Source organism: Plectropomus leopardus, chromosome 11 (genome assembly GCF_008729295.1).
Source record: "Plectropomus leopardus isolate mb chromosome 11, YSFRI_Pleo_2.0, whole genome shotgun sequence".
Classification (NCBI taxonomy): domain Eukaryota; kingdom Metazoa; phylum Chordata; class Actinopteri; order Perciformes; family Serranidae; genus Plectropomus; species Plectropomus leopardus.
In genome coordinates, this window is record NC_056473.1 from 5,534,256 (window position 1) to 5,678,434 (window position 144,179).

Consider the following 144,179-nt stretch of genomic DNA (forward strand, 5'->3'; position numbering starts at 1 on the left):
TGGCAACAGAATATGAATATTACGAATATAACATTTTATCCGTTTGTCTTTTGTAAAAGTTTCTATTCCATTGAAATAAACTAAAATTGTCATTAATTGCATGTGTGCCTACAATAATAAGAAGCTGGTAAGAATCAGAACAGGAACATGATTCTCCTGTTATTTACTGTTTACCTTTGCTTTTAACCATTCACCCTGACTGCAATTACTGCTATTGATTTCAGTTTCACGGTTTTCACAATTATTCATTATTTATTACTCTCCTTGTTGTGCACTTTTACTTTTTATTTTTGTGTGATGTTATTTCTCAACATCATTGTAAATGAGAGCTTTCTCTCAATGATCCATCAAGACTAAATAAAGATTGAATAAATTAATTGCGATATAACAATAATAATAATAATAATGATGATGATAATAATAATAATAATAATATATTTTTTGACACTTATTATTATTATTGGGAAGTTTGTTGTGCTATCCACAAACTTCAGCACCAATGAATGAGTTTGCCTCGACAGGACAGAATGCAGGAGATTGTAGATGGCTTTAAGGAGAGATGGGGGAGCAACAAAAGGCTCTCATATGCCCATGACTGATCCCTCCAGCAATGCAAATGATTAATTTAATTGCAAAGGAAGACATTTCGTAATTGTATAGGAGATGAGACGAGGTAGAACCGCCGTAACCTGGCCATGGACCTTTGCGTCCACTCCGCCAGCTTCCCAACAAGCCACACTATCACTGCATCGCGAATCTGCCACCATAGTTTGGACATGTGCTGTATTTTCTTTTTTATATAAGTTCTGTAATAACTGATTATCACTGCAAGATGAGTAGACATACACATACGCACACATGCTCACACACACCCAAGTTGACAGACATAGAGACAGAAGATTAGATGTGTGTCTTAATATTAAAGAGCAGAGGGGCAGAATTGCTTTAAGTCTACCATGTCTCCCCTGTAGCTTCTTCAAAAGTTATATTTTTGTTATTATAAAGACAGTAAAGTACCTGAAAAGGGTACTGTTGGGTACCTATACCAAGCTATAGGTTCCAGAACCAGTATAGATTCTATTGTGAATGGTACCAAACCCTACCTTTAATGTGACTCAGTGCACATTAATGTACATTATTCTAAAAGAATATGGTCATACGTGGCCGAGACCACCTCCAGATGTGGTCTGAGTGATTGCATCTCAAGACAGATTTAGGGCACATTGAGTGCATTCACACCTGTCTAGTCATTTTGTATAAACACAAAATCCTCCCTCACTGGCACTTTTGTAGTGGATATAAAACTGCAATATCAGTTCCTTCTGGCACTTCTACACCCCCTGTTCTCAACATGAGTGGCATGACTCTTTCTGACACAAAACAAACTGGCACTCACATGCATTATGTGACTTGAGATTTCATAACACACAAAAAACATGACATGCAAGATCTGCTGTCACAGGGCAACAATGCAAGAGTCAGGATGACATTTTTCTTTTCCTAGGATGGCAAAGGCATGACCCACCCTATCCTCCTTCTGATTGGCCACTAAAAGAGCCTGAAAAAATAATGAATGTAGCCACCATGACATCACCCATTTTTTGTTTATAATTTGCTTTTTAAAAAATGAAAGGAAGAAATATCAGTTGCAAAATCTTCTTCAGATTTTATTTTTTATTATTAATTTTTTTTTTTTTATCGATATTAATTATTTTAATTATTTTATCATCTTTAATTATTATTAACTCTTAAATACTGATATTGGTATCTTCCTCAAAAATCCAGTATCAGTCAGGCTGTACTTCACAACCCTGTCCTAGCTGCCCCTGGGCAACTCACCAGTAGGAGTCCCTGATGCTGTGACATGGATGTGAACCTGCATTAGCTTCCCAAAGGCAAATGTGGCTAACTGTGTTCACCTGAATTACTGAGGACTTTACCTGAGCGTCACACATTTACAAAAATTATATCTTGACTAGCAACAATATATGTACTCATATTGAACCGTTCGATATGAGGCTTTCAGTTCGATATGCATTATTCCTGAATGATAGGTCCAACTATCCCGTTGCATTTGGAAAACAAAATATACAGCATAGCATGTGTTTAATATAATATTCTCAGTGTCACTGTGCTCAGCAGGGCAGCCTGAAGGCAGCACACTGACGGAGCAACATACCGTCTGCCCCTCCCATCCCCAAACCAAATAATCAGTCCAGTGAGGCAAGCTAAGCTAACTTGTTGCAAGATGTTTCTTTACACTATAACAAAACCAGAAACAGAATATCTTTTAGTAATTTACAGGTCTGACATTTGAAACCACTTTGGTTTCGCTGTGAATTATGAGGGCGATGGCGAGAGAGTGGTGGATAAAAAACAGATACAGACTGTCCATAGCAGCTAACTCTGGAGCATAGTGACATACATGACCCCAGAGCCATAGCACAAGTCTGTCACTTCGGAATGGGTCTAATGTTAGCACAAAGCACACCCACACACACAGTAGGCGGGTGTCCATTACAGATTTGCGCAAAACTTAAGCGATATTTTCAAAATGTCGATAAAACACATTTGCGAGATGACTGCTTTTCCACTGAGTGATGTTCTGCGACTTTTCCTCTCTTGATAACATTCCAAGAAGCATGACAATGGATGTTCAGAACATTAGCAGGTTTATTTCTATTGCAGTCACCTCACTAGCCGTCATTATTTCTAATGGAAAGAAACTTAGGCGTGTTTGCAAGTGATAATGGAAAGGCAAGCCCCTTATACGTGGGAGCAGCCATGTATGAGGGATTTCTGGGAGGTGACAGTCCACAATTTCACAGAGGAATTGTGGATTAAAAACTTCTTGATGATCCGCTCAGCAAAGAGTTATTCGATGCAATAACACCTCTCGTAGCGCCTGCTGCACCATGAGGGAGCCAGTTCCTACCAACAAGCGCATAGCCAAAGCATCATGTGACCTAGAAAAGCCAAAATTGTTTCCCATTGAAGTTTTGCAAAAGATGACTTTTTCGAATCGCCTGACATTCCACCTCTTGTGAGTGTAAAAATGTTCTGTAATAAATCGGAGTTGTTGTTTTTTTTAAATTGACATCTTTTTATATCCCAATTTCAGTTTGTGCAATTTCAGGGTTAATGCAGACCCGTCTAGTGTTGAGTAGTAACTAAGTAACTGCCGGCTGGTAGCCGATTGAGCCTGAAAGACTAACTGACAGGCACCTTATGGCTATTTAGCTTTTGTTTATGTGATTGTGACATTTGACAGAGATGTTTATTAGTGTATTTATTAGACCAAAGAGCTTGGAGAGAGCCTGGGATGTAGTGAACACGCCGTTCATAAACACACAGTTCCCAGTCCTTTTACATGTTTTCAACAAGTATTTTCTAACAAGTATAACATGTTCAGAAAGAAATCACTGATTTTGCTATAGCTGGACTTTAATGACCCCAATGTCAGTCTGCTTTGTCCAAAAAAAAAACCAAACTAAAAACAAAACAGAATTCTTTCTTTTGTTTGTATTTGTTTATCACTGCAATACCACATTTAATGTTCTATAAGGAGCTGCTTTTGTTTAATATGCTGCTAAGAAGACACCTGAGACAATGGGTCACTCATGTATAGCTCAGTTATTGCTCAAAGTCAAAAAAAGATCAAACTTTATGTTAGTTTTAATAAATAAATGAATTATAATAGCATAAAATAAAACAATATAAAAATCAATTAAACTTCTCTGGCATTTCTACTTTGATGTATGGAAAACCAAAACCATGACACCACACTACCGTATCGAATCAAACTGTTGATTTTGTGAACCAGTACATCCCTAATTCTTTGTGCTTTTAATGTAGTACTAGAGATTCAAAATGTGATATCTTTTAAGAGCGCTGTCTTTTTAACAGCTTGTCTTTAGTTTGCTTTATTCCTGTTTGTCTGAGTTGGCTAAATTAAAATAATTTTTCTGATTCCTCATTTGGATATGCTAGTCTAGCCTAGTGATTGTTCCATTGCCTCCCTGGCATGGTAACAGTGTTATCACTTCAATGCTTATAGACCTACTTGAACATATTTTCACTTTGAGCCCTCTGTCAGTGGTGAGGTCAGTGTATTTAAGTTGTGCAAATTCCTCCAGTACTGAAAGCAGTGGTCACACAAGTCTTTTGTTCTGAAGTCACTGCCTCTGTAATGTAATTGTAATTTTTGTTGTTTTTTTTTAAGGAGGAGGGCTGATGACTGGCAGGATGTCCTCAGCGGGGAAATAAAAAAAAAAAAAAACGGCACCACCACTAGGCATGAAAGTTCTATAGCTGCTATTTTTCTGCTCAAAACAATCACATAATGCACTTTTAAATGACTTTTAATAACTTTAACTTAAAAACTAAAGGTGGGTGTTTCGCCTTTAAGAGTTAAGAAACTTGAAACCTTGTTCTTGTTTGCGCAACAATCAGTGCAGCTCACAGCCGCCAAAGTGTCTAGACTAGCACATGATGGTAGTCAGCCAATGGCTCCACCGCTCTCCTCGGGGGCCCCGTGTGTGTGTGTGTGTGTGAGTGAGAGAGTGAGAGGAAGCGGGGGAAAAAAAGAAAAAGAGAGAGAAACGGAGAAAGAAAGAGATCTGGTCTGCAGTTTGGTTTAGATCTGAGTAGAGAAGCAGGAGCACGACTCAGCCCCGGATTGATCCTCTTCATGTAATTTCAGCTCGCATGGATATTTTGTTGGGATTGTAAAGAAAAGAAGTGCATTGACATCTCAAGAAGACGACAAGGATCCTGATTTCCAGTGCATTTTCCTGGGATTAAATCGCCTCGAAGTACCTCATGCTCTACGTGCCGGTGTACAAAGTAGATTTGAGCTTGTTAAAAGTACGAGACTGTTTGAGGCTGCGAGTTGACGTCTCGGGTTGAAGGCTGCTGGTTTTGGATTATGTTTCTAAGTATATTATGTTATGTTATAATGTATTCTACTTTTTTTAATTCGTTCGTAACAAACACATAAACACTCGACCCCGCAACGATCCTGGATCATAAATCGCAGTTTCACCCGCTTGGTTATTTACAGTGTAGTCGGCTAAATGAATGCATTTTGATCGGAATGCTGAAGTGCATTCATTGCGCGATTTTGTTGTTGTGAATGCAACAAAACAGCCTTCTCTCTAATGTTGCGGTTTTGCCACAAATGCCCGTCAGTCGGCTGTGCATGCATTGCACGGCATTTCACAAACATTAATGTTTTGCAACGACCGTAGAAGTGTCTGCAATATTCGGATATCCGTACAAGAATAAAAACCCTCATATAGATTTTCAAGTTGTCGTATGTTCAGGACGAAACGCTCAGGTCTTGTGCGGCGACTCTGGAGAAGCCGTTTGATCCCAGATAAAGAAGGGGAAGATGGAAATGGCAAAACTAGTGAGGGCTGTAGGGACGATCTGTTCGGAAACAACCCAGAGAAGATTCCCAAAACGGAGCTCAGACCGATGACCCCTAGCGGGTCTGTTGCAGGGGACATAGGGGGTGTGTGCACCCGGAGCCCCGTGGAGAGCAGCGGCTTGGGGGTCACGTCGGACCAAGATGGGGGTGCCGTGTGCGTCCAGGAGCAGGGGAGCCCCCGCTCCATACAGGACAGAGAGTGCAGGACAGTGACGTGCTGCTTATTTAAAGACCGGGACCACTCCGAGCTTAGGGGTCCAGAGACGGCTCAGGGTACCAGGGATCCGGGGTCGTGTCACTTCGTGCTGAGGAGCCTCGGACCACGGGATAGCGGCTCTCCTGAGGCGCAGGAGGCGATGCCACGCACGGTGTTGGAGCAAGAACTGAAGTCAGCCACATACTCTCTTTTAAAGAGGCTAAAGGAGAGGGCGCTGGATACCTTACTAGAGGCGGTGGAGTCCAGAGGAGGGATGCCGAGCGACTGTGTTATGATTTCCCGGACAGAGCTGAGGTTGGGCGGCCATGTGGCATCCCCACAGCTGCTTGTGTGTAAACTGTACCGCTGGTCCGACCTCCAGCACCCTGCCCAGCTTAAACCGCTCTGTGAGTGTAAGAGCTTTGGGGCCCTGGACAGTCCAACAGTATGCTGCAACCCCTATCACTACAGCCGGCTCTGTGGGCCAGGTAAGGGCATCTACTAACAAACTCTTATATTTGAATGTAGCACCTTGTAGGCCTGTAGCTAGAAGCAGCTTTGTAAAGTCACCAGGTAGTCTATAAACAGCTACCCACAAAGCATCTGAGTTTATACTGTTAGTCTTTCCAGCACACTTTATTGTCTTGAACCACAGTTATGTAGGCCAGTGGTTCCCAACTTGTCCAATCACGGGGTCCAGATCTTTCACCAGTCATTAGTTCAATGTCCACACACTTCAAATTGCCCAATATTCAGTTTTATTTCACAAAATGTAAACAGGTTGGCTTCCAACATAAAGAAAGAAACCAAGAATAAACAGAAACAGCACTTCAAAATGAAAAGCTCTCTGCCAGAAATTCACCATACTTCATCATAAAATGTTTTTTTACAAACTTGACACCCTCACATGTCACTTGCAGTCCATTCAGAATGGACCTGTGACCCACTTATAGACTGTGACCCATCAGTTGGGAACCACTGATGTAGGCTACCATCTTTACTTCTGAACTATAAATACACAAGTAAAACCTGCAAATACACCTTAACAGCTAGGGCCATTTTGTCCATTTGCCAAAGGATTTTAAAGAGAACTAAAATGGTGATAGTTATACAGCAGAAATTAATTTTTCAAGATTGTGCGCCTTGAAATATGCTTAAAACATCTTTCCCTATAACCATGTTTTATTTGTCTGGTATTGTTTGTCTTGCTTTCCTACTGAGAGATAGAGAAAGGCTGGCCGTTTGATTAAATAGTTAATGATTACTTAAGTCAACCTCATAGCAAGGTGAACAATAATAAAATCCTTCAGAGTAAAGGATATGAGCTGAGGGAGATTTGACATGATTTTGACCAGATTAAATTTGATTTGTCTAGTTTTTTTGCGCATTTAATGCTATTCCAATGCTATGCTTGTTTAAGTTTGATATATTAAGAAACAATACCAAAATAAATGAAAAATATTGAGTCATTTTAATATTTTTTGTCACTTTCAAAGATTTTAATTGCCCTGAAAGTTGCATTTAAACAGTTCTGTGTAGCACCAGAGCATCGCTCTCACTAGTGAGCAAAATCTGGGCCTTTCCATGAAGGAGCTGTTTGTTTGGACTTTTGCTGTCCTTACAACTCTTATAGCTTTAAAGAATGCCATAACAACATGAAGTGCATAATATATTCAGTGCGTCTTAATATGTAAGTGTCTTTAGTGTGATTGTCAATACAACTGTTTTTGGTTCTTGCCTCTGTTTCTTGTAGGCTTATTGCCAGGTAGGCTGATGCATCTATAGTGATATGTACATGATTGTATAGACTCACTCAGGGGTTTGGACCTGGTGCTCTAGGTCAATTCAGTTGTTGTGGTAGAGGAATGAGCTTTATTTTCACAATCAATGAGCTATCTATAGCACAACCTCCCTGACCTATATAAAACTGATTCAGTTTTGGCAGGGGGCAAGCCTGTGATTTGGCAAACCTTAAACGCTGGGCCACTCGACCCCGCTGACCCGATGACAAGTAGTGGTATCATGTGTAAAGATGCAAGCGTCAGTATTTCTGTCTTCTCACTGGCACAGGAGGCGGATTTTCCATAACATCCATGTTTACTAGTGCCAGCTGGCTGTAGCAAGTACTTCAAAGTCATAAGTCCAACAATATCAGAATTCATAGCACGCAAATGTTAGAAACTGATGTGGATTTGGCCGTCATGTCCCACCATACTGCCGGAATAGATAAGAACTGAATATATGTGTAAGTTTACCAATAAACTGTGGTGTTTGTTTGTTTTAATAAACTGTATAGAAAGAGTATGAAATGTGTTCCCCCTGCTGAAGTGGATGTCAGGCTGCGCTTTTCTTTCCACCAAAACTAGCAAGATGAATTGTAAGAAGAGGGAGAGGGGCACATACCCCATATTGAGACTAAGGCTCGTAGTAGACATAGCTCACATGCGCTCATGCGTGGCCCGATAGAGCTGGTATTTCTTTCATGCTATTCAAGAAGGGGGGCTTTGAATCAAGACCTTAATCACTGTTTTTTACATTGTTTGCAAATGGGGAAGTAAGATGTGGAATTATATGAGAATAACAGACATAAAGTAGATTTGCGTTGAAAAACATTTTAATCCCTTGTAAAACAACACAAAAAAGGTGCATAAAAACAAGTTGTGTTAAAGCCCTTGTCAACTGCAGTTACTCTACCCAAGTCTTGTCTTGGTTTTAAGGAAGAGTTTTTAAGAAAATGAAACCGTAAATAATGTGTGTCTTCAGATTGAAGTGGACAAAAACTTTTTCCTTTTATTTTGCCAGGCATTACACTTTTCAAATGAGATCAGTTTCAAGTTGCGCTTTAAAAGCCCTTTTGTCCTAAGGAGGTCCCCTCATGCTATTTAGGTGAAGGAGTGGTGATAATATACAGTTTGCATACTGCTGGCGCCAGACTGACGAGCTGTGTATCTGAGTGACTGAGTTCAGATCCCAGCAATTACTGCCGCCACTCTTAAAGGACCCGCTGCTATTATGCTTTTCTCCTTCCCCTTTTCCCTGTAGGCGAGGTCACTGTGTGCTCACAAAGTTTTCTTTTCTTTGTGCTTTTCCTTCTTGTGCAAGTTATTCTCTTCATTTCTCCTCTTTTTATTGGATAAAATCAAGGTCTGTGAACACAATGAAGTTAAAAAGCAGAGATTTACTCGTATTCATTAAAGCACTAGCTAAAATTTAGGGTTAGTCTCTGCGGTTGGTGCATCAGTTAAATAGAACGTGCTTAAATTAAAGCAACAAATAGTCTTCTGTTGGCTTTATTAGCTTTTTAATGAGCTTTTAAACTAAATGTTTGAATTCTGTAGTGCAGGCACAAAGCTGTGAGAGATAAGATGTATTCTGGTGTTTACAAATAGAAGTAAAATATTTCAGTAGTTATTTGTTGAAGCCTTTATGACCGTTTGAAGTTTTTTGAGTTGGCATGTTTCTTTTTGTATTCATTTAACACTCATTGCTGTTACTTCACCCAAAATATGATGTAGTAAACAGGGCGTGATGTAGAACTGCAACAAATAATTGATTAGATGTGACAAACAATTCATCTGTTTGAGTCATTTTTTAAAGAAAGAAGTTCAACTTCTCTGATTCCAGTTTCTTAAGTGTGAATATATTCTGGCTTCTTCATTTCACTATGACAGTAAACTGAATATCTTTTGGTTGTGAACAAAACAAGACATTTGAGGACGTCATATAACACCGATCAATATTTTACGCTGTTTTTCTGACAGTTTTTACAACAAACAACTAATCGGTTAATTGAGAAAATAATAGACAAATTAATCAACAGTTAAAAATAACTGTTAGTTGCAGCCCTTGTTTGATTACCTTTAAATTACTGGTATATGAAACATTAGATTGATTGACGTCCAGATGTGCAAGGATGCATGTATATGTGTTACAAGGTGTTTAGTTATTTCAAAAACCAGCTCTGCCAGCCTCTTAGCACTGAAGGCTTTTAACTTGTCAACACACAGTTATTTTCTTACAGTCAGTGTATTCAAACAGAGCTAACAAATGTCAGATTGATTTTCTAAAAAATCCCAAAAAGTACATTTGAATAACTCAGATGAAACTTTCATTTGTTTAGTGACTTTTAAATAGCATCTTTTTCCTTCATTATGTTATTAACATGACTGTTTTGTGTTACAGAGTCACCCCCACCTCCATATTCGAGGCTTTCCCCTAATGAAGAACACAAGCCACTGGGTGAGTGTCACAGATGAGCTCTATTGCACCTGAGGTTTTCTGTTTCATCCTTAATCCTTGTTTCATCTGAATTCTGTTGCTAATATTGATCCTCCATGTTATGACCTGTAACCAGGTAGTTGTAATTACTTGATTTATTATTTTTTTAGTCAGTAATTGCAGATATTTAGAGCCTGCAAATTGCAAAAGGGCACGGCCAGACTTTTGTTTCGGCTGTGGTTTAACAGGAAGAAAAAGGCACAAAACAATGTGAAATATTTTAACAACTCTAATTGGACACCGGCAAACTACATGGTAGCTTTGAGATGAGACCTAAGCCAGCATGTGGCATCATGTCAGCATGCCAACCAGAGCCAGTGTTGGTAGTATGGTGTGGGTTGTGTGCACTGTGGGCTGCTGGGACTTTGGAGCCTGGCTGCTAGTTGGAGCTGCAAGCCTGAGTACAGCTGAGGTTTCTGGCGGCATTTGGAGGGATGTCATCAGGTAAAGCCGGTTGGTGACGTTGCCAGGCTGTCTACTGAGGGATGGTGTTAATTGTTCTGAATTTGATACGAAATAAGAAACATTTTCTGGCTGAAATGAAGACTGACTCAGCGGTAGCAATTGTGTCTCTTGTGCCGATGATCAGTGAGAGTTCAGATGGACTGCAGATGAATAATTTCTGTTTTATTCCCCACAGATCTGTCAGACTCCACATTGTCTTACACTGAAACTGAGGCAGCCAGCTCACCAAATATCACACCAGGGGAATTCTCAGGTGGGTGTGTTTTTTCAACTGTCGTCAGTCTCCTAATAGGGAGTTATATCTGAAATGTCTTTTACTGACTTTATGAATTAATGATTACCAGAAGTTTATTATCCCAGATGAGCTGCTCTATAAATACTGAGGTAATTAGTCAAACAAGTGAATGTGTTTTTCTGTTGTGTTGCACATTTTGTAAGGGGAAATGTCTTTTTTAGTTGGCACTGGGGACGTACTGTATAACTGTTGGTGATCAAATGCTGGTCAAAGTGTGGTTCATATAGATGTGAGTACAGTTCTAATCATTTATTGACATATCAGATAATAAATATCAGCTTTACATGTGTGAGCAGCCGTTTGAAGTAGTAGGGCTGGTATAGTGACACATTAACTAGCTTGAATTAAGGGTGTATGTACTTCTATAGAAACATGACTTTGAAAAGAGCTTCCACTCGATGCATCATGTGAAAAGATTCAGATTAATACTCTTGATTAAAACAGATTATTGACGATGAATTATTAATGTGCGAAAGATCATTAGTACATGAATAAAGGGCTCTGCTTTTTCCGTTAAGTATAACTGAAGTTGATAGTTTGAGTAGTAGAGCACATAAAATAGATGTTAATTTGTAAATATGAAATATGCGTCTTTGTACTGATGTTGTTCCACATCTGTGTGCAAAGCTTTAAATCAGAATAATGCAATGTTTGAATAACCATAATATTACGGTTGTAAGTCGCAGTGCATTTGTGATTCTGTTCAGTGCTGCATTGTCCTGTTTTTCTGGAGCTGAAGTGGTTAAATTGGAATATCTGAGAAAGAAAAGGAAAGCTAGGCATAATTTTTTCTGAGTGTACTTTAACAATGTAGAGTGTATCTGGATGAATATGCAAAGTTATGAAGGTAATTTTATTTTGATGTTGCACTTTATTCCCTCTCACTAAGGGTCATTACGAACAGTCAGAGCTTTAAAGATAAAGGTTTCATTGTGAGCGGTGCAGAGGTTCAGCGGGGCGTGTGCATTGGCCTCTAAATCGGCCTCCCCTCCTCTGTTTTTCTTTCAGAAATATTTGAGTGGGATCAAACTGTAATAAGATCCAAGCTCGCTCTGAAACACACACAAGCACACATAGTTGTGCACATGCATGTGCGCAGACGCTCACACCTACAGCTCTATCAAGCCTGGCTGTAAGTGGGCTGCAGGAAGGGGTGGGTTCAGGGAAACGAAGTTGCTCCTGTGAATGGGGCCACACCAAAGGAAGCGAGTAGAAACAGTCCTGTCCTCTGATTTGAAATGAAACACTCCTCTCTCATGGCATAGAGTAAGCACGCCTCCCCCTCTCCGACGACGGCCACAGCACGCATGCACAGTATCATGTGCACAGGGAGTCAGGGCCCTCATTTTGGGTCTTGCAAGGAACAGCATTTCCTGTTAAAGGGTCTGCCATGGCTCAGGGGCCTGGACACTGAGCAGTTGACATGGCTACCTGGCAGTGAAGTATTCAGTCAGCAAGCCCCCCCCCCCCCCCCCCAGTACACATGCTGTCACCACCTCAGCATGGCCCGGCGACACTCCCTGAGTCAACAAATGAGGGGCTTGTCAGAGCGCGCACCACAATTCCTCGGAGACTGTGGTGAGGAGGGAGGATCTAGACATGCTAGGCTTTGGTTTCTTCCAACTGTGTTGCTGCTTGCACAGGCCGGGCCAGATCACTCTGCATTGGCTACGACACTCTCAGCAAGTTGGACTTGGGAAGGAGAATGACCAGTGCTCTGCAGGGTGGTGGTTTTCCGTGCTGTGAGCTAATTTGCGCAGCCAGTTTGTCTCTGATCATGTTGCATTTGGAACATATGATGTTTTTTTGGTTTTAGATACAAAAGAGTGTCCATGTTGAGTGAAAAAAGCCATTAGCATCTTTGTCAGCGATACAGATTCTCCACCAAGTCAAACATACCCCATCATACGATCAAGAGCCTGAAGGCCTCCTTATAAAGCCCACTTAGTTCTGCTTTAACACACAGGCATGTAATGCATATTGTCAAGTTATCCTGTGTTCCATGTTGCTGTCCTGGAGATGACTTCTTCTGTGAATCCCCCTGCAGCTCTGGTAGAGAGAGTGTCTGTGTGTAACCCGAGTTGTATGGGATCCAGACTCCACCCCTCATGCAGGAACAAGTAAACCTCTTAAAAGCAAGTCTGGGGGGTACTTGGTGGATGGGTGGGGTGTAGTCATATTATCAACTACAGTTTACAGCCCAGGGCTACAGAAATACCCACAGAGCATTCTTCTGCATCACACAATGGCAGAGGAACAGATCGGAACTGGTTGGTTTGGTAGATAAGCTTGTTCTTCCACCTCGACCAGTATTCTGAATATATGTGAAAAGTAGCTCTCATTCTGCGTTATATTATTTAGTGCCATGTTAAGATGAGATATGGCTGTAACATTTAAGTGCAGGTACATTTCTCTCATCCCTCTGGCTCATTCTTGCTGTTGTTTAACATGCTAAAATACTCTTATGCATTCTTTAAAAGCTCATTGTACTCCTCTCCCAGTGTAATACTCATATCTTCAGCTACTGTGTGGTCATAGACATTTGAAGCATTCAGTGTTTTATTTATTGACTGTGTCACAATGTGGGAGCAAGAGGGCCCCACCAGGCACTCTGTGATATCTGTTTACGTCACGAGTGGGCCCAGCTTTCTAGTCACTGCATGCACAGTATACCTTATTACTGTGTGTGTGTGAGGGAATGCGCCTTTGCTGGTGCTGCCCTCCCAGTCTGCCCGCACACCTGTTTCCTCACTGCCTGGGCCTCGTCGTGTGGACATCAGAGTGAAGCCCTTTGAAGCAGGTCTCATTGCTTCCTGTATGACTGTCTGAGGGGGTGTTTTCCCCCCATCACATCAACTTTATTATGTCAGTCACATTGTCTCTGACATTTGGGGCTCTTTATGTTTGTCACTCCTTCATTTTAATGCCACTCTCAGTGTTCGGAGGCACGCCAAGATATCTTCGTGTTGCTACTTTTTGAGAGCGATTAAGTGTACTTAGGAATTTCAATCATTGAAGCTATGTTTTTTTTTTTTTTGAGAGCGATAAAGTGTCGCTGTGTGTAGTGATTACCATATTAACAGTATTTATGTGTAATGAATGACTCAGGCTTTTCCTCTGTGCTGGGTTTAGCCTGTGTAAGATCACGGCTCCAATCTGCCTACATTCTTCAGTCATCAGAGGTTGTGTCCTCAATCAACCCAGTGGAATTTGTCAGCATAACACTGTGTGTACACGCTCATGTTGGTGTGAGTTGAGATCACCGATGTGAATGGAGGGGCTTTCTCAGATCTGCTGGGTCAGGTGACCAGAAGACATGCGGAGTGACCTGAGTCTCTGTCCTTTTTATTATTTTCCTCTCTTTTTTCCTTCCCCTTCCTGATCATGTAGGAAAGTTGGAGTGGAAGAGCGGAAAGATTGAAAGTTGTTAGACGTGGATTACACAGAGTGCTGTACTTGAGGGAGTAGGGCATCAGCAGGTAGTCAGGGTTCCCACACAGTAATCACACAGAGCTCGCCTCTGTCTGCCGGCCTGTTTCTGGAGGAAAGGCCATCACTGTCTCTCTGGATGTCTCGTCTGCAGACAGGCACTGTGTCAGGTCCACTCTGGTATTGACTGATTCTTCCAGGCAGAACAAGGCCGTCAGTAGATAGATGGGAAGGCCTCATGTGAGTCATGCAACAGATTTCTCAGGGGAAAAAAACATCTTACAATGCATAGTTGCTGGGACCACATCTGTAAAGCTTTTGTTTATACATTTCTTAGTCTATGTTTCTTCCTCAGGGTCCTCATTCAAGTCCAGATGCCCACTGACATACATTCACACGCAACAGCAAAGCAAATTAAATTGTGCAGTCAATACTAATCAAAGCCTGGCTGTCTGTGTCAGGAAGAGGCCAGCACTGAGCATCAAACCATTCCCTCCGTCTGTGTGAGAGACAGTGGAAATGCATGGAATAATTAGACAGTCTAATCAAGGCTTGTGATGCTTCTGCTGATTAAACTAGATTAGACTGGACCAGCACTTGTTGGTTCGGCTTTGAAGATGTGATTCCACTTCTGCTAGGAACTAATTAAGCAGCTTATCTACTTTATACATCGGACGAGATTTGGGATAAATTGCACCACTAATTTTAACTGTCTTGTTATGTTTTTCCGTATTACTTCATCTGTGCAGTGCAGTGTATTTTATGGATGGCTCTTTCAAATTGTGCTTGATTTTTTTTCTCCCCTGATGTTAGGTGACATAATGTAGGTTAAATCATTTACAGCAGACCCAAATCCACAGCCAGATGATTAATTTAAAGCTCAGGAGCCGCCATATTCGATTGAAGGCTAATATTGTCACTGTGCTCCTCCATCTTTTGAGGATTACGTTCAAAAGTAGCATGTTGTGACATCTAGCTGTCTTTGTGTAGCAGCAGTGCACTGACTCTGCACTGCTCAGACAGCGGTATGGTCTGATGGAGTGACAACTGCATCAGCATGTTAGCGATGACCCCCCTCCCCACCTTGAGGCATGATTCCCCCCGCTCCGTCCCACAGACCCCAGAGTGATGCAGCCCAGGCTCATCTCCCCCTGCAGCCTGGCACATGGCCTCAGGTTTCCACCGCAGCCCTGAGCCTTCCCAGCGCCTGGCCGCCCACACTCCCTCAGGAGCCCCAATGCTCCAGGATACGGGATGTGGAAATAATGTGACTCGAGTGCTTCCACCCTGCCTCCCGAAATCAGGTTTTGCGGATTGTTTATTTGAGGGGAAGGAGGCCTCAGACAAACATCCTGTTTTAAAAAGCTGCCTGGGTTTTGTAGCAGCACAGGGCGGTGAATTGCCCCTTTGACAGCGGGGGGGAGACTGAGGAATGTTGAAGAGAAGGCCAGCATCTCGGGAGACGTGAGGGGGCTCTCCTCACCCGTTTGTTATATCCAGTTTGTGGAGTCCATTTTTAAGATGGGGGCGGAGTGTTGCAGCTATACATCCTGAAGGGTCTTGTGCTCCATTCACTCTGTAGTGGTGTAGGGCCCGGACCCACAGTCCTCGTCTCAAGTATCCGTTCCTGTCCTGGGAGGCTAGCTTCCGTTTCCCCTTACGTAACACACATACACATAGAAAAAGAGCCATTGATAAGAGCGATAAGGCCATTTTTCATTTTCCCTTTCTCAGCATTGTTGGACTGTGGTGTGTCAGAGAGCCACTTTCAACTTGTTCTCTCTGGGGTCGTGACACTCAGGATCCTCAGCAAAGTCCTCCACCGTCCACACAACCTATTGGCTCGCTAATATAACATGTTTGTTGTTGTTTATGGATGGGTGTTACATGTTTATGTTTGTGTGATCGCAGTGTAGTTTGTTTCCCATCTGTCAGATTGCAACACAGTCTTCTAGCCGTTAGATGCAGGTATTTCCGTTTTTGTTTTCCAGTTCTTTTGAGTTTTGTAAAGCCTTTAAGGTGTGAGCCAAGTCAAGATTAACATAGTTAAGAAATCTCCATAGTGTGTGCTGTCCGTATCAAGCAGCCGAAATGTGATCTCAAAGGCAACACTTTTTGTTATCTTAAATTGTCACGTACATTGAGAGGACGAGTGTAGTTGTTATTGTGTTGAGATTTTTTTACACTAAATTTGCGCCAAGAGCTGATTTTCAGTGAGAACTGGCAACACAAGTCCTAGACATGGTGAGGTAATATGACCTCTATGTGCAGAGTGAAAGCCATGCTAATCTAAAGCAGTCCTTGGAGAGGCCTGAAACCCCTTACATGTCAACAGAAACTAGCCTGCTGAGCTGAGTATTTATCTGTCTCCGCTTGGCAAGCCACAGTGGTGCCAGTGCTGCTGGGTGTTTGACTAACTTCTGAAGGGCTCACAGATAAAGATAAATCTATAGCCTCATACAAGTCTAAGCTCACAGTGCTGTGCTTGTCATATGAATTTACAGAGTGTACTGTGCTCAGCTAGGATAAGGTGGACTATGTTTCATTTTAAGGCTCACCGCAAAGATAGAAAGCACAGTCGGCAGAAATAACAGGAGGTGTGCTCAGGCTCTAATTTTTGCCCCATATTCTACCTTAGCAAACAAAGTGAGTGAGCTAATCTTGTCGTGTGCTCAGGGAGGGCTGCTGTTACCATCTTCTCTTCCTTCACACCACAGTGCAGCACCGGCCTCCACCAATGGCTCCATTCATTCAGCTCAGGGCACAGGGTTACAGCAACAAATAAAGAGCGTGCAATGCCATTAAAAATGTATGGAATGTCCAACTGTTAGTTTAGTGTTTTAGTGTGCCTCCTCTCAAGGCTGAGAGGGGGAACAATACTCCATTTGAGCTGGCCACTGTAAATGTGCTAGCCTTGCAATGCCTGGCAAGCAGCAGTGAAGGAGGTGCCAGTTGTGGACGCTGTTTTTATTTTCTGACCATTTTACCCACAATTATAAATCCAGACACCGGCCTTGGCCAGCTATGATTTAGGCCTGTGGTCTGATTGCTGGCGAAAATAGATTTTTTTTCCCTTCCTCCCCAGAGGAGCATTGACAGTTGTGCCTGAACCTATGGCTGTCAGTATTTTTAAAACTCAGAATAGCCAGCGCATTCTTTGAGCCTCCAGAATGCTGTGTGTGGATTAACTGTAGGGGCCCATGTCATTCGACATCTCTACACAAACCTTTTACAGCCAGAGGGAAAGGATAGGAGCTCATTGTTGATGGCTGAGCAGTATACACCCTGTGTATCAAGGCCTCGTTCATTTTCTCTCTCCACTGTATATGTGTAAACCGAGAGACAGACTTCTTTTTTCTCTCTTTCCTTATCTTGAACTTGATCTGATGGAGCTATATCTTCATTCCACTCCCTTGTCCTAACATGGGGCCAAGTATGATAGACATCATTTTGAATCTTTGATCTTGTTCCCGAAAGATGATGCCTTTTAAATCTAAACAGAAAACCTTTATTTTAAGTGATGGTCCTGCAAAACACCCATGATGATATAGTGTTTACAAACTGTTCAGGCTGAGGTAGCATGTGCAAGTATGTGTGTCCTCACTTTCTACACAAAGTACAACTTTACATGGACAATTGCATGCTGGGATAAAGGTTTTGCAAGTGGTAGTTATGTGAAAATTCTCATTGATTATCCTCCCCAGGGAAAATGATATTTACTTTTGTAATGCATGTTTTACTTATCTTTTGTTTGTGTGCATTTCTGAGGCCTTGGCTGTGTGGCTCAGTACGTGCAGTCAGGCTGTCGCATTTCAGGGTACGGTTTAGATTAGAGGTCTGGCTGTAGCTTCCCCCTCTTCCCCTCTCTGTGACTGCCAGCACATAATTTACTTAATGAAATCCTGCCATTCCCTTTAGCTTCAAGATTTTTTGCAGATGTTGACAGGGAAGGACTTTGTGAATTATTGGAAATGTTCACTCCTGCATTTTTAATGAACGTCTTGCTTGTTGCGAATGGGCCGACTTGTCGGGGACGGGGGGAAACAGTTGTCTTTGTTTGGGGAGCTGGTGTCTGGATGCCCGTGGTGGAGCCGTGTGTGTTACAGCCCCAGCAAGTGTTGTGATTGAAACAGAAACTCCGGTGCCACATTATCCTGACAGAACACATTCTCCTCACAGACTCTGATCCACTGGGTCGATCAATAGGAAACCATTGTTTGAACGGCAGCTCTGTCCATCATAGCGGGTTCACCTCCCAGCCCGGTGGAAACCAAATACCTACCTTTCGCCTTAAATTAGTCGGACTAATATAACTCGTAATAATAGAGTTCCTTGTTATTGTTAATTTGAAACCAAGCCTTTACCATAGCTAGAGTATATAGGCCGGCTTAAGTCCGCTTCCTCCCTCAGAGTTTTTAGGAAAATTATGAAATAAATAAAGAATAGTTTGCATATAAAAGTTTAAGACCACACATCCACTTCCTCTCTCATGTGACGTGTGATTTGGTGAGACTTTTTTCCCCAAACGAGAGGAAAAAGAAAGCAACCTTCTTGCTGCACCCCCCACCCCCCACACTCCTAACCAGAGTAGGAAGTTAGGAGGCACAGCGAGGGGAGGAGGGGGGAGTTCAGGAATGTGCAGGGTCTCCTCTACTCAAACGCTCCAGCCTTCTTGGCTCGAACCTCCCTGACACACTCACAAACAAACACACTCACACTTGCGCGTGCGCGCGCACACACACACACACACACACACACACACACACACACACACACACACACACACACACACACAAACAGATAGGTTGTATGAGGAGGTGAAAGGGCACAGCCACCCAGCAGGATGTTCGCTGAGTGTTTTGCTTTCTGCGCTCTCTCGGACTTCGCTGGCCTTTAACGCCGCCTGTAGATATGACATTTACAAACATCCCCCACAGTTTTCACAGAGCTTTTACATGCCCTGAAGGACTCTCCTAGGCCTCACTTGCATCACCACCATCACTTGTGCTCTATGTCTCTGACACATAGCAGCGCTTAGGAGGAAACTTTGAAGAAATGAGCAGCACATTCTCTTCCCCTAAAAAAAACCCCAAAAACATCTTCTCCCTCAAACCAGCGGTCTCTTACTCACGCGCCCAGACGGCTCCTCCGTATTAGCCTCCTTCGCTTCCTGTGCTTTTTACACCCTCTGTTGTTTATTGATTTAATTTATGGATTTTGTTAGTTATCTGCTATCAAGGGTACAGCACCTTTCCTCCCTCACAGGGTCATCCCGAAACAGAAACGGAGGGAAAGTGGAGAGGAAGTGGATGACAATGTAAAGCATTCCCATTGTGACCAGCCAGGCTTGGTGACTGGATTCAGTTTCTCCGGCTCCCATAGCATTTTCTCCCAGCACATATCTCTCTCCCTCTCTTTCTGTCTTTCTCTCCCTATCTCTCTCTCTCAGTAGAGAAAGGCCAGACCTCAGGGAGAAAAATCCATAGACATGTAAGAGCAGCTCCAGTTAGCATGTCTGTCTGATAAAGCCGACTTTGATGGCAGCGATAGCCCAGACGCCAGCCTAAATGTGGCCTGCTCAGGGGTTATAGTCGGCCTGTAGGAACCTTTGTCTGCAGAATTAAAGCTATGCCATGCACTGAGCATAAGGGGGAGGCTTTTGCTTTAGTTCCACTTTGTTGTTTTAGTTGTAAAAGAAAGTTAAATTGAACAAATTATAGGAGGAGGGGGGCACAGGAATGCACAAAGAAAATAATTTGTTCTAGATTTTCACACACACAACCACAATATACACACACGCACACACGCGCACACACACACACGCACACACACACACACACACACACATACATTCCATCCCCCCCCACCTCACCACAAGCCCCCCAGCCTATCAGTTCATTGGTAGAGTCTAATAGCTGGAGGGGAATCTAATCCTTGGCACAGGATGAGAGACTGCTGCTCCCCCCCTCCTCTCCTTGCTGCCTCCTCCCCTCGACTGCTTAAAGGGACTCGCTACAGTGTTTTTCTTTTCTTTTTTTTTCCTTCCTCCTCAGCAAAGTTTTGCAGGAATGAGTTCATCTCTGCTCTCCGTGCTGGATTAGGAGAGATGAAGTATAATGGAGGTGGCCCCGGAGCTTGGTGGGGAGATGTTAGCACGGAGGGGAAGCTGTTGTTTGTCTGCCTGTCCCTGACACTCGGCCTCCCATTCATCTCACTCCAAGGCTGCAGAGCTGTGTTTACCCCGGGGCAGCTCTTTTCTGCTTCTCCCTCTGCCCTTTTTATTTTTTCCTCCCCCTCCCTTTCATGCTGTCTTTAAAAGCATTACTGGATGATCATCAAGGATTGCCATTGAAACTTTCAAGCCCCCATTTTTGTGTACTTAGTAGTAATTATCCAGACTCGCCCTGGAGTGCAAGGAACCCATAGCAGGGAAATCTGCTTTCTTTCCATATGTAAACCTGTGGAAAAGGCTTGGGCGCGTGGTGTTTAACATAGGCATATTTAAGGGTTGTGTTAATGACATGTTGGTCTTCTCTCATAACAGAGGAAAAATGATTTAATAGCTATAATCATGATCAGTATTTGCCATTTCTTTGGCCCGTGACATTCACAGTAGCATTTATTATCTTCAGCGGTGGAATGTAAAAAGTGCATTTATTCAAGCTCTATACTTAAATACAACTTTTAGGTTCTTATACTAAGAGTTGGGCAATATGATGTAATATTGATATTCTGGTATAAGACCAGATATCATTCTAGATTTTGGATATTGTCATATTGTAAGAGTTGTCTTTTTCTAGTTTTAAATGCTGCATTACAGGAAAGTGATAAAATGTACTGACTTTAGTGTTCTAGTATGCTACTAGTTGATGCTAGCAGTGATATTGTTCGCCTTTTACCCACTTATGCTGTGTTCATAGTTCAAGTGACACAGCAACACGCTACTAGTCATTTTCAGTGGAAGTGGGTGACATGAACCTGTTGCTGCTGCTGGGTGTGATGTATTTCAAATCAAAGTTATGCTTGCCTCAACATTTTTCTAGCGCTCTTATCATATGGTAAAGCTTCAGCCAATAACACGTTTTTGTTTCTGGCCATGGAGTTGTTTTATTTGGCTTAGTTAGCTGATGCTATGTTAGCATTATGTGCACACTGGGAGGCATTAGGGCAGCTAATGTGATGTTAAAATAGGGCTCAGACATTGATCAAAAGCATAGATATTTTTCAACCTAATACAAACTTTGGATGATGCTCGGTCAAGGTGCTTTGTGGTAGGTAGCAGACGCAGACACACCTGTGACGAAGTTGAAAAGCACTTCAGAGGTGACTCTGAGTTAGTTTACATGCACAGTTAAGTCAAGCTACAGTTATAGCTTGATCAGGTTATTTAACTGGACTACTGTCCTTGTCCTTGTCCTTGATGTAATGATGGAAATATGTCCAACTCCACCACGGTAGGTGCAATATGCCCCCTTTCAGCTAGTTGCTATTGGACCTTCTTCCTGTTGACCTTAATGTTTCGGTTGATACCTTTTTGCTTATTTTGTTTTCTTCCCTTCTTCCACTTCTTTTTTTGTCACAGCTTTCTTCTACCAATTTAAGCTGTTTGACCTCTGGGTTAAAGCCCGGTGTGGGCATTATGGAGCATGCGCAGAATGCCGAGGCTGGTTCAGGTCCAATTGAATCGTATACATGAAAGAGTAATATGACCCCCAACCGCATTATCTAGATGTGTTAGTCCGAGAAATTAGACTTAGTATGATTTCATAGGGACTAACATGTTACGTGTATTTTGAAAGTCCAGTTTTACTCAGACTAGCACAATAATTTGACTTTTTCTAACATGTAAACAAACTGTGTGATAATGTAGCTGGTCACGCTGTTGTGTTGTCACTTATCATGTTAACACAGCATCAGTCATTATTACCACATTACTTATTGTTGTTTTTCAAAAATCTAAATCAATAGTCAAGCTTATTATATTGTGGCATTTTTGATGTTGAGGTATTTGGTCAAAAATATAATGACATTTGACTTTCTCCATATCGCCCAGCCCTATTTGTACTGCACTTGAATAGGCTATTTCAATTTTATGCAACTTTCTAATTCTTAGTTCATAACATTTATTCAACAGCTTTAGCTACTAGTTTCTGCTCTAAGATTGTACATGCAAAATATCAGAGATGCTTATAGATGTTCAAACTAATTCCAAAAGTTCTGAACAAATGAATACATCAGAATAAGTGATCAAGTGACGTCATAATATAATACCTACACGGGCCATTTTTTCTGGTTAATGAGTGATACTTTTACTCCTTACACTTTAAATACATTTTGCAAATAGTTCTGAGTCTTTGAATGCATGCTTTTTCATTTAAATAAAACCACCTGAATTCTTCCTGCAATGCTGCACACTTTATGCACTTTCATATTCATGTGGAATAAAACTTTGTATCAAACCAGCACCTTATAGCTGAAATATCAACCCTTTTTGCAGACACTTGATCATGTGTCACTGTTTGCTTTCTGAGTTCCATCAGACTGATAAAAGTCTGTGTTTGTTGTAAGACCTGATGTCCTGCTTTTGATACTCTGAATTCCTCGAATGAGATGTGCAACAGGGAAACAGAAAAATCAACATTTTCACATGGTTTCCATGGAGCTCACGTCTTGTTATGGAAATCAAACTCTGCACACCAAATGCTTCTGTAGTTCCTTAAATATCTCTGTTTACTCTGTTACTGTACTAAGATATGTAGTACGTGCAGTTACAGGCATCCCAAGGTTACTTTTATTTCACTAAAAGTGCGAGTGGGCTTGTTATATTCTGAGTGTCGTAATCTGTTTACTCATTCTCGAGGCTTGCGGGAAAGCCAAACACAGACTATCCTTATCATGCTGTTCGTACACTGCTAGCTGCTTTATTCCATGTATTTCCTGATGGCTGTGGAACATTTTGTAGACCAAACAGCTTCCACAGATTGATGTATCTCGACTGTTTTTTTATATCAGCGCTTTGGGATTGGTTATGTAAGGTGTTAGGGTTGATTAAATCAGATCATTGCCCCTGGCAGCAGGAACAGGAAGTGCAGCGGCCATACTGTGGCTGTGTCCCGAGACTCTGAGACTGACACTAAGAGGAGAGGCTTTTGAGAATAAAATAACAATAATAACATGCGCTACTATTCTAATGGGTAAACGGAGCTGTTAAAAGGTGGCAGGGTTAAATGGATGCAGAGCACCAGTAATTGCTCCCAGCCCGTCATAGCTCCGCCCTGAGCAGACCCTCTGAAAGCCCAACATGGAGTCCAAGAGAGTTGCATGTCTTTGCTGTGGTCAGAAGGGAGGAAGACACACGCCCTCACTTCACCGCCTCATATCTGACTTTAAGGTTTGGTCTGACTTGGCATGGCCTCTATTCTGCGTCATATACTCATAATTAAACCTAGCTGCATGCTTTCTGATGTCAATTTGGAAAAGGTGGATAAACATTTACAGAGACATCCAAAAACTGTGAAGAAACAAGAAACTTTTTTCAAGACTTTTGAAGAGCATTTTAGAAAAGCAGCTAGAGCTCTAGAGTTAAGGCCTTAGTTGCTGTGGTGATATTGTCCAAACAGTCTGCAGATTGGTGATAGCTCTGCTCTGTCAAAGAGATCCTAATGAGTTCTTCTCTCAGAGTCCTAACCCCAGCACACCCACCTAGCCAAAACACACAAGTACAGGACAAAAACACAAACACACTGGCTGATTTCCCCGTGTGAGCAGACACATGTGCGCACAGGCACACGTAGACGCTTAACACAACAGAGCGACAGGAAAAGGCCTGGCTCATGGTGTACTCATTGTCTTCCCTCAGGCTTAACATTTGATACATTTCTAACCTTTGTCCTGCTCATTCCACTTCCTGGTCCTCGCAGTCTCACTGGCTACCTTCGTTCCAGGCTACGTGTGAAAACTAGACACTATTGACCAAATTGCTTTTGCTTTATCCTTCCCATCTAAAGAGGAGGAGACGGCAGCCATTTGGTCTTTTGTGTTTGTGTGCACAGTTTCAAAGTGAGTTTACCTTGATGTGTGGGCTCCATTTGATTTGAGACAATAGAGGGCCGTAAACAAGTTGGGGCTGAGTTCTTTGTGTGGCAGAACCGCGCTGAAGTAAAAGCGGAGCTCAGAGTGGAGGAGCCGGAGTGTGGAATTCACTAATGGCACATGCATGTTGGGGCCCCTGAAGAGAGGGGGTCATTTCAGCCATCAGTGTGTGCGCAAACACACAGAGAGCCTGTCTGCAGCTTCCCCCCACCCCCACACATCCACACTCGCTCACTCCTTTCCTCCACAACACACACACAGAGCCTTGAACCAGCAGGCGTTTTGTCTGTGCATGTCTGGTCAACGTTTTTGCTAATCTTTGTATAAACTTTACTAGTGTGGGTCACTCAGCAGAAAGGTTTAGTTGGGTGGGAGGTGAGCGAGGCATTTTGTTACTGTGTGGATCTGCGATGCTCCACCTTAAAGGCGTTTGTTAATGGGGCGGGCGGTCATTAAGCCCTGAGAGCAGAGAGACTGAAAGGAATGGGGCCACAGGCCCAGGCTTTAAATCCTCTGTGCCAATAGACCCTCTGAAGCAAAATAATGGCATCACTCTGTGTGTGAGTTAATGGGAGCTGATAGCATGAAGGCTGGGGGGTCAGCGGGTCACGGGCTTGTGCTAAGTTGTCAGGGAGCTGAATGCCGTCCCTGGGCCCACAGCAGGGGGAAGAGCTGGGCGGAGGGGGAGGGGGACCCCCTGCCTGGCCCTCTCCCGTCACCCCCACTCTTGTGGAATGTGAGGAAGACGAGAGAAGAGGAGAAAGAGGCACCTTCATTCTGAAGAAGTAAAGGGTGAAGAGACGGATGTGAGATCATGGGACTCTGTGCTTTTTCTTCCTCCTTCACCAGCCCTTCTCCTCGTCACGCATTTTACGAGCAATATAACTGCATGACAACTCTGAGCAGTGTGCACTGAAGCAGCCTCTGAAAGAAGTCGACAGTGCTGTGTGTCTGTTCACTATGGTGAAGATAGAAGTCCACCGAGGGAGCAGTAACTCACTTTGGAGTGCTGAGGGCTGTCACTGGAAAGAGTTCACAGACTGCAGCCATGAAAACTGAATTAACAAGCTGATTTACTGGACAGAGATGTTTAGGAGTGAGATGCCAACTTTGTTCCACTGTAAAAACAAATAAAACTGTGTGTCTTCAGCAGTGTTTATTAAAATTTGCACAGGCAAAACACTGCTTTTTCAAAAAGTAGATTTTTAATCCAGCCCCAAAACACTACTGCCGGGACTTATTTGCAAACTTTCAGTGGAAACATTGAGTGTAATCCTAAATTAATTTTAGTAAACATGATCCGTTTTGGAAGTGCATGTGTGAGCAACAGTGACTACCTCTGTGCTGGGTGGTCGGTGTTTAATCATTACAGTGCCCTCCTGAGGCACAGGAGGAAACTGCAGGTCTTGTCTTGGACTGACCTCACTACACTCTACACCCCCAGGATATGTATAGTATTCCTGTGTGTGTGTGTGTCTGTGTCTGTGTGTGTGTGTGGGTGTGTGTGTGTGTGTGTGTGTGTGTGTGTGTGTGTGTGTGTGTGTGTGTGCGCGCGTGTGTGCAGTGGTATTTATACAAGGCTTAGATTTCAATACAGTGCCTCCTTTAGTATTTATAGTGTGGCCATCTGCTCTGAACAATAAAAAAAGATAGTTAATCCCTTAAAACTTAAGCCTTCCTTTTTACTAGGCCTGTTTGCTTTTGTTTATATTTTGTTTAATGACCGTCCCCCTGTCTCTTCTAGATGCCAGTATGTCGCCTGACGCCCCTAAGCAGAGCCACTGGTGTAATGTGGCATACTGGGAGCACCGCACACGCGTGGGTCGCCTCTACACAGTGTACGAGCACTCCGTCAGCATCTTCTATGATCTACCTCAGGGCACGGGCTTCTGCCTGGGCCAGCTCAACCTGGAACACCGCAGCAGCACCGTTCAGCGCACACGAGGCAAAATCGGCTACGGCATCCTCCTCAGCAAAGAGCCAGACGGCGTTTGGGCGTATAACCGCAGTGAGCACCCCATATTTGTCAACTCCCCAACTCTGGATGTGCCTAACAGCAGAACTCTGGTGGTGCGAAAGGTGATGCCAGGCTATTCCATCAAGGTGTTTGACTATGAGCGCTCGTGCCTCCTGAGGCACACCACAGAGGCTGACCTCTTGGACGGACCCTATGACCCCAACAGTGTGCGCATCAGCTTTGCTAAGGGCTGGGGCCCCTGCTACTCAAGACAGTTCATCACCTCCTGTCCCTGCTGGCTGGAGATCCTCCTCAACAACCACAGATAACACAGACGGACCCCACAAACTATCCCAAATATCATCTACCTAGATTTAATATAAAGTTTTATATATTATATGAAATATATATTATACTTGTAAATACGGAGTCATTTTTACAATGTAATTATTTATGTATGGTGCAATGTGTATATGGACAAGAGGAAAAAACGGAAAATGCACTTTGGCTTATATATATTATATATATAAATATATATAAAGATAAAGAATCTTTCAATACCAACATGAGAAATTATACAGCAAACTTAGGATGAGCCTGGATTTGGTGTATAGTTTTCATATACTATTAATATCCAGACAAAAAGCTAACACCATTCACACATTGATAATAAAGTATTCGCATAATAACTCCCTTTGTTTGGTCTGCATCATTAGCTCTCTGTTTACAACGCACTCAATATTTATTTTCATATCTTAACAAGTGACATGTCTAAAATACAAACCATCACTATGTATTATACTGAAATATAAGTCCTTGTGTGGCATTTGACATTCAAGCCAAGGGTTGGGATCTCTTTTCCCAGTTAGCCTGGGAGCAGATGATATAAAGATCAGAGTTGAACTTGCATTGACTTTGCCAAACAGAAAATGATCAGAGCTGCTGTCATTTCTCTGTTTATTCAGAGGCTTCATTGTGAAGAGTAGTGTGATATTGGCTCTCATGGGTATAGAGGAGTTAATTAGAAGACCAAAAGCCATAAAATAGACAGTATTGATATTCAGGGCTCCTCCAGTCATGGGAAACCTGGAAAAGTCATGGAATTCCACAATGTTGTTTTTCAGGCTGGAAAAAAGTATTTTAAATTACTTGAAAGTTACAGAAAACTTCTGAAATGTTGCTGTGTAACAAAATTAACTAGAATAATAGATTGGATAATAGATTCTCATTAGGTGGGAAATGCTCACAATAATGTCAGAATCTGTGACTGCATCACAACTTTTTTTATGCAATTTTCACTTGCCCCGACATTTTTATTGCAAAAAACGCTGTCGTGTCGCTGTCGTGAAACCAGGCACACCAGGCAACAAAAATCCCAAAAACACCCTGCGCACTCTTGGAGGGACTGTATAAATGCCAGTCATGTTTGAATAGACTTTGAATCTGATATGTTGAATAACGCTGGACAAGAAAAATTATGTGACAACTTTTTGTCTTACCTATAATTGAATAGCGAATTTAATTTTCTTTTTCAGCACCAATTGGCACTTTTGTTGTAACTGCTCTGAAAGTAGAGTGTGGTAGTTTGCGGATATATATATATTTTTTAAATCAATTAACCAGCAGACAGGCCACCCAAACTGTCAGCAGGGAGCTCTACTGCTCCATGTCTGCAGATCGCTTATTATAATATTATTCATATTTGGAGTAAAGTATACTATACAGTTCTCTTCATGTTACACTTTGTGAACAGTCTTGGAAATTTTGTTATGGTTCCTTGTGAAGTCATAAAAAACTTTTAAAATTTTTACCATGAAAATATGTGGGAACCCTGTATATTTTAGTAGCATCTACAGCATCTTAACAAGATTTCAAGACAAGCTAGCTCAACTGATCCACATTTCCTTGTGGTCCTAAGGAGCCCCAGTGATGAGGACGAAGAGGAGATGTTGCAGTGGAGGACAGTGTGGGAGGAAATGATGTAACTCCTCAGGCTCAGCAGTCAGGCGATTCTTCCAAAGGTGTTCCTACTTCCGCACATCATCGCTGGCCCCGCAGTCTCAGGTCTCGGGTCCCTGCAGCCAGCTCACCTCACAATGGACGTTGTTCTAACTGACCAGGGATGCGGCACCCTGAAACCGCCACAGTGATACTGGAATGTATGCAGAGAAACCAAGAAGTTTTACAAGCCTACTGGAATCTTAAAAACTACAGCCAAGGTGGATGTGGTTTAGCTGGCTTCCTTCGTAATTGCTGGTGTTGGGTTGTCAGATTGGCGGTGGTGGTAGTGAGGAAGGGGGGGTGGGGGGGGGGGTCTGTGCCAACATTCAGCAATAGAGGCATTCAGTAACACTCTGATTCTGGTTTAATGAGTGCTGAACTGTGCAGTTAGGAGGAAATGCGATTTTAAAAGTGGGCTCTCGGAGACTTCAGATGAGCTATTTGAAGTCAGAGAGGAATGTGCTTTGAGACACAATGAAGAGGGGCTCTTTCTTATGACAGGCTGTCATATTTTGTGTTGATAATACTACTTTCCAGTGGTGTGTGTGCGCTGCTGAGTGCAGCGTCTCTGTCCTTCCCCTCCTCCATAAAGGCTCAGACAGCCTCCTCCAGGCCTGCTGACTGTCTGGAGCCAAGACTGTGTAGAGTTCAAACAGCAGAGAGGAGTGGCTCCACTCCGCCTCTGTCTCTGCCTCCGCTCTCTTCCCTACAACTGGGGGCCATTATCCTGCTCCTTTGTGTCTCTGTTATGGGAAAAGGGCCCACATCACCACTGGAGAGGAACTGGCAGACAATTATATGGGGTGGCGAGGAGCTAAGACACATAGTGGGCAGATTACACAAGCCACCACAGAGGGTATGAGAGGGGGCCTAATTAGACAGAGCTGGGGAGGGGCCAAGCGACAGTACACATCTACTGAGGCTGCATCTCTGGAGCGGCGCCTGCTCCGCTCCGCTCCAGAGCTGGAATAGTTGTGGCACTTTGACTCTGGGCAAGATGAAGGAAAAGCCATGTAAGCAGCTTTGTGTGCTCCATGAGCTCGTGAATGGTATTGATTAGCAGGCTGCAGCCCTCAATCATTTTCTGGAGCGGCCTGTGTCGCTTCTCAGCCCCCAGAAAAACCCAGCCGCCATTTTGTTCCACTGTTTTTCGATAGACTGAGCTGTAGTTGCAGCGCTGCGTTGATTAGAAACGCATGTCAGAGAGAAAACACAGCTACTTTTCACAACACAAACACAAAGGATGCAGAAATGCTACATGTGGATATTTCTGCAGTTTCTGTGCGCAGATGAGTCTCTGAACTTGTGTGCGGACAACTGCTTTTTAAAGCTCTGAGTTTTGAAACCCTGTTATTATGGCTTCTGTCCTGCCAAAGCCTCAGTGCATTCCTCAGACTGTAGATTCTTGTCTGTAAGCCTCTCCTAAAGCCTGGTTCTCCATGTTCACAGTTGGCAACAAAGGATTTTGGTCTTTGATAATTACAATCAAGTCACTAAACTCGTCTGTTCCCTTTCTTAAAAAAGTACACAAAAACACCCCCCAGTTAAATGTGATGCTAAATGAAAAGCAAAGTCATAATCTCAACCAAAAGTGAGCCTCTTTTGTCGAGAGTTTAAACAGACACTAAAGTCAGTTTTGAAGAGGTAGTAGGTCATTTGAGGCGGACAGATGTGGAACTACCGCAGCTCGATCCTACTCCATTTGATGACCCCGTCCTGCACATCTGGCCCCAGTAAAAACACAGTGAGGTAATACCACCTTTTGAAACCAAACGAGATTACACAGAGCGCCTGAAACACTTCCTGCTCTCTCTCTCTCTCATGAACGCCGGCCCACGGAAGTCTTCTCACCTTGGCTGAGGGTGTTAATTATGGCTCCTTGCAGCTGCCATGCTCGCCACTTACTGGGCGTGCTGACACATGCCAGCGCACAGGGGATCCACGCTCTCAGAGGGGATTATGGGTCGGCACGCAGGGCGAGGGAAACTTTTCCTTTTGGGTGTTTTTCCGTCTTTATAGGCTGAATTTTAAGACACACGGATGAGAGGCAGTGTGACTGATCTGTCCTGCTTTGGTGTGGGTTGCTTTGCCTGCACAGGTGTGTCTTTTTTGTTTTAATGCTGATAAATCTTGCTTCTAAAGCAACATATTTTTTTTGTATCTCCCTTATGACAAACCATGATTCTGCTACTGTGCTGTAGGCCTCTAACTGAGCCTGGAACAGACCATCGAGTAAGCATTTAGGTGGTTTTTCAGAAGCCAAAAGCAGCCCCGGTCCTGATGCTCCTCTGCAGATCCCACCCTCCCTTCGGTAATTACAGGGTGCACAGGGGCCTCTCTGACGTACGAAAAGGATTTATTTTAGTGAGTTTCCACCGAGGTTAAAAGAATGCCACAGTGTGAGCACACGCACATGGACACACACATGCACACCCTCAGGCTCCATTCTGACAGCGTTTATCAACAGCCTATAGCTGTCTCCCGTCGTTCAACATCAGTCATAAATGCACATTGATCCTCACTGTTGTATCCGGTGATATTATAACCCTATGAAACCTGATCAACATTAGTTTTTTTGTGCTGCCTTCAGACACCTTTTACAATCATTTTTACCTTTGAAATGTATACAAATTGATTACTCTCAAAAACATGGGAAAAAGGCAATAAGCAACTTGGCATGAAATGTCCTGCAAATTGCAAGAAAATGACCCATAAATATAAATAGAGAATTATTAGAGAATTATCAAATAAGTAGGGGGAAATAGAAAAAAAAATACATTTATTATGATTATCACGATTATACAAAATAGGTTAAAGAAATATATATATATTCATTTTTAATTCTTTTTTTGGATTGTTTTATTTTAAATTTTTTCCTTGTAACTTTTTTTGAACAACTTTCTTGGTAATTTTTTTGCCTTCTTTCCGTGTTTATGAAAGAATGCGAGGCAATTTGCTCAGGTTTCAAAGGGTTAAAGATGATTGGGAACCATCCCAATTAGCTTGTTTAGTTTTAAAGAAATCCCTGTTAATTCACGTAACTTCTTTAGGTTTTTTGTAAATCTAGTTGTCAATGGCGTTTGCATTCTGCTTCTAAAGAGTAAGAGGCTAAAGCAGGCAGTCTCACTCCACACTCACTGTAACACACTCGACCTGACTGAACAGAGGCGTCTCTTTTTTAAGTGCACACAAGCATGACACCGCTCAGCCTCTCTCGCCTAAACTAGGATGTCTTTTCCCCTTGAAATCAGAATTCCTCTTTTGGTTAACCCATACCGAGGTACAAGGCCTCATTCACTGCAGAGACCGCTAGAATGACATTCTTTAATGTAACATTTTTCTTGGAGAGGCAGAGTTTTCGTCCGTTTAATGAGTCCCTCTGATGAGAAGAAAAGATGTGTTTGCTGGGTTCTGTGTGATATTGTCTGAAAAATATTTCTAATTTATAACAGCTTTTAATAGTTTTGCTTTATGGGCTATAATCAAATCCCCCCAGAGCTCTCTGTCTAAATTGTGAGGCAATAGCACATGAATGTAGTGTGCTGCAGCAGTGCTGAGATACATATTTTTATGCCTGCATGGCTGTGGTTGTGCCTGCCTTTGGGTTTTTTTAATGTGACTGTTTGAGAGAACCAATCAGTTTAACACTTTCTGCAAAGCGATACAAAATGCATTCACTTAGCACAGAGTCGCACATGTTTTGAGAGGTAATCCTATATATTAAAGTATGTCATGCTCATTGATCTCACAGAGAGCTCAACAACTTTTTTCCAAAGGCTCAGTTTGTCCTTTTAGAAGTCTGACTTTTTTTCCGAGGGGCTGTAAAAGAGAAGATCTAGGAACGCGGCCCCCTTTTTTTTTCTACAAGGCTCCTAATATGTTCCATATTGTGAGTTTAAATGGGGTGGACTCAGGAAATGCAGTCACACTGCTTTGCCTTCCAAGCTTCCAGTCTGAGGTTTGGCCTGCAGTGCCGGTGGTTCTGTGGACTGGGGCTGATTGGGCGGCTGGAGCTGCCGAGGCGGTTAGGCTCATCCATGTGGGCTTTCTTCCTCCTCTCCTCAGGAGCCGAGATGTCCACGTCGCTGGTTCTGTTTTGTTGTGTTTCTCTGCCTGCAGAGGAGCTCTGTCTCGTGTAGTCTGCACATTAATCACTCTCACTCTGGCCTACTCACACTTTGTTTGCCTCATGCAACTTTCTCAAAGCTGCGTCATCATGGTTTATTATGCAGAAGACCAAATCACTGTGACGTTTTGCTAAAAACAACAATTATTTTCATTTGGACAACTGACAATTTATTTCAGTTGCAAAAAATTGTGAAATTGGCAAACTTGTTTATTTCTCTTGTAATTTTCAGCCATAACTGTTTCATTTAGAGATGTATGGTTAAACACGGTGGTTGGACCTCTGTGATGTTTGTACAGTCCTTATGTTATGTACTGTGTTGCTTTTCTAGCGTCTTTTATGAACAAAAATTGTCCGACATGGAAGTTAAGCAATGTACTGCAGTGGATTGGGTTGCCTCAAAATGTAGCTTTTTTTTATTCACCTAAAGCCCGATATTGACTGTGCGATTTGGGCTGTCCCAGACAAATATGACCATCATGAAAGAAACTTGGGTATATCTTTGATCATGGCTCTAAAACGGCGATCCTACTTCACACAGTGAGAGAGGTTCAAGGACAGCCGTTGTCAAGGTCTTGCAATCAGAGACAGCCTGGGATGAAATTCTGACAGTGTCAGGAATTTGGGACGACAATCTCACTGTGTGACTGCTGTTACCGCCTATGTCCATTAAACCAACCAATAGAAATACAGCATGAAATGACGCACTGATCAGCGTGACACTGCTAAATGCTAGTGAATGCTGATACTTACCTTGAAGTCTTGTTGCAAAATTGGCCGAGTTGACCTCTTTCCCAGCTATGACCATGCCCACATTCTCCTCCTCCTCCTCCTCTTCTTAATTTTTACAACACACATAAATGCCACTACAGCGAGGGCTTGATGTGTTTTACATTTTTCTATTAACACTACAGCAGCGTAGATGGATAATACACACCGACAACATTTTGTTCTCGCGTATTGACATCAGTTGACGTAGGTCATAGCCTGCGATTCAGTAGGTGATGTTTTCGTACATTGAACTTGATGTCGTACTCAAGTTTATTAGATCCATGTCATACAGTGTAGCTGCCCTAAACTTATAAGATTGCAAAAATCTCACAGTCTGCAGGAGGTTTAAAAGACCCACCTAAAAGATCAATATCAGTTTAAGCAGATGCTATATCTGGAATATATCCTCTACTTTACCTCACACGCTAACTGATCCAGGCCACACTAACCAATCAACGCCACTTTAAAGCATCAACTCCAGTGTTCTTCAGTGAAACTTCTGTTGTTGTCAATGGAGTTTAGTGTCTTTAAGGTAACACCATTCACCATTTCATTTTATGTACACGAGGCAGGGATTTTCTACTCTAAAGTTATTGTAAATTATTGCAATTGCCTATTTCTTAAAAGAATAGTTTGTCAGACTATAAAATCTGCTTATTCACTTTTTTTGCAGAGAGCTAGACATAACTGTAACTGGCATTTGAACCTCTGAAATCTGAGGAAATTTGATTGTTTTTCTTTTAAAAACACAGGAAAAAAACATTATGAGTGACAAGGAATGTACCGCAACCTTCAAAAACCTAGTAAAAAGTGACCAGGAAATGATATAAAAATGATCTGGGAGGCATATTTATTAGATATTATCAAAAAAATGAGGGGAACATGCACAGAAAATGTATATATAATTGTATATTAATTAACTGTATATATAAAATTATGAGCAAAATAACAGAAAAGTCTGCACGCTTCAGCTCTCCTTGCAGCTTTTATTGAGCTACTCACATGACGTTTCAAGCTGCATGCTCTTCTTCAGACTAATCTGAAGTTATTACTGTTTCTCTTGTACTTTGTGAAGGTCTTATGGATGTGTGCATTTTCAACCTTTTTTGCTTGATATTTAAAATTATGTAACGGAGAGAAATTAATTATTTATTTAGCGCTTTCTTGTTTTTTTATGTTTGTTTTTTTTTTACTCCTTTTTTTTTTTTTTAATTTTTTTTGGTCATTTTCCTGTAACTTTTTCCTAATTTCGGGCTAATTTTTAGGCTATTTTTTGTCAAGTTGCTTGTCAGCCTCTTCCCGTGTTTTTAAAAGATATCAAGCTTATTTTATTTGCTCAGGTTTCAAAGGGTTAAACAGGAATCAATAATGCTGCCCTTTAACTGCTCATTTTATCTCCGATGTGTTGTGAGATCTTCATTTAGCTGGTGCCAGAGCTCTAAAGCAGCCCCTCAGTTGTTGGAGATGACTTTATGTAGCGGTTTAAGTACTCTGCCGGGCAGCGCGAGGCCCGGCTATGAGAGCGTATCTCTGAGAAGAGTGAAGATGAGTGAGGAGGCTCAAATTCCAGCCCAGAGGTCAGGTTTCGCATTCCTGGGGCACACACCACCGCCTGTCTCCACACTGACATACCTGCTGAGTGTATGAGTGCCAGCAAGGGGCCAAGAATGTGTGTGTGTGTGTGTGTGTGTGTGTGTGTATACATGCATGTGGTGGAATATATGTTTTTTCCATGCAATGTGAATGTGTCAAAATGAACATATTACATTCCATTACACATCATCAAACATACATATACAAACCTATCAAAGCAAACAAAGGAGTGTTTCTTTTTGTGTTTTAGGGGAAAAACACGCAGATGTAGAAAGGAGTTGGCTCACCAAATCATACTAAGCACTCATTACTCCGTGCACGCCATTCACAATCAGCTCAGAGGGTGGGTGGGAGTCCAAAAGAGCAAAAAAAGAAGAAAAAAAAAAGAAAAGAAAAGCAGGGCTCCTTCTAGTCTCATTTGAGCAGAGTTGGTGCCCTTGAAACTCTGAGGAATCCAGAGAGAGGAAACCGCTGCAGCTTTTAACTGCTCGTGGTGCCTACCGGGCTGCAGCATTTTTATTTCAATGTAAAAGCCTCGCTAAACAAAACTGACTTGTCTTTGTAATTGTTCAGTCATTTTGTTGTGATTTTAATGGGAAGAGGGATATGAATACCAGTCCAGCCACACACAATGGTTTTCATTATCTTAACAATAGTGTTTATTTCACAGTCTTTGAACTGGGCCTGTAAGAGCATCATGAGGGAAAGTAAATCACTAATTAGGTTTAAGTGTTGCTTTCTTTCTTTCAAATATAGTTACAAACTTGACTTTCAAGTCTTTTAGCTGCAAGGACACTTTTTTTTCAACAATAAAACTTCTAAAAATGCACTAAAACTTACTTAAGTCCAAGCCTGTGTAAAAGTTTTATGGGCTTTGACATCATCTTGGATGTTGAAAGCAGTATTCATGATGCTATCTCAATACAAAATTTATGTCAGGTTTGGCAACCCCCGAGCGGTCTAACTTTACATTCAATACTCACCTCTCTGCCAATATAGTCGCAGTAGACAAGGCGGCCTCTGGCCAGGAATTATTGGCTCATCTGCTCAATACTATGGATCAGCAGCACATTACCTCTCAGCAATAATTCATCAGTTGTTTCATGGTAACACATACTGTTTCAACTTTTAAATAATTTTTGTCCATGTTGGAGGCTTTCAAACAACAAATTCAATAGAAACTTTGCCCAGAGGACGGGTGTTGAGTCCCCGGGCTCAGTGCTTTTGTGGGGTCTCTTGAGAACCGAAGCGTTCCCCTAAGGGCTTCGACCGCCATCGAGAGCAGCCAGTGTTAATAATATGTCTTATTCCTCAAGGGCTGTGCAACATGATCTCCATCTGACATTCCTAGGCTTTTGTTTGTCTCCGTTTCCACTGTGCTCCAACCCCAACTCCCTCACTCGTCCCGTGCCATCCCATATGAGGCTGTTTAACATCTTAATCTGCTGCTGTCTTTCATCTGGCTCCTGTTAAAGCCTTAACAGAAAGATTGTGAATGCTAACTTCTGTCAGCACCTGGCTGTAAGAGAGAGAGAGAGAGAGAAAGAGAGGAGCAGACAGGAGAGAGACGGGGAGCGGAGGGTTTAGAAAAGTGTGGAGGGAGTGCACATTTGCTCAGTGCTCAGATCATTCAGTATTCAGATCATTTACTTCAGTAAAATACAACAATGTATTGACCAAGTTCTGCAATCAAACTTGTTGAAAAATTGGATAATTTACCTTTTTAGCCCTGGTTAACCGTTTGAAACCTGGGCTAATTGACTTGACTTCTTTCAAAAACAGGAAGAAGTTACAAGTTATGAGTTACAAGAAAATTCCCTGAAATTTAGCAAGAAAAAAGAAAGAATTATCATTATTATTATTATTATTATCATTATTATTATTATTATTATTATTGTTTTATTATGTATAAGAGACTAAACACATTGAAGAAAACAACAAATACTGAAAATGAAGAAAAAAAGGGAAAAAAAGCAGTATAAAACAGACAAACACAGGTGAAGTACAAGTTTTAGTCCAGTACTTGGATAAATGTACTCTCCTCCACTGCATGTGCTGAACACATTTTCTTTAGTGAGAGCTGCACTTGACTGCCCCTCCGACTCCTCTACATGAATATTTATGTTCCTCCTGCTGTAATTCATCATAAAGATCAAATTCTTGAGTTTATGACATTTTCTGGTAACTCTTCCTTTGTGCCTCCATCTCATTTCTCCGGCTCCTCCGATGAAGACTTGCCTTCATCCCCACACTTGCTTGCTTTGTTATCTCTGCTGCTCTTGTTGGTTTGCATGATGGCACGGTTCTCACAGATTCCTCGGCAGATTTATGTGAATGCCCATCCCCTCGCCTGTGGCTGCAGGTACGAGTGGCGGCAGCCTGTCAGAGCTGACGGGCTTGATGATGTTCTTACAGCCATTAACATGGCCAACAATCGCTAATAGGAATGAGCCCCCAGCTACGGGGGCCAGGTCAGCTCCAGTGCAGAGGGCCCCGCTGTATCAGACACTCAGGGATCTTTATTGTCGTTAGGAGGACAACAATGCTGAAAACAAAACAGCACACACATCAAGTCCGTGAGCACAGCTTCTTTGTCCAATGGCATTCTTCTAATTGCGCAGCGTTTTTTTTTTCTTTGGCCTGTATGAACAAAATGAAGCAATCCAGGGGAATTAATATAAATGCTGTAATAACCGCCCTCAGGGCTACTCAAAATCAGGATAATAGCAGGCGTCTTGCAAGCAGAAAGCAAAAGAAAATCCTCATTACACTTGCTTCTGCATTCTTCCTGAATGGCCGACATGCTGCAGCTTGTCATTCTGGCTTGGAAAGCGTACAGACTTATCTGCGTTACCGTCGTTCATTCCTCACGCGCCCCACAACAGGCTGCAGAGTGAAGGAGCCCAAAATCTGGTTGAATTATGTGTTTGTGAGGGATGTAATGAAATTCATATTTTTTTTGTGATGTGTTTTATGTCCCGTGGTGCTCTGGTGTGAAAGTTCAGTTCTTCTCCAGGAATCCAGAAGCTGCACTCTTGAGCTCTCATGCCAAGCTCTCGCTCTCGGGTATAGGTTTAAGCTAAGGGCAAGGTAAATTTGGTCCTCACTGTTGGTTTATTTTTTCTGGCACGCGCACGTTTTTAGGCACAACCATGCATCTGCTAGTATTTCAGGTCTTTGGCACGGCCTCAGTCGGTGAGGTACAGTATCAGGGGATTTCTTCCCTCTGGCGATGGCTCCGGTCCAGCCTAAGAGGCCTGTTCACGTCTAAAGAGAGGCCCCCTGTGTCAATGTGATCACTGTGTGAGAATACAAGAGAATAGGCAGGTGGTTGTTACAGCAGGACAAGCTGGAGACTGAGGCTGATCAGACTCTCTACACAAGGAGTCAAAGATCTGTTTTATTTTGTTTTGACTGGACAAATATTTGTGAGTCCATTATGAGGTTACACCTACAGACATGGGCTTAGGAGACAGTAGGAGTTTGTTTTCATCCTTTTCATCTTCCCCTCGCGGCTCCCCCTCTTCCCTCCTGACTCTAGCTCTCCCCCCTCAGCAGAGTTTTTAATATCAAAGTGCGCTGTCTGACAGGGGTAAGTCTCAAACAAGGACGCTTTTGTTGGGGGCTCCCTCCAACCGGCCAGGAACGACAAGAACTTGTCAACCCTTGTTCAGTTAGAAAGGAAGATGAAGAGAGGGGTGGAAAAGGGTCGGGACAGAATTGGCTCTTCTGACGCACAAAAGAGATTATTTAGGTGTCTGGCAGTGGATATGAAATTGAATAACTTAATTTCATCTTATTAAGGAACAGACATACTGTAGATATGAAAACACTAGTCATTTTTCAGATTCCCCATATATTTAATATCATCACACATAATAGGGACAAAATTTCTGTCTGGGAGAGGGGGACGACCGCAGCCAGGATAAATATAATACTACATCAGTTTGCCTGGTATTTACACTAATGTCTTGTCATCTGATGTTAAGGCTACACATCCAGCGCTGATGGAAAGTAACCAAGTACTCAAGTACTGTACTCAAGTATAACTTTGGGATCAAGTATTTCAAATTTATGCTTATTTATACCGATACTCCACTGCATTTCAGATCCTTATATTGTGCTTTTAACTCTACTACATAATGATTTAACAGCTGTAGTTACTTTAATTTTACAAACAAAACAATGACAAAATTATAAATATGAATTTTGAGTGACAGAACCTTTATATTGACACAGCTGCTGCTCAGTTACGTTGCTGATTAGAACTACTCATGCTGGTAAAGCTATACAGGACAGGAGTGGGTCAATATGCAAAATATCGATACCACAGATACTATGTCTCATTTTAAAGATTGATTTTAGCATCAACAGAATCAAGAGTGTTGGGGGAGCTTCCTTGAAAGCATAGCTTTGCAAGCTACTAATTACTTCACACTGGAAAACTGTGAACTATAGCAAAGCTGCCCCCCAGAGAAATGTAGTTTGGTTAACTAAAGTTACTTAGAAAAAGTAGTTCAACCCCTTGAAACCTGGATTGACTATGAATGACTGTGCTGTGTTGAGATACCTTTCACAAGCTATTTAATTCAATCGACCCATCAAATTTGTTTGATTTTTTTTTCCCAAAAACTTGAGGAAAAGGACTTGAACAACATAGCAAGAAATGTCCTCCAGAAATTAGCAAAAGATGGCAAGAAAATAACCTGAAAATTTAGTAGTTTTAAAAAAATAGGGAGATTTAAAAACTTTTTAGGTCCTTTAATAGTTTGATCTTGTTTCTTTAATTTTTTGCTTATGTTCAGGTGAGTGTGTTGTTTATCTTTTTTTTAAATTTCCTGCTAATTTTTTTGGCCATGTTTTGTTGCTCACTGCATTCTACCATTTTTATTGAATGAAGTCAAATTAATTTGCTCAGTTTTAAAGGGTTAAACTAATCTGTAAACCAAAATAAAGACGAAAAAGATCAAATTGACAATACACATGTGATCCAAAACAATAACAAAATCAAATACAAAAAAATCACACGCCAGCAAAAAATGCCACTCAACTGTTTATTGCAAAAAGTGCCCATTTTTGCACAGGTCATGCATGGACCGAAAAATAAAACACCCGACTTTGTATTGTGAAGTTCAAGGAATGTCAGCTTGAGTAATGTCCATCAATCAGTATCAGCCCTCAGAAACTAGAGTGTGGGTGGGTTTATTGAACCAAGCAGAATTACTCACTTAGCCAGGTTACATCTAGAGTCCTTTTTACACAGAGATCACACTGTAGGGCCACTAGGAAGTCCCTTGTTTATGCCACCTTTGGACTTTTTACACAAAACTAAACAATGTGTGATTTTAGACAGAAAGCCAGCATTGTGAAAATAAAAGAACATGACAGGCATGACATGTAACACAACAGCATTCTGCCTCGTGACATAAAACATGTATCAGAAACCGTTTGTAAGCAATAGATATGGCATAACATTGCAATAACAATCATTTACGGTCTCTTTTATATGGCCGCTGATCTCACCCTCAATCAGAGTGGCGTCGGACCGACTTACACAACACTTATCTCCCTCATTTATGTCCTCACCTTAGAAGAACGGAGCCACACCATGATATTAATATGGGAGCTTCTGAAGGAGTACTTAACAGGAGCAAAATATTTTGCCAGTTCTCACTCCTAACTTGTCAAATTACGCCGCTCTTTCAGTGCTTTTGGCGTCCACACGTGACACCAAATGCCACCTTCTGCATCCAACCACAACATGGCTGGACGGTGTTGGACAGAACCAGTGGCATTGTTATCATACACTGGTGGACAGCCAGATGGCACCAGGCGTGTCCACATGCAACGCGCATGGCCGGTGTCACTTGGGAACATAGCCAGACAAACAGGTTGGGTGCACATGAAATGCTGACGGACTGCATCAGATAATAACGCTGCCAGTAACCACATAACATAAAGAGTATGAGTGTGCTCAAGGGGCGGGTGGCTTGGGAGGTGGATGGGTCCCACAAACAACTGATGTTTCCTGTGTGGATGTGTGTGTGTGTGTGTGTGTGTTTTCTACACATTACCATGTGCCTCTTTTGTCTAAACCTAATCATCTATGACTTTGTTGCTTAATCCGAACCACCCTGACAGTCCATGCTGTTGTGTTAAACATAAGGACCATGCTGCTTTATCTTACCATATGCAATGGTAGATGCAAAAGGATACCTGAAACATCATAAGAAGACGCAGAAGACCACTGACAGAGCGGCATCATGTGATGTGTTGGGATGGGAATATGTTGATATATTTGTTTGGCTGTTGAGTTCAGATATCAACAATCTCTCTCCAGAATTTCTGACTCCACCTTTAAGTAAAAGATACTGCCTTGATATCTCATGTTACTTGTGTACCAACTTGAAAGCATCTTCCAAAGAATTGCGTGCTCTTACGGTGGAAAAAATGAAATGCCCTCAGCTGATGTGTCATACCATGGAACTTTTATGCTTGTGTTTGCGATGTGAGCAACCTCATACCGACTTTGATGAACCGCCTGACAAAGATCGTCACGCTGATTTAAGGACTGATATTTAGTTTGTTCCCACAGTTGCAGAGAGCGAGATTGAAGTCACGACAGAGAGGGTGATCATTTGATCTTGAGGATTTAAAGTCTTCGCTGCATTTGTGCATTCTTTTAAGTTTCTCTCTATCTGATCATTGACCTGCCATGTCACACAACGCGCTGAATTAAATCTGTGTGAAGTATTTGTTCATGTTTGCAACATGGTTTCTGTGACAATCGAGATGAGCTGGATATTAGTGGTAGTTTTGCTTAAAAAAACACCTTCAAACAAACCCGGATTTGCACTGAGGCAAGATGTTCTTCCCATGCTATGTGCAAACTTTGTTTGACCTCTGTCCACAAAGAACGTCCCTATGAGTTGTGGTTCAGGCCATAGGTATGAAAATGTACGTTTACAGTGAGCTGTAATGTACACCAGGGGAGAAGGAGGAGGGAGTGCTTGTGGCTGGTGGCCAGCTGAGGCCCCAGATGTGCAGCGTTGTTTGGGCCTTGTCCTATGTTGTAAGTGTGTAGTGTGGAGTCGGCTACCGGACACACACTGAGGGATCTGGGCAGCAGATGATGGCTCGCTGTTCCCAGCGTGTAAGATAAACTGACGGCTGTTAAGGATTTACAAGATGAAAATGTTAACAAAAAGAAACCCTTGGCTAGTGAGAAAAGGGGAATGTTTGTGTTAAGAAAACATACAGGTAAGAGATAATGTGGGAAAATGAACTGCTTTTACTTTGAAATTAGTATCATGTTAATTTTAGCCTCAATTTGATCAGAGTCCAATATCAAGTAATTTTTTTACTGAGTTTATGTGACTGTGATTTCATGTTGAACATGATTGTTCTTTTCCACAAAATAAGAAAATCAGCTCATACAGTTAGCTTTGCTGTGCAGAAATGTCATCACACCATGACTTTTCACCCCATAATTTCTCCTTTTATGATTCGGTACGCTGAATCATTAAAGGGACAGTTCACGCCAAAATAAAAAATTCATTTAACAATAATAACATTTTTTAACATTTTTCTCTACCTGTAGAGCTATTTGTCAGTATAGATTGTTTTAGTGTGAGTTGCCGAGTATTAGAGATATCAGCCATAGAGATGTCTGCCTTCTCTCCAGTATAATAGAACTTGGTTGTGGCGCTCTTGTCCATGAGTAGATGCACACTTCCTTCTGAGCAGTGATGCGGCTGGCAGATGTAGTTCAATAGAGAGAAAACATTTCCTACAAGAATCTGCTCAAAACAAGGTCTGTGGATTATCTTGAGTAATCAGGTCATGATTTTTGGAAAGAGACATTGCTGTTAAAATTTTGATTTTTGTTTTGATTTTTGTTTTTTTGTTGGTTTTTTTTGCACTTTTGTCTCATTGTGATCGCCCCTTATGGCTGATATCTCCACCAGTGAGCAACTCACACATAGCAATATAGATTGCAGGTGTCAAACACATGGCCCACAGGCCAGAACTGGCCTGCCAGTATAGTTATTAAGCACTTGACATCAAATCGAGCTGTGTGTGGCCCCCAAACCAAAACGACCCCTGCACTACAGGTAATAAGAAAAACATCAAAATCTCTGGGTCGTTTGGAGTTGTGATGAATCTAAGTACAATATTCACGCTCTTTAAGCTCTGTTTTTGGTCTCTACCAACTCCTGCAAGAACTTTCTGTCTCTTTAGCTGCTAAATGCTCCACTATGTCGAAGTTTTAGACTTTTCAAAAAACAATGATATGAGAGAGGTGAGAGTGAATCAAAACTGTAAAGTTGCAGGCTCTAAAAAAACAAAACAGTGAGTGGAAAATGTGCAGTCCTCTTTCCTAATTGTTTCTTTGTCAGCAAAAAGGTATCAATTCTCATCATTTATTCTCTTTTCTTTGTAGCTGTTCTTCATCTTTTAAAATCTTGTAAAGTTCCCCTGGCTTTGACCCTGTTTGTGGGTGTATAACTGCATTATTGTGACTATTACACTGTTCTGTGGATCTCCAGCTTCACTATTTTTGGTTATTCCATTTCCGTCTCCTAGCATGAGAGTCTGAGTTTGTCCTCCTCTCGCCTCGATTTTCCCTTTTTCCATGCAGTCATGGAGATGGCTACCTGTTCCCACACTGACTTGTGAACAGAGAGTTGCAGCAGCAGTGGTAACACTCTTCCACCTTCCCACCAACTTGTTTGCTTTCCACCTTACACTATTCACGGAGAATGAAACATTACTATTTTGAGACACTTGACAGGGGGAAAATACTCCACCCAGAAGTTATGCAATTCAAAAACATAAAAATGTTCCATATTTCCTTCGTGGGCTTTTCAAGAATGGCCAACGCTCTTCAAAAGGGCCACGTGTGGAGTCCATGAAGGGTTTGTTGGACGGGCACGGCGAACACACAGCTCAGGGAGGGAGTAGAAGTGTTCTGTCATGGTTGAACATGGGCGTCTGGTGGTGATTAGGGACCATTTGTTTCTGTCAGAGCACAAAGCTTCAGCCTTCTCTCTGCGTGATAGATGAATTAGTGGAAGTGAACTGGATAGAAGAAAAAAAAGGGGGGACACTCATCAATGAAATACTTTGACGCTGAGACGTTTGGTGATTACCTGCACTGGAATGTTTTTCTGCGATCGGCCAGATCAGATTTAAGAAAAATCTGTTTTTCTCTCTTGCGTGTGTGTTCTGTGTTCTCACGGACAAAATTTTCCATTTGCATTTCAAGCCCTTGTATCCAAACTTCTCATTCCACCCCCTCTTGTTTTCTTCTTCACACACATGCACTTACACACATACATAATAAACATACTAGCTGATGACCTGACTAATGCTTGTTCTTGTCTAAAGAGCCGAGATAAAGACAGAGAGGAAAGTGGCGAGCGGTGCAGTAGACCCCCCTCCCCTCCTGTCCTCCCCAAGGGGATCGGATGTTCTCAGCCGTTATAAGCAAGCAAAGCTGGCGGCCGGCAGACCGTCTGGCTCCAGAGCAGCCCGGGCACACAGACAATGCCAGACCTTCTGTCATGAGGTTTGCTTTCACTGAGGTCAGCTAAACAAGCCTTTAGGCCCTAAACACAGCCATGTGCACACACACTCTTCCATCTTCCTACACACACATGCACATCTGAACACACTCAAGATAACTTACTTTATTTCCCACCTTAGGCAGCAATGTCAGTCTCCTGTTTGTGTTGTCTGTGTCTGTGTTTGTAGTGTCACTCTGTCCTGCAGTCAATGACCTCCTCCTCCAACTCAGGCGAGAGGCTGACATTTGACCGGCTCACTTTGCCAACATCTACATACTTTGCGTGCTGTAGCATTTTAATTAGAGCATCACTGTACATTATTATGCATATAACACAGTGTCACCAGCACCTGTCAGAGGGAGCTGCTCTAACGGATGTTGCACTTTGTGGCATACATTATATTGTTTGTGAGTAGATTGAGGCAGCTGTGGACTTGTAGTAACGTTGTCATCAATTTTTTGTCCACTTTATTAACTCATAGAAGCTAACTATTTGGAAAGCATTACAGTCACTTTTACTGCACTGCACAGTTTTGGGATACTTTACTTAAGTATTTTTATGTATTGCATAACATAATAGAATGACATTTTGAAGGAAATGTTTTTACTCCTCTGTGTTAAAACAACTGTTAGCAAATGTTAAAAAAAAAATCAGTGTTTCCCAAAGCCCAAGATGACATCCTCAAATGTCTTGTTTTGTCCACAACCCAAAGATACTCAGTTGACTATCATAAAGAAAAAAAAAACAAAAAAAAAACACATTCTGGAATCAAAGACTTTTGACTTTTTTCCACGTAAAACAGTCATCAAAACAATAAATCGACTATTACATTAGTTGGTAATTAATTTATAGTTGAAAATGAATCTGTTAAAAAGGCTGCTTACACAGTATTAATAATCATAAAATTAATAAAATTTTGTGTAAAAATAAAACACTGAGAGGACTCACTGTGTTGAAACAATCCAAAACAAATCTGCAGTTTCTAACATCTTTCAATCACAGTATTTATGGGTTTTATTTTTCTGATCATTCAGATTAAACAATATGTGTAATACATAAAAACAACATACAGAATAAATGTAAAGTCAAGTAAATTTTATTTATAAAGCCCATTATCACAAATCACAGCATACAACATCCCTCTGTCCTGAGACCCTCGCATCAACTAGGGAAAAACTTTCCCACAAAAACCTATAACGGTGGAAAAAAAGGTAGAAACCTCAAGGAGAGCGACTGAGGAGAGACATACATATGTCTGCATATAAAAACATATGGATAGGGCAACCAAAATGTGAAGTTAAGGGTTTTTGCAGATCCAACAAGGTCTTTAAAAAATATAAAATGCTTTTAAATTGTTAAATTCTTCTTCTTCTTTAGGCTTGTCCATCTTAAAAGATCCAAAACATTTAGGGAAATACAAGCAGAATCTACAGTAGTGATTAAACCCCATGACATACAGTACTTTGGGTATAGGCAGGCTCTCTCATGGTATGCATGTTATATTGCCATGTGATATATGTCATATCATGTCTGACAGCATCATATATATTCTATATCAGCTTATTCCAGCTCTTATTTGAAGTTTATATGGAATATTTAAACCTTGTAATGGCTGCACTGTTCTATCACATTAACATATTCTAGACTTTTTTGCCTTAATTTACACATATATTCTCAAAATGTACCATATGAATTTGGTGTATGTGTGAACTTTTGTCTCTCCACTAAAATAAAAAATAAAGATGCATTAGTTTGAAAAGTGACTGATTTACTCTCCGCTTGACTGTTCTGATGCTCCAGAAGCATATTTGTACATTCTTCAACCCCACATTTGTACCCCCATACAACACGTTTGCTGTGCCTGTGTTTTAAAGCAGCAGCATGCTCGTTTATGTCAGACGGGACAGCCGTAGAGGAGGGCTGCTGGATGGATCTGGTCTCCTGTGTTTGGGGATGCGCCAATCATTCTGCACTCAGGAGAGCAGAGTAACTTTTGTGAGTGAGTTATTCCAGCTGAGGCTTCTTTGTAGCCTGCTGCAGCTGTTTTTGATTTCACAGTCCATCCTCCTCCTCTCTCCCAGCCAGCATCTCAGAATGGATCCCCCTCCACCACCCTCCCTCCCTCCATCCATTACCACCCCTATACTACACACTGATACTCACTCACATTTACTCTCACATGTTCAAATAGCGACACGCACCACAACAGGTGTTTACACCCGCCTGTCTGTCTGCACAGGTTTCAAGGTGATTTATGAGGGACGGGAGGAAATTAAGCATGAAGGATTACATTGTGTTTAGGACACTGGCAAGACCTGCAGAGTGTGTGTGGTGTTCTGTTTAAAAGGCTGCAGGCCTGCAAGTGTGATACAGCCTTGTGGATTCTATAAACGCACAGCGACACTGACTTAAAAAAAAAAGGGGGGGGGAGTGTCAAAAAGCAGTGACGCACAAAGATTTTTGTGATGCCAAGAACTCTACTAATAAAGAAGATGTTCTATTTTATTTGGGGAAGAACATATTTAGGATTTTATGGGCATGTTCAAGGAACAGTGTGTAAGATTTAGGGGATTTTGTGGCATATAGTAGCGAGTATAACTATTTGCAAAAAGTTGAAACTTCTCCCTGTTACAATTCCTTCAGTGTTAATTGTTCAGGAGGTTTTTACCAGGAGTTGCATTATCCACAGAGGTCTCTCCCTCTCTAAAACTGTAAAAACACAGAATAAAGCAGTTTCACTTTGTAAATCAGTGTTTTTCCAATGTTGTTTGGCATGCCACAGACAGTCCACACCATGAACGCCACATGCATGCGCAAAGTGCAGCCTTGATGTCACTGTCCTCACGGGATGTGCACATTTCCAGTTTACTCAGGGACAGAGGGGGCTGTATTTTTTTTAAAAATTACACTCTGAAGCGCGATGTCAAAAGTTTGTGTTTTTGGGCCCCCAAAACACTGTTGTTGTGTTAACGAAAGGCCAAACAGCAACAAAAGTAACAACATGGCGCTACAACATGGTGGACTCCAAAGACGAGGACCTGCTTCCGATGTTGATATAAATGGCTCTTTCTAAGGTGACATAAACACAATGATTATTTTTAGGTGATTATACACTGAAGAAAGCATACTTATTATGTTATACTGCCAATATACCCCCTTAAATCCTACACACATAAAAATAACCAAAAATGTAATATATGAATTCATCAGTCTTACATTTTTTTAATCTCTTGTGCTTTTTAGACTCCAAATTTAAATTTCTCTTTTGTCTGTCATGGGTACTTTGGCATCTAAGAGCAACAAAAAAAGCTGTGGCAATTGTTTTTAAAAATCTGATAATGCCTTGTAGAAAATATAGTGTATAAACTTAAGACAAAAGGATTGGGCCAAGAGGAACAAACAACCCTTCCATTTTAAATTGAGAAGTCTTCAGCGCCATCTCTAGAGAAGCAAACACACAGCTACATGCTCTAAAATGTTTCCTTTCATCCTCCCTCCCCTTTGGCCTGCTCCCACTCTGCTTTCTGGTCCATCCTTCCCTCCTATATCTCCTTCTCCTCCCTCTCACCCACCCCTGTTTTTTATCACTCCCTCTCTCGCTGAATGAGCTGCCCTCGGATTACTGGGGCTTGTGGAGGTCTATCAGAAACATGTGTGGAGGGTTGGAGGCGGCTGATGGGAAGCCCTTCGTCAAGCGGCTCACCCTCGTTTCTCCCAGAGAGCCCGAGCCAGTGGGGAAGAAAAACTCTCAGCGAGTTCAAAGACACAAACTTATTGGCTTTTTACAGGATATTATTTTCCACTGAATGGATAAACAGGAAAAAACTTCTCACCCTAAACCACTCTCTGTAAAATACAGAAGCCATTTGGAAAAGCCGATCATTCATCCACCTCTCTCAGCACTGCCTTTAGTCATCGCTGCTCTGGCTTTTAGCCTATGATTCTCCTCCTCTGTCTCTGTCTGACAGCCCAGTGTGTCTGACTCCACTTATCAGAGACATGTTGAGATCATCATACATGATCAAGGAGGATAACGCTTAAACATGCCGATAAATGCTGGAAGAAGGACAACATAATCCGGCTGTCCTCATAGACTGTGCTGATTTTAAATGTCTCATCAGAACAATGTCAGTATGTGACAGTAGTAAAAGGCGGGCAGTGGGGGAAATGACACCTTTAATTCACTTTTTGGATCATTCAAACACATGTTACACTGCCACCCTGTGGACTCTCATTGTACTGTGCTGGTGGACACAAACATGCCATAAGGTTTTAGTTTGCTCTTTGAAAATGAGCTTTTTCAACACCAAAGCACTTTAAACATACAAACCAAAGCTGCGTGTGCTTTTTGTGTGTGTTAGCTTTATTTGTGTGTGTGAGCACTATGGCCTAGAATGTGCAGCGGTGGAACAGATCCTGTGCACGATATATATATATATCAGCACTATACCAACAATGTAAATAAAAGTTATTAAGTTATTCATTCAGAGTAAAAGTACAGAGGTTTTATCAACTAAATGTACATAGAGAAACAAAGTAAAAATGAGTTTGGTGTTATTAAATATGGCGTTAGATTTAGAGATGTTCCGATACCATTCATTTTCCTTTCCGATAACTTGCATATCAGCCAATACTTAAAAATGATCTAATACCACTGCTTAAAAACAAACAAACAAACAAACCGGCTGTATATGCCTTCGCCTTAACTTGTATGGTTATGAAATGATTGCTATAATATGACATGGCTCAAGTTAAACCCTAAACTAGTGGGACTGTCCAGTTTTAAATATCGCCACTTTTTTTTTATTTGCTAAAGGCTACCATTACACCACTTATTAGAAATCAAATATTTTTTCACCACTCTTAAACAGTGGTTGCCAGTGGCTGCACAGCGCAACTTGCTGTGTAGACTGCTGTTTTAGAGCTGCAGAAAAAAAGTGATTTTTGGTAAAACTGCTGTTTTATCCAAGTATGAAACCACTTTAAAGTTTATTAAATGAATTATATGATATTGTATTGGTGCATATAGCCTACTCACAGATACCTCATCTAGCATTTTAGAGGTTGTATCAGAGGCATTTCTGATACTGGTATCGATATTGGAACAACTCTAGTTAGATTATTAATTCTGATCAATCTATTGATGCGGAAGCAGCTTTCTACTGTTGTAGCTGGTTGAGTTAAAGCTAATATTATCTACTTTGTGTACAGTTTGGTTGCTCAGCCCAGTGGTTCAGACTAAGACACCCTCCAGTGGGTCACAAAGGTAAATGTGAGCAGTCGTGATGTAATTAATAGAAAAGGAAAGAAAAAAAGAAAAAAAGAAAATTTGTAATTATTAATTTTTTGATTTTGTTTAAATTTTGTGAGATGTTAGATAATTTTTATAGTCTAAACTGCTCCTATCTGGCCATCGATTTAGGGTCCCAAGAATCAGTCAGCGCATATAAGAAGTCCTTAAATCCCTATGCCATGCAGGCAATGAACAGAGAATGACAGCATCAAGGATCGCTGTTATTATAGAAAATGGGCTGAAAAAGTAGCTGGGAGTAAAACAAGAATAAAAACAGAATGCAATGATTTTTTGACTTAATTTCATTTCACATGGTACAAAGACAAGATAGTGATAAAGTTGTTTTTTGTTTTTTTTTGTAAATATACACACATTCATTAAATGAGTGTTCAGAATGAGTTTATATTTACCAACAAATAAAAAAAGACAATGAAGTTTATCAGTTTGAACATTAAATATTTTGCCCTAGTACCATATTCAATTATATATAAGTCCTTGCATTCTGTTTTTTCTTGCATTTTACATGGCATCTCAACATTGCATATTTGTTCATTTTTACGTTTTATCATCTTTTGGTCTCAAACACTAGTTCTGGTGTGACTGGAAGCTGTTTGTTTTCATAAATACTTCTGCAAGTCTGCTGTTAAGGCGCTGCGCATTAAACATGTATCAGCATAACTGCATGTGTATTTAAGCATTTCTGCTGTAACTGACAGTGTGCAAACAGTGAGGGTCATGTGCAACAAAGATCAAAGCTCTCCGGCCCCCACCTTAACCAAATCCCTCACTCACTTCCAGTCTATGTAGTGCAAATACACCCGTTACTGTAAGTGCATTACAAAGCTTAAAACCAAGCCTTTGTGCTTACTAAGAAGCAATCACTGCAGAGGAATGCTGCTGAAACAAGAAAATGTCTTCCTGCTCTCTCTTTCAGCTACCAAGCAGAGCCTGTGCCGCCTGAGAACGGGCCGGAGAGGGAATGGAAAAATCCACGGCATTTAGGTAAAGCCATGTCATAAAGGCAGCACTAATGAGCCGGAGGTTTTAAGAGAGGGAGAGGAGGAGGAGGAGGCGGGAGGAAATGGTTTACATATGGATTTGAAAGAGCACAGGCATCACAGCTATGTTGTGTATTTAATGAAGCAAAGTGATCCTGGTGCACATGTCTCTCTCCACCAGCGCTGCTCCTCTACCACTCCTCGTCCACACTCACTTCTGTTTTATCTTTTGTGACACTTTTTACAGATGAATTTGTTGCAAAAAGTAGGTTAGCTGATAATACAGAATGGTTATATTGGATTATATCAAGAAAAAGCATCACTAAACTTGTGCTTTACTCATTTTGTTGGCATATTCCTTATCCTTTATTTAACCAGGTAAAATGACTCACTGAGATTTAAAATCTCTTTTCCAAGAGCAACCTGGCCATTAGGGCAGCATAAAACATTGTTACAACAAATACAAGCAGACAAATACAAGAGCAAGCACAACCTCCAGTTTAAATGCAATACAAAAGAATCAAATACATTAATATGTGCAATTTTCAACTTCATTAGACCAAGAGTGCTATTTTCTCGATCCTTTAAAAGTGCCTTAAATTCACCAATAGTAATCAGCTCAGACAATTCCAAGTCCTTCTGTAAATTATGCAAGAAAGAGGGGGTGGCATATTTAAAAGCCTTTTTGCCAAGTTCTTTGCAAACCCAGGGGACCAACATTAAGAGAATGTTGTGAGAGCACAGGCCATATTGGCTTTGGTTTTTACACATGTATGTGTACGGGAGGAACGAGCCCAAGTAGACTCTTTTATATAAAAACCAACCAATCCCACAGTCTGCAGACAGACATAGAAGGCCATGTAGCGGTAGCATACAGTGTAAAGTGGTGTACATGATTTCCACAGCCAGCAATAAAACCTAAAGCACAATGGTATACAGTATCCAACTAATTTAGGCACTGGTCAGGTGTATTCATTAAGAGCAGATCACCATAATCCAATAAAAGTAAAAATGTTGCCAAAATTAAGTGTTTCCTTGCCTGAGGCCAGACACAGGATTTATTCCTGACAAAGACACTTAATTTAAGTTTCTACTTGGAACCAAGGTTTTCAATCTGTGGTTTAAATGACAAGTTTAAATGGTGATATGTTGTGACCATTTCAATTTCAACCCTTTGAGCAGTTATGATCTGAAGAAGATTAGCTGTTAACGTCTTTCCTTAATTAAAACAAGCTGAAGTTGAATCAAATGAGACTCAGTAACATCAAAGACAGAGTTTGTACTACGTAGGGGGACAAACAATAGATAATGGTGTCATCTGCATAAAAATGAAAAGTTGTCACAAATATTATTTACATATATAGAGAACAACAGTGGACCTAATATGGAACCCTGGGGAAGTGGCAGATGAAAAACCCAGCAAACAGGACATACTGTGTTCTATCTGACAAATACTTTGTGAACCAACTAATCGTATGACAAAATAGACCAATATTAGATTTTATCCTCCAGAATGACTTAATCAACTGTGTCAAAAGCTTTTGACAAGTCTAGAGAGAGAGAGCTACACACTATTTTTTGCAGTCTAATGCATCAATAATATCATTCACCACTTTAACAGCAGCAGTTGTTGTGCTGTGCTCTTATTTACAATTAGAGTGTATTTCACTTAGAATAGCAACTTTTCCCTTTTCTCTGCATTAAAACTACTAATTTGATTGTGGCTAAAGTGCCTCTTAAGTCGAATGTATAGATTGACCAGAGGCGATGTGAAAATGCATAATAGATAAATATATGTATACAGTTGCTGAAGACTGCATCAAGCCTGATTGCTTTCTTTTCCTGAAGCCACATTAAATCATTTTCTAAGCCACGTTAAACTCCATTCCCATTACAAAGATAATAAGATTGTAGTTTTAATCTGTGAAAGCACTGTGGTACCTGAAAGAAGACAAAACCCTCAGACATTATAGATGTTTCAGGATCACACTGCTGCTTCATCTACACATAAAATCAGATATATGACTTTTCATTACATTAAGACCATGGTAGTGGTGTCAATCCACTTAATCCAAGCCCCATATGTCACAGTTAACTATTTTGCAAACCTGTTACATTTTAGATTTTTTAATGTGCTTTTTCTACTATTCCAGTTAGCCTTTGTTTCATTCATTTCAGTGCAGTGTGCAATCATTAAGCAACGCTTATCACAATTTTTCACTGTGAACATCAAGTCAGTTTTGTCAGAGTTAAATGCTTGTTAAAAGTGTTTCATTTTCAAATCATTCTGCGATTAAACTGCAGTGGCGTGCAATCATAATTTATCATTGATAAAAAAAATAATTGCAGGCTTGATGTTCACTGTGATGCATTACACAAATGATTGTTTCAAAGGTGTGCCAACTGAATTTCATATCACACAGAATTGAATGGAAAGCAATAGCTGCTTAAAGCTGTAGAAGAAGAAAAATAACTGAAAATGTCTAATACATATGTTTGTGATACATCAGTCACTATTATGCAATATGCACAATGCTTTTGACAAGAATGGAGTTGGACTATGATGGAGACGTCAAAATGCCAAATGTACAGTAACTTTTGGGATCAGTTTGGGGTTGGAATATCTTATTCTTACAAGAAGTTTGTCTGTTTTGTTGAGATTTCTTTTGTGAGATCAATAACCAGCAGAAGAAACCTTTATTTTGGTGATTTGATGAGCCTGGGAGGTGGCATGAATGTGTTTGAGTACACATTAAAAATGTGTACACATTGAAAAAACAAACAACAAAACCCCCACATTCATGTCAGTTCCCCGGCTCTGTAGATTTCACTACCACTTTTTAATCTTTTAAAAAAAAAAATCATGACTAAAACCTCCTTTCACTAATTATTTAAAATCAGTTCACACTGTCTTTAAAATCAGTTGTGCATGCAAACAGGAAGGATGTGCTCATAAAAAATCTTCTCAGGAACTTGATCAAGCGACTTCAAAGTTGTTTATGTGTAATTACATTTTACTGCAGCTTTTCTGTGTCACGAACAGTCTTCACTTTGACCACTGAAGTGATTTAGTTTTGTGTGGGAGTTCTTCTAAAAACACTATTTTATGCAACACATAATTGAGGCAGTTTGGTCTTAATCTGGTTGCCCCCTTCAGACATAATCCCTTTTTATCCCTCACGTCTGTGACTCCCAGTAGGCATCCGTTTTTGAGTCTGAGAAAGAGCCCAAACACACATTTAAGAACTAACAAAGATAAACAAATACACTCCAAACGGTACAGTCCCATCTATGTCCTAAATGGTACAGTCACAACTGTGTCCTTGCTACGTCACACTCATTAAGGCCCAGTGTTTCAGGCCTGCAGATACACTGCCATGTTCTAACATTATTAACCCTCTGTGGATTGGATGGTGGGTGGACACAACAGCAAAGGACACAGATGATGCAAACAAGGTAAACACAACAGCTGAGGGGCAGGATGGGTCTTTGCTGTCATCACCTGGCCCTGAAGAATGTGTTTATCTATCACATGTCCTCCTATTGCTAACACAGGTCATTCAGTTTAGCTCACAAAAGACAGCCTGAAGGTTGGTCGCTTGTTTGGAGGTCACGACAACAAGAGTATGGGTTGAAGGTTTAAAGGCATTTCTGCACCATCTCTGCTGTTAATGCAGAATTATATCCTTTGAAACCAGAGCAAATGTGTTTTATTTCTTTCAAATACATAGGAAGAGCCATTAACAACTTAAGAAATTACCCACAAATTAACAAGGAATTAATAAAAAGTTGCAAGAAAAATACCTGAAATTAGCACAAAAAAAGAAAAGCTAAAAGAACAAAAACAGAACTAAAATAAAATAACGAATATAAATAACAATAAATAACATGTACCTTTTTCTGTTACCCTAATTTTAAATACATAAACATAATGATTATAATTATAACTATGTATATATATATACATTAAATATTTTATTCTGGGTATTTTACCCTACTTATTTGTTTTAATTTGTTTTCTAGTTTCTCTCTCTTTTCTTTTTTTATTTGATTTTTTAAATTTTATTTCTTTATTTTTTGACAGAAATTGAAGTTATACATTTGCTCAAGTTTAAAAGGTTTAAATACTTGTGAAAAATGTCTGAGAGCAGCGCAAGAAAACTGATATCGATTCAGATTCAGGGTTAAAACCTTGGTGAAATCTATTGAATCCAGGATGTCTGTGTGCAGCTGTTTTATCTGATCATTTCGAGTTGCTGAAATCAATGTGTTTTTTATGTAAATTTCATTTGTTGATTGAAACTCTGTGTTGCTGCTCTTGGTCAGGTCTCCCCTGTAAAAAAAAAAATCTTTGATCTCAGTGGGACAAACCTGAAGGCTGAAAAAAAAACCAAATAAAAAAAACATGGCTGTGCAACATGCTGGACTCCAAGGACAAGGACCGCCTTCCTGTGTAAATATAAACGGCTCATTTTAAGGTAACGAAAACACAATGATTCTTATTTTCAGCTAATATATGCTAAGGAAAATTTACTTAAATATGAAAATATACTAAATCCCACAAACTGGACCTTGAATATTTCATTATATTTTATCAAAATATCATAGAAAAGAGCATATAAAGCAATTACTTTAATGCATTTTCATGCACTATTGGATATCACAGAATCAATCATTTTAGTGAGATTTCCAACAACTAACACGCCTCAGTGTACAATTTACCTTATTTTTAAAGTACCTCTAAAAATGTTTTACAAGGATTACAATTGTTATAATACACTCTTACTAATGAAAACCCATTTTCAGGATACAGTAAGAAACATCAGAAAGTTTACAATTGCTCGCATACTAATACTAATGAGAACACATTATAGGGAGACACCAAAAATAGTGATGAGTCCAATAAGAGCTCTTCACTGCCTGCAGCTCTCTGAAATAAGCAAGTTTTAATGTTCAAGAGTAATGCTTAATTATCCATACATGGCCATTTACTAGCATATTGCCACAGGGCTCCGGCTTCACAACAGTCCCCAATCTAATAGAAGATAGCATTATTGCGTTCAGTCAGAATTATTCACTGCATTACCCACGATTCATAGCATGTATTAACGCAAGCAATTTCATGCATATGGATACAGTGGGTCTTAGCAGGGGAGCTTCTGATTGCTCTGAAACTAATTTCACAATCATTAGTTTTGGCGGTGGTGTGAGTGACAGAGTGTATTTACCAGATCTCAGAAAATGACAAGTTCCACAAGCTCTGTGGAGGAAGTTGTAAAGATGAAAGTGTCATCTGTGTGACTGTGACTGCAGTGTTGTCAGTTTAAGGAAACTGGCTTTGATTTCCAAACTTTTCCCCCCAAACACAAAAAAAAGGCAAATAAAAAAATAAGTAATCATTCTTATCTCATGTCTATGGCTCATAATATCAATATCCACCTCTAAACGAGAATTGTAGTGGGGGAGATCCTTTGCAAACACAGGCCAAGTGCTTGAGGAACAGGCCAAACAGAAAGCCATTTTAGCCTGGAGGTGAAGTTAATGAATCATGGCCAAGTGCTGCATTCCATCCATACATAAGATGAGGAGATATTTGGGAAAGCCCCTGAATCAACTTAATGCTGTTATGGGGCCATTGTTCACAATAAACATGTAAATTGTGTTTATGGGATAACATATAAATCAATGGCACTGATTCACAAATAAATTATAATCACAGTGATGCCCAGGCGTACTTGAGCATATGCACACAAAAACAAACGCACACACAAAAACACACATGGGGAATGTCCTTTTGTACATAACTCCAAACTAAGAAATATATATTTTCATTGTATTATAAGCCTGTTTCTCATTTTGCCTGGCAGAGTTGTGGAAGTACAAGTGTTCTGGCCGACTAATAACATTAACAATGGCTCAGTTTAAGTGCCCCAATAAACCAGAGTTGTAAAATAATAAAGTTAAGGCTATTTAATATTTATTTGCCAAGCACTGTATTCAACAGGGTTATATATATATATATATATATATATATATATATATATATATATATATACACACACACACACACACACCATAAAGTCATGATGTTACAATAAATTTTTGCTCAAAATTGTCCCTATCCCTAAGTAATTGATGTCTCTTAATGTTTTTTCCTTTTCCCTTTACAGTTTTGATTACTGTAAAATTGGTCTTAAATTTCATTCCAAGTGGCATTGAAAAATCTTGAATCTGTCTTATATCTTGAAACTGTCTTAAATTTTATCTTCTCCTAAGCTGTAGCCTGTTTAAATACATTGTCATGGTACTTGTATACTAAACGAGAGTATTTCTCTTCTCTGCTAGTTTATGCTTCTGTGCTACTTTTCATTTAAGTAACTGGTGACTTTGCAGATTCAGATACATAATGCAGAATATAATATAAATATTTATTGTGAGTTGAGAGTGTGTCAAGTAATTAAACTGAGCCCCACTTTTACCAGCTGCAACAGTAAAGTAATGCACACTTAATGCATCAGTAACTATAACTCAGTAATACAGAAAAATTTTGAAATTATGTGTTCTGCATAACAAATAATTTTGATACCTCAAGTTTATTTCAATGCAAAATCTATAGAGCTTTTCTTAAAATTTTGCACACAGGACTTTTACGACACTGTACTACCTTTACTTCAGTAGAAAATCTGAGTACGTCTTCCACTGCTGCAGTAAATGATGACAGAGTGACAGTGAGGTAATACACTACACACACTACCAGGACCCTGAAACTAAAGCAGCCAAACAGAATTTAGCCAGAATTACTTTTATTATTTAAATCAGTGCTTTCCTTATTGTGTACTCTTTTCTCTTTATTTTTAACATAGGTTGATAGATAGGTCGGATATAACAGAAAATATTTGCCATGAAAGTCCACAAAATAAGCTCGGGATTGGTTTATAATGAACAGTAAATGCTGCAGTAATAGTTTTTAGCCACTAGGTGGTAATATCTGTATTGACTTGTATAGCTGTTACTTGTATATTAGCCAGTGTACCAAGACAGAAATGTTATGGTTTGATGTGATAAGTCAAACCTTTATGCTACAGATTGACTTGCAATTTTGGGAAATAATCTACATGGTAATCTAACATCAGAGCAGACGAACACGTCATGCTCACGTTTTCAGGATCTAAGTAATCTAAGTAGAGTAAGACTCTTTACCACAACTGAGTCACAGTTAATGGCATTGTTATTGGCGAATAAATAATTTTCTCATGCTTTATAGATCATTAATAGCAAAAGCTTTTGGGTAGCTAGGTTGCGAAGTCTCTGTGGTCAGTGATGGTCATGTCTGTGTTCAAATAACACAGCAAAAATGTTGGTAATCCATTAATGAAATATAATAAATAACTGGACTTTCACCTTTTAATAAGAATAAGATTTTACTGCCATCAAAGCATAAAAACATACATTGTATTATTTCTGGGTGCCATTCTGGGCTTTTGACTTGGAATTTGTAATTTCTTACTATTTTCCACCTGATGATATCATTTTTGTTTATCTATTTTAACCATATTTGGCATATGGAGACAATACATCCTATTTCCACTAGGTGCATTGTCACAGTCAATGTTGCTGCAAATCATTGACATATCCCAGGCTGTGATAATAATTTAAAAAAAAAAACACAGAAAAGCATATTAATGTATAATATCTTTGATAGTCCAATATGGAAAAGTGAATTTTGTGTGCAGAGCTGTATGAGTGTGAGTATTTGACACTGCACAAAAATATACTGAAAATAATTCATTTTTTAAAATGTTTTGAAGACTGATGTTGGTTAAAAAGCAAGCTAATGAAAGCAGAAAATAAAATTAATGTATAATTATTATTTTTTTAAAGGCGCATTTTGGGCACAGAACAATACCAGTGTGTGCAATATTAAAGCGGGCCCTAAGGGTTAAATGTCTTTTGTTTCAGATGCTCTGCCAATCTTTCCCTGACGTGAGGTGGTCTGACTGTTGATTGGAGGGATCCTGGGTGCACCACAAACTAATATCTGCAGGCGAGAGGAATAAGTGATCACACATGCAGACACCTGTGAGACAAACACAAGAGAAAAGAAATGCACCGAATGGAGAGCATCGCAGTGAGGAGGATGTGATAATGTATTGCCTCTGTGCGGGTCTGAAGCCAGAGGAAGAGGATTTGAGGGTGCTGCGGTTCAGGCCAGAGTGAGGGAAGAAAGGCAGGAGGTCATGGCTGCCCCAGATTTGAAGGTGCCACTGTCTGGGGAGAGATTGATGGCTGCAAGCAACAGATAACAGCTTGCAGTGTGAAGGGAGATTAAAAAAGGAGGCAGAGATTGCAGGGAGAGCTGGACCCCACCCGTTTGGGGCTGCTGAACAGCTATGTCTGATTCTAACACATTGCAATTAGCTGCTGAGGCAATTACAGGTTTGTGGAGGCTAAATGTAAGCTTTTTATATCATACAATATACTGGAAGCTAGTGTTTATCCTACAGAATCTGTAATTATAGCAAGAGCTTTTATTGCAACTGAATGAATATTGTTCCAAAAATTTGAGTCATTTTATATAAGAATTCTATAGTATTACTATAACACTTACAATGTCACCATAATTTGCCCATATGGACACACAAAAGGCATATTTACTCTAATTGCCACTCCATCCTTGTCTAAGCATGGTTGTGACAGTCGCCCAGCTGATCAGGCCCCAGCAACACATCCTGCTTGTTTCCCACGTAGCCCATGAGTGGTCCATCACAATGCCATTGTTATCCATCAGATTGTCTGCGGTCATTACTTATTCACCCAGCCGTCGTGCCTTTTGTCCAAAATCATTCTTCACTCTGTCCCTAAGACCTTCTCGAGCCTGCTGCGGCCCATCTGCCCCCCTCCCCCTCTCTCACACATACACACACAGAAACTCTTCACGCCAGCTGTCCGGCTCGTGTCCCCAGGCAGTAAAAGGTGCTGGCCCTGAAGCACACCATCAGAGTTCACGAGAAAGACAGCCTGTTTCCTTTTTCAATGACATGTTAAACATTAGGAAAGCCATTTTAAGCATCAATATCATGTAAACAGTAGGATCGACATATACACATCTATGCACAATTTTGTGCATAGATGTGTATATATGGTCTTTACTGTTTGGTAAAGACCATATATGCAATGATTTAGATCTTCAACTGTCAAACACAAGATTTTATTATTCTCTATGTATCAATATCTGTTAGCACATTTTTTTCCTGAATGGACAATATACAATATATGTAATTTTATAGTATTTATACAATTCATGCAGTTTAATTCAATTTAAAGGAACATTGTGTTAGATTTGTTCAATTCAATTTATTTGTTACATGAAATCACGGAATACAATCTCAGGAAAATTAAGATTTTACAGTAGTAATAGTAAAGTAAATGTTTTTCCTGCACTCTTGTTGCGAAATTAGCTGCTAATCTAAGTGGCCAATGTGAAAACATGTTAATGCGAATAGCCCTATCACAAGCCAGTCCTTAGTTCATGTGTTCTGGGCCTCTGTGGAAACATGGCTGTGCAACATGGCCATCTCTGTGGACAAGGTCCTATATAATCGGTTTATTTTCAAGTAACAAAAACCCAACCATTCTTATTATCAGGTTATTATACATTAAAGAAAAAATATGTTTTAAATTACATTATATTCCATTTCTGGACCTTTAAATATATCTGGCGTAAGATTTTGCCCATTGCCTTGCATAGCCCTAATTGTAATCCCTTCGGTGTTTATCAATAATTATAACTAGAAATAGGGCTTAGTTTTAGATCCACATACCAACTGACTGTCCTACAAAGAGCCATGAAGTGTCCTTAATATTATTTTACAGGTACCATTGCCAAGATAGCTGAAATATTTATTTTAGAAGAAGGAAGTAAGCAGCCATGCCAAATGCTTGCTTAAAAATAGACAGCAGTCATTGATGGAGATTATAAATAGAGTAAAGGAAAGGGGGCTGGTCCTGGACGGGGATATTTATAGCACAGGCACACTGCTGTTTACTGTAGGCAGCAGCCAGGGGTTGCACTTATCAATAACACCATAAAACCCTGAACACCACTGAATGCAGTCGCCTCCCTCATCCATTTCTGGAAAGATGCATCTGTGGTGAAATAAAATCACTTTTATGAGGGGATGAAAGGGGGATTATTCCTAAGGGTCTTCTATTCATGGACACAGTAAATGCAAAAGTTGGATCACTTTTCAGTCTCGGCATATCTCTATTACAACTTTTTTTTCATTTCTTGCCGCTTGAGTTTGGCATATGTTGAATAGATGGACACGACGGGTTTAAAATCACTGAAACTGATAACACAGAATGAATGAAGTTAAGTTACTGAGTTAAGCAGACATATTTTTAAAAAATGTAAGCATAGGCTTTTGCATCTGAATTGGTAGCCTAATTAAAGCAAATATTGTAATTCCGGTGCTGTAAATGTCCTTTATAAAGAATGCTTTATCTTTGCATTTTAATTTAGGAACTGTTCTTTACTTGTCAGAGGAGGGGATGGCTGGAGTGTGACTTTGTTTTTATAATTTCTTTTATTTTGAGCCTCGCTGAAGCTACAAATATTTTTCTTTGAGCCTCCCTGTGTGAATTGCAGAAACTGCATCCCTCCACCTGAAATTAGTAATGGATTTTTACAATTTACCCTTTGATGTTGGCAAGGTAAAAGTTGAAGACAAAACCCTAGAGTTGAAAAAAGCTCTAGGTTTCACACACATTTGCATGCTGGTTAATCAGTGTTAATGGTTGCTTTTTAGACAAATTTTAAATGAGATGCAGAATGAAGTCATTTTAATGAAATAGCGCCATTTTTAAACTCAGATTGTTTTTTGTTTTTTATTTTTCCTATGGAAGCATTCATCACACGATGTGTCCAAGGACCATCTGAAAGAAAACATACAGAAGAACAAAAGATACAAAACAAAACATATAAAATACGTTATCTTGGCAGTAAAATAAATACACAATACACCACCACCCACCTTCCCTCTCATAAATGACGAACAGTCCCTGAACTGTTTCCCTGCTTTGAAAAGTTGAAGGGCCTTGAAAAGTAGCCGTTGCATTATTCTTTCATGTTTAAAAATGTTTATTTTAGTGGTGGTCCTGTGATGTGTGGAAACACACAGTTGTGTGGACACACTTGGTTGCTGCAGGTGGAGGACAGACTGACTGAGGAGCAGGAGGAGGGGCAGACAGACAGCCCGGCTGGCTGGTGGAGGAACTGATCCACTCCGACAGACGGCCAACTTGAGCGGACTGAACCTGCGACGCAAGCCGCTGCTGCCGAGTCCCCCGGCAGCCACCAGCCACCCGTCGGTCTGGGAGTTTAGCCAGCAAAGCTAACTAGCTAACTTGTCATAGGAACGACAAACTGTACCGCTGGCAATTGTGTGAATTAAATTGCATAGCTGTAACTAATTGTTTAAGTTTTAATATAAAATGTCTATATTACCATTTACTCCTCCAATCGTGAAGAGGCTGCTTGGCTGGAAGAAAGGAGAGCAGAACGGGCAAGAAGAGAAATGGTGCGAAAAGGCTGTCAAAAGTCTTGTGAAGAAGTTGAAAAAGACGGGACAGTTGGACGAGTTGGAGAAAGCCATCACAACACAGAATGTCAACACGAAATGCATAACCATACCCAGGTAAGGACACAGACACGGCTAACCAGCTGGCTAGCTACGGTTGATGACAGCTAGCTAGGTAGCTAAGTAGCTTGCTAGTTAGCTTGAGCTTAGTGCTTTTATTGTATTATTATATTTTCGTTGTTAACTTGCTAACGTTAACTGTTATGTGTCAACTGCTAAATTCATCAATCAGGAGATTAAAATTATGACATTGTGCAGCGGGGTTTGATTGCATTGATAGTTAGCTTTAGCTGCTATGGTAAAAACATAGCATAGCAGAGCTAACATTAGCTAATCAATATAAACTTAACCTGCTTTTCAGCTTGCATATTTATTTTTCTTGTGGAAACAGACACCAGCCAGTTAGTATTTTATCAGCGTCAAATTTCGATACATTACAAACTGTGTTACCTCTGTTGTAGCTTAGAAAGTGTTATGAATGTTAGTTAACGCTACTGCAAGAGGACTTGATGCCCAGTCTGTTATGTCATTATAGCGTTAGTTTGCACAAGTAGTCTGACCGGTAGACCAGCTGTAACCTTCATATACACCTGGAATGGCATAATTGTTTGGAATTGGACGCACATAGTAGTCGGAGTTTCTAAAATGCCGAAACAAGTTTAAAAAGAAACGTCTCAGCACGTTTCACCTGCTGACAGTGTAGCTGTGGTACATCTAGTGCTGCATAAACAAGTATGTCCTCAGTTCACACGTGTGATGAACAGGAGAAGAAGGGGTGGTTTGGCAAAGCAGAGCTCTGACTCATAGAGGATGTTTAGACTGGAGTGTGTGTACTCTGGGAGAGTTGGAATAAGGGCTCGGTTTGGGATTCCCCATATGAGATACCCATCCGTCCAAAAAGACCAGTAACTGACACTTGAGGTAGATGCTGGATTTTGCACACCCACTGGTGTATTTGCAGTGGTCTGGATGAGTCACAAATGCTGTCACTCAGTATGATGTTGGAGTAAAGTATTGTGCAGTTTAGTTAGTTTATTTGCTGGACACTGTCTTCAGTCAACAGTAACACTGTGAGTGAGTGCTAGCTTACAGTCCTTATTTCCATGTGCTTTCCTGTACAGATGTGAAAATGTAATCTTAAATAAAATCAAAATTGTTACCAAACATTACAGTGATAACTTTGATAAGATACATAACAACACTGAGTACATTGTAAATACATGCCATAATTTATTATTTATTTATTTATGTATTTTTTGTCTCTTTACTATTTGTTCTTATATAAAACAATCAATGCAAGTATTAGGGTTGTGTTGGTATGAGACTTTCAAGACATGATAACCATCTCTACAAATATTACAATGTCTCTGTATCATGGTATTTAGTTTCAGTGACCCTTAAAGGAATAAAAAAGAGTTTATTTTTTAGCTATACAAATGTTTTATTCCTATACTAACAATTTTTAAATACAAGTATGTATAAAAACTCTCCCTTTTGAAAATAACTAAAATTAATGTGACATTTTTACTGTCCAGTTGTAGTTTTTTTCATTACCATAGATAAGTAAACATATATGTTATAGTAACTGTCAGTTGTTGTAACACAGTATAACTTAAAACCAGTATTTCGCTGCAACCCCAGCAGGTAAACATATTGGCCCTGCTGACAATAGGCTCGGTTGTAGTAGCTGGAATACACCCTCAGTAACTTTAATTTTTAAGCATCCTTTAAAGTTTATTAGGCAGCTTGTAATCTAATTGCTACTGAAACTTTGAGTCCCCTATCATGGTCTGTATAGAAGTCAGAGAATGGGTGTTAACCTACATTAAAAACTTTTCCTCAATTCTTAGGAATGTGCTCCGGGCTCTAGGGAGGGCGTGGGCCACTGTTTGGATTGTGGTTCCATCTCGGTGGGTTTAGTGACTGTAAGTTTACAGAATAACAGCTGTTGTGCTATCTGTTGGGAATACAGAAGACATTGAGTCAAAGTGTGTGGTATGTGACTGAAATGTTAGGCTACCAGATCCTGCCCGAAAAGTAGTGTTGTCATCTTAATTCTGCTGTTTCTTTTTATGAAGGCATTTAGCAGTACAGGCTTGTTAATTGTTGGCGCTTGGACCAAACTCCAACATTAAGTGTTTTCTCTCCCACTCAAGATGTCACAAAAAGGTAAAAGGTGCTGCACTGGGGTTGAGATGTCTGAATCTGTGGCTGGCTACTGCACACTTGATGTTTGGTGGATAAGATGGTTGTGTCAGTCCAGCTGGGTGTCAGAGTGGTCATTATGTCAGTCAAAGTGGAATAATCAGGGAGACAGGACATAGTCAGAAGCGTGGGCCAATGTTGCCAGAGGCTCAGAAACGCTGACCTCAGCTGACCCAACAAAAGCACCCTTGATGCAAGAGTCAGTGTTGAAAGATGAGTCCACGGCCATCTATTTTTTGGTGATGTAGTCCCAAAGCTTGGTGATGTTTGGTGTGTGTTTGGATGATGCTTCCAACTTTTTAGGTAACACAGTGCTCAGAGTTCACTGGTACCATGTGTCCTTTACTTGGTCCCATTTAGCCTTTTTGTAGCTTGACGTAGATGTGTCTTTTTTAAGATTCTGGCAAAAACTGTTTGAAAGCCTATCGTTCAGCTTGATTTGGCTGTTATTTCAATGCATTGAACTAAATAAATGGCAGAATAGATATTGTATTTCATGAACGACTAGCCGAAGGTATCAGTCTAAAGAGCAGCACATGGACAGCAAGAGCAGCCACACTAATGGGCCAGCCTTTATGTCTTACAACATCTGATCATTCAGATGACACAGTTGTAGTATTTTATCTAAAATATAAACATGACAAAGGTGCGCACCATAATTGTAATTTCAAATGCGATTGTCATGCACCTCATTCCCTCTCAGAGTAAAGTAATAAACAAGTCAAATTCTAATGTTATTTAAGATTAAGATTTTTGTTAAATGTCATCACCAGTCTAGTCTAAATGTATATGAATATTAGTCATTATGATATTTTAGTTTGATACTGTAAGTTGCTTTGTTGGTCTGCTTGAAACCGGCACCAAGGTAGCTTTCATTTTTCTGAAATCTCAAGTCCTCTGTGACATACTTCTCGGGAGGCCAGGCCTGGTAAAGAATGAGAAACATGTGTTTCTTGTCTGACAGTTCTATGATGAGCTGAACTGTTGTTGAGTTCAGCTGGAAAAAAAGCCATCACCACACTGGACTGTGTGTGTGTGTGTGTGTGTGTTTGTGAGTGTGAGTGAGTGAGTGAGTGAGTGAGTGAGAGAGAGAGAGTGTGTGTGTGAGTGAGTGTGTGTGTGGGTGGGGGGTATCCAGGATCCGTTACAGTCCTTCCTTTCCTTTTTTAGTCATTTGGGTTTCATTGCAATATATAGAGGCTTACATCTCACAGTTACATATGCTTCCAGTGCAAACACTTCTCTTTACATACTGCAATTTAAATTCATAAATGAATGGTATTGCATCATAATTAAAAAAACCTACTTGGCCATGGATGATTTATAATGACTGCGTATTAGGGCCACTGTACGTTAAAAAAAAAAAAAAGGAAAAAAAAAGGAGGGCAATATTCTGAAAAAAAAAACTGAGATTGGTGTTGCAAATTTGAGAAAAAAAGTTGGACATTCTCATAAAGTCACAAATTTCTGAGAAAAAAACTCAGCTATTCTCTGAGTATTTAAAGTCGCAAATTTCTGAGAAAAAAACCTCAGAAATAGTGAGGTTTTTGTTTTTGGGGGGTCCAAAAAAACATATCTTTTCACTTTGGATCAATCTCATCACACAGACGCTACAGCGTTACTCCAAAGTGAAGTGATGTGGCTCTCTGACCCCCGAAACAAAAAAACACTACTATTCTGAATAGCTGAGATGTTCTCCTCAGAAATGTACAACTTCATAAACTCAGAGAATGTCCAAATTTTTTTCTCAGAAATCTTTGAGTGTTTTTCTCAAAAATTTGCAACTTTAAAAACTCTGAGAATAGCCTACCTTTTTCATTTGGGAAATTGTGATTTTTTTTCCAGAATATTGCCCTACATTTTTTTTATTAATCTACAGTGGCCCTAATACCCCATTGTAAAGTTTTGTAGACTTTGTAGCACGTTTTTTTATTTTATATTTCAATGTTTGGTCATTTTAGGATGATTCTGACAAATGATATTCCTCTGTATGGTGCTACATGGAAAGTCCTGTAGGGATGGAAATCAATAAGATTTTATTGATACCTTTCTTTTGGAAGTGAAGCCATATTTTGGACCCTTTCTTCATCTCCACTGTGACACATTCTTGTTGCTAGTTTAAGGAATTGATAAGCTCTAATTTGGAAAGACTTCCGAGCTTGAACCGGTTCCTGATCGCCATCCCTAGGGCTGAGGGAATGCTTGGTATAAAATACTTTCTTTCATGCTTTCAGTATTTGAATAGAGAAAATTAAAAAGCATTAAAAAGCACATTACATGTAGCCGTTTGGTGAAAAAAAGAAAAGCCAACTAGTCAGTCAAATGCTTTGGTGCCCTGTCCTCACATAATGCTGATTAATTCAGAACTAAGGAATATGTGACAGGTTGTATCTTACAATAAAAAAAAACATAATTTCGATGATAGTTGGAGCACAGAGCAAAGCAACACATTGACTGATTACATTCAGTCTGCATGCACAGCTACAGTCTCTGTGGTGGTGTCTTTCAGATCTTTAGATGGGCGTCTCCAGGTCTCCCACAGAAAAGGTCTACCTCATGTGATCTACTGCCGCTTGTGGCGCTGGCCAGACCTGCAGTCCCACCATGAGCTGCGGGCTGTCGACCACTGTGAATTTGCCTTCCACACCAAGAGGGATGAAGTCTGCGTCAACCCCTACCACTACCAGAGGGTGGAGACGCCAAGTGAGTGTACTTAATTGCTACATGGTCCAAATGACTGTATTTCAGTTAAAGCTTTTGCCATACTGTTTACGGGGCTGAACTGGTCCTAAAGAAAGTATCTGCCTGTCTCCAGTTTTGCCTCCTGTCCTAGTACCACGACATACAGATATACCTGCAGAGTTTCCTCCGCTGGATGACTACAGCCCATCCATCCCCGAGAACACCAACTTCCCCGCTGGCATTGAGCCCCAGAGTAACTATATTCCTGGTAAGATAAAGTGTCATTATTTATGAAAACAGAACTTAGAAGTTTGTGAGTTTATGCTCATGACTGATAATTGACTTTGCTTATTTGGAAGGAAAGGGAACTTGACTGTAAGCAGAAAAAATACTGGTTAATGCTTGTTGCAATCATTTTTTTGCCTCTTTTTTCACAATGCATTGCATCACAAAAACTTGTTTAAGCACTTGAATACACGTCAAAGCCTTAATGTGTTGAGATCAGGAGCGTGTTCCTTAATCTTTGTGTCTGTATATCACAGAAACTCCACCACCAGGGTATCTGAGTGAGGATGGTGAGACAAATGATCACCAGCTCAACCACAGCATGGACACAGGTGATTCACATGAACGCACATACAATTTAAACTGCTCTAATTATGCCTTATCTAGATCATGAGCCAAACCTCTATTACTGCTCTATTTCAGGTTCACCCAGCCTGTCGCCCAATCCTGTGTCACCTGCAAACAGTAATCTTGGTAAGCAAAACCAAAGAGGTCAGCTTTAATTACAGAGCATATCATTATCTGCACTTTTCTGGTTGGTAGCAATTACATTATGTAAAGTATAATACTGCTTATACAGTAACATGGCCTTTTCTCAGCAAACTGGCATATGAAATCAAATTACATTCATTTACTATATTAGTAAGTTTTGCTCACACTTTAAACACTTTCTTATCATCATCATTTTTTTGTGCTTTATTTTTTACCAAAAAAACATTGAAATACAGGTAAACAATACAGAAAATACAAACAGTTGGTCTCCTTTGCATTTATACAAGCAACTGCACTGATGGATATACAAATCAGTTCATATGGTAAATATTCAGCGATCATCTTGTGAGGTCACATAGACAATCCGTCTTTCCCAGTGCCGCAGGAATCCGAGGGAGCCAGTTCCTAATGACAAGCACTTAGCCATAGCATCATGTGACCTATAAAAGCCAAAAAAAAGTGTTGCAGTTTTGTGAAATATGTCTTTTTCGAATAACCTGAAATACCACCTCAAGTGATCGTAAAAACGTTTTTGCAATAAATGGAAGCTTTTCTAAATTGAAGTTTTTCCATTAGTATTTTATATTCCCAATTTCAATTTGCGCAACTTGAAGGTTAATGGAAACCCGCCTAGTAAGAGCATTTATGTAGGACCAGTACTGCAGACCTTTTTATCTGAATCACCCTGCATTAAAGGACACATCCCCACATGACTGGACCTGATGACTCTACTATAGAGTACATAGAGTCCTGTCGTACCTGTCATCTCTTTAAAATGTCTTATGCAAAGAAGCCATCCTTACTGTCAGAGGATAGCTTCGATATGCAGCAGCACTTTATTAGACTTCTTCATAACTGGATCCAAAGTGTACAAGCGAGCGAACATATGATTATTTCAGTTTCTCTTGAAGAAAATATCCTAACCTGCTCTGTGCGTCAGTCAACAGGCTAAGCAAAGTGTTAATTGATTGAAAAATCACTTGTCCTGGCTGTTTTTTTTGCAAAGCTTATCAGACTTAAAATCTTTTTTCAGAGCAACAGCAAAGCTTGTTTAGGGCTCAGAAGACTGAATTTTGTTGCTTTAAGTATATCTGGACACTTATTTGCACTTTTTTATGCTGTATAGCAAGAAGAGGTGATAGACATATCATCTGTGTAACTTCCCTCTTCTGACCTGAACATGTTAGTAAACCAAAAATGCTGATGTCTTATCAGTGGTGCTGTACTCATCAAGTCAGGTTAGAATATCTTTGTGGTGGTGAGCGTGTGTGTGAGAGAGACAGATTAGCAATATGCAGGAGTAGTGGCCTACGTCTGGGAGGCTCAGCCTCAGGGCAGTAACAGAGTAAGTGTGGTATGAATGGAGTCTTTGTCTTTGGTCTGTCCTCGTCTGTGGAAAGGCCAGAATCAGACAGCTCAAGGTAATGCAATAATAATAATATCCGGTTGCCAGGTTATTCTATCTATGTGGAAAGCCACCAGGAGGTCATTGTTAACTAAATAAATATGTACGTCATGTCTTGGCCATTCCTGGCAGGGGCCATGAGGGTCATGGGAACGAGCTTTTGAGGAGAAATCAAAGAGAAGCGTTATCAGCTGTGTGCATCTCCACAGTCAAATGGTAGTTTGACCACAAAGCAGTACCTGTTCTCATGGGTTTCTTAATTTTTTTCTCATGGACTTCAGTGGACCTTAAATCTTAGCTAATGTACTCATTCAACCCCCATGCTCTGCTCACACAGATTTACAACCTGTGACATACTGTGAGTCTGCCTTCTGGTGCTCCATCTCCTACTATGAGCTGAACCAACGTGTAGGAGAGACCTTCCATGCCTCCCAGCCCTCCCTCACAGTGGATGGATTCACAGACCCATCCAACTCTGAACGCTTTTGTCTGGGCTTGCTTTCCAACGTCAACCGCAACTCTGCAGTAGAGCTCACGCGCAGACACATAGGTACTGGTTTAACTTCACAGGGACCGTATAAGCTTTGATCTAACTTGCCTTTTATATTTGCACCTGACATTTTCAGCTGCCTCAGTGCTTAGCATCAATCCCCTCTCTGGTTTTTCTTTCCAGGACGGGGTGTGAGGTTGTACTACATTGGTGGAGAGGTGTTTGCAGAGTGTCTTAGTGACAGTGCCATCTTTGTCCAGAGTCCCAACTGCAACCAGCGCTATGGTTGGCATCCTGCCACTGTCTGCAAAATACCTCCAGGTAGGCATGAGAGGAAACACACAAACACCTGAAGCCAGGTGTGCTCTGGCATTTAATCCCAGATTCTCCCTTCACACTTCTGAATGTTGATTTAGAATTCAAATGTCAGGCTACAACAATTCAATACAGCCCTGCCTAATACTAAAACATTACCACTATGAATAATACTTTTTTAAAATTTTATTTAATTTTTTTTCAGGCTGCAACCTGAAGATCTTCAACAATCAGGAGTTTGCTGCTCTGCTCGCCCAGTCAGTCAACCAAGGCTTTGAGGCTGTCTACCAACTCACCAGGATGTGCACCATCCGCATGAGTTTTGTCAAGGGCTGGGGAGCTGAGTACAGGTGAGCAGATTCAAATCTCAAACCAATTAAGACAATTATATTGCAATTATGAGTACATGAATGCTGTATATATATATATATATTTTTAACATACAATAGTTTGAGGCTTAAAAGTGACAAAAGGCAGTGGAGAGGTCAACCAGTTCATCCAGTTCATGTTCCACTGACTGTGCTGGCAGAAGTTGCTAAGACCAATTTATACTGTTTGCTAAAGATGCTATATACTTAAATTTTGCTATTTTTCAGTCTGGTACTTTTCAGCGTAACAAAAGGCAGCAACTACAATTTAGTGCCTGAGCTTCAACCAAAAATGCCAACAAATAGAATTTGTCTGGGATATGCAAAAAGTGGTCAAAAGACTTGGGAATTAACATGATGTGGGTTATTTAAAAAAAAAAAATCCACGCAAGTGAGACAAAAACAACTGTTGATCTTTCAGTGAAAAAAAATTGATGTTGACTCTACACTTATTTGCTGTAGGGCTCTGTACAGGCTTTAATCCACAAAGCAGGTGATTCAGTTTATCGGGATGTTTGGCAATAATCAAGGCAATATTTTTTGGTGTTTTTTAAATCTTACTTGAAGGAAAACTGTCACAAAGACCACTCCACCATGTGCATAAGTCAAGTAGAAAAAGTTAACTTTTTAATGCAATTAGAACAGTAGAATCTATATTTATCACAGCACGTTTAACACACTGAGAATATGTTGCTGGAACAACAGAATCATATGACTAAAGACAGATTACAGAATTGCTGTCTAGAAGTGGGGGGGTTAAACACAACAAAATTGACGTTGTATTGATTCTTTAAAAAAACAATGTATCACATGACATAAAATTGTGATACTCAATATGTCAATATTTTCGTGGCCATATTTGCTCCCTAGCAGAAAAATGTCTGCTGTTAGGTTACCATTTGTTAGCTTGTTAGTTGTCAAAAAAAACAACAACAACATTAACTCCATCTACATAGTACCTACTCAGTGCATTTCTACAAACTGTGTGATAATCCTACCCTCGTGAGGTGAATGAAAAAAATGTAAAAGTGATCTGGCTTTATTAACCAATAATGTGTTCGGCCAAATAATGTATATTTTGAACAACAAGCCAAGGGCTGCTTTAATTGGTCAAAGGGCCACAATTGGCCCCCGAGCCAGACTTTGGACATGGCTGGAGTTCAGCCTCCTTTTGTCTCATTGCTTTTTCCCTTTTCTTTTCTCACACGGTACTATGTACTTGTATAAACTCAGAGTGGATGCTGAGGGAGGCTGTCAGGTCTGAGTAATCCCCGGGGTGAGGGAGAGGGGCAGAGAATTTAAGGGGGTTTTAAGTGGGCCCTCTGTGAACTCTGCTCACGGCTCTTCACTTCACAGAGGACGTCTTTCTTCAGACACACCGGCACATAAAACCGTTTACAGCCAAGACCAGACACACGGTGTACCTTTCCCTTCCCACGGCTGCACTTTAATTTTCTCACTTTTTGTTTCTTGTGTAAAAAGCCCATTCATGGTTAAGTGCTCTATTAGCATTTTTTATTTCAGCTTTCAAAGGTGGATTAAAGCACCTGCCTCAACACATAGGCCATATGCTGTCATCTCTGTCCCGCCTGTGTAAAGTTTTAAGAGTTCATCACTTCTCTTGTTTTCCCTGAGTCTGTCGTACTGCGCACATTTAGGACACCAAGATTTCATTAAGCAGTGTGCCCCAATTTTTAGAAGAAAAAGTGTTTATGGTCAAATTCACTTTTGGGATTGAATAAATGAAGCGGCATTGTGCACAGGCTGGAGCAGCAGACTCAGACGAGGAAAAAGATGGGGATGGGGGGAGGGTGCTGCTGCTGTGAGTCGGCGAGAGAGGGTTGAGTAACAGAGAAAGAATGCAGCAGGCATGCATTCGTGAGGGAGACATGGAGTGGGAGGTGAACGCATTTCAGGCACCCTTTGCAAGGGGGGATTCCCACTGGACCATGAGTGGTCCGTGTTATATTTCTGGCACCAAACATCTTGGAGGAAACATCTCTGATAGCAACTTGAATGACTTCAGAAATGGCCTGTAAGAGTTGGCTCCAGTGTTGTTGCTAATTCAGCAAAGACAAGAGATAACTGAGTAAACTGTATGTTTGCACTGACTGTATGAAGTTAACCTCATGATGACATATTGGCACATCTTTTCAGTGTTGATGTATGAAAGCTCTCAATAATGACAGACTCTATTGCCCCTCTTCCTCTCTGCACCCTGCAGACGTCAGACAGTGACCAGCACCCCCTGCTGGATAGAACTGCATCTCAATGGCCCTCTGCAGTGGCTGGACAAGGTACTCACACAGATGGGCTCTCCCAGCATCCACTGCTCCAGTGTGTCCTAGGAGCCACACATAACTCCCAGAAACCTTTCTTCCTATCCACACACTTACACACAAACCACATAGGTAAACTTAAGCGCCTCTCTGTGATAATAAGGAAAGAGACGCCATCCATCAAATCAGTAAATCACTCCTCCCTCGCTGTGTCTAACATTTCACCTCACATCTAGAGCACTTTCCTCAGTCACATTTAGTGTCTCCATTTGACGGTTATTTTAGGACTTGTACATTGTTTTTATGTGTTCAATGGGCAGCCACAGGGTATTTGCAATAGGTTTCAAAAGACAACCACATTTTTCGTCATTATTCATTCAGACATCGCGTCTGTGCTCAGTGTTGTAACTTTTTTTGTTTTGTTTTATAAATGAGTTTTTTTTTCCAAGTTGAAGTTATGGTACAGTTTCAGCTTGGCCGTCTCTTACATGTTTCAAAAACATTTTTGATTCTATGAATTAGCTCAAATATGCTCTCATCACTGGCGTTTCAGTGTCCCAGTAACCACTCTTTCTAATCACTGAATTAGGAGGCTTATTTATCAATTGAACCATAAATTAACATGAAAACTCATTCTTAGTAGTGAATAAATAGAATATATTTAATTAATATCTTAAGTACAAGGTACTTTGCCCGTATTGATTCATCTGTATGAATTACAGTGTCAGTTATCTGATTGATCATGTAATTGGTATTTTGTCTATTTAAAAAAAAAAAAAACAGAAAAAAGACATTAGCACCATTGTTTCTTGAAAAGAACCCTTGTATGAAAACTATTTTCCTCAGTGAAAGAGACTTTTTCTAAGTTATTTTTGCATACTGTCCTGCATGGGAATATATTTTTTTTATTGCCTCAATATGATTGTATATAAATATTTATAGCTTGTGATTTCTCGTAGTCATGCAGTGCTTGAAACAGTGGACCTGACTGACCTCTGGCATGAGTAGATTCACAAAAAAAGTCTTTGCTTTAACGACCCAAAACTCTGCCTGCGTCAATGCAGGCAGCTTCTAACATGGGTCAACTAGTTCTTCAGTGTGACACGGGATAACTGTACCAGCTATTACTGTTATTTCATAATAGGGACGTAGAGAATAACAGTATGAGTGATCGTAGCCGGCCGGTTGAATTTAGGCACCCATGTGATTTCAGTGTGAAGGGTAGTCGGTAACAGCAACCATGGCTGTGGTTCATCCATTAATGGCATGTAGAATAACAAAATAAACAAATTTACTTTTACAGATATTACCAACTGTTGGCCAAAAGTACACTATACTCCTCGTGGGTAAATGATGCACTTCCAATTTACCGTGTTGATCAGTGTAAAGCTTTAGTTCTAGTGGTAATTTGCTTGTTCGGTAAATACTGTATATTACATGTACATTGCTACAATATAAGGCATGTGTAATATGCTCGCTGTCATTGTCTATGAAGCCACTATGTTTATCCTGTACTTACTTATAGTACATAAGACTGAGTCACCATGTAATTTATTTCAAACAGTTACACAGTGCTTAACTGAAATACTGTGTGCTACAGTGCGTTAGCTAGTTTGGTAGATCCGTATCAGTGCTCAAGTGTTCCTTGATATGTTTAGTTGGTGGTTTTCAAGTCTTAATGTACATGTTTTTTTTCATGTAGCCTAATATTTGTCCTCAAATGACCATTGTTTTGTTATCTGTGAAAAATTTAATAAAATGCAACTGAGTAAAAAGATTTTAATGCAATGTTTCTTTAAACCACAGCTCAATATCACAGTAACTACGAAAATGGAAACCCCTGTGAATGAATCTGAAATGACAGGCCTTTTTCAAAAAGGACATTTTAAGAAGGAACAACACAGGTGCAAATAATGAAATAAATGACGGCTGGATTCCATTTAGCTGCTTTGACTTTAGGATCCTTAGACCTAGACACAGCCATCATTGTTAGTGTTATTAGTGACACCTGTGCGTTTCCTGCAAGGGAAATCAAAATGTTTGCTGTGAAAAAGGCACATCTTATTGTCCTATAGTCAATGTGAAACTGTCAGAGGTAAATTTTGGAAATTTGAGGTGAAATTCAAAGCTTTTTAAAACCTTTTTGAAGTAATTCCTGGACGTACCATCATTTTCTTATAAAAACATTGCATCTCATTTTTAAGGTTAGTATTTATGTGGTCCTGCACAGAGGTAATGTTAGGTTTTATGTAGAAATATGGTTATTAGTGAGGTTAATCCTCATTTTTTCACCAACAGGTAAGTGAAAGTATAATTTTTTTAAAGGCTTTTAACGTTGAATATTTGGACAATTAAACATTTGCGCACATTGGTAAAATTGACAAGAAATGTTTCACAAATTGCAAGAAATAAGTAGATTTAGAAGGCTGTCTGGGTTTTTTTAACCAAGTGGAAAATAAACTTATGATGATTACATATTTCAAGTTATGTTACAAATTTATTATAATTTTAAGCATTTTTTACCCCATGTCTTTTTTTTCTTTCTTTTTTTGAAAAAACAATTTTTACAGGTCGCTTTTCTTGGTACCTTTTACTAATTTCTTGCTATTTTTGGGGTCAGTTCTTCTTTTGTCGCTCATTGGCTTCTCACCATTTGTTTAAGAGAAATCAAGCCAATATACTTAGGATTAAAAGGGAAAGACAATTCTAGATGAGTCAACCACTGGGCAGTTTTTGAGGGTGTAGTTTGTGTTGATATTTTGTTGGATGGCATATTGTAAGATAATCTTTTACAGTTCTGCAAAGAGAAAAAGCCTTAAAACACCTTTCAGCATAATGTTGTCCATTACAGCACTGCCACTGAACATTTTATTTACTATAGAGATGCTCCATTATTGCACACAGGTGTTGCTGTTTTTCTGGTGCGTGTATTTTTCTTAATCTTAATTAGCATGAGATGTAGTCCAACAGTCTTGTGTTCACAATAAAATATGCAAAACAGCCAAAAAAAATTAAAATCACAAGTCTTTATGTTGATTGAACAGAATGCGCATTAAATGTCTTACAACTCTTCTAAGGATAAGGCACATTATGTCACTTGCACATATATGTGACAACTGTACCTAAGGGACATACACATAAATCAAAGCCCACATCATTTTCTTGTTTTTCCACCTGCGACGGCATCGTGTGTTGACGCTCATTTGGGGCTCGTAGCAAAGCAAGGGACCCAGGGGAGAGGACTGAGGATCAGGGCCATCAGCTGGATCTCCTCTCGCCCTATTCAAAGTATCTTCTCTCTACACATCGGTATTGGAATCATTTTATATTAAGAATCAAAAGTTTCTAAACATGACTGTGCCTACAGCACCATCTGTAAGCATCTCCACTTTCCAGGTGCAAGAAGCAAGTCAAAGGGCGCTGGATCTTGTGGGAGGCCCAGGAAAGGAGGAGGACCAGGAGAAGGGAGGCTGAGTCACAGGTAGCTACTTTTAGCTTTCCTCACCAGATGATAAGCCATCTATCTCATCGTCATCACCGCCGATGGCCATCCAAAACGCTTTTGCTACCTGGAAAGCAGATTTAGTATAAATACTTCATATAAGTTTAAGTGAAACATGTGTAACGTCACAATTTATTCAACCAATTTTGGATTCAAAGTGAAACAGATAAGTGCTCCAGCCAAGGTTCCTGCGGATCCTTACAGTCCTAAAAGGTATTGAATTAATAATCTAAAAATAAAGCCTTGATATGAATTAAATTGACATAAATTGATCTTTCAAAGTCTTAAAAATGTTTAGACAGGAGAAGCATTTTATAAACCGTTTTTTTCTGATGTTGCACTGTGCGACTTCAAAATAATAGGTAACATCTATTTTTTTATTTAATAATTTCCTTTTCTTCAGTTGGTTATGATGGGAATCCAAGCAGTGGAATCTCACATTCAGATTCAGAAACACAAAATCGCCCAGAAAACCAGCCAGAGATGCCAGATATTTCCCACCTCTGTTGATAAAGCAAATAGATACTTTAATAATTATAATATTATATGTACATCGTCTTCTATGTGTTCCACTCTAAAAAGGGCTGGTTTTATATAATCTAACTTTTTCACTGGAAAAAAAAGTCATGTTTTATGTTACAATAAACATTTGGGCAAAATAAAATTGTCCTACCTCAAATTTCATTGTTAGAAGACTGGTCTTAAACTTAGCTCTGAGTGACAAATAAAAAAGTCTTAAATCTACATTGCCTGAAGCTGCAGGAACCATGGCTCCAACAATGAGATCTGAAATGTCTTTATTCATCACATCGTCTATTTTGGCATGGACTGACTGGTTTGACAATGGTTTGTGTTACTGTGTTCGCAACAATTTCATAGTAGATGATTAATCTTTTTACATAAACAGGACAAACAGATTATGAATATTACCAGGTCCTACTCTTGTTGTCCTGTAAACCAGGTGTGACTACAGTTTCTTACCTTCTCTGCATGAACCTTTCTCTGCTCATGAGGTAATGAAGAAGCTTTGTCTGCAGGTAGAAAATCAGAGAAAACCAAAACATAAGTATAATAAGCTGTTGGGATATTTGACACAAAAAAAACCAATGATTTATGAACACACATCCAAGCCGTGCATTCACTTTCCATTCCCCAATTACCTTTCATCTCTTTTAATTTGGTAAAGAGACGTTCAAAGTTATCCACATCTGCATCTCCAGCTGTGAGATTAGCGAGTTCCTGAATGTCCAAATCAGTCATAGCATCTGACAGAATCAACACAGACATTAAATGTCATGTCACATCATCAAGATATCCATGTTTTGGTTAAAAAAATAAAATAAAAATAAATAAAAATACTGAAAAGAATGAGCCAGTGGGAAAAAAACAGACTAAAGGGGGACAATAATGATGTTGTTCACTTACCAACTACTGTGTCTCCCTGTGTGTCTGTGTTTGCACTACTTTCTGTATGGCTAGTGTCCTCATTAACAAGTGAGCCCTCTACTGGCAAGGTGGAAGACTGCAGGAAAGGGGCTAGGGTTAGCATGCCTCATTATGACCTGACACATTAATACACATGAGAAGGAAGTTAGATCACAATGAAAGACAATAAATGAAAATGGTTAAGTTTGTTTCTGACCTGTGGCTCTTGTGAACAGCTGTGTGGGTTGTTGTGTCTGGCAGCCACCAAACTACTCATCAGACCAAAGCCCTGATTGTGCCCTATCACATAGAAATATAAGCCATTACATACCATACACACACAGTAATAAACAGTAAGGTAAAAGTGCAATGGATAACTATGTTAGTGATGTGAGCTCACCATCCTTCATCTCTACACTGGACCACACGTTGGCATTGAGAGCCTGGACAATTCTCTTTACTCCTGTAGATTCTGGAAAGTCATCTGACAGTGCATCAAAGACAGTGAGAATGTGGACAAAAAATACCAAAATATGAAGAGAGTGGAAATTTAAGTATATGCAGTGTCATTAAAGTTTCTGCTTTCTGTAAAACTCACCATCTTCATCTGGCAGCTCCTGCGGATTGAGCTCCACCAGTTCAAATGCATGAGCCAAACACCACTGTTGTGCTTCATGTCTGGTCACCCCTGAAATACAAATTCAGATGCCATGTAATAGCCTGCAGAGTTGTATTCAAGTGTAAGCCAGCAGGCAGAGCAGGGGAACTCACCATTTTCACAGACTCTGTCACACACCAGAATGAGCACCTCTGGAGCAAGATCTTCCACCACAGATATCCAGGGATTTAGTTTTTCCAGACCATCCTCCTGTAAACACAATGCACACACTCTGAACGCATGCACACGTATCACAGAATATAGATTCTAAAACTGAAGCTCGTCTTAAACTACATACCACTGTGCTGTCAAAATAGGCGATGAAAGCCTGCATCGACTGAGCAATCTCTGATGACATCTGAAAAGTGCTCGGTACAACACATAGCCTGACATCCGCTGTGTAATATTTATTGTTGATGGTCCACGGATACCACACTACTGTTTCCTCTCGCTTGATCGGCTCAGGTAAAGTCTTCGTACTGAGAATCTCTGCGGTAAAAGCACGCATATTATAACTCACACAAACAAATGAGAGACATTTCGTCGTGTCAATCAACTTGCTTTCACTGTGACAACTGGCTAGTTGTTGAAATAAGACGCACGTAAACACCATCAGACTTGATTTTAGCGTTTTAAAATCAGCCCAACAAGAATTCGCTTACGCGCTCGGACAGATTAGTTATTAACCTGTATTAGCAACAAGCAGGCACTGCTAAATGTAATCTGTAGCGCTAATAGAAAGTTAGCTTTTTTTAGCATTAGCCGGTTTGTCAAATCATGCACGTAAAGCTTTGCTAAACTTACGTTTTATCAGCTCTTCTTCTTTAAAACCGCTGTCACAACTCGTGATGGCCACACATGGAATGGTCATCTCTGTGTCTTCCTCTGTAGTTGACATGTTCATAATATTTAGGACAAGCTTCTTCAGCTGATAGCTAGCTTGACGTGACGTTAACTTTGATAACCTTTCAACTCTGACCGAGCCGCTGCGACGGTCTCTTCCGGTGCAACGGTGACAAGGCTCAGAGTTTATTTTAACAACGCCTTACGATACATTTATGTGCCTTGCAATTAGGTGATTTATTATCGTGATATAAATAGAAATGTAATTTGTGTCTAGGGCGTCACTGACATTAAATGCGCTTTGTGTACCGAAGCTTTTTAGAAATGTGGGGGATTTTCTCCCTGGATTATTTCTTTCAGGCAAAGGACCTCCCCACGAGCAACACCAACACATTATTAATATATGTTTACGTTAATGGTTGTGGTTAAATCGATTTTGGCCATGGTTTTATTTGTAATCTGCCTGTTGTAGCAAAAATGTCCAAAAGTATGGACGGACTGTCTGACAGATCATACTCGGAGAAAAGAAACACTCAAGGTACTCCTCTCGTTGTCATGGTTACGAGTACTGTTAGAAGACTTTTGATTGATGTTAGTTAGCAAACTGGTTTGGTTACAATAGTTAGCTCGTTACTGGTCTTCATTGTGATATTGTGACACATGTTTGAGCGAAATTATTTTTATAATAATGAAAAAAATGTCTGACATACTTCAAAATGAAGATAAGTTGGGAGAAGTTTTATTTCAGGTAATGTCTGCCTTAGCAAACAATTAACTAACGTTAGTAGCTTAACTGGAGCATACTTGCTGCATGCTAGTATCTACCTTTCTTTAGCTAATTGTTGGCTAACTAGTTTTTACAGGTAGATCGAGTTAACAATAGCTAAGTTAAATTATGACCACAGGGCAGACAATAGTTAAATGTTTCATAAACGGTTAGCCTTTCTTTCAAACTTTTAGACAGACATTTATATTAGCCTAGCTACTTATGTAAGAACAAGCCGCAGGCTAGGTTACAAGTTAAATTCTGTTTTTTGTCAATAGGGGAGAGTGGGAATTGTTGTAACAGCCCCATTTTCCCCAAGAAAGGGTGACCTTTGAGTTGTTTCCCTTCCTTCCTTACCTGAAGGTAATTTTTTAGACCAAGTCTATATTTTGATTAGTACTAATTCTGTTGAAATTACAACCATGTCACTTGTATTAGATGAAAGAGTAGTCTCCTGGGTAAATGTGAGGCATTTCATCTTTCATTATTTCAAACCATCATGTTGCTACAGGTAGAGGCAAGGGTGGTTGTAACAGCATTTAAAAAGGGGGGAGAGGGGGGTTCATCTAACCCCCAATGACAACTACACACATTTTCTGTATCTATCTTACTCCTTTTCCCGTCATGTCAGGAGAGTTGTTGAAAAAAACTGATAGGGATATGCTTGAGGCAGGAAGAGACAGTAAGGTTTGTCCCCAAAGAATAATCTATCTGCCATGTGACATTAAGAAGATGCTGCAAAATAAAATAAATGGAAAACTGTAGAGAAAGAGAATCAACACAGCTGCCCTGTGTGTGGGCGAACACAGCAGTCAAAAAGTCTACATTTCAAAGCAAAAGAATTTTTTGATTGGTTACTTGATTTAGGCAGCAGACTTGTATTTTTGAATCACTCCATGTTAGGTACTAAGCATCTGACAGGTACAGGTTAGCCAGTTTGTCCTTGGTAGCAATTGATTATTAGTGTATGTATTAGTGTTTTTATGCACTTTTGTTGTTGTTGTTGTTGTTGCTGTATTTTTGTAATTTCTAATGCCTCACTCTAATTGTTACAACGTACCCCGGTAGTTGGCCAGGTTGTAACAACTGAAATCCTTGCATTCGACATCAAATAATTACTTCTGTGATGTAGTTGACAAATGAGGGTACCTTGAGCCAAAATTTTAGAGCTGTAAACAAAAAATTCAGCGAGTCATAGGTGCTGAGACTAAAAGTGTTACAATCATGCCCTGTCTCCCCACTCCTCACTCCGGGATTTGGTCACGAGCTTCTTATAACAATCTTTTTTGGAGAAATACAAAAATTAAAAAATCTGTATTTATTTTAGCTGTTCTCAGTCATCACTTTGCAGGGGTGCTTATTGTCTGCACAGGATGAAAACACCTTTGGCCAGGCCCACAAGGGGACTAAAAAGGTCAGGGTTACTGGTTGTTTTTGTCCAGTTTTCCACAGCATCTGTATCACAGAACTTTATATTTCAGGTTCAAGAGGACTTGAGACAACTCAGATTTAATCTTCAGAACATCACTATCAATGAGATGGGAAAAACAGTGGACATTCAAGCCTTGGACACTGCCATTGGCAAAACAGAGAGTACCATCAGGGTAAGGATTCTTCCTGCAGAAGAAGCATTGATATTGATAACACTTAATGTACATCAGGCAAAGGTGACTGAATTTTAAACAGAAAACTTCTGTTTAATTGTAAACAGAAGCATGCAGAGGATTACCTGAAAACTGTGAGTAATCAGCTGGTGGTTCTTCCAGTAATTGAAGATTTACCAAAACTGAAGCAGATTCCCAAATGGTAAGTAAGGAAAAGCTTACATTTGTCACAATGAAATGAGTTCTTTTATCATTGTTGGAAAAAATATGTTAAGAATTGCACACATTCTAGTGATGGATATTATGAGTCTAAATAGAGGACATTACACAGGAAACCTGCACTGGAGAGCATCCCAGATGTGCGTCCACAAAGGAAAGACCTTCCAGAGGCTTCACCAGGGGAAAAGGTACATTATTTTTTATGTTCAGAAATAAAAACAATTTACTCAGTAATATAATACAAGCTGCAGTATAAACTATATGTACCCAAGTAAGAAATTTAAAAATAATACATGTGACAGAACAGCACATAAGACACCAGAAGAACACTTTGAGACTCTACATATATACATACATATAAATGTTTGATATTCTTAATTATTTTTTGTCTTTTTTTCCCTCCATGTCTCATTCAGCACAAGTCAGCGTTAACCATGCGTTTGCTTTATAATCCTGCTCACCCAAACAACAGAGCCATGATGCACCAAAAATTTGGGATATCGCTTCCAGATGTCTACAAGAGAAGCACAAATGCAGTAAGTACTCTGACTATGAATGTAGATAAATATAAACTGTAGATTGGGAAAATTTCATGTTTATGCCATGCATGTTTTCCATAGAAATGACACATTACAGGGAGGTTTGACAAAGTTCTTAAAATACAGTGTGTTTTTGTGGGCCACTTGAATCACTGTAAGTTTTGTAGAATTTATTGATGCAAGAAATAATGATAAAAGTATGCTTATGTGACTTTTGTGCCAGTATCTTAATATGATGTACTGTGCACTCCAGGCAGTTTCAAAGTAAACACTCTGAAAATGCTACTTGACTCCGGTCTGCCCTGGAGCCTTACAGACTCTTTGTGGACTCAAGGTTATAGTTTTTTTTATCTCCCATAATTGAGTGCTGTAGTTTGTAGTCAGAATGAGTAAAATACAAAACAATCTTGGAGTGGGTGACAGATAATTCAACTGTGACTTTTTGAAACTGAACATGGAAGAGAATTTTAACTTGCTGCAAGAATCAGGCTACATCTGGTATTTTGGCTTTCTTAGTTATGGAGCAGATTTTTTTTTATCACACATACTGCTGAAAAAGACTATAATCATCTATAATTATAAACTACAATCAGAATAATGTTATGTCCTCCAGTTATTTGCTTTGCACAATGAGAAATTGATTCCTGTGTCTGAGTCTTTGTTGATATTAATTGTAACATACAACACATGCCTCGGGAAAGGTTTGATTAGAAAGCATTACAAGAGTTTCTGCTCCAACTAAGATGAATTGGATATCATTGTTCCTCTCTCTGATACCTACTCCCTTAATCCCCAGAACAGACACTTTATGCTGGAGTAAAGAGTGATGCTAGAGGTCTGCATTAATAGATGCTTCAAGTCTCATGCTCAGAGAGACAGTGACATAAAGGTCACTTGGCTCGGTGATGACAGCCAGCACTTGTCACAGCAAACAAATGAATCTTTGCAAAGGTCGGCATTAGTTTTAGATATATTTTACACACTTTCTTCTCCAATATGTTTTTGGTAATCTATACCTGACATGAGAAATAATGGCCAAGACTGTCACTCTGATATAGGAGATATAGAAGCGCTGGCTGCAGAAAGCGGGAAGCAGCAGATTGCAGCACATCAGCATTCTTCTAAAGAAACAGGCGCCTGATTGCTGTGCTATGGGCTACTGGTTTACAGCTGTCTCAGGACAGAAGTGGGTACCTGGTCCAGCATGCCAATAAGACAGCCGTAGCTTCCCCAACTGCTAACCACTGGCTCTCTGCCTGCTGCCTCCTCCTGCAACTCAGGCCAGCTCTTCTCCACTCCACACCCGTGCCAGGAAATGAGTTTTTGCATTTTAGCAATTTTACAAAAAGGTGCCACCTTTTCCCTACCCCATCTGAAACAGATGTGTGCCTTTGAGGGGAGATTCTCCCAGCACCTGGCTACTACCTGTGGTCTGTCAGAGAGCTCAGTGGTCTGAAGAGAACGAAGGAGAGGACATTAGGTGACAAGTCTGGAGGATCAGCATCACAAACTTTGTGTTTTAAGACGAATGACACATTTGAATCTGCTTATATCAAACTAGGCCATTAGATCTACTTTTATTTTATTGATATGATACAAAAGTGTGTATTAATAATGTTTGGCAGAACAGAGTTGCGAATGAGCAACTTAAGGAGAAATGGTCCTAAAATTTGCTAAAGTATAGTAAAAAAATCCCTTGAAAATTGGCCAAAAAACAGAAATTTTTTTTTTTAAAAAACTGGGGGAAAAAAACAAAACAAAACAAGGAAATTATAAATTAAATTATAAAGAATATTATATAGAATATATTTTTATAAAGAAATTATATAATTTAAAATATATAATTTTGATAATCATAAATATAGTTTAGTTTGAGACATTTTCCCTAACTTTTATCCCTAACAATTTGTAAAGTCAGTTATTGCCTTTTTCCATGTTTTCAAAAGAAGTCAAACCAATTTGCGTTAAATACTTGTGAAAGGCATGTGGTCTCAGCACTAGAAAAGTGAGGTCATTGCACATTTCAAAGGATTAAGATAAACTTTTAATCTGCTGCTCTGTGATTATTTGATGTAGGGTTAGATGCGTTACAGGAGAGTAATGAAGACAGAAAATCTATTATTTGTAAGCATGTACGCTTTCCTGGGCCTTTCCCTTATACTTATTCTACAAGAAAGTTCTATTTTTTGTTAAATCACCAAGCTGGAAAAAGTCTGATTAATGCTGGTTACCTTGGATACTTGGAGAAATCTCTCCAGAAAAAGAAAGACAATCTAATTGCTGAAAAAAAGTGTCTTTGAGTTTCTTTCTTTGACTGTGGGCAACAACTTCATAGGGTCTGACCAGAAAGTACAGGATCTGGTAGCATTGCTTGGGTTTTATATCACATGTACAAACTCTGATATTCAAAAGCTATTCTTTCAGGCAAAACATCACAGAATAATCACCGGCCCTGGGACGAGTCTTCCAGCCATTGAAGCGAAGAGCCGTCATAGCCCGGCTGAAGAGGACAGCGGGACAGGTACACAGACATGTCATCATCTCATCACCAACACTTCACCTCTCTTATATTCTAGACAAATGCTCATGGATTGTGTGAGTTAATTGGTGTTTGCTTCATTTTGATCATACCACTACCTCGAATTCAATTGCAAACTGCTCACTATAATTTCCATTGTTAGTCATTTCATTTAATTTGTGATTTGTTTCACTTTTCCATTTTAATGTCTTGAATTTTTTAAAGTCTTGCCTAGTCTGAAACTTTTATGAACAGGCACAATGTTATATCAAACTGTTTTTTAATTTTCTATTTCCATTAGTCCCAGATACAGGTCTGTGTCCTAAGTCAATCCAGATTAAGGCTGCCACTCTTCACCCCAAAGAGGATTCTTCTAAGACAGGTCAGCTGCCCCTGGAAATATTGATACTAACAAAAGTTCTGCCACTGTTGCAATCCAATAACTTGCAAGGGCTTTATCCCATTTTGCTCTCTTGCCATTTCTCTCATTGTTTTGATTGTCTTTCAGTATAAAGCCTGTAGTGCCACTGTTGTTGTAGGGACAGCTGCCACTTGGTTTGATATAGATTACTGTTTGCCACTGATTGATCCTTGTTAGAGTGCAATTGAGCCTGTCTGTTTGTAACTTTACATCCTATAGGTTTGAAGTCCCGGTGGCACAAGCAGCTGACTTGGGAACCAGAACCTGCATCCACTCTGGAAAGTATAGGCAGAGAATACACCCTGCTATGGACCACCAAGACACCACCTCCCACCACAACCTCCAAGAGAGTGGACCACAGCGGTATGATGCAAGCCACTGATGATGTTATACTTAAAAGCCCCCAGGTAACAATACTATAGTTTTAAGAAAGATGTTAAATCAAATCAAAAAGAGAAGGTGATCATAGACATTCATTTGATTAATTTAAATGTATCATTAAAGTCTTAGTTTGTTGCCTCTTGTTTCTGTGTTCTGTAGAATCTACCTGTGCAAGTTCTAGAAAACATCAGCAAATATCCCTTTGCCATCATAAAGGGACGGATCAACCCACTGGAGACAGATTTCTGTCATTTCAAGCAGAGCTTTAGCTTGTGCTGGAGCAGTGTGGTGGACGTTCTGGGGGCTCTGGAAAAGCTACTCAGGGACTTTGCTGTGCCTCTAGCCAAAGTGAGCGGGGAACGGCTAGTGGAGTTTAGCCATGGTTGGGATAACAGTTGGAGGAAATCTCCTCCAGTGAAGGACCTCCTCTCAGTGCTTGAAAACTGGGAGGAGGTATCGAGTCTTATCTTATGCCCAGGTCAGCGCTACAAGGGAGAGGGAGGCATCGAGGCGGCTGCCATCCACATTCAGTCCTGCTGGAGGCGCTACTTAGCCCGGACTGCCTACCTGGGCCACTACAGGCGCAAGTGGGCGGCAGGTATCATCGCTATCTCATGGCTGATGCTCGCTCAGAGGCGGCGTGTCAGGAAGGCCCTGCAGGCCCGGCGTCTCAGACAGCTGGAGAATTACCGCAGCAGAGCCCAGGTGATGCTGCTTACATCCAATGTGTGCTTCTCTCTCTCTCTCTCTCTCTCTCTCTCTCTCTCTCTCTTTCTTTCTCCCTCTAAATATTGCTCTCTCACCTTTTCAAAGCTTTCCTTTGTTTCTCATTTCCCCCAATTTTTCAAAATTGGACTCAGACTTTTATTTATGACTTCTAAATTAAATTACATAGGTCAGATCTTAAATACAGATGTGCACAGTTCCATCTGAGGTGTGATGATTTATCATCAGAATTAAATAATCTGCATATTCTGAATGTTACTTTATGTTTATAAAATTTAAATATAACCATCTGACTCTAGAAAAAGACAGACTAATTGTTTTAAGACAGTGTTTTTGCTAGAATGAAAATATTGATTCTACATTTCAGCTTTTGCTATAAAGTTTTATATTCCATTGGGTCAAAAAGGTTAGTGTTTCACAGAGGGCCAATCAAAATCTGTGTTTTAGCAACATCCTCTTAGAGGTGCCAAGAAGAGTGTACTTCTCTCTCTGACTAAATTATTGTAAAAGTAAGGACAGCAATGGGGAAAAGCCATGTCACTAAAATGCAGGGACATTCATCATGGTATGTAATTGAACAAAAATATGCTTTAGTACCTCTGGCTTGAGAGCCACAGAAACAGAACAGCAGAGGGGAGCAGTGAGACAACTGAACAGAGCAGAACAACAGAAAAAAAAGTGAGCCTAAAACAGAGGAGTTCAATGAACAGAGAGGAGCAACAGAAAGAAAGAGTGGGACAGATGAATAGATGAATCAAATAAAACTGCAGCCACATTTATAACAAAATAAAGCATATTGAGAAACAATGTTTTTGAGTGCTAGAGAACAATGGTAAAGAATGTAACAGAAGCTACATATATAATGACATTCTGTGAATTGATACAATTTTATAGAGATTATTTAAATTTTAAATTAAATAAAAATGTGCTGTGGTGATATTGGCCATTAAAAAGCAGGCTCATATAAATATTTTGTAAAATTAGTTATTTGCTACTTTTTTCTATTTATCTAGGCTAAAATTCATGATGAATTATGATGATTATGATGATTTATTTTCAAAATGTGACCTGTAGTTTCGTTTACTTGATGATGCATAGAGTATGCTTTAAACACTAAACAATGTTCTATTAACATTTAGAAACAAAACATTTAATTCCAGTTTTATATATATTATCATCTGCACTGTGGTGCCCCTACACCATCAATACAGTAGCTTAGTCATGAATTGTAGGAAAACAGTAAGAATAAAGAATAAAAATGTTTCACTCCCTTACATTATTGATTATCTGGAGCGAATGGGCCTCAAAACATAAGAATATCCATGAGTGATTATGGCTGATTTTAAACCCTTATTTGGGCATTGTACCCCACAGATTACAGATCATATAAAGAACATATAAAATTATCCTTTAAAAAAATTCTGAACAAACAACAAACCCAAAATGTAATACACAAGAAAAAACAACTGTGTTTACATAGGCTTACTTTTGGAATTTTGATATTTTTGTTTTTTACATTTATTTATTTTGAATGTTGGCATGAACTCCCATGACCTGAGTAGTTGACCCATGTCCCGTTTCAAAGTGCACCCACTTAATGCCCCTACCCCCACAGCCTGTCAAATGACTCTATGCCTCAAGATACACACAAACCATTTAATGGTTAGGTTTAAAAATGAAAACAGACTGTAAAAGGAAAATGATTGTCTTGCAGCTAAAATTTATTGTGAGTGTAGTTGCATAGCAAGCAATACAAGTTTGTAGCTGAGTGGGACACATGGAGCTATTGGTTTGAATGGAGTATTTCTAAAGCATAAAACAATCAAAAACATATTTTATTCAATGCCATTAAACCTTACTGTAGAAATTTTAGATTTTCTTAAGGCACTGTTAAGCTATGAAGATCAACATTTCTAACTTTTTTCTGTCATAGCCAAATCTTGCCAACCTCACCTCATGAAATAAAACTCTGCTTCTATTTAACTCTTTAAGAGAGATGTATGACAGCAAAATTTTTCCTAGATGCCTAACGTTCTGTAGATTTTTCCCCATTCAGCATAGATGTCATGTCTGGGCTGTCATCTGGACTGAACATCGCATTAGAGCGCTGACACAATATTAATTAGTGCCTACGAGTTCATTTAGTTTTAACATCGCCGTTTGTGTATACATGCACTAAATGTATGTTCTCACTCTTTAAACATTCATACCCTGTTAATTAAGCCTGCTAATCTTCCCCTGGCAGTAGCATCATGTACCTTGCTGATTGAATTAATTGTGAGAAGATGTTTCTAAAGTAAACGCTTAATTTAATTAAGGTGGTATTTTATGCTTGGTTTGCTTCTGTTAGCCCAGAGAGAGATTGGCTTGATGTGTTTTAGCTATGCAGTGATGATTTGTGTGTGTGTGTGTGTGTGTGTGTGTGTGTGTGTGTGTGTGTGTGTGTGTGTGCGCGTGCGCACGTTTGCGTGCATGTGTGTATGCAACGCGTCCAAACAGGCCCATCTCTGATCACTCTTTTTCTCCATCCCCAGCATCTGGCAGCCAACTGGAAACGCATCCAGTCCTCCAAGAGGACCATTATCCACATCCCTTCATTAGGTAGCTTTCTCTGCCTGCTGCACACACACACATACATGCACACACACACACACGCACACACACACACACACACACACACACACACACACACATACATCTGATCTAGCAGCAGTCATCCCCTGTCTCACCACTCCACTCTGCTGCTGCCCCAGTCTGTGGCCCTGGTGGAGGCACTCTGTCTCGTTCAAATGACTCTCTGCAGGAAAGCACTCACAGGATGATGACAGTCCCCATGCCAGGGAACTGAACAATTTAGTCTCAATCGCCATTTAATTTGCAGATTAAGCAAATGAAAAGCCATTATGTTGAATATTTGCAACTGGCACAAAGGTCTTATTTTATTGCTGCGAAAACACACACACACACACACACACACACACACACACACACACACACACATGCACGCACAAAAGCACAAAAAGCCGCTGTGTTTTTGCACTCGACATAGAGTGCATGCTATGATCCGTTCTTGTTCTAATTTCACTATGGCACTCGCATTTAGACTGTAATCAGGCATGTGCATTGTAAATCATTGAGCGATTGTCTAAAATTATTAAGCCTAATTACTAGCAGATGGAATGCTTTATTTGCACTTGGGGTGGCTACAGAGAGTGCTGTGTGAGCAAGGATAATTAGAAAGTTGAACCCCATTGTTGTTAATTAGCATGAATCCAATCATTTAATTACCTTGATTCAGTTGAGGATTCTCTCTCAGGCAGAAATCCAGACAGACATAGAGTAAAATCCTGGAGGTACCGCTGGATGGAGCTCAGCGGTGGCTGGACATGGTGCAACAGGACTCCCAGCACATGACAGACACTGCACCTGCTAGTTATTAAGCTAAATTAATCATCAGATTGCGCTACTGTGTGATTAGACTGAACTATCCAACCCCCAAGTCTAGCAGCGTGCACATCTGAGGGTAGTTGTACAGAGCTGCAGATTTTTAATAAAGCCAATTAGAGATGATATGAATCTCTCTTTAAAAGTCTTGTGACCTTGTTCTGACAGGATACTCTCAGAGCCAGCGAATCAGTTTAAGGGGATTTGATGTCCTACAGAACAGCCAAATAGGCAGACTGTGTGCTATCAGAGGTAGGAGCTTTACACAGCCATAAACACACATTCATTTTTTTGTACGCTTTAATGTCAACATCGCTTTGTCTTTGTATATTTTAAGATGAAAATGTGGAGGTGATCTATGTATGTCCGAGGCATCTGGGGGACGACATCTTGCACTATTACACCAGCCTCCTGAAGTGTGATGGAGCCACAGGCGAGGAGGATTATGGGACCACTCAGGCCTCGTCTTTCTCCGTCAGACGCTTTATCATCCTCACACCTGAAGCTGTAGATTATTTCCCGGTAAGGTCAATCACATTCCCATTTTTTGCACGCAAATGTGAACTAACTGATTGAATGCATTTAATTTTTCAGCAGCATCGTAGAGTTTACTGTGGAGTAATCGATTGTATTGTACTGCAGAGATGCTCCAAGCATCTGTAGTTTGTGAATTCTCCTCTAGAGGGTACTACAGGAGATTGTTATGTGCAGTTGTCTTGTGAGAGTTACACTGTTTAATATTTTTCCACCCCCTTTTACTACTTTTGAAATTAAACATGGTGTGTTTATGTCAAAGTAAACACACTAGAGCTGTGTTAAGTTATACTTAATTAAAATACACGCAGTAGTCTCTTGCTGGTGTTCAGTAAATAATTAAATTCCATATTAGTTGGTTTTATTAACGGTTTATTCCGTCTAACTGCGGCATTTTCAAGCATTCCGAATTGTTTAGATTACCTCAATACAATAAAATGAAGGTGTTGTTATTGTTGTTTTTACATGCAGCCGTTCTATCTATCTTACATCCTTTTGCGCTAGATTGAATGTGCAACGTGACATGGTCTTCTTCATTTCTTTCTATTGATTTTCCCGCTGTTTTGTTGTTAAACTGTGCCAGACGTGTTGCTGAGATGAATCACTGCTACCCATGGCTGGCAGCGCATTCTGCCAGTGACAGAAGGGATAATTCCATGTGGATCAAATAAATACAGATGTGAAGTAATTAGTTATATTCCCAAGGAGCTCATTGCTAGCACACATTAAAGATGTGAAGGATAGGGGAGGACTCCCACAGGCAGCTTTTATCAATTCAACCTGCTGGAATACAGGAGAGGTTAAAGCCCTGCTGGCTATTACAATAATAGATCTGTTGTGTGTACACAGTGATAAATCAGGTCAAGAAACAACCCTTGGAAGACACACACAGATCTCTTAGCTTCAGCAGAAATCTTTTTTTTTCCCCCCAACTTCTCTTCTAGACCCGTAACATGTGCCTGTCCACGCTGCTAAAGTACAGTCCACACACCCTGAAGCGCATCAGGAACCTGATCCAGGGGAAGCAGGCCTATATTGTGGGCGGAGTGGTGCATATGGATGACCTGGCAGTGGCTGATGAGCTAGGAGTGCCAATCCTGGCTCCAGAACCAGCTACTGCACAGCTCTACAACACCAAGTCTGGAGGGAGGAGGATCTTTGCCGGGGCAGGGGTTGATGTGCCGCCTGGTCAAGGAGACATCTATTCGCTAAACCAGGTCAGAGATTAACCCTTTGAAACCTAAGAAAATTGGCTTGATTTCTTTTAAAACATTGGAAGAGGGCACTCGTACGTGCATGTACATACACACTCACACATACACGAGCACACACACTCACACTCATTTCTCCTGATCTTCTTGTCATTTATTGTGGACCCCATTTATTGCTTTCAGCAAAGTAATTTATTGTATTATTTGTAATTTACTGTATTACCTTCAGTGAGGTATTTCTATAAGCTATTGGGGTTTCTAACCTGTTTGTCTGTATTCTTTTTGACCTGTTTCCTGTAATTGTTTATAATGGTGCAAATAAATACATTTAATAATAAAATAATTAGCAAATTAAGAGGAAGTAGAAGTAAGCAGAAGAAATAAGCAAGAAATTACCAAAAAGAAGAAAATAACCTGAATATTAGCACAGAAAAACAAAAAAGGGGAAAGTTTTTTTTTAAAAAGGAAATGACCCCACAAAAAACTTCAAAATATTATTATTCTGTAAAAAAAATTGAAATATTTTACTATGATAATTAGAAATATAGTTCTGTGGAAAATGTTTCCTAATTTTCTTTTCAAAATACTTCCTTAAATCTACTAATGTCTTGCAATTTGCAGGACTCCTCTTCCCAAGTTACTCATTGCCCTTTTCCCCATTTTTAAAAAAAGAAATCAAACCAATTTGCTTGGACATCAAAGTTTTAAATACTTTTAAGTACTTAAATACTGAAAGGTATCTAAATACAGCACAAGAAAACTGATCAATCTAAGTGTTTATAGGTTAAAAACACAAACGCATACTCCATTAGAGCAGGAGGTATTTTATCAGGCCCTGATAACACATAATACATTTTCAGTTTTATTTGTAATTTATCAGTTTGTAATTCACATGTCTGTTTTTCGGTTTAGCTGCATGAAACACTAGCTGAGCTCATGACCCGAAACATTCATGTGCAACGTTGGCTCTTCAAGATGGACTCTGAGCATGGCAGCCGCGGCACAGCGCACTGTGATGTATGCCATCTAAGCTGCTATAACTGGGCCCTGCAGAAATGCCATCGTCATGGTCCTGAGTTGTGGAACACAGAATGGATTCAGGTAATTCAGAGGATGACGTCATTCTCACCCCTGTCATAAACTATAGGACCAGTTCTTAAAGGACATTTCATATACTTACTTTTATGCAGTGCTTTATTGAATTTGCTTGGGTTTTGGTTTGTGTTTTTATTCTTTTTATTTATTTCCCTTATTACTTCTCCCTAAATTGATGTTTTTTACTATTATGTCTTGCTTTTATGGCTCCCTCCAAAGCACTGGTTTTAGAAAAGTGCAATACAAATAAAGTTTATTGCTATTATTATTACACACATACCAATGAGGGATTGGCCATTTAAAGTTAACATGGTAACAACTAGATACTTAACAAATAACATTACAGTAACAGCTAGATATTAAAAAGGAAATTGTGCTAGTTGTTGAGACAAAACAGCGTAAAAAAGGGGATTCACTTCTGTCATTAAATGATCAAGAGGTCACAGTGGGGTCAGAGAGTTGCCATCATTTAGCTGAACGTAACAGTCACGGGGCTGGTCCCTGTAGTACAGTATTTTGAGGATTGTCCCCAGAACCACGGAACGTTAAATCAATAGATAAAATATCTGTTTATACACACTGCCATTATCCATTCTCTGAGGCACACACATCAACTAGTGTTGGCGTGTTGGGAAGAACAAAAGCCTGTCTGATGGTAGTAATGCCCTTACTCACCTGGCAATTAAATCACACAACAGACATTCTGATCAAAAGAGCATTTCTTTTTTTCTTATTTTTGTATATATTTATAATAAAACTATAGTACAGATTAATGTCACACAGATTTACAGCTGATTCAATTAGTATTACAAATGCCTTGACAGTATTTTGAAGTAAAAATTACACTAAATACTTAAATCCTTAATTTGAGCTGATGTTGATGTTTGATCTGCTGCTCAGTCATTGAGCTTTCTGACTGTCCATAGCAATCCCTGGATGGTCTGAGCCATTTGCAACATTTTAGCACAAATACTGTGTGTAGTGGTTAAAGTGTGACAATGTGATTATTCGATGGAATATCAACATCTGTGTTCTCATCAAAATATAAATTCAGCTTTAATCTCAGCCCTATTCAAAGCAAATAAAATGCATTTAATCATTGGTAAACCATTCAGTTAGCACAGATGCAATCTGTACACAGCTTCTGAGCCCCTGGCTCTTATTTCTCATATGCTTACAAAGTAGCCTTTGATTTTCTGTCATGTGTTAATTACCGTATTTTGCCATTTAACTGGGAGCTTTGTGTAAACTAATTACAGGCTAATGATTGTGGGCTTGGAGCACAACGATTTTACTTTTTATTCCATTCGAAAGAACAGCAGTCATCTCGAGCTTCTTATGGCTCACTCTGTTTTGTTCCTATTAGCTCCTTCTTTGATTCATAGTGTATGTGCAGTGCGGGGCTGTAATTGTTGTGGCATTGGTGCTGTTAATTATGGCAGAGAGTGGCTGAGCCACAGCCAAGGTCCATAATGGTGGCTGCGGCAGCACAGGAAAGTAAATGGGGTTTGTTTCACCAGCTGGGGTCCCATGGAGAGGGAAGAGTGCCGAGGCCCCCAGTGTAGGCTGACAGCCTCGGGGCTTCTGGGCCATATGGACACAACACTTTAACTGGCCTTTATTCTACACCTTGCTCTTTTAATCAAAGCAAAGCCCACATCCTGTGCTCCTCATTGCATGCTTTTTTTACTCTGACATTGTTTTCCCCTAAAATGTATGAGCTCCTTAAATGTACTACATCGTCCTTCTGCTGCTGTACTTGTGTATATTGAAGATAGCAATTTGGCTCTATATGCTGTTGATTAGACAGAAAAATATGAATATTTTATATGAGTGCTATCCTCTTCTCACAGCAGAAACTGCAGATGGATGTTTAAACATGGCAGTATATTTTGAGATATAACATTCATTAACGTAGCACTTTGCTGAAAAGAAATGAAAAGAAAAAGAAATAGAACTAATTGCAACGGCGATGACAGCTAGAGAATGGGATAGATACTGAATATTTGCAAGCATTTAAGCAGTAGATGTTTAAAGCGATGTTTATGAAAATAGTTGCAATTTAATTATTAACGAAACACAAATTATCAAATGGAGCATTTTAAATATTTATTCATGATTACAAAGAATAACACCACTATCATTGTTTACCAAAAAAACATCAAGTATGTTGATGATTGAAGCGTATATTATACAAAGATGTTTCACAATTCAGTGGAATGTCTCACACTCTTTATAATCACTGTAAAAGTAAAGACAGCATTAGAGAGTATACTTGGCCTCAGTCTACACAGACTGTGTGCATATTTTTGTAATTATTGCTTGTTCTGTAGGGCTCAGCGTGAAGAGGCCTGACTCACAAGAATACCATGTGGTCTTTTAGAATAATACCAACAATCAGATCCCTTCTGGCGATGTAAAAGAGAGCCTAAAAGGGTACAACAACAAGAAGGAGGAGGGATCGCATTCACACTAAAGGCGCTTGCACAGGGGTCTCGGAGATGGGCGCGTTTCTCTGAATACTGTGAGGCCCACAGCCTCCAGCACAATGTTTCAGCCTGCAGTAAGCCCTCGGGCCTCTTTTAGCATTTACACAGAGAGAGGTTAAAGACATGTAGATCTGCACCCATGCAATGCCTGAAGGGGGCCACACACACACACTTAAGCGCTCACACAGCTTGCATATGGATCATTAGGCACAAGAGGGTAAAAATTACACCTAATAGCGTCAACAGATGGAGTATTTCTTTTTGTCACGCTGTGTACAAACAGATCTTGAGCAACACCTTATTTAGGTTAAGTTTGTCGACGAAATGGGTCATTTGATAATCACTACCACAGAAGAGGTGCGGGGACTTTTTGTACAGATGTTTTCTGTCTAAATATTGTGCAGTCTGTGTTTGCATGGAGGAGTTTAAATATATAATGTTCTGCCTTAAAATAATTCACCTGAATTCACCTTAACAAGATGCTGAAATATTTTCTGTGCTCCATATCTGATAAAAATGTGTTTGATTTTAGAGAGGGTGACATGGCTTTTTGTGCCATCCTTAAGCAGAGAAAATGTTGTTGCTCTTGTACTAATATGTTAAATAGAACCAGGGATAAAGAGAACTTAATGTTTCATTTATATTTGTAAAAAATACATAAAATGACTCGTGGGCAGTTGTAGATTAATGCTGAGGCTTTGGTGCTCCAGAAAATGTCTATTCATACAAAATGTATGACTGGTCGGATTATATCCCAATATTTGCAAGACTTGATGTGTCTCAGTTGTTTCACTATGTAATGGAGAGATGAAATGGCAATCAAAGAGGCAAGGCAGCATCTATTTTATTTATGACCAGATTGCTCTGCTTTATGTGGACACCAAGCAAAGCCTGAATCCTATCACAGGGTACTGTACGCAGTTTAAGTCCAAATAATTTATGGCAAAATACCTCTCTTTCTTCTCTCCCTGTCCTGCTGTTTCTCTGAACTGCATAGGCAAAGTCCTGGGGTGAGCTTGCTCTTCCGTTGAAAATGACAACCGTTCCCTTACACTTTTTGCCGCACCATTGTGTGCTTTATGGTTTGTATAGGGGGAATCACTGTGTAGCATTTGACCTCGCCTCTTACAGTACTTGAATATGATGATGGCTGCTACATGACTGGAATATCAAAAGCATAATTTCCAGTCCTGTCTCCAGTGAAGCCAGACAGCATGTACTCACAACAAAGCAACGCTCTAGATAGAACGATAAAAGAACAAAAGATGTTATTCCCATTCAGAATTTACTCATTTTTCAGACAGGTTTCAGATATTTTATTGTGTATGACCAAATTAAATTCATATCTAATGGTCATACACAGGCATTATTACTTACAGAATCCTGTATTTAAACTTAGCACTTGGAGTTTTCATATAGTCAACAGTCAATTGTAGCTTCAGTAAACAATGCAAATGGTATAAAATGACTGCTAAAGTAGAGTTATTGTTGTTACTTTGACTATATTACAGCATTTTTTTAGAGGAACCAGTGTACTTGAGTTGCCAAACTGTTCAAGAGACACCTAAAACAAAAGTTAGAAATTAACAGCGTAATTAAGTGGTGAAACCATTATGGCATTTCCTAGTTACAGAAACAAGAGTGATATCGATCCCAGTCAAGCCCTGATTGATCCCCAGATAGATGGGGTTAGCTTAGGCATTCATCAGCTGCCCAGCGGAGAGAGTTGTTATTGAGGGCAGGTGCTGTCTCTGTGGCTGTGAGTTAAAGCCATTAGACTCCTGAGGCCCTCTGATAATAGGCTGTCACTCACAGATAGACCCTCCTGCAGTATCCATCAGACACTCGCGCAGAAATTGAAGCAGCCACCAAAGGTCTCAAGGATAACAAGCAGTCACTGGAGTCATCCGGATAACACAAGGGCATTTCCAATAATGTAGTCAACACCTAGAAAGCTTTGACAATGGGACAGAATAAAGTAGCCAGGGCTTGTTATTGACTTGTATTTAAATGAACAAACATGCATGATGTCAGATCTGTCACCAACTCATTTTTAGCGGATCCCTAATGTATGCACCTTCTTTCTGCAGGAGTCTGTGCTGCTTAGATATTTAGATGAAGTCCCAGAGTGGCTCGCCCGTTTTGCCCGGCTTGCTAAACCCTCCTGCTATCCCAACTGGGCCTGTTTCCTGAAGATCTTCCTCAGGCAAGGTCAGATACCTATTGTCAGCCACTGAATGCCATTCACCTGCAAATACAGCCATTTTGAAATACGCAGTCATTTCTTATGTCCTTCCTAGATCGCAGATGTTGCCTATGTGACATGACATGTTTAATAGTTTGTACTCTTGTTGGTTGTTAAACAGTTGCAAGGAGAGCTTCTACAGAGCCCAAAAGGTGATGAGGATGTGGGGTTTTTTATTAAACGCACGCAAATTCCTCAATGCACATTTTAATTAAAATAAAATTTAAAAAACACATTTTGTGTTCAGAGTGGTTTAAGTGTGATTATTTAACACTTCACAAAACAGTGCATTTTATATGTTGTATTGACACTTTAAAGGCATTTAAACAGGTAAAGCAGACTGGTTGGGCTATTCTGAGGCAGAAATGGCCTTTCAGTGACAAGATAGGAGCTGCAATCACTTTTTGGCAGGTGAAAAGGTGTATTTTATGTATTGTTTTGGTCCTTTGAAGGTATTTAAACAGATAAAAAGGGGGCTGGGTGGGATATAGTCTGTCAAATATAATCACTATGAATAAAATCAAGTCATTCTGAGGCAGAAACAACTTTTCAAGTGACAAGGTAGGAGCTGTGATCACTTTTTGGCAGGTTGAAGAAGCTGACTTTATGTGTTATATTGTTGTATTAGTTATTTGTGTGCATGTTAAAAAAACTGGGAACTTTTTGTTTTGTCATTCCTCTTTTCTCACTGTGTCCAGGTGGTGTTGTTGAGGCCTACCCCCCTTCAGACAGTGTCACCTGTCTGACTGTAGACCTGCTGCTGGAGCCTGGGGGTGAGGTGACCATGCTGTCCTGTGGAGACCAGCTTCACGGCTCCTACCAACTGGAAGCTATATGCTCCACTGTTCCTCAGACCTCTGTGCACCCAGAGACCTTGCAATCCATCTGCATGCGTGTGGGGCAGGCCTGTCTGGAGCGCCATATCATGGGATATGTCTCTGTGGACCTGGCAACCTTTCTGAACCTCAACACCATGGAGCAAAAGGTGAGACATAGGCAGGGCGAGAGACAGCATTAGCTCATGCTAGCACCATAAATATGGTCTGTTGCAGCATCTGGTGTCAAAGCTCTCTATTTCACCATATTGGTGAAAGAAATCAATTTTTAGGCTGGATCAGGGATCCATATGAGCAGATAGGTGTCTCCCTTACTGCTCCCCTGGGATTTGGAAAACACACAAGGCAAACAGTGGGCACAGGGACCAAATGTGTCACAAGGCCATCTAATAAACTGTCAGGTCTTATTGTGTCGATACACTGATTCCACCATTTAAGGCTTGCCCTTTAACCTCACACTGCCGAGAAATTCAGAGGCACCTATCTTTCAGACAATAGGTCATTCTAAAGTGATTTGGCAGCTTCACAGGGATGCCCTGTCAGTGTTTAACCCCGAGCTGCTTACCTGCAGCACTCTGCTGAAATTTGTCTGGTTATTATAGCCAGGCACCATCGAAGCCTTATCTCATTTGTCAGGATTTAGTTTTGCTGAAACCCTGATGATTTATGATATTGGAAATGGGCTGGTTTATGATGGTTTAACCTCTGCTCCTAACATGTGGCTACATTGACTGCTTATTGATCCAGAGCTGTAAAATGAAATGCTTTGTTTATAATACGGTCTATAAAAGAGAAAAGCTGCAAAACGGTGGAGAAAGCACAAGAGCTACTTTACAGTTTTACTAAAGGGCATGAAAAAGGACACTGAATGTTTTTTTTTTCTTTCATTAAAAATCCTTTAGATATCAATACATCTTGATCTTATTTGGGACATTTCAATAAATGTCTTCTTTTTTGTTTTCACTGTTGAATCTTTTTGTATGTTTGCCTTCATAATGTATTCTTAGTGTAAAAAAAAATAGAACTGGGGTAGACACCAGTTAAGGGCTTGCTTTCCACTAGAGGGTGGTCTCTTATGGATGAGATGCTAACACACAGTGTGAGCACAGCAGTATTCAGACAATGCAGTATTTTAAAACTTCAAATGTTTTGTATTTGAGGGAATTCTTATTTTAGTGTTTCAGTATTCTTGGATTGCTTTAAGAGTTGAAAAATCTGAAATATTTTTCATCAAAAATCCTAACATGGACTGTGTATTTCACCACATTGTATTCACTTCAAGGTTAAAAAAAATAATCTGACTATTTCTTACATTTCAGGATTTAATCTTGTCACTAAATTGTAATTTTGGTGACACTCCAATCAGAAATATGCTATTTTTTAAATGTATCATAGCGACTTAAGCTGTCCTTTTCTTTCACTGCTCAGAATAATATAATGAGAGCCTTAAAATTAATTTTCAGTTTCAATGTTGACCCAAAATTGAATGGGATTCACTGACAGCATAATTAAGAGCAGACTATAAACAGCCTGCGCTTCAATAGAGGCAGGAGCATTAAAGACAGATTCTTAACCATCTCCCCCCACACACACAGCTCAGACAGAGGAGAGTCACATGGGCAAACCTGTCTGGATTTAAACATCAATTTAGATTCAAACCTGTTGCTAAAAGCTGCCTACTTTATTTGATGGGAAGAAGTGGGTCACATATGTTTGCCCTTGCAGTCTTTCCCCACATTGTGGAACAGTGGGGCCCCAGCTGCAGCATCAGGGTTTTTAATGAAAATGCAAGGCAATAGAAAACAGGTACAATCCAGGCTTGCATTTCCCACAGCTTTGTTAAAAGCGACAATGAGACATTGGAGTATGATTTTTAGTGAGCCGAGTGAATAGTGCGGTGGAGTGTGTCCATCACTCGGGCTCAGGTATCAACCTGATGCCTCGAGATCTACCCAGCAGTAGCTCCTGCGCCTCTGACAGTGAAGGTGGCAGAGTGCAGAACGTACTGCTGAACTTCTGCTGAACATGAATGTACACAGCTTGCAGTTTTTTTGTCCTGATGAGTATTGTTTCTGTCACTTTATGCATATAGATTCTCTTTTATGTCTTTCTCATGCAGCCTGCATGACGCTTTAACTGAAACCTTAATTAAAATTAAAATGTTGAAATTCCAATATTTGCTTCATATTATAATACACATTACCATTAGATAATTAGGAATAGGCTTGTCATGATAAATACTTTTGTTGGACGATATTGTCTAGGAAATAATTGTGATAAATGACATTATTGTCATTTTAGACCATTTCATACAACTGATATAATGATAAAATAACATCATAATAATGGAAGTACACTTTTTCAAAGAGAGATGAACTTGGAATTTGACCAGAAATGATAGTAAAACTCATCTCAGCATAGTTTTTTTCTGTTCATTTATCTTAGGTACAGTGGAAAATAAACACTTAGATGCTGCATCCAAGTCTTATAATAGTCGGAAAACCCTGCTCTTCATTTTGGCAGCATGTTGGCTGAATTGTTGGTGATATTCCTACATTAAACACAAGGGCAATATAATATGATATGTAGACATGAGGTTTTTTTGCTAACCTCAATAAGTAATTATGAGAGACCTAATCATAAAACTGTTTCAGATTACCAACAGTAGTTAATGTTGCCTTAAATAATTCAAAACATTTTGTCACTAAAATATTTAGATCAAATATTTATTATTTTGGGTGTTTGTGAAATATATTTTTTATTGTACATTCCATTTAAAATACATACAGTATATCCTTTTGTACCAGTTGATCTGAACTTATGTCAATTATATTAAATATTTCCTTATATCAATTATTTAATTAACAAAAAAAAAACAACAACAAGTTGGCAACAATTATGATAATTAAGTTAGCAACAATTATGATAATTAATTAATCATTTTGATTTAGTTTTCAAAAACTGTTTTGTTTTTTTTAACAAAACAAAGCATTTGAAGATGTCACCTTGCAAAATGCGTTAAACATTTTTCACTATTTTTTTTTACTTTTCATTAAAAAAAGATTAATCGATAACAAAATTGGTTGTAGGTTGCAGCCCTATACTATGATGTACAGTATGTTTCACAATATATTTGAAATTACTAATAAATAAATAAATGTGGCCTCTAAGTACTGTATAAGTTGGGATTTCCATGTGTTAGTGGAGATAAAGTGCTCAGGTTGCAGAGACTGCAGGGTTCAGACAGGCAGCGATTTGCATTCAGTGGCAGGAGCGTTTACTTTGACAAATAGGAACAGCAAAAGGAGGCAGCCGACTGCCACTTAGTTATTAACAACTCCTTCACCGGTGATTTATTTGCCACTTTTGAAGAGAGGGCATAGCTATTAGGTTATTATTGGGAAAATTAGCCCTGTTTAAGCAGAAGGCTATGACCATACCTGACCCCTTAATATACTTATAATGATGCCATTTACTATATATATCTGAACTTAGCCTCTCATCAGACCTGCACCAAACAAACTGGCCCAAGGCAGACTGAATCCAAATATGCAGGAAAGGATCTACTTTGTGCACATGTCATTGTACAACTGAATTACCTAAATCTGTCCAGCACACACCATCAACCGTGTTTTCCTTTCTCCTGCCTCTCAACATGGATAACACTGTAAGGATTAAAAGGTACTGACCCCTCTCTCTTTGAGGATTGCTGGGTGAAATACTTCGATGTTCCATTTTTTAAGTGATTAATTTGGAATTTAAGTTTATAGTGTCTGTTTCTTTCTGCTGTGACACAGAGTTCACAATGTCTTGTTTGCAGGTGTGGGCTATTGATCTGGACCTCACATACAGTGACCAGCTGGCCATGACCCAGATGCTTCTGATGATGACTGGAGGAACGCTGAATTGCCGCACCGGCTGTTTAGAAGTGCCAGCGCCAGTCACAGAGAAATGCTGCGAACACCAGAGTGCAGCCAGAGTACAATTTTTATATTAACTTACAAGGACAGTTTTGTTAATGTTACATTTTTCTTAAACATGAGGTCAGTTTTAAATGCTAAATTTAACCCTCTGAAACCTGAGCAAATTGGTTTGATTTCTTAAAAAAATATAGGGAGAAAGCAATGAGCAACTTCACTCATCACAACATGAAAATAAGAGAAAAAAGAAAGGTAAAAAACAAACAAGAAATTATCCCTAACTACTAAAAAAATTAAATACTGTAACAGAATGTTAAACATATAATTCTACCAATTATTAATATATTTTTCTGGACATTTTTCCTTTTTTTGTAAAATTTCCCCTTTAAAAAAAATCTTGGTCTTTTTGTTGTCAACCTTTGTTGTTTATGTTTTTATTTTGCCAAGTTCCTCACTGCCTTGTCTCCCATCTTTTGAAATAAATAAATAAATGAAACCAGTTTGCTCTGGTTTCAAAGGGTTAAACAGCTTCTAAACGATGTCTGAATGCAGCACAAGAATACTGACGTTGATCAAGGTTTTAAAGGGGTAAAGCTGTATACCTCGCAGTGTCCCAAATTTTGATCCTCAACAAGAAAGACACCTCCAGTTCAAAAGCAAGCAGAGACTTTAGAAGATATTATTACACCCCTGCAGTAATCACAAAAATAGATCAATGTTTTGCTCTTCATTTTTGTTAAATACAACTAAATACTGTAATTACGCACTGAGCTCAATTGGTGTTTAGGTGCTGAATTCATTATCATTTTGATAGATGAGCCTAAATAATCAACACATTAATAATTCATACCATTTTCATTATGCATGTGTATGCATGCTTGAACACCTCATCAACCTGGTGCCAGGCCTTAAACAATAGAGTTCTTTTATTAGCGGTATGCCTGAGTTTACGCTTGTTAATCTGCGACTTGTATTATTTTATCAAACATTCATTTAGTCGGTGGCCTGGTGCTTCAGTGCAGCAGTTGAGCCACCACAGTGGTTAATGGCTTTAGCAGTGGCCATCATTAGGGGCCTGCATATTACAAACACAATTAAATCCCAGTTGGACACTTTTATTGTTGTGTGAGGGTCGTGTGTTTGACAGCCACAAACACACACCCATCACATCGAGTTATGGGCCATCTCTCAAGCTCACAGGGGCTTAGGCCTGCTCTTTTTGTCTCCCAAAGGCGCCTAAGAGCCAGGAACATTTTTATCCTCTTGAGCCCTGCCACTTTTAAGTAATCAACCGCTCTAGTGTTACTTATGACACTCGCATGCTCCGAGGCTTTCTATTATGGTGATATGTTTTGTGCGTTGAGTACTCCTTTTGTGCATTCGGTTTTGTGCTTTTGTCCCAAATTGAATGAAAACACTTGCACTCCCAAAACTGTGGTTTCTTTGATTGGCATCATACAATTAAGCTCATCTTGTATTTGGCATGTCTTCTAAACATTAATTGTTCCTCCCCGCAGTTAATTAAGAAAGGCCCAACAGTTTACCACATGTGCCCCACACTCATCATGTTTACTAATCACACACACTCCCCAAACTCAACAGTGACCCTAAGGACATGTGTTTGAGGTTTTGCCATCTCTATTCTACCCATTTTACGCACACTGCCACCTATTACACTTAAACTTCAAATACAATAGAATATAAAATCATTTATAGAGAGACTAATGCCACAATCACACACTTTATTCTATGTCTCTTTCTTTGTTTTCTTCTTTTTTACAGCCTCCTGTGGTTAAACGTTATGCAGTTATTGGGAGCCAGTTGTTTCACTCTAACCTTTCCATGCTGTACCATAATGTGTTCTTCATGATGTGCAAGAATTATGGTTTAGGATTTAACATGAAGGTAAAAACTCAAAATTCCCCTGTTTCCCTTAACTCATTCTTACATCTTGTTCATTTTTACAGCTTTGCATGTGATCGATTTAAAGGGAAACTCCACAGACTTTACACATCATAGTTTGATTACAGGTCATTTGGAATATTTTGCATTTGACAAAAGATGCACAAAGTCTGATACGTTGCCTCACATTATGTTGAATCAGCATTGGTTGGGGCTGAAGACTACAAGTTTGAAAATGGAAAAAAGTCTGAAGGGTGTGGGGTTAAAAAAAAGTGAGCTCACCAGACCTCTTCATCTCACCCCTCACATCTGTCGAATCTCTGACCGAACTGCCCAGTCTCACAGGATGTGAAGTGGACACAAAGTGTAACAATGCATTATGTGGTGGTTGACACGGAATGTTATTAAGTTACAAGCTGTGAAGATAGTGCAAAGTCTATCACACGGCCACAGATTCATTCAGAAACTGTCGCAGTATGGTTAGTTTAGGGCAAGAAACACACATTTAGTAAAAGATTGTTTTGGTTGAAATAACTACATGTGGAACATAAGTTATGTCAATGTGGATCTTTTTTTTATGGTAGACACATGAATTAAGTCTAAAAGGGCCAGGTGAGAGGAATGGTGGATAGATCAAACAAATTTGGACTTTCAGCCAGGAGACTGCTGTTTTTGTCCTATATGAAAACCAAATTTAACATAGTCAAATTCACAGACTGTATGCAACTACAAGAAAGGACTTTAAATAGGTACTTAATGTAGTTACACAAAGTACATAAGTTTACGTCACTAGTTATCTTAACTATAACCTTTTCCTAAACTTAGCTAAATGTTTTCCTTTTCCCTTAACCTAACCAAACTATGACAGTTTCAAAACAAATCTGCTCATAATAGATTTTGCTCTGGGATTGTTTTCATGTATTTAGCTTGTAATTTTAACACACTTTGTGCCCACCACTACATAATACATTGTTAAGAGGTCATGTCCATTTCACAAATTTCTGGGAGATTGTATTCAACTGTTGGCAGTCAAGTTGAATTGTGGGTAATGTAGGCACCATGTTTTGATGAAGAAGTATATATATATATATATATATATATATACACATACACACGCTCACACACATATATATGTGTGTGTGTGTGTGTGTGTGTGTGTGTGTGTTTGTGTGTTTGTGTGTGTAGAGAGAGAGAGAGAGAATAAAAGGACCATCTCTGGTTCTGCTGGTTAAACTGTAAATCAAGAGTCTGGCAATGTAATGTTGAATTAGTGGAGAAAACTTTGAATCTAAACTATGTGATGATGAAACTCTTCTTTTGACTTTGTCTTTTTGGCTCTTAATTTTCAGAGGAAACAAGGAACTGTTTTTGCTGTTTATGACAACAGTAGACGATGCAATATCGGAATGATGTAAGTATTTATTATTGCATAAAATTCATATACATACAGTACTAATGACATTTCAGGTACATGACCAGGAGAAATAATTCCAAGCAGATTTAGGTCTGTTTTATACCTCTCTGTTTAAACAGACATGCACATGAAAAAACAGCAGAGGATTAGGTGGATGAGAGACTTCAGACTGAGGGTAAAGACATTTCTTTTAGAGGATTAAGATGCCACCTCTGGCTTTGTAAATGTTGTTGCAAACTCTGGAAGTTGTTAAGCAGAGGGTTATTTAACATATTTATCACTCAAATCCTTTAGCTTACACAGTGCTGTAACAGTTAAATCAAGCTGTGCTCATCCCCCTAAAGACTGAAGCTGTTGTCTGCTGAAAGTTTCATTTAACCACCACCATCAGATCAACAAGCTGATTGTTTCCCGGCTGGTAACATGGGGAACATTAGTGAACTCGTTTGTTTGGGGTGTCATTAACAGAACCGTCTCAGAGGATCTCCGGGGAGCTCTGGTGACCTTTGCTCAGAATCTGTCAGTCATTCATCAGGAAGTATCGCCCCCTAAAATGCAGGCAGAAACCAATTTTAAGGTACTGTGGTAATGACTTAACGATCCCTCCTCATCTATATCGTGATGGAACGTGCATCTTTTGTCAAGCTCTGGTCAGCTTGAAGAAAATGTAACCAAGCAATTTTACAAATATATTATAATACCAGTAATATCATTTAAAAATAAAATGTTGTTCTAATGTGGAATAATAATGGGTAGTAATTTCACTTTTTTATATTTTGTTTTTTATAGGATCTGATCAAGGACATAGAAGCTGTGCTGCGGATGATTGTTCAGAACAAGATGCGAGCAGTGGAGGATAAACCTGCTGCTTAGACAGCTGCTTCACCAATAAACACGCCTTACTCTCACAGAGTTAAGTCATCACATCTTTGCCAGCTTTATTGTCTAATTAAGGCTACAGATTAAATGTGCGTAAACTACAACAAGTTAGAAATAAAATAAATATGTAGTGTGTTTACACTGCACAGTATATTGACTTAGTGCCCAAATGTATACAGTACAGATGAGTCTGAGAATAGTGAGTATATTGTTTAGTGAGATGTTCCACGTTGATTCATTGCCTCCTTGAGCCTGTAGCCACACATCACTGATGAGAAGGTGATTGATGCTGACTGTAATTTGATTGCCAAAGGACTCCTTCTGTAAGTTGACAACATTTCTTTCTTTGTCAAAGAGTACATTGTCAAGTATAATATATTGTTGGTACAAATACAGTATTTTTTGTTAAAATTTAACAAAAGGATATGCTAACTTCACAGTGTTGTCTTGGCTATTTATAATTATTAACTATTTACAATTTGGCCACAAATTTCAAAACTGCAAATATATATATATATATATATATTTGCAGCAAGGATGTATGTGGGATTTTTTAAGGCTTCTGCGCGTCATCTACAGGAGGGGACACAACCTGATTTGGCTATTTTTTATGTCCGTGTGTACATTGTTTTCTTGATTAAACATGGATTCTAAATCTGGGACAAATTAAATCTGTAATTTGTTTTCAAATTAATTGAATTCGTGAATGTTTGAATTAACACAAAATTTGCTGTATAGTTACTAACCAATGATCTGCATATTCTGTATTCAAGTAGAGTTTAAACATCACTAATCACTTACACATACCAGCCAGATAAGTTGCTGTGTGTGTGTGTGTGTGTGTGTGTGTGTAATATATAGGCCTATTTTTTTTTAAATATCTGAAATCATTTATGTGTGTACACATACTGCTCGAATGCATATTTTTGCTTTTTCTAGCTCACAATTAGTATTAACTTTGGCTGATGTGGAGAAAGTTTGGTTTAGTTGGGTTTGTGGGCTGCTGTCCATGGTGCTGATCTACCACAGACTGCTGAGCTTTTAAAAGGCAACCACAACTTGATAAGAAATGTTCTACAAACTGCAAGAAATTAGGAGATTTGGATAATTATTTTTTTGAAAGTAAGGGGGAAAAGAGAGAAAAGAGGGGGAAAAATCCAGGGAAAACTATATTTTAAATGATCATAATTACATATTTAAAATTATGTTACATCATTCTTTATCATTTTTAAGCACTTTTTCAAGGTCATTTTCTTGCTTTTTGGTAATTAATTAATTATTAATATGAAGTAATTACTTTCCTAATTCTCTGGTATTTTCCCTGTCCCTTTTACTTATTTCTTGCAATTTGTGGAACATTTCTTACCAAGTCGCTCACTGCCTTTTGCCTCTTTTTTTTTTTTTTGAAGAAGAAGAAGAAGAAGAAGAAGAAATCACCCCAATTTGAGTTGAAAGGTTAAAATACTTGTGGAAGGCGTCAGAAAGAGGCAGAAGTGATGTCGCTCCAAGATTCAAAGTGTTAAACAACAAAATGCCATGACTTTTCCAAAACCTTTATTGCTTTGTACTGATTCCTTGACTCCTCCAGGTCTTCCATGACCGTGGAAATCCTGGAATGAAGTGGGAGCTGAACAGTCACGCGGGACACAACATCTGGTGAACAGGTGAGCGCACGTGAATGAAGATGCTGGTTTAAATTGCCAATTCTATAAAAGAGGAACAACTGCGCAGCGCTGCGTTTCCAACCGGAGGACTTTAGCAGGAGTACCAGGTCAGAGCTAACACACATGCTAACACACAGCAGCTTGTAAGCGAGCACAGACAACCTCCCTCTCCACAGCAGCGGGTTAAGAATTGTATGTGTGTGTTTAAGATGTGTACGCGGACGTGTAGCTCTGTGTGGCGGAATATCTTCAGCAGAAATACGTTTGTTCGCCTAACAAACAGGGACGGTCCTGAATGCTAACCTCATGTGCGCAGCGTCCCACCGTTTGAAGGACGAACATATTTTGTTGTTGTACATCACCTGACTTGTAGGTACGTTTCATTTATGTATGTCCAGAGCTGTGTTTGTGTGAGTGATTCGCCTACAGTATAGCTGATAAATTCAAGCAGCAGCAGGTGAATTAATCAGCTTTTCGCACAAGTCATGAAGGAGGTATTGCGGAAGCTGCACAGCGTCTTTTTAAAGCTCGCCCTGTTTCCGGGCTCACTGGGCCGGGCCGGCAGGACGGGTCCGCGGCCGGCTGCCTCTGAGGTGCTCACTTGCCACCTGCTGCAGCGGAAACTCCCGCCGTGGACTTCATTCTGTGTCCGCTACAGCTCCGTCCACAATGACCAGTTTGGACGGTCCAACTTCAACTGGAGAGTTCAGGGATCCAACTACCACATACTGCGAACAGGCTGCTTCCCCTTCATAAAATATCACTGCACCAAAGCGCCTCCACAGAACCTGGACTTCGAGGACAAATTTTTCACTTTGCTGAAAGTTATTAATCTAGGTCAGTGGACATATTAAGTGTTCTACCTCAGTGGTTCCCAACTGGTCCGGATTTCTCCTTAGTCAGCAGTTCAGTGTCCGCACATAAGAGAAATTACCACATTGTGATTGATTTAACAAAAGGTGCCAAGCACATGCGCTTAAAACAGTAAAACACTGCAAGAATTAAGTACAGTTAGTTAAAACCAGGGGCATTTCCTGGCTTATAAGACATTTGGGGCTTAGCCATGACTTCTTTAGGGAAAAAAATCACCAGAATTTTGGAAGGCATGTTTTCTTTAAAAATGTTGTTTTTCTTTGAAACCTTTTTGTGATTTTTTTTAAAAACAAATTATTATTCTTGGTGCTATTTTGGGTTTTTTTTTGTTTGCTTGTAGCTTTGGGAAGGGTTAGGAAAAAAAGAAAAAATTACAGCCACTGCCCTCCTCTGATAAATAATTAACACTCCCTTAGCCTAACCATGCTGCAAAATGTACTGCACTTTCAAATTAAGTGTGTTTTTCAAGAACTTGATATGGTTGCAAGTCACTTGCGGTGCATTCAGAGTGGACCCATGACCCACTTTTGGACCGCAACCCACTAGTTGGGAACCACTGCTGTACCATATTTCCATAAAATACGCAGCATTTTATTTGAAAACACTGCAGACAAAACTGTCCTCTTATTGCAGGCATCCCGTGTTTGGCCTATGGCATTGGTTGCTGGATGGTGGTGGGAGCTGCAGAAACAGTGCAGACAAGTGCTGGACCTGTTACAGTCTATTTTGCCTACAAAGAAGAAGAAGGTGCGCAGTACTAAACTATGAACAAAACACTCTATCCAGTGTGTTTTCTAGAGACTCTTTTCTGCCAAACTTCTCTATTTACAACTAGGGGTGTCCTGAACGAGTGTTTTTACCCCAATCCCAATTCTGATCCATGTCATTTGATATCTGCGGATGTTGAATCCTGATCCAATTGATGATTTAACTGGATAATACAGCTGCACAGTGCACACTTCAAGTACTTTAAAGTTATTAAAACCAATCCAGTGTTTATGTATGACAGTTTAATAGCTCTGCAATACAATACAAGAAAGATATCTGCATCCAAACAGTTCCTTAAGGTTTACTTTTATGTTATTTTTACAAGAAAAAACATTGTAAACAAACTAAAATGCTTTTATATGGCTACTGTCACAGTTCTACATAATGCTGTATTTGCTCTTCCAACAAAACAAATGTATCAACAATGTATCTTCAGAAATTGCTCTCAAATCCACTTAATATAGCACAGTGATAAACATACAGAGCGCTATAGCTGAGAAATATAACAGTTCCACTCCAAAGTAGTGTTACAGCTAAACTTTAACATTCACACTCACAACAAGAAAAAATAGTAACAATCTTATAATTACAGCATTAGAGTAAGACTAATTCACTAAAAGTGAAATATAAAAATGCATGCTCAGAATAACCAATCTCGATCAGTTAAAAATTTTGTTTATCGGGCCCAATACAAATCTGATCTGGACATCCCTATATACAACAGTTCCCCAGCTGATGTTCTGGTGGACCTGTTGACAGAAGTACCATCTTGTGTCACTGGTGCTACTATTGTCTGACTGCACAGGTTCATCTGTGTTTAATTATTTAAGATTTAGAAGTTTCAGCAGAGGACTCAGTTATGCATGTTATTATGCTGACACACAATACTGACAGTGTTTGTTTGGAAAGCTGACTTTCCATTAAAGTTTAATGGAAGTTCCTGGATGTTTTCAAAGCTTTGTTCAGGAGTGTTGCATCAGCCTCCACTGTGTACGTCTTCAGATTTCATTGTAAAAGTATATTTTTGCAACAAATATTAAAGTGTGTGAAATGATTTGGCTGTAATGGATTTCATGGGGGTCATAGGGGTCTGCCAGTTTTTCAAGATGAAACAAAAAGTGACGATAAAAAGACGACTTTTCACTCACAGCCCATGTCTTAGGAATGATTAATAATGCATATAAGTGATACCAAGTGGCATTATTTATTTAACACTACCATGTCTTTTGCCTCATTTTGAGTGACAAATACAGGAATTTAAATAACCCCAGCTCATTTATTTAAAGGTAAATTAGTGATCACTCTCCATGCAACAGATAGTCAATAGTGTTAGAGAAAAACCAGTGACAAGACAGGTCTGATAAAATAGGTTTTAATTACCAAAGTGTGGCCTCTGTATCGAGACATCTACATCCCTTCCTTCAGGCCTCCGCTGGCCTTTGATTTCTGGTAATGTGCTTTGCTGACAGGGCACACCTACCAATGCTGCAGAGTCCTGCTCCCTCTGAGAGGCAGGTTGACAAACTGCCATATTGATTTCTTCACTCCTCAGCATCTCCTACTAATAGCATTTATCAGCGACCTCAATTTTCTGGCCTTGGCCTCTTCATTTTTAGCAACAATGAATGCGAACGAATCATTTCTTGTCGTACATGTAAATCAATGCACCTTTTGACCTTATTTGCACTTGAAGGCTTCAATATCGGCTCACATGTTGTTCATGATGTACCGCCTCATCATGAGTGTCCTGTTGTGTGAAATATGCTTATCCTATGCAAAAACATTTAACTGGGTAATGGAGTTTAAGATAAAAATAATCGTGGTTCTAATATGGGATTCTGCATAAGTTTTGGGGTGGACTCTAGGTCCCTCAAAATATGTAACACATTTACACTTGTCTCCCCCAAATAAGAGAGTAGCAGATGCTTTTATTTGTCAAAGTTAAAAGCATTTACACCATAACTGGATGCAAAACAGGCAAAAATTGATTTATAAGAATTTACCTGAATGCAAGAAATATGTGTTTGATGCAAGAATGCTTAACTACTGGGAAATAGGATTTAAATATTTAAAAATATGTTACATTTAGTACTTCCTCATAAGATAAAAAAGGACAGTTTGAGGACAGTTACAGCATAACTTTTTGCAGAAAACACACAAACCGATGCATAAAATTCACCAGACTGCAGGAGGTTCAATGTATGATGCTCCAAATTTTCTGGTTTCGGAGCCCCCCAGGTTAAAACAATGTTAAAACAGAACCTGTGCCCCTGGGAAGCTGCTTTCATTTGCAGTCCTTACCAACACTTATACCAGCACCGCCATCCCCTCTTTTATACTACAAAAGAAGACTGCTTTTCTTAGCTTGAAGCATGCACACTAATTACTGAATGAGAAATTAAACCGATATTTAAAGTCCCTAGCTGTACAGTAATTTGCATTTTTTCTTCTGAGCAATGTAACCTTTGTTGTGTAAAAAACGTCCAAACCTCATGCAGAATTCATGCACAAAATCCTCTGAAACAGCGCAATGACACCGCACTATCTCTTAATCATACTAATTGCCTTGAACAAGGAACATTTAGACACACTTATGGAAATCTGATCCATAGTATCAGGCTGCACTTAAATCCCCCTCCTTTCATTTCCAGCCTTTCATCAGGACTGAAAGTGTGCATGGGGAATGCTCAGGCAACCATGTCTTAATTACTCATTGACCCTTTGACCCACGCACTGCATTGATACCGCCGTACGGCCAGACACAATTGCGTGGGGTTGCGACTGGCTGCAGCTTTGTGTGCAGCTATTACGAGATGATGTGAGTCAGTGAAATCCAAACTGTGGAGCATGTGAGTACATTGTATTCGTTTTCAGGGCTTCACCTTTGAGTCACTCTAAACTGCAGGGGAGGGCACCCCTTGAGCTCTGCCAGAGGCTCAGCGTTACACAGCGAACCTCAGTCACCACCAGTGCAGGTTTAGGGTTTCTGGACTGCAAATGAGCTGCTGCAAATGAACAAAAAATATCAGTATTTGCTGCAAGATGGATGCCTTTTAATAGCCGTGGTAGTCTAATCCTGTATTGAAGAGTCTAAATTACCCAACACATCTAATGTGGTAATGAAGAAAGAATTAATGCCTGTGTGGCAGGTCTAATTGCATGCTGAAGCTGGTAATAACTTTTGTCAAGGTGAAATCTTTAAATACTTGTGCTGTTTAGAATTTAGGTAAGTAAAGCAAAACAAGTGTTGAAATGGAGTGTAGTGTTGCTGTAAATTGTTAATGTTCAACAGTGAAATTGCTAATCAACTTGCAGAGACTTGTAATTATCTTCTAATTAGCTAATAAGTTCTGTTTCTTCAGTCCAAAAACAAAAAATGGCACAAAGCACGTTCATCTTCTTGAAATAGTTGATGCAGCCCATTCTTAAATCAATTATTTAGCAGCAAAGTCACCGCAGTTTTATTTCTCTGTCATATAGATATATGGGTTTGGCAGAAACAATTATTGTTGGAACAACCCCTGCAGCTAATGCTGGCGAGGTTATCATTATTAAGCCTCCGGAATCGGCCACCAGCACCGTCTCCGCGCTTGCTCCACGAGCAGCAGGGGTACCAGAGCCATCACTCAGATCACTTTAAGGATCACACGCTGGAATTACATCTCAGTGCAGACGTGTCAGCCAACGTTGTCACAATATTCACTGTGAAATGGCATTTTTTGAATTATAATGTGACAACGGAAACGTAAATCTCATTATGTTTCAACTGGTAACATGTCCAGTTGTAGACACAATCACACTTTGAGCAGCTATCAAGAGTAATACTTAACTTAAAGGGATACTTCACCCACAAAATGATCATTTGTGTATCAGTAAGTCATGCCGCATTACCTTGAATTTGTAAAGAATATTTTGGTTTTTTTTGTGCATCTCTGCGGAAACAAATATATTGCATCAATGATTTTTTTGGGGATCATCTGAAACAAGAGAAGGCAAGGTAGCTTTACTTGTGTAGCACATTTCGTACAACAGGGTGATTCAATGTGCTTTACAGAGCAATAAAATATAAAACATAAAGGATTCAGATTTACAATAAAAGAGAAAAGATTTAAGATATAAAACGTTCAATTAATTACCAAATGGTTTTAAAAATTTAAAATAAAAATCATTAAAAATAGCAAAAGTGCAAAAAAAGAGATGCAAAGATTAAAAGGTTTTTTTAAACGATTTAAAATTCAGTTTAATGGTCAAATTAAAGTTTGTGGTCGCTATTGGGTGGAGTAGGCAGTGCAGAAAAGGAACATTTTTAGCTTTGACCTAAAGTGAGTTGGGGCTTGTCTAACATTATCTGGGAGGTTATTCCTATTTTTGACTTAGTTTGTTTTTGTTACTAATTTTCAGGTAATTTTCTTGTAATTTTTACTAATTTCTTGCAAATTTGGGCGTCATTTCTTCTTTCATTGTTTACTTCCTGCGTCTTTGAAATAAATCAAGCCAATGTTCTCAAGTTTCAAGGGTTTAGTAACTGCTGACCTTGTGCGTGTCATTGACCCTTGAATCCAGAGTTCCCATGGTAATGGAAAACCTGGAAAAATCATTGAATTAGTAAAATCCTTCAAAGTTTTGGGAAAGTCATTACATTTTGTTATATGTAGCCTAATAACATGAATTATTACAGTAATTTTCCATGTAGCCTGTAACCTATATTGTCACATAACGGCTCGGTTATTTTCTGTAGCTTTTGATGTAACGCAGGCAGCTCTAAAATGGGTCGATGCGTGATGTTTTCTTTCCCTTTACGTACGTTTCTACAGTTTCTCCCAGCATTCTGTCTCTCCCTCTACAGATAATGGGATTATGTTTGATTGTAAAAGTACAATGTATTGACTGTGACTGCAGTTTAAAGTATCTGAAGTGAATATGAACTTAACAAACTATTGGATATCGGAGAAGTTTGCTATTTATTTGTTTAAGCAATAATTAACAATTAGAGTAAAGTCTACTACTATTACTATCTATATGTGTCGTTTTGAATGGTTGTAGACAGATGGGTCCTTGAAAAAGTCATGAAATAAAAACATAAAAACATTGTCCATGAAAATCTGGTAATGGGAACACCGTTGAATCCCTACCTTTCCTTTTTTTCCTTTTGGAGGGGTGATAGCACACTGAAGCTGTTAAAAATCTATTATGGTGTATTTCTTCACCCAAGGGATGACAAGGGGCTCTATAATTCTTTTCTTTACACCCCCCTCTCTCTCTTCTCTATCTTTATGACATGTTGTATATGTGTGTGTGCAGGGGGAAGGGGAAGTATGGAGACACTGTGCCTGCTGTGCCAATCAGCGTTGCCAGAGCTACTGTCAGTGGGTGGCTGAAATGTCTGTCAGTCATCTACTCTGGCTTCTCTGGTTCAGGACCACTCCCAGCTGACATCAGGACGAAGCAGCAGTAAATAAAAATTCTGGACAGGATTCTTTATTTTCTAACTTCACATTTAACACATGATAAACTAATTTTGTATTCTTGGAGTGGATCCAAATGTATGTAGTTAAATATATCATTGTCATTGCTTTCGCTGATGCCCTTAAGCATTTGCACTTAACTTTATGCCCAGATTCCTTTATTTTTCCTCCCAGTTCAAGTTTATTGTTTTGTTTTTCTTGTTGATGATGCGGCATCATGTTCACTTCATTCATACTCAATGCTTACTCTGTTGACATTAAGAGAGCAACGAATTTTAATAGTTTTTCCACGACTTATCGGGAGAGTTAAATGAACTATCCATTTTTATTATATATTATGCAGTATTTAAAGTTTCAGCTCATTAAAAAACAGACGCCCTCCGCACCCCCCAGGCTGTCTTTTACCCCCCACCAGCATGCAGTCAGGCTCCTCTAGCCACGGGCTCTGCTTGATCTGTTTTTCCTGAGTCAAAATTGAAATATTCAGAAATATTTATTTATTTGCTTATGCCTTTTTTACATCACCGAAGAGCAGCCTAATGTCTTTGTAGCTTAAACAAGCGGCGCCAGTGGATCAGAAAAAGGGCATTATGCATGGTTTTGTTTATCGATGTAATTTGTCACATTGCATATATATTTTATCAGTCCAAGATAAAATATCTTATATATTTTCTTTTTAAAAATACTGCGTTTACCTTAATTTTGCAGCAGAGCAGGCCCCGTTGTGTTATTTGATTGCCCTGCTTCTTACTTGCACAATAAACAGCAACCTGCACAGCAACTCCATGCCAGACTGGCGATTTACATTAAATACACTGATACTGATGCTGCATACAAACATAGAAATGGAATAAATCAATTTTGTTCTCAGAAATGCTTCACATACTTTTTGATGCAGCGTGATCTCCAATCTTTCTGCAAATGAGCTGCGGTCCCTTGTAATGGTTTCTGCTCCTCGTGGGAGGCCGGTGTCTCAGAAAAGCTGCTGATTGAGGGAGAAATGTAATACAGGTGTAAAGCAGACTTGATAGGGGTCTTACACGAGGGTTATGCATTTTAACAGTGATATACATACTGTTACATATTTATCAGAGAATATGGAATTTGCTGGCTTGACTCTTTCTGGCCTGTGGAGATTTGTAAGTTTCTGCTAGAGTGTTGTTAATTCGGGCAGAGAGGGTGGCTATTATGTTGAATTAATAGGAATTAAGGGTTTAAATTGGTTAAGTAAGCACTTCATTAATCGTGAGTGGATTGCTGCGTGTGAGAGGTTTATAGGGGGTATAGACCGCAAGTGTTTAGATGAAGGAAAAGGAGGGAGTTCTGAATTAAAAAGCTTGTTGGGGTCGACAAGAAATGCCAAATAAACAACATAATGCAGAGCTGAAACAATTTCCCAGCTAGCAGGGAACATTCCCACAACATTGCCACAACATTACCTACCTACCTTTTTTTTAATGAAATATTCCTGTTATGTGATATGTTAACATAAATAAATATGATTTTTATGATATTTATAGAGAATATTACACTGACTTTAAAAAAAAAAAAACATTTTGGAAACTAAAAGAATACTTCCCACTGAAATGATCACTAAAACATTGCATTGGTCCATTCTCAGAGCGTTTTTAAAACCAGAATTTGCTAGCCGGGTTGTCTGTTAGTCAATTGATAGAAAAATGATTTGCAATTTTTCATTTTTAAATACATAACTAAAAATTTCAGTCATTTCTCCAGCAATAATAGTTAGAAAATGCTACAATTTCTCAGGGTGCAGTTTCTCAAAGGCAGAATTTGCTGCTTCTCTTTATGGATGGATTATGAGACAGATAAGCCCCAACTTCTCCTGAATCGGAGCAAGACACCTAGACTTTGTGGAGGTTTTTCCTCTTTTTTTTTTGTTGTTGTTTTTTTGTGTCTCTTTGTAGTAGTTATGTATCTTTTCATGGTTTTGTGTTTTTTATGCCTCGGCGCTGGCATCAGCCATGGCCAGAGGCATTATATTTTTGGGTTGTCCCTCTGTCTGTCCTATTTTAGTGAATGCAATATTTCTAGAACACCTTAAAACTGTAACTGCAGCTGCACGAGTTTGCAGAGGCATACAACCGTGAGGTAGTGATTCTAGTTTTGAGGTAATTTTGTGTGTTTTTCAGTCGTTTTGCCAGTTAATGTAGTTTGTGTCTTTTTGCAGTTGCTTTACGTCTTTAGGGTCTTTTTTTGGCCCCTGCTATGCCCAGTGGGGCCGTTCAATAATCCTTCCATCCTTCCTTCTGTCACATATCACATTGAATTTGGGGTTTTTGACTTTAGATCAGACAAAACAATCACAATTTTTGATTGGAGCCTTTTTTACAGTTTTTTTTTTCGGTTTTTATATAAAAAAATGATTCAAAAAAAGAATGATCAGGTTAATCGATAATGAAAATAACTATAGTTAATAGTCACAGCCCTATTATCATGTATTCCACATATGGCAAATGTGAAGTCGTTTCTATTTTCTAATGTAACTTTAGCATACATATTATGTATTTAACCCAATGTGAAGGTAAAGCACTAGGAGCAAGAGGTTCTTTCAAAGTCCTTCAGTGCTTCGCTGACTGTGAATGCGTAGAATAACATGCTGATGGTGCATTGTATATACTGGCCAAGGCTACAGTTCTGCACCTGAGGGTCTATTGTATACGCACACTATTTTTCCTACTTTTACTGCAAGACACAAACAGAAAATTTAGGGATTTAATTTAATTAAAGGCTCTTTTTAAATGTTGAAACTGTTCTTCAATAATGTAATCTTCTGGGCTTGGTCTGAACACGAACAGAGCTGCTGTAAGTGAAGTTATGGCGCAGGTCAGGTGGAAGCGTCTGCCTTACTTGATGTGGCTCCCCCAGCAGAGGTGGACTAATTGAGGTGTGTTTTTATCTGGGCTTGCTAATGATGATGAGGGTGCTGGAGAAGTAGACTGTCCCCTTAGGCTGAGGAATAGCATGACTTAGCCAACCTTCTGTACTTATTGTCCAACAAAGGGGGAATTCACTTAATGCAGTGCTTCAGAAAAGTGGATAATTGTGGCCGCGATCAATAAAGTAACAGAGCGGAAAATGAACGGTGTGTGCAGTGTAGCTGTGTTGTAGATATTTGACGGAAATCGAAAGGAGCGAGGTTCTTGTTTTTGTGTTTGCTTCAGCCGAGTCATCAAACAAGAAGTCGATTCCAGTTTATGCACACAATGTACATATGCAAGCAGGCTAAGCTGTGTGTGTTTACTTTGTGTAGCTGTGACCACGAGCACATGTGTGTTTGTGTTTCTATGATAGAGGGGGTAGGTTTGCTTGGATGAGCCACATTGTTCCTGTGCGGCCTAGTGACATCGCTGGAGGGCAGAGAGGGATGGAACCTGAGAGGGGTGACAGTGATAAATAGCCCTTTTAATAACAGCTGCCCCACTTGGCCAGCTAGTCCCAGTCAGTGTCCTCTGTGTATTTATGCCTATGTTTATTTATGCATCCATAGCATGCAGGAAATCACCACCGCAGGGGTACAATCATTCTTTTTTTGTGTGTGTGGTGGTGGTGGGGGGGTTGCATTGATTTAACTTTGGGGGGGGAGGTTGTCTTAAATTGAGGAGATATTCATTTAACCCTCAGGTTGATCTGTTGGTATTTCTGAAATATACATATAGTCACATCTGAGTGAGGAGATGTACTATAACTGTATTTCCAACCATATCGTTTTATGCGCATTTTCCATTTGTGCATGAAAAAAACTCATTGGAAACTAGAATTGTTCCAAAATCATTATTGGAAATGCCTCTAACACTGCCTAAATGCTGGACCAGGTATCATACATAAGTCTATGCACTGATGAGATACCACAGAACTTATGAACCCTTTGAAAGCTGGGTAAATTGACTGTATTTCTTTCAAAAATATGGGAAGAAGGCAATGAGCAACAAAGGAAAAAATTACCCAAAAAATAGCCAGAGATGAGTTCAAAGTACAAAAAAAATACCTAAAAGTTAGCAATGAATAAATAAATAAATAAATAAATAATTTTAGTAAAATTGAAAATTACCTTAAAAGGTGCTTAGAAATAAACATCATTTCAAATATGTAATTATGAAAATTATTAGTATGTTTTTTTTTCCTAAACAGTTTTCCTTAGCTTTTTTCTTTTTTTCCCTAGACGTTTTCACCTATAAAAAATAAAAAATAAAACAAAATAATATAAATAAATCCCTAATTTGTGAAATATTTATTACCAAGTTACTCATTGCTGCAATAATACTAATTTGCTCAAGGCTCAAAGGTTTAAATATTTGTAAAAACATCACAAGAACGTTAAGTCACTCTAAGTTTCAAAATGGTTTATAAATCTTAAAGTAGTTTCACACCTAAATTAAATGTCAGTTTTCACAGAAATCAATGTTTCACTTTTTGGTGCTCTAAAGCAGCAGCGTTACACAGCAAGTTGCATTGTGCAGCCACTGGCAACCACTGATTTAAAGCTGCAGAGAAGAATTGATCTCTGGGAAATGTAGTGCTAACCATTTGCAAAATATCAGCAATTTGGCAATTTCTTTGGCGATCATTTCTCCACATGTATTCTTTCATGTTTAAGGTTTTAACTTAACCCCCTAATGCAACAATAATAGCAATCATTTCACATTCAGGGTTAGTATTAAATACAGCTGTTGAATTTACTCTTTAATGGCATGTTATCGGATTCGTTCTCGATATCAGTCAAGGCACAAGTTCAGGTGTCGGAAGGAAGGAAGGAAATATGGTGCAGAGCATCTTTAGTGGAAATGCCAATGATTAAATACATCTCTAAATAGCTCAACTATTAGCTTGGGAGAAGTAGAAAAGTTGGTGTATCGATAATTTAAGTGCAGTGGAAACAGCTAGAATGACAATGTTGTCTTCAATGTCTATGGCCATCTATAGACGATGAATACAACTTGCTGTCATTTTCAACAGCTTATGCACACAGCGGTTACCAGAGCTCTAACAAAAGCGCAAGGCTGCAATTCAAGAGTCTCTTTTTCCATTGTTGGGTGTTCTCTAGGCAGGTTTCCATTACAGATTTGCATAAAACTTAAGCGATATTTTCACATTTTTTGACAAAACAATTTTGTGTTTTGCATTCTATTGAGTGATGTTCTGCGACTTTTCCTCTGGCGATAACATTCCAAGAAGCATGACGATGGATGCTCAAATGCACCACACCAGCCGTCATTATTTCAATCAAAGGCAATTTAGGTGTGTTATGCAAGCAATAATGGAAAGGCAAGCCCCTTATACATTGGAGCGGCCACGTAGCTGATAGTCCACAATTTCACAGAGGAATTGTGGTTTCAAAACTTCTAGATGATCCGCTCAACTTTTGTAACTTTTTGAGTTACATAGCGCCTGCTGAATCATGCCAGAGGGAGCCAGCTCTGACAAGCGCTTAGCCACAGCATCATGTGACCTATAAAAGCCAAAAAATGGATTTCAGTGCAGTTTCGCAAAATAAGGTTTTTTCAAATCGTCTGAAATTAGCAACTCATGCGAGCATAAAAAAAACTTTTTTGCAATAAATGGCAGTTTTTATTTGAGATTGATGTGTTTATATTCACAATTTCAATTTGCGAAATTTGAGAGTTAATGAAAACCCGCCTTTGGTTATCATAATTCTATCATATCATATCATAATTTGTTTCCTTTGTTTGAGTCTTGAATGGCCTTTTTTAATTATGTCATGTGGTTGTGCCCTCTTCCACAGTGGCATCTGACTGGAGAGTTGACGCTGCTTTCCTGATGAACCAACTCCAAATATTCATATATAAACAGAGGTGGGTGGGAGACATGTATTTGCTTTTTCTTTTGCCAATTTTCTGTGAATTTAGTTAAAATTTATGGATATAACAATGGAACTGGATCCATAGAGACAGACATTGAATTATATATCCATTATCAAATCCTGCAAATGTTTTTCTCTAGATCCTGAGGACAAATTAAACATTCTAACTACCATGTACATTTTCTTAAGAATCTGGTCATGCTATTTCTTTGTAGTATAAAACGCATGTCTGATGCTTTATGCAGCCTTCAATCTGCATGGCTGTTCAATTTTTTGGTTCATTGTTGCCGTGTGACTGAAGTCAAAAACCTTTTGTCTGCTGAAATATGACCTCAGGCCCATGTCTGTGAATAGAGAGAGGGGAGGCTGTAGATCAGAGATGTCAAAGCTTCTTCCCGGAGGGCGAAGCCGGCGCTGTTCCCACTCAAACCAGTTCCCTCCCTTTAATTGGTTCAATTAGTTAAGTATCCATATACATTATCATGTATGCATTTTTCATGACTCTTCTTAACGCTCTGTTTAAACAGAACAACTTCCGGCTATGATTTGCCATTTGGATGAATGTCAAGGAGACTAAATGATTGCGCTAATTGAGTAATTAAAAGCAGATGTTGGAGCAAGAGCCAACAGCATACACTTTAAACACTTTGCCCTCCAGAAAACCTACAGTGTTTTTGACACCCCTGTTATGTATGGTTATCCCAGAGGTGCCTCTGTAATAGTTACAGTTTCACCCTTGTGATTATTCAGTTGAAGTCTTTGCTATTGAACCAAAATGGTGTTTTTATGCTATTTTGACCATGGGAAATGGTCTGGAAAAGAAAAGCCCATCATGCAGCCTAATGGCCGGACTCAGTGGTGCATGGATTCAACACGAGCTCTAGACAGGCAAAGCGCGGGATCTCCGAACTCGCCCTATCACTCTTCCACCCCGCTGTCCTCTGGTGGGACACTAGTGGCCCGTACGAGACTCTTTTGAGGGAGATGATGTTATGTTGAAGGTAATTAACGTTGGAAATGTGCCAGTAATGAGAATCAGTGTGCCATCAAATCGCAAAGGAACGGGGTGTATTTCCACGCTTTTGACAGCTGTGGTGATTGGAGCATTGCTGGAAGGCGTTACAAAGTGGAGATCAATAAGTAACAATTTTCCTATTAAAGAAAAATTACTTGGACATTGCACTAAGATAGCTTGTGGCTCTTTTGCTTCACGCCAGCTATGAAGGAAAGGTCTCTTGTTGAAGGACGGTTTGTGCAATTTTGTCTTTGCTGTGATGTCGTTTTTCTGCTTTTTATTAACAGATGGTTTGAAAAGAGGAGGTACAGGTGGAGGAATTCTGGACCCTAGCCTAATTAAAGAAAGAAACTTGAACTTGGACTCCACTTTTTTTTTTAGAATGACAGATTTATACAATATCAGGAGTCAAGTGATATCGTATTTGGTTGTAGTTTTCATCTGTGTTTTTCTCAGAAATGCTCTGAAGTCACACAAGTCTTCAGTCTTATCAAGCAGATGAGCCAATGGCTTGAAAAAAATGTTGGCATTGTATGTTTCTTTACATCCCCTGATTTTATTTGCATGTTTTTATGAAGCAGATACGTTGAAACTTTACATTTCAACAACACTGCGGTAAACATGTGGTTAAGTTTAGGCAATAAAATCAAAACACTAAGTTATGCTTAGGAATAGATCTTGTTTTGGCTTAAAATACCCGATATAGGGCCACAATCCCAACAGGACGCATATCCCTCAATATCATAAGAACGTGCATTTGTCACCTGCAGAAAAACATGAAAGTTGTCGGGACCATTAATTTTGACTAAATTAAAGACATTTACATCATAAATTGATGCAGAAAAGCCCCAAATTAGAGCTTAAAAATTCAGTGCAGAAAATTGAATGGTTGATGTATAAAATTTACTGGTGTAGGAGCCCGAAAACCCCACTTTCATGTGTGCCCCCCCCCCAAGTGTTGAATTGAAACCGTGTTTGACGATGTGATATATTTTTGCACCACTCTTTGTGTGACAAGACCAAATAATGCCAAATAAATAGGGTTATCACACATTTTCCCCACAATATTGCGATCCACCAACTTTTATTATTATCATTATTGTTATTATGACTATGGATCTCCCTTAGGGCTGAGTCCTTTAAGTATTGAGTTGAATTGAATTGAAGAGCCTTTGACACTGGACAGTGTATCAGAACCTTTTCAATATAGCCTTTACTGTTTTTCCATTTGGCTATTTCACCTGTAAAATTATTTATTATACAGAGCAGGTAATAATTGCCTCCTTGAATGCTGAATGCGGTCAGGATATTTAAAAGCAGTGGAGAGAGTTGATGACAAATCTTGTTTTAATAAATCTCTAGGCCAGTGGCGTGGCTAATGAACTTAGTAATTACTCATCACTGGTTGGTAGAGTTTAGCCCGGGTGTGATGAAAGCAGTGGCTGCTGGGAGCTACAGGAACGGCACAACAGGCAACAATCAACACAGTGTCTGCACAACAATCAATCAAAACTGTCAGGCCCTTAACAGTCAGAGTAATTTGCTGGTGTTTTTCAGAAATGAGTACACCTTGTAAAATGTAGCTAAGATCACTTTCCCAAACACCTTGAAGCACAATAGTTTTAAACCAATGAGATTCGTGTCACATGATTTATCACAGCGCTCTTAGAAAAAATGTATTATTTTTAGCTAAGGAACTGTTTCATGAGCTCAAATTACTCCAGTCAAGCCTGAAGTCACACACAGCCCTTTTACAGTACATTGTACTGTGTGGGTGAATGGTAACAGTTTTTTTTCACAGTTTTGGGGCTCAGTATAGCTCAGCACGCTTTTCACTTTACTGTCTAGTTAGTCTCGCATTTGATGTCATAAGACTGCATTACATTTTATTTTCATTGGCTGAGAAACAATGCATGCACAACATATTAGAAATGTGAGTTTTTATAGTGAGCTTGCTTAAAAACTTCAGTTTAAAGGAACAGTTTGTAAGATTTAGGGGGATTTAGTGGCATCCAGAGGAGAGGATTGCAGATTGCAGATTGCAATCAGCTGAAACTTCTCCAGGTTAGAATTCCCTCAGGTTTTTACTGGGAGCCAGATTATCCGCAGAGGCATGTCCTTTCCAAAACAAATGGGCTAGGTAATTAAAACCAGTAAAAACACTAGATAAAGTAGTTACATGTTAACAAATTTGCGCTTTTCCAAAACTCTCATTGCAGAGGGCCAGCCGTTCTCCCATTCCCGTCCGCTCTGTTAGTGCTTTAAGCACTGGACAGCATTAGCTGAGAACATGCGCGGACAGAACCGTTGGCAATGTTACTGTGCGCCAGCAGAGGGCCAGGTGGAACCAGGTGCATCCACATGATACCCGCTCGAGCGGTGTCACTTGGGAACGTGGTTTGATGAAATTAGTGCATGTGCATGAAACACTGAAGAGCGGTGTTTACTGCCAGTGTGAATTTCTCCAAACCTTACCCCGTGCCTTTTTTACCTAAACCTAACCATCATGACAGTCCTCGCTGGTTGCCATGTGCTAATGTTGTGTAAACATAACAACGTGCTGCTTCATCCAACCATGTGCATTTGTTGACATCATGGTAGTGGCATCCAAGAGCATAAACAGCTGATGTGAAAGGATACCTTAAACCTCATAAGTAGACGCAGACGCTTACTGACAGAGTGGCACCATGTGATAAGTTGGGATGAAAAGATATTGGGCTAACTGGTCAACCCGAGCCTGTGTTTGGTGTGTCCATTGTGGGCTACTGTAGAAACATGGCGGTGCAACATGGCAAATAGACGGGGACCTGCTTCCTATGTAGATATAAACAGCTCATTCTAAGGTCACGAAAACACAATGATTATATTATTTTCAGGTAGTATATTATTATAAAATATCATCAACTAAAGAAAACATTCATATTATGCTATTTCCTATTTCTGACAATATGTCCCTCTAAATCCTTTACATTTGGCCTTATCTATCTATCTAACTGTTTGTCTGTCTGTCTGTCTTTCTATCTATCATTTAAATAGATTTAAATATGAATTGTGGTGTTTTAGTGAATGTCTGTTAAACCACAGTGATATTTAAATACGAGTCAGAGCACGGTGGTGAGTAATACTGGACTATTCACAGATGCTCCTTTCTGCAGAGCTCTAAATCATGTTTCTTAATTCCCAGAGCCACATCTCAATCATACTCCTTGCTAATTTGAGAGTCACCCTCATTTCATTTTAAACGATTCATTTTTGGCAAATTTGTAAATGGCCCCGATGTGTTCTACAATTTAGTCAATTACTGTTTCAGCCAGCGGGACTCCGGGGACCAGGAACATACATCGCCTGGAGGTACCATCTCAATAATTGTTTCAGAAAAGTTGGGAATGGATTGCTAACGCTCTGTTCCACTTATTGAAATGTCAATTGGAGCCAAGACCCTTTTACTTCTCTTCTCACTCTTTCTCAGCACAGTATGGAACTGCCTCACCTTTCCTTTCCTGTCTGAGTCCTAAGCATCACTAAAGGGATAAAACTGAGCTTGATATTTCAAAACATTTAATCCACAGCAGCACTTATTCTCTCATAGAGATTATTTACCAGGAACTCAGTGGTTTAGCTTCTTTAATGTATCTTTGAATTCATGCATGACTTGCAGTTTTCCTGTCATTTACAAAATAAATATGTAGCAGATAATTTGAACTCTTACACATACTGAAATGGTAGTTAATTATTAATTAGCTGGATAAAATTAAGAGATGATAATAATCCAAATTAGGTCTTAATGGGTACTAATTAAGAGGAGAATCCTTCTTTATGGAACCAAACAGCGTGACCTGCAGACCCCAATTAATGAAGTTATTATTAGCCATTTGTCTGTGTTTGGATGATCTGGATCTCTTGCAGTTGAAAAAAGGCTAACATATGAAACAGAACCGTGTAAAAAATGTGCTTCTGTTTGTTTTGCCACAAGGTCCCTCGCCCGTCCTCTGAGCCAATTAACCTGTGATGAGCCTGTTGGTACAACGCTGATTAATTAGAGCGGGGAAGGGATCTACACATGATGCTGTGGGGACGCCCTCAGGTGAGTACGAGATGGTATGTAGCTGTTATCTGTTGCCTTTGTTCCCTCGTGTGCACGGAAACACAAGCAGCAAATTGTTCCGTCATACAGTATGATGCAGGTCATGCTTTGAAACATCAACCAGGAGAGCAGCTTGAAACATACTTCCTTCTGGTGTAACAGTCATTGTTAACCCTATGAATCATTTGAAACAAACTGGCTGGATTTCTTTCAAAAACATGGAAAGAAGGCAATAAGCAAATTAACAAGAAATGACCAAAAATTTGGAAGAAATTCATAAAAAGTTACAAGAAAATTACCTAAAATAAGCAGTGGGAAAAAAGTACAGTAGAAAAAAAGAGAAAATGACCTGAAAAAAAGTTATTTGATAATTTTAGAATGATTCTCTCATTCTCTCTCTCTCTCTTTTTAAAAAAGGGTAATTTTTTGGTCACCTTTTACTGATTTTTTTTTATTATTATTTTGCAATTTGTGGGACCTTTCATACCTAATATCTTTTCCCATGTTTCTGAAACTTTTAAATGTTCATGAAAGGAATGCAGCACAAGAAAACTGTTACTACAGGTTTTAAAGGGTTAAAGTTCTCCTCCACTAAAAAAAAGTGTTTTCATTTCAGTTTGTCTGCTAAAAAGTATGACCTTTGCTACACTTACCTGCATCTTTGCAAAGTTTGTCACATTCATTATTTGTTAATATGACTACATTTGGTAGTTGCACATGCTAGTATATGTATCCTTTTAACTATAAAGCATGTCAGGCCAATATACTAACACTGAGAACAACATCATTTTATAGCATGAGTTGCTGACTTGACGTCATAAATGCATAAACACGGTGGGCAAAAGTCAATATTTAATCAATGGTAATAGACGATTTTATTAATCCACGTATTAAATATCACTTTTTGATCACATGTTAAGTGTAATATGGTATTAATGTTAACTGCTGTCTATGTAGAGTGACCTAGATTGAACATAAAAACAAATATATAAAATATTTAAGAAAAACAAAATAATATATAAAAATACAAACCAGAAACAGCTATCAGCTTCTTGTTTAAATGCTCTTAGCATTAAAATTCAACCCATCTTCTTTGTACAATCCATGTTGTTCCTACTTTACCTACTCAAAGCACATGAACACAAGTTGGAGGAATGACTTCCCAACTCAGAAACCATGACCTTCTGACATCACATGAATGCAGCACCATTCCTGCACCACTCCATGAGGGAGAAAAGGTAAAGTTGCTTGCAGGCCCTTTTCAGAGTTTTTTTTATACTACATATTAGTATTTTTTTGCATTCTTTAAAACGAGAAGGACTTTAATAATAGAGTAACCCTGTGCAGTGTGCAGGTCTGTACTGTGGGTCAGCTGCATGTGTCTGTTCTGATTACTGGATGGGTAATTCTGTACTTCAGTGCCTAAGACCTTCAGCTCTATTCTATAATTAACTTTTGCCTGCGCGCATCAGGCTCCATTCCACACTTGATGTGTCCATAGTGACTGTTACATGCGAGCAGCTTGCCATTCAGTATGTATTAAGCTGTCAGAGTGGGCTGCTCTCCCAAGCCGCCTGTCTTCACTGAACAACCCAGCCTATTAACTCCTATTGACTGTGACACACATGTCCCTCCAAAATGAGCGGTTCCGTATTGATTTTTCCTGAGAGCTGCTCACTTCCCCCTTTCATGCCGCCAAGGGTGAGATCTTTATCCTGACTGATTGTATATGTTCGTCGTATTAGAGGAGTGTTGTGCATTTTGCCATTTCAGACCCATGAACCCTCCTCTGCCCCCCCCCCCCCCCCCCCCCTCCGTGTTTCACAGCTACTTGTACGCAGCCAAGTCTCGATGAGACAATTAAAAGGCCTGACTCCCTTGTGTCCCCTGTAACGCTGTGGTCAAATGGAGCTGCAGACCTCCGCGCGGCCCGTCGTCTCCCTGCAGCTTAATACAGCACATGACATAAGACATGACAGCCAGCTCTTCTCCCCCCACTAACACACTGCCTCCCCAATCAATGAACCTGAATCAAAGGGTGCCACATCCTCTCAGTGACGCTCGTTCTAACAGCTACAGCCAAAATGAACTCTGACAGCATGTATCGATGTCATATCAAGCCCCGCCATTGAGAGAAAAATGATTATCTGCTGGTGAAATCAGTTATTGACATGCTGTGGAATAGCTTCCCTTTCCCGAGGGATTTATTGATACAGTTTATGGTATATAAATATTTAACTAATATGTGTCTGAAATAGATTTGTCTAGTTTAGGTATACAGTGTTTGTGTCTGGTCTGGTGTGTGGTTAGCCCACAGAGGGCTATCAATGCCTCACTCTCTTCTCTGCCACTCAACCATGACTCTGCCTTTCCTTCTTGCTGGATGCCGTTTTTACAGGCAGCATGAAATTGCTTCGGCTGTTGTAGCTCCGTCCTGAAGTCAATAGTAAAACATGTTGTAATTACATTTTATTGCCTCTCACTCTAGAAAAATCAAAATGGTTTTACTGTGGCCATCATATTGTAAATGCATGTAGACGTGCTATGTGTCTCGCTATCACTGGAGGAGGAGCTCAGACTCTTTTCACGAGTAAAACTAGAAATACCTTCATGAAACTGTTACCACAGTAAATACATGCAATAGTCATGTATTTCATTTACTCTAGCTATATGTGATGACTTTTTCATTGTGAAATATAGTCGTAAAATCTCCACCTCTGTTGTTGTACATTAGTGGGATTTAAGATTAGCGAAGTGGTATTGAACTTGAGCAAATGCACTTTATCACTTTGTCATTTTTACGCTTGATCAGTCGTACTATTGACAAATTAATTTTCTTGTGACCACATGGTGGAAAATGGCCATGTTGTATCAGCACTTGCACTATCTTCCTTAATATGTGAAAAATACATTCATAACTGCTACTGTGTTTACTGTGTTAAGACAAAATGTAGTAGCAGTTAATAGTCAATAGTGTTGTTCTCTTTTCTTATAAAACAGCTTTTAACCAGAAGTGTTTCACCAGAGACTGAAAATTCACCATAGACACCATTTCTTTTGGGTGAAACCCCCTAATATTTAAAATGCTTTGAAGAGTATTAAAATACAATAGTGTGCTGTAAAAGAAAATTAAAGGTTGGCTTTGGTATTTTTCAACCTGGACACCATTTCACTATGTTTTTGTGGCTAAGTGACTAATTGGAACAACATTTTTTTGGTACAGTATTGAGGAGAGGACTGCAGCCGGCAACCGTGAAATGTAACGGTAATGGGCAATTTTGCACCATCAGTTCACATACAGTAAAAGTGCTTGTTTTTGTCACTGACAGGCTCCAGTTAATATTCTGTCTGACAAAAATATGGAAAGGATTTCTACAGAGGAAGATCTTTTTGTTAAAGATTAAGATCATTTTTGTTAAACCAGAAACAGCCCGTAAAAATGCTGTCGCCACCAGACATGCATTTAAATAAAACATGAATTACATCATTGTAAAACACACTTCATTCAAAGAAGACAGAGACATAATTTACTCACAAAAAACATCTTGATTTGTCTTTTCACTGTTCCAATGGTCACCAACTCTGGTTTGATTGAAATAAATTCCTAATTCACGTTTTTTGGTAAAATATGCCGTCTCTATTCACTGCTAATGAATAAATACTAAAATATATATATTATAATATAATAGATATTATTCTTAAACAAAAATGTTTATCTGTGTAGGGATCCTTTCCATAATAGTGGATGCATTTACATTAACCCTCAAATTGCACAAATTTAAATTAAAATACGTTTAATGAAAACACGTCAGTTTTGAAAAAAAAAACTCCCATTTATCACAAAAACATTTTTACACTTGCATGAGGTGGTATTTCAGACAATTTGAAAAAGCCTAAAACTGCAATGGAAACACTTTTTTGGCTTTTATAGGTCACACGATGCTATGGCTATGTGCTTGTCAGTAGGAACTGGCTCCCTCATGATGCAGCAGGAGCTACAAGAGGTATTTTTGCTTCGCAGAACTCTTTAAAAGCTGAGTGGATCATCCAGAGGTTTTGAATCCACAATTCCTCTGTCACCTTCAACTGGAAATAATGACAGCTAGTGCGGTGGCTGCAATAGAAATAAACCTGCTAATGTTTTCATCGCGAGAGGAGAAGTCACATATCATCGCTCAGTGGAAACGCAGTCATCTCGCAATTGTGTTTAATAGACATTTCGAAAAATTTTCTTATGTCTTATGTTCTTCTTATGTCACGTGTGGTTACAATGCAGCCTGTTTAGCAGCAGCTGCCAGCTGCAGCCCTCAGACTATTGGATCAATTTCAAACATTGCTGTCCCTATGTGTCAATTAAACACAAAAACATGGGGAAATAGAGTCCAAGTTGAAAAATACTAAAACTACCCTTTAAAGGGACATTTGTTGTCCCATAATTCCAGTACATGGGCCTTGTGGTTTTCAAAGAATCTGTCCAGGCAGCTTTTATCAAAAGTAGATGAAACAATTCTAACCAAACAAATCTGTCACAAGATTGTCCATCAGCCTCTTCTCCCTGGCATTATGGTTTTATTGTACAGAAAATGTTATATTGATCTTCCACCTCCCGTCGTAGCAGCTGAACTTGAGGTGACCTGCTTTGCTGCTCAGATGTTTAGAGGCAGGGAGATTTGTCCCTAACATTTCAATCATACTGCATGACCTTTGCAAATTTTCTGTTACTTACATCTCATTTGTAGCCTTTACAAGGAAAAATGAAAAGCTGAAAATTCCGACTTTTTCCTCTGATCACAGTGTAAGAAACACATGACATGCAGTCTTATTGTGCGATATTGATTTTTGCAGACAGCCACATGGCACGCTGACTTTTTCTCCTCGATGATGCACGGCTGCGGCCTCGCAAACATGACAGGCAGTCTCAGGTCAAATACCTCTGTCTCCCATCCTCCGCTGTGTCTCTATTACAGTCCGCTGGCTCTTTGGCTGACTTATTGACCAGCTCTCATGCTCGTTACTCAACAGAGGAGTAGTTTGCTGTGATTGATACCACGAGTCCTCTAAGACCGCTCTCAGCCCCCCCTCCTCCTCCTCTCTCCTCTCCAAATCCTATCTGCGGTTTTAAAGCCATGAGTGGGTTTCATTAATGGTCTCTCCTGTTTATGACACCATAATTAGAGTTGAGGAAAAGCACCTAACTGCCACGGGTTCCACCATACTGAGAAAGTCAATAATGCAAGCCCAACAACTTCTCACGCAATTGAGCCCCGTGGAAAATCTATATGCTCTGCCGCTCCATGTCTTTATGGCGCCGTTTTAGAAGAAGCCACCTGATTTGTTAGTGTTTTGTCTTCCACTTTTAACTAATCCCACAGAATTGATTATTAACGCCAGCAATATCATTTAGCTTCCAGCAGCCTCCACAGAATAGATGGTGTGTGGGATGTATCCTCGAGCAGCCGCTGCACGACACCGTATTCAGTATGGCATGCGAGGCCGAGCCTTGTGGCCATTTACCTGCTTTATAATTTGTTTTGTGCTCCACCTCATGTACATGCAGCGACTCCTGTAAAAACCCAACTAGGCTGACCGCTACGCCTGGGTTATTTGTGTGGAGCAGGTCATGGGGGATATTACATTAGATTGCTTTCCAAGAAAATAATTCTGCCAGGTGGTCTATTGGGCTTTTCTCCGTGTATCTGTCAGGCAGGATCCCATGCAGTAACACAAAGAAACAGAACTGTTTGAATACACACAAATACACCCTTTTTTTTCTTTTTTACTCACCCATCTGTCTTTTTAATTAAAACAACAACAAAAAAACAGCTAAGGGAGTACTTGTGCCTGCAAAAGGATATGTAGTGTTCCAGGCTGCACCTTAGATGATGAAAGAAATATGTTGCTTTATTTTACAAGCCAGTTTCAGCCGAACATTTTATCAGTGTTAACGTAAATTCAATCATTCAGGAACCACACTGCTACTTAAAAATAATTTCCCAGTCTGGCACTTGTGTCAAGCTCTTGATGTATGTTCTTTTGTTTTCTCCATCACAGGTTAGTGTGAGACAACAGCTTTTAGGGGAGGTGGTGTTGAACAGAATAGTGTGTTTGGTCTTTAAACGCTCAGCAGATGGTGTTCCTTTCAACTAAAGACAAGTCAGGTTTTATTTATGTAGAGCCCAATATTGCAAAGCATGCCTCAAAGGGCTCCTCCAAAGAAAAACATGAAAACGGTGGCCCAGCAAAGAAAAAAAGTGGAATTAAAATAAGATTCTGTTGTTGGTGCCATTGTCAGTATTTGTAACACAGCCTCTTGTTCTCACTGGGGTCATGACTGTCATCTGATGGGTGCTTTAGAAAGCACCATGAATAGTTGATGTCACAGCATTCGCTGCAGCCCAGACTTGAATGTAAATAAGATGCAGGTGACTGGGACACCATTTCAAGGGTCACGCTCACCACAGCTCTGTTTCACGTGGCTTTGCTACTTACATGTTTCCTGTAGGCCCAAGAGAAACAACACAGCTGTATTTAGGCTAACAGTAGCCCTGTGTCATCAAATAATTGCCACTGCAATAAGTTTCAAGTGTTGTAAAGTCCTGTCTCATATTATAAGCCAATGTGCGGTGCTCTGTGATATTGAAATTCGCCTATCTGTTACTTACACTCCCTGGATTGAATTTAAGGTTGCACCGGTGTCTGAGGCAGCACCACACCACTCAGCTGCTTGTAGTGTTTTAAGATGATTTTGGTTTGAGTGCCTGTCAAGAGTCCACAGACTAGCTAGTGGCTCTGAGAGGCTGTACTCAGACACAGTGGTACTTAAACCTTTAGGGACTGTTTGGCGCATTTTGCACATTTTTCATTCTTCTTTTTTGTTATATAATTTTGGCTGTACTCACGCATATGGCATAAAATTTTGGCACAACTGTGTATTTTTGTTTGATCTTGGAATTCCCAGCTAAGCTCCTACAATAAGTCATTGGGACTGTTAAGTTAAAAAAATGTGACATTCAACACATTCAGACTGCAATTTTTGATTCCACAGCCACCAAAGCATAAAAAATGCATTGTATTACTTCTGGGTATGATTCTGGGCTTTTTCTTTCTTTTTTCATTGTCATTTTTTTTTTTTACCATATTTGGCATTTGGAGAAAATACATGCCATTTCAACTTGGTGCACTGTCAGAATCAGAGTTGATGTAAATCATTGACACATCCCAGGCTGTGATAATCAAAATAATAATAATCCACTTAGCATGTGGTAAATTGGAAATAATTATGTTTTGTGGGGGGTTTTTAATCTAAAAACATCGTGGCATCATGACAAAAACCTAGCCTTAAAATTCTTAAAATTAATGACTATTTGGTATATATGATTAGGACTAATTTTGAGTATTAGGGTGTGGGTAGTTTTCAGTTTTCTTTTTATCATTTTTGATTTTTTTTTCTTGTTTTTCAAATAATTGTGACTTTTGGGGTGTTTTTTTTCTTCTATTTTTTCTCATATTTTTTCAGTTTTTTTTTAAATTCAGCAGTTCTTTTACTTTGAATACTTTAAGTACATACCTGCTTATACTTACTTTTACTTAAGTACAACTTTCAATGCAGGAGTATGTACAGTGTGGTATCAGTACTTTTACTTAAGTAAAGGATCTAAATATTTCTCCCAACACTGGATCCTGTGGTGATGGTGGCAGAGATGTGGACTGTGATAACTTTAAGTACTTTTACTTGAGTAAAGGATCCAAATACTTTTTTTCGACACTGGATCCTGTGCTGATGGTGGCAGAGATGTGGACTGTGATAGCTTTGAACAGCATGCATGGAAATCAATAACAATATGATATATTTCTCACTTAGTTCCTGAAGGGAGATTTGTCATTTGCTGCTTTTTAGAAATAAAGTTGCTAAGAGGGTCAGAAAAAAGTAGCTAAATCCAGCAAGAAAGTTGCAAGATGGCAACACTGGATGGCACTAGAAGACAGGATACGATTAACAAAGTCTGTAGGGTATATCCTCTGGAGATTTTGAATGTCTACAAAAAATTTCATTGCAATCCATCTTGTGGTTGCTGGGCAGGGCTAGACACTGTCATCAAAAATAACTTGGCAGTAAAAATGCTAATGTCAAAAGTAACCACTCCTACAAGTTCCATCTTATAGGTAGCAAGTCACTGCAATATTCCAGCAGTGTTAATGAGGCCAGGAAAACATGTTGAGATGACAGCAGCCTAATGACTTCCATGACAGTATACAGGCACTGGTGTAATCACAACTAAATGTCAGACACCATAAGGCCTGGTGCATAATAGCTTCAGACTGATATCTCCCTCTCGCTTTAATTAAGAGATGCAATTTTTGCTTAAAAGTTATTGATTGTAGTTTAAAGGAAGAGCAAGCCATCAAACTAAAAAGTGAAGAGAGGACCCTGGAGTCATAACAGACTGAACAGTGTGTGTGTGTGTATGTGTGTGTGTGTGGGGGATTTACTCAGAGAAATAAAAGACAGGCAACCACTAGCCGCTTGGATGTATTGCTGTATCTTCCGTGAGAGGAAGGTAGAGGTTAAGTAAGTGCTGTGGCCGTCAGGGTTGAGTTAATTATCAATTATGATAGTTACCGCTCAGATGCAGACGTTGGCCATTAATCAAAGCAGTCAGTCAGAAACCTGTGAAGCATTTTTTCTGAGTAACCGAATCCCCCAGAGTGAGCTGAGTCACTCACTTTGCCGCGCAGGAGATGAACCGGTGCAGGTGGATAGTTATATATCATGAATAAACTAGGCCTCTGAGAGCAGAGCGACAGGAGGCCGAGCTGTGCGGAATGGGACGCCAGGATGAGACATTTCCCCCTGTGGACCCCGCACCCTCTGGCTGGCCTTCCTGGGAGATTAAATGTTATCTGCTTGGGATCCGACGTGCACTTCTGTAAACGTACGCTCATATCGGTTCACCCTTGACTGGAAACCTAAGCTCGGTGACTGAATGAACCAGTATCATAATTAAATCATCAGTGCTTCGCTTTTACTGTGCCTGCAACCCTAACCACAGTGGGAGAGGAGTAAGAGGAGCATGGCTCTGCTGGCCGGCGATGACAGTGTAACCAAGAGGTGAGAGTCTCTCTGAATGGTCTAGCATGGCAGGAGCTGGTGGGGCAGCGGCCACCCACCTAACACCCGCTTAGACCTTATCTGGATATCTGTGCTATCACTCTCTTAGTTACTCCTACATTACTCTTACTTACCGCACTCCTTTGAAACATTGTTCATTACCTTTGAGAGGGAGGGTGCAAATATAGTTATTAACCTGCAGATTACCTTCACGTTCTTAAACCTCTATAAGCCTTTATATTGCCGTCAGATAGTGAGCAATCTCAAATCCCCAACCTCCAGTGCTGCTCCTGGAGTCTTGCAGTCATGTCCGCTCTATGTTACTCTAATGCCTAGTGGCTTGTTGCACCGCATGTGTAATGACTGTGGAGCTATCGGAGCTTATCCTGTTGAACAGAGGATATTAAGGGGGGTAGTTACAAAGGCCAGACTTTAATTTGACCTCTGCCTGCCCTCCTCTCGAGTGAGGTGGCTCGCAGAAGCAGGCTGCTGGTTTGGGCAGTTGGTGATGAATGACTGTATTTGGTGGGCAGATTGTTACAGTTCCACACTAATTGAGGGGTCAACACAAAGAGCAATTGTGGTAATTGAGTCACTTGACTGTGGCTATAGAGCTTACCGCGGCTCTTTTGACCCTGTAGCCCGCCCTGGAGTCCACAACAGAGTGCTCTCCTGCCTCCGGTTTTTATTGCGGGAATCAAAATCTACTGATATCTTCTTTATTAGTTATTTTTACGCTTTAAGTCTGCAGTGGATTTATAGATCTACAGGTGCTGAATGCTTTTTCACAAGAATAACTCTTTAAAAAGCAGTCTGCAGTATGATGATTTGTAGTCCTTGATATTTTTGAGCTGTTGAATCAATGAGCAAACCATTGAAAGTTGAGTGTGGAAGATTTAGAAGGGAGGACTTATTGGAAGAAATTGAATATTATATAATAACTATATTTTCTTAAGTGTAAAAGAACTTGAAAGGAGGAATTGGTGTGTTTTATAAGCAACCATTCTCGTCCAAATTTGTCAATTTGTCACATATCAATGCTGGTCAGTGGACTTTCACATCTTCATATGATGTGCTAATGTATCCTCCTGAATTTGTTGTTGACGTTGCGGGACAGAACACTTCTGTTTTCACAGGAAATGTACAGTTTCTGCTTGTTAGCGTGCGTGTTATGCGACTTTTTTTTAAATAAACGTATTATTCAAATCTATTTATTTAAATTGGCAAAACACTTCTTATTTAAGTTATTTTCTTGTGTAACAAAAACACTTAGTTAAGTTCAGAACAGAACAGTTAGCTCCCAGGTGAGGGTCTGGGGTTTGTTGGACCCATCCATTACCCATCAGCCCTATAAGGACTTTGCAGCTCCTCATATTATTCCATTACCGGTAGCGCATCATACCGCTGCGACAGGTGCTGTACACAGCTTTATAAACTGACGCTGCCAGCCAGCATGTCTAATGCCGCAACATGGACTGTCTGACCGTCGGCATCTAATACTGCCACGAAAAGTGCAGTTCAGAGGACGCTATTGACAAGTTTCTACCACAGCAACCTGTCAGTAATGTCCTCAGGTTCTTGCTCCTCCTCAGCTCCACCCTCTCATCCCAACATGATCACTTCTAGTTTCAAAAAACCCAGATGGCAGGGTTTCAAAGCGGTAGTCCACAAATCAGTGGGTGACGTCAAAATGGCTACCTTCACTTCTTTTTTTACAGTTAACACATCAATGCTCTCCTTAGCACTGGGGGCCAGTTCTCCCTATTCAGTGTCTTGGTAAATAATTCATCAGTCCTGTTCCCTTGCTTCCCTCCTACCTTTTATCAGTACTGTCAACACAAAAATAAGTTCCTCATAGAAATAGAGCTCTTTTTCATTATAAATTGGTCTACCGGTATTTTCATATAATAATCAATGAAATCTTTGGTCTATAAAATGAAATAGAAAAACAAGCTTATCATCCTCCAGAGGTCAAGGTGACATCTTCAAATTTATTTTGGCAATTTTGACACAGCTTCACCAACTTCTGAGTTGTACACAAAAGGGAAAAACCCAAAGAGGTAAAGACTGCTGCAGCACTTATAAAGAACAACTTTAGTGTGAGAGCAACACAGCTGAGCATGACCCTGATAAAGGCTACAAGCCCAAGACACTTTGGTCTCACAATAATTGTGTTCTTCACACAGCAAGTGTTTTGACCTCTTTGTGGTTTTTTTTTTAATCATTGGTATAAAACCCAAATAAATTTTTAAAGGTTCTGAAAGTGACATTCAGAACATTAATATGGCAGCAAAACACTATTTGCTGTGTAAAGATACAGTGGAGTAATGATGTCCTGAGCAGAGAGTGAAGCCACGCTACCTCTGTGTGCGTCCTAATCCCAGCTTCTCTGTGGTAGATGGTCCTGATGTGTGTGCATGTTAGTGCACCTGTTCAAGGCGGGACTATCACGCCGTTATGCTGCCTCGCTGTACTGTATAAGTAGAATAGAATAGAGTGCCTTTATTGTCATTGAACAGCTGTACAACTAAATTTAAGTGCAATCCCTCTCAGTGGTACAAAGGGAATAAATAAAAACAATAAAAAAAACTCAAACATAGAAACTACTTGTAACAGCAGTGAAAAAATAGTTATGCATAGTCAGTGTATTGTACAATTCCAGCAGAATAATATGAAAACATGAAACGTTTGATCGCAGAAAGGAGAGAAAGGAGTGGTCTCGCCCCTGAGCCGGGAACGTGTGTAAAAGCAGCTGTAAGAGTATGTTCCACCGGCTAGCTTATTGCTGCTGCTTTGCAATGCGCTCATATGACGGCGATCGCTAATAACAGAACAGCAATATGACTGCAGAGGTGTGATTCAGGGGCCCTGATGAAGACCCTTTATTACATCGGCTTAGCTTTTTTAAACAGAACCGAACAAGACAATCTTAATGCAGCCTTATTGTATGAGTTAAGATAGCATGCCGGTGTCGAGAAGCAAAAGGGGCGTGATGGGCATGACTTGTTAAACAACAGTCAGCCTCTAGTGTGACATGTAGCATACGAGTCAGCTGCTTTATAAAGAATAACATTTACAGTCTCTATTATGTGGCGGTTTATCTCTGTCTCTGCTCTGAGGGTAAGAAGCTCGAGAACCTCATTGTCTCCCCAGAGTGCAGACGTTTTTAGCTGCTGTTGTTCTTCTTTGAGTTAGCTGCTAACTGCTGCTAGCTACTTTTTGAATCTCCCGGCAGTAACATATTCTTAAAATGTCAAACTCAACTTCTTGTGCAGCATTCAGATGCCTTTGATTTAAACCTTTGGAACCTTGGCAAATTATTTTGATTTCTTTTGAAAATACTCAAAAAGGGCAACGAGCCACTTGGCAAGAAATGTCCCGCAATTGCAAAAACTTGGTAAAAGGTGACAAGGAAAATGACCAAAAAAAGAGAGAGAAAGTGAAAGGATATTAGGAGAAAATAATTTTTTTTAAAAATGTAAAGAAAATACATATCTATTATATATTTCCAATTATGTTACAGAAAAATACTCGTATTATTTTGTTACCTTTTTCAGGTTATTTCCTTGTTTGGTGTATTTAGTTTAATTGTATTTAATTTATTTTAGGTTTTCCTGTAACTTTTTAAGAAATTTCATGCTAATTTTTGGGGCTTGTTACTTGTAAAGTTCCTCATTGCCCTTATCTTATGTTCTTGAAAGAAAGAAAGGTCAATTTGCTCAGGTTTCAAATTGTTAAGGACAGCTGCAAATGCACGCACAGGAGAAGCTGGAACCAGGCAATTATTAGCATTTTAGTTTTGAAAAAAATCTTAAATTATTTATTTATTGTCAAAATGGTGGTCAATTTATTTCCTGTATCTACTAATTGCTGCAGCACTGTGAATAGTACCATCTTCTGTTTTGGAAAAATAGGAGTTCATAATTATAACTGTAGAGTATTCAGGAGTGCACCAGGCAGTTTTTACCTTCAGTCCTTTGAGATTTTTTTGGCTTAGCCTCTTGGCGATGTTATTTTGCCAAAGTAGTATCCTTTGTGGTGGAGACAGTGCCCCATGTTATTGGATGGATTTTAATGGATCCGTTGGCCTTTGCATTTGCTTTGCTCCTGAAACATGTGCTCAGCTGAGACTTGGGCAGAATACCATCCATTTACACCTAATGGCCATCGCCTTTGAATGTGGTGAGTTGTGTGTGTGTGTGTGTGTGTGTGTGTGTGTGTGTGTGTGTGTGTGTGTGTGTGTGTGTGTGTGTGTGTGTGTGTGTGTGTGTGTGTGTGTGAGAGAGAGAGAGTGAGTGTCGGTGTGCTTTTGTGTGTGAAAAGCTACAAGGACAAATGCATTCTGCATTTAATGAGTGTGGGCAAAAGGGAACCCGGGTAGTTAAAACTGAGAGTTGGCGAGACTATTTTGTCCCTTGTTACCTGACTCTTCTGTTGCACCTTTAAACTGCAACATGCCACTAAACTACTCTGATGGTCTCACAGGACAGATGTAGAGGCTGCAGCCCTGTGTGAATGGGATTGATGGAGCACATAAAACTCAGAGCTTCATCCCGCTTAAATGCTTTTGCACTCTAAATCTTTTCCGCTATATCACTATGGGAAGACCGCAGACTGCAGGAGATTTATCCATGCGATTGTTGGATTGTCATTTGAACTGTGTGTGTGGCTGATATGTGGGTTAACAATCATCGCCAACTTGTGTGTCTATTTATTTTATTGAATGCATGACTGGAAACAAAGATGAGATTTCTTTGTTTACCGCGGCACATCCTCCCCAAGGTCTGTTTAAATGTCCACCATTCTCCTCGAACACTCCTTACTCCAGACTAAGATGTGATTGTTTTAATGCACAAAAATGTGCATGTTGTAATTACCATTTGCAAAAACAAGACAGCAGCTTCATTGATATGCTGCCGCTGATAAGGCAAGAGCTTGGCAACGAGACAATGGCGGAGGCCACCAGGGGCTCGCCTGCAACCAGGGACACGGGACCGTCCTGCCTCCTCCGTCAATGCAAGCGACCAACAAAAGCGGCCTGTCATTCACCACACACTAGCGTTTTTAATTAATTTTCACTCGGCTCTCCTCAGAGTGCTTGTGTGGTGACGTTGACCCCCAGATCTGCTCCATGAATGTAGCTTTCTCCACAGCCCTGGCTGTCAGGAGGTCAGCGGTGCAGGCTCCCTGAGCAGGAGCCCCTTTTTACACTGTTGGACTCAGGAGGCTGCAACCATTGTCCTAAGCAGGAAGGTGCATGCATTTGAGAATATGTGTGTGATAGAGGTCAGTAAGGGATATTGCAGTTCAGTCAGACTTGTATACGAGCATGCTTAACATAATGAACAGTATTGATTCTGAATATTAAGTCTGCGTGGTATTGAGTAGTAAGTGACTGTTTTTTTCGTACTATGGCTGTATCAGTTAGGCGGGTTTCAATTACAGATCTGCCAAAAACGTAAGCAATTTTTTCGAAATGTCGATAAAACACAATTGCAAGATGACTGCATTTGCATTTAGTGATGTTCTGTGACTGCTCCTCTCGTGATTACGTTCCACAAAGCATGGCAACAGATGTTCACAACATTAACAGCTTTATTTCTATTGCAGCCACCACACCAGCCGTCATCATTTCCAATACAAGGCAATGTAGGCCTGTTAAACGAGTTATAATGGAAAGGCAAGCCCCTTATACATAGGAGCAGCCATATATGAGGGATTTCCGGGAGGTAATAGTCCATGATTTCACAGAGGAATTTTTAATTCAGAACCTCTGGATGATCCAATGCAATGCAATAACAGACGGAGCCAGTTCATACCGACAAGCACATAGCCATAGCATCATGTGACCTATAAAAGTGAAAATAATGTTTCCATTGCAATTATGCAAAATCTGTCTTTTTTGAATTGCCTGAAATACCACCTCATCGAACATAAAAACTTTTTGCATTTAGTGGGAGTTGTTGTTTTTTTAAATTGACGTGTTTCCATTAGACGTATTTTATAATACGTCTAATGGAAACACGGATTCTAATTTTAAGTTGTACAATGTGATGGTTAATGTAAACCCGCCTATTGACAAAACTGTCAAAAAAAATAAGCTTTAGAAGGATATAATGTAGTCGCATCTTCTAGTTGCATTATCCACAGTGAGGAGTTTAGTGCCGTTCTCGCTCACGATGCATGAGCACAAATCTGTGCGGCCTGTGGATAAGCTGGATCAGAGTTGATCAAATTGCTGTTGTCTTAAAGCCATTCTGATTTGGATTAATCCACAGGAGTGGTCACACCCGCTTGCTCTGTAAATCTATAGGTCCTTATGCTTCCACCTAGCACCCCCCACCGGGCTTTGTGATCTGCCAAGGCTTTGGAGGATGAAAAGAAATGGGACTTGTTATTTTTGTTAAATGTGCCAACTGTGTTCAAGGGGCTTTTTAAATAAGTGCCCTTGACCTATTCTTAGGTTTATCCCAGTCTTGTTACCCCTCTTTTATCTCTGTAGGGAGCAAATTTTAGTCTGATTAACTAATGGTTACAATGTTATTAGAAATGAGGGTTTTGGGTGACTGCAGCGCTGTCTTCAAAGCTTTGTCACTGTGCTGGTTGCTTCTCGTCTTGGCTTTCAAGGAGGAGATTAGTCGTTTGGTCCACCTGATCTGCTCACTTAAATCTCACTGGTGGCTGTACAGGATGTGTTTGATCATATCCTCTTCACTTTTATTACTTTTATGACATGTTCCTACCTATCTGTGATGCATTACTCTAGATAAAAAATAATATTGATATTATCCCGATAGTATGCTTAAAGCTCTTAAAATTGAATGTATCTATTGATGTAGTCAAGTCAAGTCAAGTCAAGTCAAGTCAGTTTTATTTATATAGCCCATTATCACAAAACATGGTTTGCCTCAGAGGGCTTTACAGTGTACGACATCCCTCTGCCCTTAGACCCTCACATCACCCAAGGAAAAACTCCTGAAAAAGAACCCCTGTAACGGGGAAAAAAAAGAGGAAGAAACCTCAGGAAGAGCGGTAGAGGATAGTGAGGGATCCCTCTTCCAGGACGGACAGACGAGCAATAGATGTCGTAAATAGCACAGCAATAATAGAAACAGATGCATGTCATATTACAATAATGGTAGGTGTGAAATTAGTAATTGCTCTCTATGATGATGTTGAGAGAGATGATAACAGTCTCATGCATATGTGAAAGGGAGTTGTCCAAAGGCAAGATCACAGCATCAGCGCAACCAGGACCAGACCACGATCAGGGCGAGCGGGAGGCACAGAATCAGTACAGCAAGTAGTGGAGGGTATACTCAGTTATAAGGATATTCCCACCTCTTTTTTTTTTAATACCCACCTATGAGCCACAAGGCTGTAGTAATATATACAGAATCAGTGGCATGTCCAGACGTTTTTTACAAGGGGGGCCCAAGTTGGGCTCTGACGTACGCAGGGGTGGCATGAAGTACGAGCACACAACACAACAGAGTGACACCACACACATTTAAAACAAAGCTTCCATACTTTTCTGAAGAAATTGTTCCTTCAAAAGTAAATAGTATGATAGAAAGTATAAAGTGCCAACAAAATTAAAATAAATGAGCCTGTCTGAACAAACTTTTCAACAGCTGTATCAGTTGATTTGTGAGTAAAATGAGTTAGGCTGGACACCACTCTGGAACATTACTGTCTCTCAGGTTTAAGACTAAACAGCAAGACTGTAAATGAAAATTCAGTTTACTTGTCAAACAGTTCAAACTGACTGGGCAGATCAGTCATAATGGGGTAGCACTTGGCCAGTCAGATTTCAAGGGTGGCCCGTGCCACCCCAGGCCACTCCCTAGCCTGTATAGGACAGTATACCCATGTTCACCTTGTTAACCTACCTGTCTACCTAGTAGTTTGCCCACCTCAACAACACACCTGAACGCACCCTCATACAACAGTTCGTATGATATTTCCACTAATGACATTTATACCAAACGTAAACTTGCGTATGGTTTAAGCAAATAAAGTTATGTAGGTTACTGTGCAATCAAACATCTTTTTTTAAGGCTTTTCAACTATTTAAAATGGTATTGTATCTTTTGATGTCAAGTATAATAGTGCTTGTTCGTTTGTGTTTTTTGAGGTTGTATGCAGAAAGCGGCAGCCTCCAGGGGGCTTAAAAATGAAGTCAGTGCAGAGGTGCCAAAAACTGCAGTTTTTTGAACAGCCACTTGAGGCTGGCTCCAAGAGTAAGTAAATCCCTATGTTAAAATGCCCAGCCTTGCAGCTGAAATTAACATGTTCACAGCCTGAGACAAAAAAAGTTGGGTTTTTATTCTTTATAGTTTTTTCCCCTTCCTGACAACTGTACAGGGGTTCATTTTTACATAACTTAGCCGTCTGGCATGGCTGCTCTGCTTGACATGCTGTCAGCTGTTATTGTCCTCAGCTTTTCAGTCAGAACCACCCCTCGCTCCTCCACAGCTCCGCCCGCTCATCCAAATATGGTCACCTCTGGCTCCAAAAAACCAAGATGACAACGGCTAAATTGCAGAACTTGAGACTTCAAAACGGGAGTCTAATGCGTGACATAAAGGTGGCTACATCCATTATTTTATTAGGGCTATACAACATGTTTTAGCAGTCTCTTTGGGTAATGCTGGATATAATATTCATGGTTATCCTGATAATAGTAATTCACCACAATCAAATTATTGTGTTTATTATCGTGATCCACAAATAAATTTTATATTGTCTAATCCCAACTCCAGACTTAAACTAAATGTATTTGGTCTAGGATCTAGCTTAATTCAGTTCTTGGGGGAAAAAAGATAACACATTGTAGGTAAAATTTTGGCTAATCTAGGATGGCATTATTTCAACAAGCTTTTGAATCTGGCCCTTGTGGCGGGCTAAGATGTCCTCTGGTCTCTGAAAGCATTAGATCTAATGGTGGACCATTTTGCTCACAATTAATAGAGCTCCCCAAGAGACCAGGAGCCTATAGACTTGTGGAAATACTGTAGCAGCCTTCAGGCAGCTGGCTAGATGTGGCTTTCTTCCCCGTCACTCACATTTATCGTAATGGCACGAGAGCCTCACCGGCTATTCCCCAATGCTGTGTGTATGCATGAGTGTGT

General features: G+C 39.7%; 5 protein-coding genes across 5 annotated transcripts; 4 read left to right on the forward strand and 1 right to left on the reverse strand.

Annotated features, from left to right (window-relative positions):
- The first annotated feature begins 4,611 nt into the window (after window positions 1–4,611).
- Window positions 4,612–26,832, forward strand: smad6b (SMAD family member 6b). The gene is made up of 4 exons (XM_042495570.1): window positions 4,612–6,115; window positions 9,810–9,866; window positions 10,546–10,623; window positions 25,931–26,832. The coding sequence occupies exons 1-4, from the start codon at window positions 5,317–5,319 to the stop codon at window positions 26,470–26,472; spliced, it is 1,476 nt and encodes a 491-aa protein (XP_042351504.1). The 5' UTR covers window positions 4,612–5,316; the 3' UTR covers window positions 26,473–26,832.
- A 34,986-nt stretch (window positions 26,833–61,818) lies between these two features.
- On the forward strand, window positions 61,819–74,417 carry smad3b (SMAD family member 3b). The gene is made up of 9 exons (XM_042496227.1): window positions 61,819–62,190; window positions 66,848–67,041; window positions 67,154–67,288; window positions 67,563–67,637; window positions 67,729–67,779; window positions 69,540–69,752; window positions 69,876–70,013; window positions 70,213–70,357; window positions 72,600–74,417. The coding sequence occupies exons 1-9, from the start codon at window positions 61,988–61,990 to the stop codon at window positions 72,721–72,723; spliced, it is 1,278 nt and encodes a 425-aa protein (XP_042352161.1). The 5' UTR covers window positions 61,819–61,987; the 3' UTR covers window positions 72,724–74,417.
- An 855-nt stretch (window positions 74,418–75,272) lies between these two features.
- aagab (alpha and gamma adaptin binding protein) lies at window positions 75,273–79,199 on the reverse strand. Its single transcript, XM_042496367.1, has 10 exons — window positions 79,044–79,199; window positions 78,538–78,728; window positions 78,353–78,449; window positions 78,180–78,269; window positions 77,982–78,065; window positions 77,799–77,881; window positions 77,582–77,678; window positions 77,317–77,421; window positions 77,138–77,187; window positions 75,273–76,223 (listed from the first exon to the last, which is right to left on the reverse strand). Exons 1-10 carry the CDS (start codon window positions 79,141–79,143, stop codon window positions 76,146–76,148), a joined length of 975 nt encoding a protein of 324 aa, XP_042352301.1. The 5' UTR covers window positions 79,144–79,199; the 3' UTR covers window positions 75,273–76,145.
- A 580-nt stretch (window positions 79,200–79,779) lies between these two features.
- Window positions 79,780–106,472, forward strand: iqch (IQ motif containing H). Its single transcript, XM_042496554.1, has 21 exons — window positions 79,780–79,830; window positions 81,330–81,452; window positions 81,560–81,654; window positions 81,784–81,859; window positions 82,088–82,207; window positions 84,635–84,731; window positions 85,030–85,110; window positions 85,369–85,556; window positions 85,690–86,235; window positions 88,791–88,857; window positions 89,869–89,952; window positions 90,038–90,222; window positions 91,179–91,451; window positions 92,358–92,546; window positions 97,120–97,240; window positions 97,973–98,259; window positions 101,931–102,089; window positions 103,813–103,935; window positions 105,282–105,343; window positions 105,815–105,923; window positions 106,136–106,472. Exons 1-21 carry the CDS (start codon window positions 79,780–79,782, stop codon window positions 106,217–106,219), a joined length of 3,120 nt encoding a protein of 1,039 aa, XP_042352488.1. The 3' UTR covers window positions 106,220–106,472.
- Window positions 106,473–108,002: 1,530 nt separating this feature from the next.
- Window positions 108,003–110,584, forward strand: c11h15orf61 (chromosome 11 C15orf61 homolog). The gene is made up of 2 exons (XM_042496520.1): window positions 108,003–108,726; window positions 109,396–110,584. Exons 1-2 carry the CDS (start codon window positions 108,375–108,377, stop codon window positions 109,521–109,523), a joined length of 480 nt encoding a protein of 159 aa, XP_042352454.1. The 5' UTR covers window positions 108,003–108,374; the 3' UTR covers window positions 109,524–110,584.
- The last annotated feature ends 33,595 nt before the right edge of the window (window positions 110,585–144,179 follow it).

Bases quoted from the DNA above. Each gene is read 5' to 3' on its own strand.
- smad6b (XM_042495570.1), top strand. From the start codon at position 5,317: ATGTTCAGGACGAAACGCTCAGGTCTTGTGCGGCGACTCTGGAGAAGC. The intron at 6,116-9,809 runs GTAAGGGCATCT...TTTGTGTTACAG, and splicing joins CAGCCGGCTCTGTGGGCCAG to AGTCACCCCCACCTCCATAT. The intron at 9,867-10,545 runs GTGAGTGTCACA...TATTCCCCACAG, and splicing joins TGAAGAACACAAGCCACTGG to ATCTGTCAGACTCCACATTG.
- smad3b (XM_042496227.1), top strand. From the start codon at position 61,988: ATGTCTATATTACCATTTACTCCTCCAATCGTGAAGAGGCTGCTTGGC. The intron at 62,191-66,847 runs GTAAGGACACAG...GGTGTCTTTCAG, and splicing joins AAATGCATAACCATACCCAG to ATCTTTAGATGGGCGTCTCC. The intron at 69,753-69,875 runs GTACTGGTTTAA...TTTTCTTTCCAG, and splicing joins GCTCACGCGCAGACACATAG to GACGGGGTGTGAGGTTGTAC.
- aagab (XM_042496367.1), bottom strand. From the start codon at position 79,143: ATGAACATGTCAACTACAGAGGAAGACACAGAGATGACCATTCCATGT. The intron at 78,066-78,179 runs GTGAGTTTTACA...ATGCACTGTCAG, and splicing joins GGAGCTGCCAGATGAAGATG to ATGACTTTCCAGAATCTACA. The intron at 77,679-77,798 runs GTCAGAAACAAA...CCTTTCCTGCAG, and splicing joins GCTGTTCACAAGAGCCACAG to TCTTCCACCTTGCCAGTAGA.
- iqch (XM_042496554.1), top strand. From the start codon at position 79,780: ATGTCTGACATACTTCAAAATGAAGATAAGTTGGGAGAAGTTTTATTT. The intron at 84,732-85,029 runs GTACACAGACAT...TATTTCCATTAG, and splicing joins TGAAGAGGACAGCGGGACAG to TCCCAGATACAGGTCTGTGT. The intron at 102,090-103,812 runs GTACAATTTTTA...TCTTTTTTACAG, and splicing joins AACACCAGAGTGCAGCCAGA to CCTCCTGTGGTTAAACGTTA.
- c11h15orf61 (XM_042496520.1), top strand. From the start codon at position 108,375: ATGAAGGAGGTATTGCGGAAGCTGCACAGCGTCTTTTTAAAGCTCGCC. The intron at 108,727-109,395 runs GTCAGTGGACAT...CTCTTATTGCAG, and splicing joins GCTGAAAGTTATTAATCTAG to GCATCCCGTGTTTGGCCTAT.